Here is a 144,179-nt window from a genome sequence, read left to right as displayed (position 1 = left end):
TTGTGTAAAATAATGTGGCATCATGCTCCAATTTTGTAGTTTGTCTACTGGCATTTGAAATCAAGCTTTCATGAATAGAGAGGGAAAAATTGAGCTGACCAGAAATACTGATTGTGGCTCCACATAAAGGGAGCCATGTTGGTCTGATAGGAAAATGGAGTGCATCCACGAATGTACGTGTAACTGTCTACTTAATAGTTCTATGATATGCTTAAGGGGATTTCTGTTCAGAAATATATACAGATTTGGTAACGTTAACTTGTTAATCCAATTATACGAACACTGGCTTGCAGTCACAAGGTAGGGAAGAGTGCCTGAGACGGTCCACCATTAACATGTAGAAGGTTTAAACTACAACTTGGAATAATCCATCTTCTTTGTATATTTAGTTGCTGAACAACATGTCTTGTTTAGACTGTTTTGGGGAAACTTGATTATTATATCTTACCCTTACCCATTCTAACATTGTCCCATACACAAATAATATACATAGGCATGTATAATTACGCAGATTAGAGGCTGATGGTTCCCAGCCCTTCATAAACCCTGGGTTGACCTGGAACATGCCCTACATTCTTCCTTCCATATAGCGGATCTGATTTGGTTTCCTAAATCACTGACACCACACTCGCCCAATTTCCCCATCCTCCAATCTCAGTTTGAGACAGGACTGCTGGTTCCTTCCGACTAGAAATCTCCCTCTATATAGTGTTTCTAGACTTACCCCTGACCTTAATCTATCCAGCTGCTCGTCTGGAGGGCTCACCTCTCTTCCATACATGTTTGGCACTGAAGGTCTCTGCTCCTTTGCGCAGCTGCAGGAAAAAAAATGGCATCCCATCTAAGGATTTTTATAAGTACCTGTGGTTGTCATTTGATCATTGACCTTCACAACCATGACTGCCCTACAGGCTTATCCCCGCCTCTGATATATGCTAAAGTTACCAGGGATGATAATAGAGGGAGAATCACTTTCTGGTACCAACAATTGACCAGTCCCTCAAACATGCTACCCCAGTGCATATGGGAGTCAGACCTAAATTTGTCTCTTCTCCGCACAATGGGGATATATTTACTGTAACCTTTCTATAATGTTCAAGTGCACTAATCATGAAAATGCTGCTGAAACTTCTCTATAGGACCTATCTTACCCCAGCTCGATTGCAGAAGATGTGGTCTGACCTTTCTAAGTTTTGTTGGTGCAATTGTGGTGCCATGGGCAACATCTTCCTTACATGTCCTGCTCTCCAGCCTCTCTTGCTAGAGGTCTTTTGACATAGCATGGAAAGTCAATTCAATATCATTAGCCCTGTCTCCTCTTGTTGCCCTTTTTCATCTATACTCAGACCAACTGCCAAAAACACAAACATATATGAGGACATAGCCTTATAGCTGCCAGAGCAGCTATCACAGAGTTATGGAAACATCCCTCTCCTCCCACTATTCTCAAAATTATATTCAAAATACAATTTAGTTTTGAAATGGAGATGGCCGGTGCCCTTTCTTCTATGCCTTCATTCTTTCCCATAGTTAAATAGATGAACTGACATGAGTTTGTTACTGATTTTGAAGGCTCTGCTCCTACGTCCATCAGTTTCTTTTGACCCTTCCCTTCCTAACCTGCTCCACTCTATGTACTCCTTCATTTGCAAGGGATTGAAGAAGAAAATCTCACTTGCCAGTGCTCCTTTGATCTTACAAATCATTTAGTGTCTATAATAATCTGAGCAGGAGGTCTCTTTACTGCTCAGGGCAGGATTTTTTATACTGTTTGTTGTGTTTTCAAGATACAAATGCCAATATATTGTCTTTTATAGCTCCAAACTCATTCTGCCTATTTTACAGTGCAATACTCACCCCGCTACTATATTTGCTTTCTGTACTCATCATCACCCTTTATTTATATAGCGCCACTGATTGCACAGCGCTGTACAGAGAACTCGTTCACATCAGTCCCTGCCCCATTGGTGCTTACAGTCTAAATTCCCTAACACACACACACACACACACACACACACACACACACACACACACACACACACACACACACACACACACACACACACACACACACGGGTCAATTTTGATAGCAGTCAATTAACCTACCATTATGTTTTTGGAGTGTGGGAGGAAACCGGAGCACCCGGAGGAAACCCACGCAAACACGGGGAGAACATACAAACTCCACTACTCATAACAGCATATTCTGTTTTCTCATTTCACAACCTGTTCTGTTAGATCCCACACCCCTCCCCCACATCAATCCTAGCATAAAGTGGAATATTTAATACCTTTTCTCACTAGAGACATCATTTTTCATAGTTTAAACGTGTAGTAGACATTTAAAATCTTAAAAACCCTCAACTGAGCCACCCTTACTGTCCAACTAAAATCTCTTCTTTCACTGATCTCTTAATTATTTGCATGCCTGATTTACGGCAGACTGACATGTTTTCTTGCTTCTTTTTCATGTCCGTACACATCTCAGGCCGGATCCAATCCTCCCTCCAACCCTGCTGCTAAATTAAAGAATCAAAAGACAAATTCTCCCGATACTTTTGACATTTCAGCAGAGTTTGACACATTTTACCACTTCTTTCTTTCCCTACCCCTCTAGTCTCTTGGATTCTATGAAACTGTTATATATATATTTTTTTTTTCCTTCTTTCCTTACCAGGCATTCGGTGTCTTTAAAACTTAATCTACCTTATCCCACACTCTGTAGACATGTCTCAGAAGTAATTTTTTTAGGCGATATCACTTTCTTTCAGTTCTACTGGTCTTCCTGTGAGTTTCTCTATTGTATGTATGCATATTATACATAACCTTGTCTCCACTAACTACTGTTATCAAGTGTTTCAGACTGCGTAATCATCCATTTCCTGTTCTTCAGATTTGTATACAAACACTAAAACATGACTTACTACTGCTAGTGTTTTCCTTTTCAATTTGCTGCTCATCTGTCTGAAATGTCTCTGAATGTTAGTAGTACAATTCTACCCACATCTCTATACCAGCTACTTTGGATCACTTTCATCTTTGATAATTCTATATTTGTTTCTCCTCGCTGTTCTTTTCTTGTGCTGCAATACTTTTATTGTGTGGTAAATATTTCTCCAAAAAATAAATTTGTGCTGGCTTAAGTCAGGTTAAAATGTGAGCGCTTATTAGCAGATCTGGGCACATTGCCTACATTTCTAATCCAGTCTTCAGACATTCCCAATAACCTGCCAGCAATCATTCAACCTATAACTAACCTCTGTATTCATTATCTTGTCACACAATCCTACCATGGGGAGCCAGCATATTTTTGGTGAAATGTAATCCTTTTACAATTTAAATAGGTGCTTTTTAAATTAAATGTCCAAAACAGACCCCAAGTATATATTTTGCAAATAGAACTCCTATTCAGTTTTAATTTGCTATAACAAATAGTTACATTCTCTAACACATTGTTTCTCAACTCCAGTCCTCAGGACCCCTAACAGTGCATGTTTTCCGTATCTCCTTGCTTAAGCACAGGTGTAATCATTACTGACTGACACATTCTAACAGATCCACAGGTGGTATAATTATTTCCCTTGTCACCTGGAAGCATGCACTGTTAGGGGTCCTGAGGACTGGAGTTGAGAAACACTGCTCTAGCAGGATGTATCTCGAACTTGTATTTACTGCAGCATCTTCATCTTGGGAGTGTTAGTGTATGTAGTTTTGTCAACGACTGGCTCACATAACATCGCAATCTCAACTTTTTGAATTTTGAACCAAGGACATTAGCATTTTGTGTTACTCCATACAAACTGTTGATGTTGGATGTAAGCAGAGGACTGCAAACGCCAGATAAACACTGCTGTCAAGGCAAGTGTTATATACATTGTATTAAAAAATATATCTAGCAAATGAGTGTTCATTGCAGAGTGGGTTTATCTTTGCAATATATACCCTTTGTTGAAAAAAAACAATGTGTAAAACAGATACAAAAATGCAACTTTTTGAGCTTGTCACATAAAACACTAAGAAGTCCAGCAAAATTCCACCTATGTTGCTCAGTATATACACCGATCAGCCACAACATTAAAACCACTGACAAGTGAAGTGAATAATATTGATTATCTAGTTACAGTGGCACCTGTCAAGGGGTGGGATATATTTAGCAGCAAGTGAACAGTCCGTTCTAAAAGTTGATGTGTTGGACGCAGAAAAACTGGCAAGCCTAAGCTGAGTGACTTTGACAAGGGCTAAATTGTGATGGCTAGATGACTGGGTCATGGCATCTCCCAAACGACAGGTCTTGTGGCGTGTTCCCTGGTATGCAGTGGTTAGTACCTACCTAAGTGGTCCAAGGAAGGCCAACCGGTGTCAGTGTTAATGGGCACTCATGGCTCATTGATGCTCGTTGGGAGCAAAGGCTGGTCTGTCTGGTCAACACCACAGAAGAGCTACTGTAGCACAGATTCTATCAAAGCCAGCATTAACTATGATAGCAAAGGTGTTAGAACACAGTGCATCGTTGTAACAACAGACTGGTCAGAGTGCCCATGCTGACCTCTGTCAACTGGTGAAAGTGCCTTTAATGGACAGGTATGTGCCACACTGGACCATGGAGGTAGAAGGTGGCCTGGTCTGATGAAACTGTTTCTTTTACATTATATGGATGGCCGGGTGCATGTCTTTTTTTTTTCTTTTTTTTTTTTTTCCTGTGCATCCCTTCATGGCAATGGTATTCGATGATGGCAGTGGCCTCTTTCAGCGGGATAAAGTATCCTGGCACTCTGCAAAAAATTGTTCAGTTATGGTTTTGAGGAACAGGAGTTCAAGGTGTTGACTTGGCCTCCATATTTTCCATAATCCAGTCACTCATCTGTGGGATGTGCTGGAATAGCAAGTCAGAGCTTCTTCGCAACTTGCAGGATTTAAAGGCTCTGATGCGAACGTCTTGCTATCAGATATTGCAGGACACCTTCAGAGGTCTTATGTAGTCCATGCTTTGACGGGTCAGAGCTGTTTTCACAGCACGAGTTGCACGTACACAATATTAGGCAGGTGGTTTTAATCTTGTGGCTAATCGGTGTATGCTAACAATGCATGAAATATTATTTCTCTTTCATCCTTTTTGGGGGACACTGTTACCATGAGGTTTTGAGTGCAGGTGGAGTTGGCACTTAACAGGTTATTTTTGTTAATGTATCAAAGCTGACAAACCCCTCCCCTCTGCAACCCCCTGTAGCCTCTTCAGTCTTAAGTGCCCAAGTGAGTTAGACTTACTTTAATGACAGGAAGAATTTTTTTTTCTTTTTTCTACTAATTTAAAAAAATTTTTTGCAGCAGTTGGCTATACAGAGCACACTTATTCAGACGGACAGCTCTCACTAATATCGGCAGTTTTCTTTATTTTTTCTTTTATCCTTTTAAAACTACTCAACGCTGGCAAGCGGCTTATAGCCGCTGCCACGCTGATTCAGGACCAATATACCAGCACTGCAAAGAGCGCCGGTAATTGGAACGCAGGGGGCCGCCATATTTGAATGTACCAAGTCCCCTCCTCGGCAAAAGAGGGGGGGTCACTTGTTCCACCAGAAAACGGCCACCAGAAATCTGCTACAAGCGACTGCTGCATAATATAGCTGCAGAAGATTGCCTTTTTTTACCAGCAGAAAACTCAAGGAGTAGCAGGAAAAGGGTGCAGTCGGAGGGTACTAGGAAGACCGAGTCCCTCCCTGCTGTCTGAAGCAAGTGATCTATTCCAAGGCCGCCAAACTACTGCCTGGGAAAAAACCCAGCAGACATTCTCAGGGACACTGAGTTGCTGACAAACCTCTCCTGCTCCAAAAGACATCTTAGCCTGATTGGAAGGCTAAGTACCACTTTTCTTATATCTCTAACATAGGGGTTATAGTGAAACTAAATTTTTGCAATAGCATTTATTAAAGTATAGAATACTAAATGCCTTAGCAGGGATACTAATTTTTGACTCTCATTGACTAGTTAGTATCTCTCTGTTTGCTTGTGAGTGATTGCCTGTATTTCATTCTTTTACTGTTATACTGTTCCCTTAAAAATGTGTCTGATAAGGGAACGGCACCTCTAGCAAAATATTATACCTGTTCCAAGTGTAACTATAAGTTACCAATTGGACTACAGGACCCTGAGGGGCTTTGTGCTGACTGCAGTGGGGATACCCTGCCGTGCAGGCTCAGGTTAGCGCACCGCCACTAGCGGAAACGCCAGCATGGGCAAATGCCCTGCACACGGGATGAGACATTGGTAAAGCTGCTATCTAAACCAACGAGATTTCAGCGGTTTCGGGGATTGTCCCCTCTACCTCAGTAACAACTGATCCCTTCGTAACAGGCAGGATTACGGGGACCGCCGAGTCCACAGACTTAGGACAGGCTGGGGCTCCATATGTCCTCATCTCACAAGACCCTCCTGCAGGGAGAACTCGCTTGGTCGGCTTCCCTAGTTAGAGGACTTGAAAGGTTAAACCAGTTCTTGGATGCACCAAGATCCTTTACCCAAAAATAAGCGACACTGATCCATTAACCCCCCTTCTGACCCTCTCTGATTCGGAGGGATCTTCAGAAGTGGAGGGTGAGCTGATAGAAGACTCTGATTCTACACGGGTCATAGACCCAGAAGAGTCTTACAGATATCAAGGTATTGACGACCTGTGGTAGCAGTTTGTCAGACATTAGGTATTCTGGATCTAGAAGAGACTAGAACATCAGATCAAAGTCTCTTTAAAAAAGCTATGAAACGTGAGATCCACTTTCTTCCATCAGTAGAACTGAAGGAAATACCGAAAGCATCTTGGAAACAACCAGATTGTGGGCCAGGTTTCGAATGGAATCCCTCAGGTCTGTCACCAATGGACTGGAACCAGATCCATTCATGGCGTCTATAGACCTCAATTATGGATGGATGGATCATTAGGCCCTTTTCAGATTCACAGTTGGACTGTCTCACTACCAATTCAGAGCTTATGTCAACAGACAGGGGGCACCAGAAGCGCAGGAGCAATGAGGGGTGGCGGCTCAGATCTTGACCTGGGCAGAGAACCACGTTCCTGTTATCTCAGGAATCCAAAACTGGGAAGCAGACTTTCCCAGCCGGGATGCGATATTGCGGGGCGAGTGGTTGCTCCATCCAGAGGTCTTCCAGTCTCTGGTCCTACGATCGGGGATCCCGGACCAAGACTTAATGGCATCTCGTCACAACAGGAAAGTACCTCAGTTTTGACTCGAGCAAGAGACCCCTTGGCGGTGGCCATCAACGTAATGACTATGCCATGGGACTTCAGGTTGGGGTACCTTTATCCTCCCATCTCTATGATTCCCTGAGACCTTCAACGAGTAAAGCAAGGGGGACACCCAGTCATACTCGTCGCTCCCGCTTGGCCAAGGTGAGTATGGTATGTAGAAATTCTGGGGCCAACGTTGGGTCTGAGTCTGAAGTTACCTCTCTGAGAAAACCTTCTTCAACAAGGACCATTCACACATCAGGACTTGCCTCTGCTCAATCTGTGAAGATCCAGAGTTTTCTCTCCACTAGTAGGAAACACCCTCTTTTGGGCAAGAAAACCAGTTTTGGCTCGTATTTACCACCGCATCTAGCGAACCTACATTAGATGGTGTGAGAGCCGACCATGCCACATGGCTGCCTTTCGTTTTCCACGATTTCTGTCTTTTCTCCAGGATGGCTTAAATGCGAGCCTTTGTCTTGGTTCCTTGAAAGTACAGATATCGGCCCTTTTGTTGTATTTTCACCTGCGCTTGGCAGACATTCCGGCTGTCGGGACCTTCTTGCAAGGAGTCCTGCATATCCAAACGCCATATGTTCCACCAACGGTCCCCTGGGATCTTAACCTGGTGCTTAAGATGCTTCAGGGACCTTCTTTGGAACAGTTACACGCTGCAGAATTACGGTTCTTGACTTTGAAAGTTGTATTTCTACTGGCTATTGCATCCGCTCGTAGAGTTTCCAAATTGGGTGCGCTCTCATGTTGTGAACCATATCTTATCTTTCACGATGATAGGGCGGTTCTCAGAACAGTTCCTGCTTTCCTACCAAAGGTGGTTTCCAGCTTTCAGGTGAACCAAGAGATGGTAGTTCCAGTATTCACGTTTGGCCCACAGTTTTCAGGGACGGGTTCCATGGAGTTTCTGGATGTGGTCAGGGCTCTAAGAATTTAAGTCAGGAGGACATCAAATATTCGCCGCACGGATTTGTTATTTATTTTGTTTGACTCCTCTAATCAAGGATGGCCGGCCTCTAAGCAATCGATTACTAGGTGGCTTACTTCCACTATTAAGTAGGCTTATGTCAGTGCTAACAGACCTGTGCCAGATCGTATTGTAGCCCATTCTACCTGTTCAGTGGGGACGTCCTGGGCTGCATAAAATGGGGCCTCAGCTGACCAGTTGTGCAGGGCAGCCACTTGGTTCTCGGTCTACTTGTACCAAATATTATCATGTCATAGTATTTGTGTCAGCAGACGCTTCTTTTAGCAGTAATGCTCTATGTGCCGGGCTGTCAGAGCGGTCCCTCCCTTAAGGGGGCTGCTTTAGAACGTCCCCATGGTAGCAGTGTTAGGATGAAAGAGAAAAGAGTATTTTTACACTTGCGATAAATCTGTATCTCTGATTCCATCTAGGGGAGACACTGTCTTCCTCTCTTCTGCTCTCCTGCTGTTTGCCCTCTGGTTGGTTGACTCCTCTTAACCTAAGTGCCAACTCCGCCTCCACTCACAACCCCATGGTAGCAGTGTTCCCCAGATGGAATCAGAGAAACGGATTTATCGTGAGTATAAAAATCGTCTTTTTCAAACCCCAATGTTCAGACAACTAAATCCTGTCACAAATTTCCATATTTGGCAAAAAATAGTTTTATATAATTATGATATACCACAATTTCTTTGTTATTGGGGAAAGCATTTATCAAATTTCCCCCTTTGTAAATTGAATGCACTAAACCAAAATGGTAAAGAAGCTTTCTGAAGACTCCTCCATGAAATCTTTAACCTTCTAATGGCATCCATTCATATATCAGCAGACTTATAAATTCTTATTCGTTCCTTAATCAATTTCCAAGTCTCTTATGGGATATTCCAACTTTTGTTCATGTATTCAAAAGTATACAAAAAAATAAAACGATAAAAAAAATCTATGATTTTACCTTTTTACCCTGTTGATAAATGCCTGCCAATGGGCTGTGCAATATGATCCTACATATAGGTTTTTAGTGCCATAATGGTTCAAAATCTGTAACGCATTAAGTGGATGATTTTATACTGGCAGGCCCGTCGCAGTCAGGGCAGATGTGCCGCTTGTTGTAGGTGCTCAAGCGCATGGTTACTTAGGCAATGAAATCGACATTAATAAGCTAGAATGCAGGCTCCCAGCAGAGAGAGTAGCAAAACTTAACTATACAGAGACCATAGACGCATGAGTGGAAAGGGTTACGCCAGCGCAGATGTAATCTTTGCTGGAGTTGTTCAATTTCACTTGCCAAGTAATTCCAACGGCAGATATTTAAAAGGCTCCTGGAGAAGACCATGGCGGGCATTAGTAGTAGACATCACTTCATAAGCACTAGCACGGAGCTTAGAGACGACCTATTGGCCTTGAAACTTTTTCTCCAGCGGTCCAATGACATCCGTTTATGGACGCATGCATTCAAGATCGCAAAGGGGACTACAGATCTTGGGGCTTATTTACATGGGGTTTGGCAAGATCAGCCATTGCCAGAGAAATGGGTCACTAAGGGGCTGACCTGGAATTTATCCGTGACGGAGTTGTTTCCAATATTAGTAGCAGTGGGGATTTTGTGTCACAAGAATTGGGGATTTTGTGTCACAAGCATTGGGGATTTTTGGGAGCAAAAGCATGTCAACAGACACATCAGATTTTGGTACAACAACTTTGGGGTGGTGCAAGCCATTAACAACAAACTTCACCATCCACACCAGTCATCAGAGCGGGGAGTAGTCGAAGTGCCTGTATCATAACGTTATGTACAGGGCTAGGCATGTGAGCGTAAAGTGATAGTGCGCACTCACATCAGAGGTAGATGGTTGTTTGTTTTGCTTTTTGTTAGTTTTGTTTTTGTTCGTTGTTTTTTTTGTTTGGTTTTTTTTTTTTTAAAGTACAGCGGCACCACACCGAACTTGTTCCTCCCATATATGGCATATAGTCGAGTTGGGGGTGAAGTCTTTGGAATCAAAGAGAGGGAGAGCCTATAGCACAGCCTTAAAAAAGAAAAGGGGAAACATTAAGGTCTGTAAGGATGTGGAGGGTAAGGACTCCCTGCAGATACCCACAGCATTTTAGGGCAAGCTTAATGGCGCTCTTGCCTACAGGGCTATGCTAACAGCATGCTGGCCTGCATTTCATTTAGGCTGTTAAGATGAGGCAGAGGTGAATTGTCTGGGTCAGTGGGGTATGTTATGGGAAAGATTAGGAGTGTTGAAACACTGTGTCCCCATTATGGTCAATTATCATACCAAGGCTGTCTTGGTGAGGCACTCATAAGGGATTGACAGGTTTCATAACGTAGTGAACTCAGTCATTGGAGAGTTTTTCCCTCCTATGACGACAACAGCTTATGGCACAGGGACATTGGTCGAAATGTTCAGGCATATATAGAAGTGATGGAGTACACCTGCCAGGTGTTGCCTTAGATTTAACGCAATGGAGTAGGTGGTGGTAGGCTGAATTGTCACATTGGATGGGGGTTAGAAGGACCTAATGTGGCATGGGAGAATGGCGTGCAAAGTATTGCAATGAGGGGAGCCAGCAGCAGCCCATAAACATGAAGGTGGACTCTATCCTTAACAGTTGTGCCTCCAGGGGCAGTGTGCCAAGGACAAGTGAGGAAGTATGCGTGCAAAGTGCTGGTTATGGGGTATCATCACTGTGCTTACACGATAGACAGAACATCGCCTGGTTGTTGATTTGGAAAATATTATGGGCCTTGTGTATCACTTTACCTGCAATACATTGAATAAATCTGAATATTTTTGGTAATACCAGTCTGCAAGTCTTTATTTGGCCAATGTGTGGCAGTGCAGAGCCTGCTGGTTGGCCTATGCCCATTAATGGCAGAGAGAGCGCTAGAGCTGAGTGAGCATGATGGCTGAACATGCCCATTGGTTGATTTGGTAAATATGGACATTGCTCATTGATTTTTATGTGTAAAGCTGTGACTATTTTCACCAATACCAGCCCATGAGTCTAATTCTGAGTTGGGATGTCAGGAATGAATTTGCCTTGCTTTAAGTTTCCTTGTGTGTTTTTCTGAGTTGGGTAGCTAAACAAAAGGGGTCAGGCGATAGCAATGTGCGGTAACAACAGAGTGTGGTAACCAACATTTAGCGTTTCTTGCTAGAGAACCAAAGAAGTGTCATGCTAGGCTGCTGTTGTTGCTAGGCTGCAGTAGAGAGAGAATTGTCTGTAGTTTGGAAAGTCACATGGTTGGGTTCAACATTTTCACTCTCTGTGGGGGACAAACTAGTTAAGTAAACCAAGCATTGAGAACTCTCAGAAATGTCCGGTACCCTCTCGTTTGCATTCTATTATAACTTCACTAGATCTACACTAACACAAACTATATTCTATGCTGCCAAGCTCAACTCTAAAACATGGAAACAACCTCTCACATGAAGGACTCTCCTGTACTTGTTAATCATTCTTAATTATTTTTTCTCTCTCATCCAGTCTGGGGGTCACTACTACCATGGGGTTGTATGTGGGTAGTTTGGAGTTGCCACTTGGCTGCTTAATTTGTTTAATAACTTGCTGACAGAATTCCTCCCCTCTGCAACTCCCTGTAGCCTCAGTCTATTTTAAGTGCCCAAGCAGTTGAGCTTATTGTGATTGCCCTGCAGCTACATTTGTGCTGATATAGGAAATAAAAAGAAACTAATTTCTAATCCTAGAACAAGAGGGTGTATGTGCTGCACTGCATCTGCCTTATGCGCCGATCTCCTCCCTCAGGACCCCTTTTTCAGCCCGGAGTAGGTCTGTTTTCTGACTGCCCAGGGGATTCTCCTCCAGAATAGTGGCCACGTTGTGTTAGGCCAGGAAACCAGTTCCTCACGCAGTACCACAGGGTGTGGAGTACTTACGTCCGGGGGTGGTTGTGGTGAGCGTCTAGTATACCACACGGAGATGCGGACACATTACCCCCCTGGTTCCTCACTTTAGGGCAGATGGCTTGCAGGCGAGACTTTGGTTCAGTCCCTGAAGGTTCTGGCGTTATCCCTTCCTCTCTCACTCGATCTGTTCAATGCAGAGGATTGTGAATGTGCCGAAGGTGCGGACCTCCTTCTGCTGTTTTGTCTTTGGTGGTGCTCTCCCCTTCCTTGGGGACTTTTTTATTACACTGAGGCAACAGGGGGTTGCAGAGGGGAGGAGTTCTGTCAGCAAGTTATTAAACAAATTAATTAGCTGTTTAAGTGCCAATTCCAACAAACTCCCCACATACAAGTCCATGGTAGCAGAGTCCCCCAGATGGAATCGGAGAAAGGAATTTATCGTAAGTATAGAAATCCTCTTATACGTTTTGGATCTCTTATCCATAAACGAGTGAGAACCAGAACAAGAATGATCAGTGTTATTGAAGACAGTAGTACATTTTTAAATGTTTAATATATACCAAATGGAACATATATTTTGGTAATTACAGCTAACCACTTATCCCTTTTTTGAATATTGATATTACTTTGAACAATGCTTTTTATATAATTTTTTAAGCATAATGTAATGTATTTTGATTGTGGTCAGTTTTAATCTGATGTCATGCACACCTATTCGTGATGTCTAGCAAATCAACTATGCTGCAAACAAAACCCCATATGGCTATAAATTACATCTCTAAATTTTTCTGCATATAAATGTGTTTTTTGTTTTTTCTTCCCTCAGCAATGTACTAAAACACAATTTTGTGATAACAGGTTGAAGAAGCAGTCGCTGTCTTGCAAGCCCACCACGCAAAGGATGGTTCACAGAAAAGTAGCCCGCCATCTCTCATGTAACTCTCTCCGAACTATTGGAGATATTTATGGACTGGTAACATCTGTACAGTTTGAAATGTGCTGTGGAAGCAATGTGTATATATTCACAAAGATGCTAATATTTTGTTTGAGTGTGTCTATGCAGTATTATGCAAGGTAAAGTAAATTACACTTCCAGAGATGAACAGTAGCTATATATAATTTGGGGGAATTTATTTTTTTTCTTCCTTATTTTGTTCGTTTTTTTTTTTTGTTTTTTTTTTTATTTCTGCATTAAACAAAAACTTTGCAAACGCATACTTGTTTTTTAATTTCATTTTCAAATTTAAATTACCTAGTGTACTATTTTGTGCAGTTTGCGGAAATATTGTACTTAAATGACTGCTGCTAAATTGTCATTCACACTAAGAACAAGGATTAACGCACTACAATGTAAGCACCTATTAGCCTTCACATCATGGTTCACTAGAGGTTTAAGATGTATCAAAGCAAAATGTTAATATTGTACCCAAATTACAAAAGGTGAATACTAGTGTTCTTAATATATAATACTATACTCATCTTTGTTTCCACATAGATTTCCTCTTGTTCACAGTAACTAAATTCTCCTATATAATTGGGTTACTCTCCACCTTAATTTTGTATCGTTATACATTCCTGGCTGACTTAACATTATATTTGAGTGCGCATTAAACCCTGCTCATAAGAAGTAGACATTTAGCATTTGTTTGTTTTTTACATAGTATATTGTTTTGTGGCTTGTTTTGGTTCTGTGTGTGTGGTTGGCACTAACATGATCTCTATGCAACATTGGGAACACTTTTTCACTAGTTTTTTCAGACTCGAGATTTCATTTTATTGTATAATTTTCTATTAAATCTCAGTGAGTAATTTTATGAAAAACAATGTATATGAGTATATGCAGGATGAAGCTTGATCGGATTAAAAAAAAATAATTGAAGCAAATGTTCTGTCCATGTTTCATACTGCATTTTTTTTATTTTTTTTATTTTTTTAAACTGTATTTGTAAATGGACCTTCTGTTATGCACAGATATTAATAGTCCCTATTTTATGCTCCATTCAAGCTGTAACATAGAGTAAGGGTAGTGTCACACTGATTTTTCTACAGTGAATGTCTGGAAAATCTCAAATAGTTTTTCATAGATGCATATTAAGGGCTTCATTTAGAGCTTGGTGCATTTTGGGCTCCACACATTCACATAAATATTCTTTTGCAGTAAAGCGTTCTTTGGTGTGTATGTTAAGTTATTCTTATTTCAAGGTGCGCCCAACTCAAAACACAGCAGCATTTCTGTGTCCTGCAGAATTGTAATATTTGGACAGAAATTGATCGAGGTCTTGATTAAGCTTAAACAGTGAAACACACGTTGGTGTTTCTTGTGTCTGAATGTCCAGAATGCACACCAGGTCTTCTATAAAATTGATACGACTGAGATGATGGAATAATAAGGGAGGAGAGGGGAAATCTGGAGCTTTTGAAAGATGGCTATGCAAGTATTGCACAATAACAAATAATATAGGTGCAGCTCTAGTGCAATGCAATAGATATTATATGGTAATGTTGTTCTTGCAACTCTGAATTGAATTTTGGCAGGCTGCAAATCTATTACATTTTATTATACACATGAGAGCAGGACTACTGTTTGTTCATCTAGGGTCCCTAAGTTTTAGGAATTTAGTTATAAAAGTAATATAACTGTGCACAAACATCTGACTACAGAATATCATGAGTGCGGAGGGATAACCACTTATGTCCTTAATCTGCAAAGGGTTATTGTTCCATAATTGCATGAGGAATGATTTATACGCAGCAAATTATAAGTGTATATAACCCAGCATAATTATAATTTATAATGAATGCACTCATGGGTTTGTAGAATATAATAAAAACCACTAATACAGAAAGTGAGATAATTCAAAACTATTTTGCTAGCACGTACAATGGATATGTATAGATGAGTGACAGATGCTTTCAGAAATCTTCCTAAAACTAATTACCAATACCTTCCTTTCAGAAAGGGCTGTATTTGTAAAGCTCTATGAGGAATAGTTCAAGAGGGGTATTGAAAAATAAAGATTAATTAAATCAGTTATCTTGAACTCCATAACTTGGCTAGAACAGTGAAGGGTCACAAATTGCTTTAGATTCATAATTATTAATACTGAAACTGAACAATTTTAAATCCTCTGTTTGGCACCTTATAAATGGAAATTGATGGGAAAAACAGAGCCCTATAAATCTTTGTTTTAATTACCAGATTGCCCATAACCTCAGATTGGAGGAACGATGCATACTTTTCTGTTGGCAAAATTGGTACAATTTTAATGGAATTTTACATGCACTCAGGGGCAAGTGTGACCCGGAACAGAATCCACCTAACTTTTGCATTATAAAGTCTGAGATATATCAGATTTGGTAATGGATATATCATTGATCGTAGCCCCCTGAATAAATTGTCTTAGCCTATATTATATAATTTGTAAGAGTTGTTACATCTTTTATAATAGAAGCCCTTTTTCTCTAGCACAACCAGTTGGGGGGGACACTGCAGACCATGGGGTATAGAGGGCGCTGTGGAGTCCAGGCAATAAAAAGACTTGTCTGTCCTGCTCCCACCCCTCTATGCCCCCTCTCCACAGGAAATCTTCAGTTATTTTTTTAGCACCCAATGGAGTCGGGCACACTTTAGATTAGTTAGAAAGTTTTTTTAATTAATTTTTTTTTTTAGCAGCCTGCTTTATTTTCTTTGCTGCGTTCACGGGGAGATGCTGGCAGGGAGAGCGCTTTACAGCCCTCTTTCTTGTCATGTAGCGGACCCCCAGGAAAAGGGTCACCCACCTCTATGGGGGTTCAGGGATCCAGTCACTGCCAGGGAAGTGGCTCGAGCCACCCTGGGGGTTGCGGTCACAGATTGACAGTCCCCCATTGAAGGGGTGACGGCGCTGTCTGCGGCTCATGCCCTACCTACAAAAATACCCACATGGAGTGAGGAACAGACCGTGATGTATTTGGCAGGTATTTTTATGGGCATTTCTATTGAGGGGTTGTCTGAGCGCAGTCCTCACCATTATACACTGAAAGATATGGGCGGCCATTTTTGTATAGAAGAGGTATAAGAAAAAGGGGGAAGCGATTCCACCAATTGTCATTCCCGGGCTCTGCAGCTTCCAGCGCCGTTTTACCTCACTCTGTGTCCCTGAAGAGGGAGTTCAGTTAGATATTCCTGTGCCAATCTGTGATAGTCTGACTGTGCTGTTTTGTATTGGCAGTACTCTCTGCATTCTGCTGTTTTCTCCCTCTGTTTGTATACCATTCTGATATACCTTGTTTTATATAGAGGGAATAATATTTCCTCAGGTTACAACAACTTTGTTTTTAGACAGATCAACACAATCTGTAAGAACTCTATTATATACATAGACTGGTCTACCGTTGTGTTTTTTCTCAACTGTTTTTCTCCATTTCAATATGTTATAAAGAGGGTCCGGTGCAAAGTCCAAAGCTGCATCTGTGATGTATTTCACCTGTTCCAGATGCCCATCTCAAATGTAAAGTGGACGGTTAGACCCGGTGGGCCTGTGGGCAGCTTGTGAGGTTGGGGAACTAGGCCAGCATTCGTCTGAGGTGGTGACGGATTTGGCGGAACCGGCATGGGCCAAGAAACTGGCGCGGTCCATTGCAGAACTAAGAGAGATTTTCCACCTTTGGGGTCAGTAAGTGCTGAACCATCTACGTCCTCTTCGTTAGCTACACATTCCTCAGATGTCCTTCCCTCGGATCAGGCATCTGTCTATTGTCGGGCTGTCAGAAAGTTCGGCTGAACCCCCATGGATGCTGAATATGGAGAGATTGGTACAGGGACTGACCAGAGTGTCAGCTTCTCTAGAGAAGTTATTGTCCTCCACAGGTACAGCCAGGTTTGGTAAACGATATGTACCTACTATCCCCGAAGATCCTAGTGACACTGACGAGGATCTTTCCTTACACAAGGAGGGGGAGTTGTATTAGGATTCAGATTTTGAAGACGTTTGGGAGGAAGACCCATCCATGAAGCAAGGGATTGAGGGTCTCATTTTAGCGGTGAGACAGGTGCTTCATATCTCACATGATGACCTGACACCGACACAGACTTCTATGTTCAAAAGAACAAAGAAAAAAGCTCTTTTTCCCACCATCTCCCCAACTCTTTGGAGATTTGGGGTGAAGCTAGAGTTGAGCCGGCTGCCAAATTTCAGATGCCAAAGCGACATAGATTATACTATCCTTTTCCTGACATGGGAATGAGATCCTGGGAGACACATCCTAGTGTGGACGCCCCAGTTGCACATTTGGCAAAAGCTACTGATTTTTCCTTTACCTGGTTCGGCCAGTTTGAAGGACCTTTCAGACAAGAAGTGCGAGGACATTCTTAAATCTATTTACCTGACATCGGGTGTATCTCTCAGACCCGTTATGGCAGCAACGTGGATAGTCAAAGAAGTTTAGCCGTGGGCCTCGGCTTTGGGTGATGGCATTCAATCTGGTACAGCCAGGAATAAATTAGTTCCTTTAGCGGACCATATTAGAGTAGCTTCTGAAATTCTGGGGGATTGGATGTGGGCCAATGGTTGGCTCGCACTTCCTCATTGGCCATTGCTGGCAGACTCACTCTGTGTCTTAAATCTTTGATAGCAGATGCAGAATCCAAGTGGGCGTTAGAGGCCTTGCCGTTTGATGGTGCGGCTTTGTTTGGTCAAGCTTTGGATAAGTTTATTGCCCAACCCATGGGAGGGAAAAGTTCCTTTCTCCCGGTGGTAAGCGATCTTTTCGTTCCTTTCGTTACACTGGGAGGTGGTTCGGTCAGGGGCTGTTTCTTGGCATCTAGTGGGATTTGCCAGAGGGGCAGGCAGGCCTGGGTGGGCCGTCGACCTGCGACTAAACCTCCTGACAAACCACCTGCATGACTCACCCTGGGTTTCTTCCACCACAGACTTATGGGTACCACTTCTCTTATGGGTAAGAGGAGTGGTATCCAGAGGGTACATTTTGGATCTGGAGGGCCCCCAGACTATCTCTAATTACTCCTCTCCCACAAGACCCAATCAGACGGAAGGCTTTAGACGTGGTGGTACCGGTCCCACTCGCGAGGGGACAAGGATACAACTCTCACCTCTTTCTGGTTCAAAATCCAGATGGCTCCTTTTGGCCAATTGTAAATTTAAAGGACCTCTATATACATATGAGGATTCAGAAATTTTGCATGGAATCTATTAGTTCCATGGTAAAGGATGAATTCCTAGCATCCTTGGACATCAAGGATGTCTATCTGCATGTCCCAATTTGTCAGGGTCACCACAGCCAACTGCGGTTTATAGTAAACGGGGAACACTTCCAGTTCCGGGCCCTTCCTTTCAGGTTGGCGACAGCCCCCAGAGTGTTCACAAAGGTGATGTCTATCATGGCCGCACTGTTGAGATTGCAAGGAGTGGTGATCATTCCTTACTTGGACGATTTCCTACTAAAAACAGATTCGGCAGCTCAGTTGATATTTCATCTGGACTTTACCAAACAATTCCTTCAGGAACATGAATGGATAATCAATCTGAAGAAATCAAATGTGATTCCTACCCAGAGGATGGTTTTCCTGGGTCTTTTATTCGATACCAGGGTCCAGAGAGTGTTCTTACCCCCGGTCAAGGTCAGGACGGTTCAATAACAGGTCAGGACACTGCCTTCTCGGCCAAGAATTTCAGTTCTGCTGTGCATGAATCTGATGGGTCGTATGCTGTCCTGCTTCGAGGCAGTTTGGTTTGCCCAGTTTCGTTCTCGAAGGTTCCAGAGGGAGATTCTGTCACACTGGTCCAAAATAATTCCTCAGTTGGACAACCGTTTGCCTGTCAGTGGAGACGCGTCTCTCTCTCCTGTGGTGGCTCAGGGCAGATCACCTGATCCAGGGCTGTTCACTTGTATTTTGGGACTGGATGGTAGTGACAACCGATGCCAGTCTTTCCAGATGGGGGACGGCGACTGTGCATCTTCACTTGCAGGGCAACTGGTCCCATGAAGAAGCCTGTCTTCCCATAAACATATTGGAGCTGAGGGCCATTTTCAATGCGCTGACACAGGCTCAGGAGAGTTTGAAGTACAGGCCCCTCAAGATACAATCGGACAACGCCATGGCAGTGGTTTAACTAAACCATCAGAGAGGATCCAGACGTTCTTTGGTGATGTCCAAAATATTAAAATGGGTGGAACATTGGTGTCCAGTCATCTCAGTGGTTTTTATCCGAGGTGTTCAGAACTCGGAGGTGGACTACTTGAGTCACCATGTTCTGCATCGGGGAGAGTGGTCCCTGCACCTGGAGGTTTTCGAAATGATTGTTCACATATGGGGTCTGCCAGAGGTGGTTTTGATGGCCTCACGTCTCAATTGCAAAGTGGACAAATATTGTGCCAGGACCAGGGATCCACAGTTATTTTTAGTGGTTGCCATGATGGTGTCTTGGCACTTCGACCTGGGGTATGTTTGTCCTGCACTTCCAAAACTGCCAAAGGCTTTTCAAAAGGTAAGAAGAGCGAGGGGTTCACAGTCATTCTTCTGGCACCCGATTGGCATCGGAGGTCCTGGTACATGGATCTTCTCAGGTTGGTGGTGGAAGCCCCCCTGGCATCTTCCATTAAGGGAAGATCTGTTAAGCCAAGGTCAGTTCTTCCACCACGACCTGGCTTTGATGGTCTGGGAGTTGAGACCTTGATTTTAAACATAAGGGTTTCACTGACAGGGTTGTTCACATGATGATCAGTGCTTGGAAGTTCTCTTCCGCCAATTACCACAGTGCCAGGGATAAGCCCCTCTAGCTACTCCCTGATTAAATATATTATCATATATTCCAATAGTCATACAATATATCACCTCTATTTTGTCAGGACACCGCTCCTGAACCCCTTTTATCGGTCACAAAACGCCCCCTGCGCACTTGTGATTTGGAAGCTTACTGTAAGGGAACACACAGGATTCCAGCCCAAATCTCACACTCACCTCTTCCTCTAAGGCTTCAGATTTCACTGGTTCCTTTCCAACAGAGACGCACGCTTCACACCTCTCAGCAACTGCCACCAGCTACGAATAGGGCCCGTAGCAAGCCTATGACTTAATCACCCAATTGTGCACACTCTGTGCTCTGGTGGCTAAACAGTTAACTCTTCACACACTGGTTTCTAAAGTTAATCCAGCCAAGCAATCTGTCTCTTATAAACAGGCAATGAATTCGTTTTAGACAGAACTATTAAATTGTTAGATTTAATATACAAAAAGCACAATGCTTACAGAGAGTAAAAAATACATATAAAGATTCGACATACAAAAAAAATTGCAAACTGTTATAAAAACAAATGGGATGAAAGTACAGAGCATAATTTATAATCTATATGCCTTGGAGTAAGCAGAAAAGATCAACAGTCCTTCAATTAGATTGATTCCCAAGAAACTGACAACTTGCCCCTTCCCAACAGGTTTTTTAGGCAAAATTAAATGGGATGTTCTTCACAGGGGCGTGTTAATGCTAATAGTGGGGCAGGGATGTCCTCTGGGTGTCACTATAGTTTTCTCACAAATATTCCCAAAGTTTTGACCTTTTTGGTAATTCTTCAGATATATCCCACAGGCATAACTTCCCCCTTAAATAAACCGGTCATAATCTCCTGCACATTTAAATACCAAACATGATGGAATTATGACAATGTGACATACCTTTTCCAAAAATATGTGATTATAGCTGTTCCCGGATACCGCCAGTACCTGTCATTCACAACCCTGGTGTGATTTCTGATCCTCAGTATGGAGTGACACCCAGATTTCCAAAAATTTGAACTATGAAGACATTTTCCTTTTTGAAGCTCATATTTCTATATATCTTTATAAGGCAGTCTTCTCATGCTGTCTTTGTCTACAAGGATCTCACCTAGGCATATGGCTCTGTAATTCACACCTAGTGGGCCTTTTGTGTTTACAGTACCTATTGAAAGGAAGTCAATTAGGAAGTGGAATACATGATTAAAAACAATGAATGTCTGGTCTGCATATCTTAAGCAGGTCTCCTCACAAATCGGGTTGCTCAACATAATTACCTCCTACTCGGCTAATTTGTTTCCTTTTAAAAAACAAACAATCCTTTGATCAAACATTTATCTGAGTCAAAAATCAGGGTCATTTATGTATCGAGGCAATATTTTATAATCAGATTTATGGGCCCATCATGACACACAGGATCTGGAGGCCGTACACCGGCTGGTGTGAATTTAGAAAGTGTACTACTTTTTCCTTTAAAGTGCCACGTTTTGCTGGCTTTTCTTCAGGATGGGTTGGACAAAGGCTTGCGGTTGGCATCGCTTAAGGTGCAGGTTTCAGCCTTGTCTGTTTATTTTCAGAGACTTTTGGGTTCTCTAACGGATGTGCAGACTTTTCTTCAAGGGGTGTTGCATGTGCAAGCCCTCTTTGTGTCTCCGGTAGAAACAGGATTTAAACTTGGTACTCTGTGCATTACAGGAACCGCCGTTTGAGCCACTGTAGTCAGTTCCTCTAAAGTTTCTTACATGGAATATAGTATTCTTACTAGTTATTTCTTCGGCCAGGAGGTTCTCAGAATTAGCGGCTTTGTCTTGTCGACCTCCTCCTCTTATCTTCCACGAGAACAGGGCTGTACTTCGTACAGTGCCTTCCTTTCTTCCAAAAGTGGTTTTGAGGTTTCATGTCAATGAGGACATTGTTCGTTTGACCTGAAAGGGCAGGGATGACAGAGTTCATTGTAGTTGTTGGATGTGGTCTGCGCCTTGCGGATCTACATGGATAGATGGCCTCTGTTAGGAAGACCGACAGTCTTCTGGTCTTGTATAATGTCTGGAAGCGTGGCTGGCCAGCCACCAAACAGACAATTTCATAACAGATACTATTCGCCAGGCTTATGTTTCTGCAGAGCAGCAGGCCTTACGGCACATTCCACTAAGCCAGTCAGTGCTTTTTTGGCAGAGTGGCATGGGGCTTCAGTTGAGCAGGTGTGCCTGGCTGCTATATGGTCTTCCATTCACACGTTCACAAAATTTTACAGATTTCATGTCTTTGCTTCTAAGGATGCATGTTTTGGCCTTAAAGTGTTACGTGCGGCTCTCTTGGAGCATTCCCGCCCATAGGGGCAGCTTTGGAACGTCCCCATGATCTTCAGTGTCCCCCAACTGGATATCCTCATAAACCCCACCGAAACTATTTTCTGCCTTCAGAAATTGTAATATACCAGCACAATTTCTTTCTGAATTTGCACTACAAGTGCTGGGTGTCACATATTCCTCTGTAGTAAAAAGCTATTTTCTGGTGTTGAAATTATTATATACCTGCACTATATATATTTCTGAATTTGCACTACAAGTTCTTGGGGTGTCAGATATTCCCCTGTTCTAAAAAAGCCATTTTCTGGTGTTGAAATTATTATATACCAGCACTGTATCCTTCTGAATTTGCACTACAAGTCCTTTGGGTCTCATTAAAATGGATTCACAGCAGTCCACATATGAGCAGGATCAGCGAGCAGCTGCTGGCACCAGTCCTGATGGTAGTCTTCCCTGTACGCCATCTGGTAAAGCCTATGTAAAAGTACATAGTCTTTTTAAGTCAGGGAAAAAAACACACCAAAAATAACCTTTTACCATGTTGAAGAGAAAGAGGTGTAACTGATGAAAAGTTAACTGCCGAGAAAAAAAAAAAAGTTGCCCACATGCCATTCTACACACGCAGTGGCAAAGAAAGAATGAGGCCTTCGCCTTTCTCTATTAGTGTGAGATCTAAAAATGTTACTGAGCCTTCTTCTTGTAAGGTCACTCGTGACCAAGCAAGACCAAGTAATTTGAAGTCCAAAAGTGGTGCACAACTACTGTTACGTGTGAACGCTGAGCTGCAAGAAAACAGAGGAAAATGTATGCTCAGAATCAGAAATGACACCAATCCCTGTGGAGAGTCCATCCATGAGTGGTATGTGTAATCGTGACCATTCTGTTAGTGTACCCATAAAGAAAGGCCCTTTCAGCATATCTGCTGATGTGTGCCTGAACAGCCTGAGTGTAGCCGGTGATACAGCAATTGAAGATGCCACTTTGGAATTAGAATAGGATGAGGGGGAGATTTGTGTAGCCAACGAGGGTGCTGATGAGGTTGTTTGTGTAAGTCCTGCACCAGTGGCATCAGTTCTGGCATGTGACAAGAAGAAGCTCATTGTCATGCCTGGGCATAAGACCAAAAAAAGGCACTTATGTGTGGAATTATTTTTACCCAAATCCTGACAACAGTTGTATAGCCATTTGTAGTGTATGTCAAGCCACAGTCAGTCGAGGGAGGGACCTTAACCATCTTGGAACCTCATCCATGTTACGCCATTTGACGAAAATTCATAGCAGGGTGTTGGAAAAATCTGAAAGTTATGGAAAAAAAATAACAAGCACTCCATCATGCGCTAGGACCCTTCTCTCGCCTACATCCCGACGGCTGTAATCTACACCCACAACACCGTCCTCATCAATATCCTCAGTAGCGATCAGAGTTAGCCCTGAATCCCACTTGGTAAGGCTCGATGACTCCTGCACTATAATTGATTCCTCTGAAGAATATTTGAGCGTTAGTCCCACTGCTGCTGCTGCTGCGGGTAAATCTTCCTCCCATAAGAAGACCAAGAAGAAGAGCACTACTTTGCATCAATTAACTGTGAAACAATCTTTTGCTAGAGGAAGCAAATATGACAGCAGTCACCCAGTTGCAAAGCGGATCACAGACGCCATGGTGACTCTGCTAGTGTTAGATCTGCGTCCAATATCCACAATAAACGCAGCTGGTTTTTCACAGTTAATTGATGTTTTGTGTCCCCGTTACAAAATTCCATCGCGACACCATTGTTCACGTAAAGCTATTCCGCAACTGTACGAAAACGTTCGTAAAAATGTAGTAATTGGGCTCAAAATGCCATTCTAACCACTGTACACTTAACCACAGATTTGTGGACAAGTGGAAGTGGGTAAACCAAAGACTATGACTGACAGCCCACTGGGTTGGTCATTCGCCTTCACAAGCAGGAACAGCAGAAGCATGTACACCACTACGTAACATTTGTCACAGGCAGGCTACTCTGTGTATCACCGGCTTCACTAACAGGCATACATCTGATAATTTGTTACGAAAACTAAGGGATGTCATTGATACATGGCTTATACCACTTGGACTCTCCCCATGATATGTTATTTCTGATAACGCCAACAATATTGTGCGAGCATTACAGCTGTGTGAATTCCAGTACATTCCCTGTTATGCTAACACAATAAACTTGGTGGTGCAGAGCTTCTTGAGAAATAACCGTGAGGTGCAGGAGATGCTTTCGGTGACCCGGAAAATTTCTGGACATTTCCGGCATTCTGCCACAGCATGTAGGAGATTACAGCAGCTCCAAGAACAATTTAATTTGTCCTGCCACCAACTTAAGCAAGAGGCGTTACCAAGGTGGAATTCCACCCTGTACATGCTTCAGAAGATGGAGGAACAGCGCAAAGCCATCCAAGCGTATTGCACAAGCCATGACATTGGGAAAGGTGGGGGCATGTATTTCAGTCTTGCACAGTGGGGAATCCCTTCAGTGCTGTGCAAGGTGCTGAAACCATTTAAAGTTGTGACGTGTGAAGTGAGTTCAGACTCTGCTAGCTTGAGCCAAGTCATTCCCTTAATTCGACTATTGTAAAAGCAGCTTGACAAACTGAAGGAGGAGATGAAAAAAAGCAATTCCGCAAAGTATGTTGGCCTTGTAGATCAAGTACTTCGCTTCACAATGATCCAAGAGTTATTAAAATCTTGAACTCGGATCACTACGTTTTGGCGACTGCTTGATCCTAGGTTTAAGACCTACATTGATTCTTTGCTTCAAAATGACTGAGATGTGAACATTTGCAAGGAGCTATTGGTCAGCAAGTTGTCCGCTGAACTGGGCCTTGGCTTCTCGACGTCTCCTTCAGTTTCTCAGGCAGCTGCTGCTCGGAAAAAATTGCACTTTCCGAAGATAAGCAGGTATGACGCAGGTGGCAGACCACAACAGTTTGACATCTGGGCTGGTTTGAAAGATTTTACCAATAAATGTGTGACCTTGCACATAACTCCATCCAATCCTACTATTAACATGCAAGGGATGGTGGCGGATTATTTTCAAGAGTTAATTGATATGGAAATGTCAGACAGTCCCTTTCCATACTGGGAAGAAAAACAAGCCATTTGGAAACCCATGTACAAACTTGCTTTGCAATACCCAAGCTGCCCACCCTCCAGTGTGTACTTAGAAAGAGTATTCAGCACAGCCGTGAACCTTGTCAGTGATCGACGTAGGAGGTTACTTTCGAAAAATGTGGAAAAGATGATGTTCATCAAAATGAACTACATCTTCCACGAGGAAGGCCTTTACCGGCAAATACATCCATGTACTAACACTTCTCTAATCGCGGATTCCAGCGGAGATGAATTAATAGTCTGTGTTGATGATGTACACACTGATGAGGGTGAGGATGAAGCTGAAGATGATGACGACAACATCTTTTTAAAACTTTCACTATAAGTGTAGGGTGTAATCTACCCCCAAAGAGAAAAGGGACTTGGGGCATCTCTATTTGTTAGTCTTTGCAGGCTGCTTCTTTCTCTATTTAACAATAAATGTAGGGTGTAATATACAGATAGACACCAAACTGTCTTTTTTGCTATGAATTTCGATCGGTCATTTTTAGTGCGTTGTCTGGCACCCTGGATTGGTGTGTGTCTGATAAAAGTACACATCCCGAGGGGGGGGGGGGTAGGGGCAGCAGCGCTCGCTGACATTTATTAGCTGTAGAATTACCTCACTTATCCAAGAAACAGGTGGAACGGTCATATAAAATGTTTCCGAGATGTGGTAGGAACTGTCGTGTGTTTGAGTCATTGCTCTCTCGCTTACCATCCAGCCAGATCGCTGCAGTAGTTGGCTGAAAGTGTGTGAAAAGCATATTGTGACCTGTGAGATGGTCAAAATTGAATGGAAATGACTGCAAATTAGTGTTAGTGAGGTTAATAATAATGTAGGTACAAAATAATACCTAAATTATGTTATTTTAGGCCAAAAAATTTAATTTTTTAATAAATTGCAAACCAAAATACGCAAGGGCGGTTTTGCCAAAACCAAAACAGGAAGGTAATCCAGGTCACGGGGGTCAGTGAGCATCTCTAGTTTAAATATATTCCTGAGGGTGTCAACTGTTTTTGTCTCTACTCATCAGATTAAGGATTATGGCTGCCATGGAGTAATGTGCAGTATAATTTGCTTTATATACATAGTAATGAACTTCTCACAACTGTAAAAAAAACAAACAAAACCTTGTTTTGAATCCAGATAATTTAACTTGCATTTTTTAAAAATACTTTTTTTTTGTTTGTTTTTTTTGTTATGTGCGTTATGGAATCCTAACACTTTAATAATGCAGCAAATATGGATTTCATGTATCTGTTATTTAAATTGCAGCAGCAAAATCGTTCTTCCAAATTCCATAGTGTCGGATTAAATGTTTTACAAACATTGCTTGTATTAAGGTAATTCTGCATCCCACACTCCCCGATTTCTGATGATCCTCCCACTTCAGCTTCTTAAAATCACAAACCATAATGGCGAGGGCAATTTTGATTGCAAGTTTTACTCATATTAAAAAGTTCTTCCTGTTCCTCTGGAGGATGAAGAAGGTGAAGCACTGGTGAACTGATTATCACAGCTCTGTACAAGTCCAGTCAGGAATAGCTTCTTTTCAGCTGCAGATACTTGTAAAGCAAAATGTCATTTACTGTCTTAGACTCAAAACATATTTCCAGGGGCTATTTTTTTCTTTTTACCCTTTTCTTATTTAAACATTATTAACAGGGATCATTGACCTTTTAGCTCGTTTGTGTACAATTTTGCTTGTGATTAATGGCTCCTTGTCTGTTCCAGTGCATGTAGAGCTTAATGTCGGTCATTTTCTCTTATCCTTTTCAGGAGCTACTTCTTGAGTGCACAGATAATGAAACCCTTCACCTTGCAACAAATTAGAAAGAGTTTGAAACATGTAGAGTATATTGGCTGTGCTTAAAGTAAAACACTATATAACCAGTTTACATGTGTAGTACAACATAATGTAATGTACATATTGTTGCTTTGTATTCAAAGTGCTAATCTCTATATGATATGTACGTCTGACAGATATTGTAGTCAAAGTAAGTTTTCATACTTAATCTTCATGTGCGAACAAACAATGTTGTCCAGCACTCTAAAACAAACGATCTATAAATCACTGTGAGCATATACATTAAAGAATTTTGTGCACAATATAGCTATATATGGGGATAATCTCGCTTTCCAATGTCAAGGCATCTCTTGTAGGTGAGTCCCTAGCATGTGAAACAAATATATATTCAGGGTGTCGCATTTAAAACCTTCCCTGGATCTCTTCTTTCCCTTTGACATACTTCATCTTCATGCTGTCTTCTTAATGGGGCCCAGGACAATTGATACCCTGGCAGAGTGGGGTTTAAATTAGGCAGTAGTAAGGAAGAGGCGGTCAGCTGAACTCCCTGCTTCAGTTTTCCAGAAAGCGTCCATTGGCAACTGGATGAGTGGAGATCGTCAGGAAGAGGCGTCATTGATGCCTTTCAGAAACCCCCCCTTTTGTAATGGAGCCCTGCGTGTTCTCTGGGAGTTTTCACTTGAATAAGTTTGAGACTAGTAGCATGGATCTCCTTACCGTCTACCAAAGATCTCTCTTCAGACCCATAACCCTCCCAAGCGACCAGGAATTGCTTTTGGCCTTTTGAAGATTCTAGAGTCTAGTAACAGTTTGATCTCGAATTCTTCACCAAATTGAGTATCGCTAGCCGGTGGAGGTGACTATTCCTTATAGACCTTATTAACAACCAGAGGTTTGAGTAAAGAAATGTGAAACGGATTTTGGACCTTGAGGGAGGTTTTGTAACTTGATTCTAAATGTTAATGGATTGATGATCTGCAGAATTTAAAACAAACAAATGTAACAAGGAGCCACCTTCATGAAGGGTACTCAAAGATGGACATTTTTAGTGGAAAACCAAACATTGTCACCTACATTCAAAATCGATACAGGACATATTCTTTTGTCAGCTGATCTTAATAACGTTGAGAAATCTGTAACAAGTTACTGTCTCGGACTAAATCGGAGAAAAGTCATCGACAAGAGAGTCTACGGCTGGTACTTTGAAGAGTGTAGAAGAGTGGAATCTGGGAAGTAAAGGATGGGTACCTGAAACCACAAGAAAGGAGTGGCACCAGTGGATTGTAGGTAGGTGCTGTGAGCGAATTCGGCCCAAGCAAGTAAATCACTCCAATTTTCTTGATTCCCAGAAATGTGTGTGCATTCTTAGAAAGAGCTCTAACTCAGGATAGTAGCCTGAAGAGATTTTTAAGTCAACACCGAACTCTTTACAGAAGGCTTTCCAAAAACAGGAAATAAACTAGTCGGAGATTATCTCCTGGGAAAGATCTCCTTGCTGAAGAGGGAGACCAGTATTGAGTGGAAGCCTTTCAAGGGTACAAATTGTGCAATAATAGAAAATTAATCAACAGTCGCCAAATGGTATTGAATCCTTTTGTAACCGGCAGGTCATTGATGAAATCTATTGAAACACTGGACTAAGTAGTATCTGGAATGGGTAAAGATAATAAAAGGACCCAGGGATACTTACTGTGGAAGTTTGTGTTGTGCACAGAGCAGGCATCCATTGAGATAGTCTTGCACAAAATGTGGGAGAGAAGGCCACCAATAATATATAGAGACCAGAGGTAACCTCTTTTCTGTTTCCGGTCATTGGGGGGGACACCGTGACAATGGGGTATAGAAGCTGGATTTGGGGCAAGGGCGCTTTAAATCTTAAATTGTTGAGGCATAGCTCCTGCCCTACTATGCCTCTCCTTTGGGAACCATCTTCAGTTTTGGTTAAGTGCTCTTTGGAGTAGGGTGTTTTCTTTAGGGCTCTTGCCCTGTGTTTTTTTTTGTGTTTTTTTTTCTATTTTATTCAGGTTTTTATAACTGTGTCTGTATTGCCATACAGTATTGGGTAACTGAAATATTTGACCTTTTTCGTTTGTATAATTGGTGGGTCATATATTACCATTTCTTCTCTGGTGTATGTTCATGTGTTTTTCACCACCAAGTGTGGAGGATGCCGGCAGAATGGCCGAAAAAGGGATTTCCAAGACTGAGTCCACTGGAAAGTCTTTTGTAACACTATATTTATACCAAAAGTAATTCTGAATTATCTTTTGGATAGCCTGGCTCGGATGTCCTGTGTACTGGATGTGAGATGGAGTGTTGTGATCAGCGCTTTTCTGAAACTGCTTCTATACTCAGAGGACCTGCCTTGGACTAAGTCACTGGTGGTAGGTGTAACTTTTTTTTTTTTTTTGTAATAAACTTTTTTATTGGTTTTAGTTAAGGTACAAAAATGAGAACCAACAGTACATCAACAGGTGTTGTGGTACAGCGGTTATTAACAAGACAATATCAATGTACAAAAAATAGTGCTCAAAGACCTAGTTATACCACAGTGTAAATTTATAACAAGGTGTTTTAGAGGGAAGACGAACAATGGAGAGGGGAAAAAAAAAAAAGGGGGCTTATTTGGCAATTGTGTGACAGTGGAGGGGAGATGGTAGGCAGCAATGACTCTGAAGTATTGTTGTAGGCAGCCTGGGAGATTGTAGCAAATGGAAGTATGTTGCAGTTAAGGGAGGGGTAGCTACATAGTGTTCTGTCCAAGGCTACCAGACCACCCAGAATGTAGTAGGGGTGTCATACAATTTGGCTGTTATGCTATCCATGCGGTAAGTGGCCCATATGCTCTGAATAGTGCTGGAGAGAGAAGGTGGGGAGGCGTTTTTCCAGTGTGCGGCTTTGGGGCAAGTTGCCACATTTATTATGTGGCGGATCAGTTTTTGTAAATGGAGAAGGGTGTCAGGAATTGGCCTGGGCAGAAATGTGTACAATACAGAAGGTGGCATATTGATGCCGATGACATTGAATATGAGTGAATGGATTTCTCGCCAGTAGAGGCGTGTTTTTGGGCAGGTACACCATATGTGAAGCAGGGTGCCTCTCTGACCACAGGCCCGCCAGCAGAGGTCTGGAAACATGGGGAAAACTGAGCGAATGCGGGTGGGGACCCAGTACCATCTATAGAAAATCTTGTGAATGTTCTCTTTGAAAAATTCACCATGGGTCTCCACAAGTTAGGCCTAGAGCTGATGTTACTGTTGTTTGAACACTATTAGGATGCAGTTTGTCACACCCAGGTTTTTGCTGCACTCATAATAGCGGCCAAGCGTTCCTTGGGGTTACGATCCTGGGCAAGAGATGCAGAAAATCTGAGGTTATTTCCATTTGAGGTATTGCTCTTTCGGGTTAACAACTGAAGCTGTTCTTTACTGTAGCTATAGGAGACGTGAGCTATTTTCTTCCTGTCAGTGATAGTACACCGAAACAGCCTAGGTTTCGGTCCTTCTGTTCCTTCAGGAGGATGATAGCATGCTTCCACTAGATGAAGTTGTTAAAAACAGCACTTGCAGGCTTAACTAGAAGGGGAGTACCTTTCTTCCTTCCGTCGATGTACAGTTACGATATCTACCTCTAAATTTCCACAGTGGAGGGGTTTCTGTGTATATTCGATTTTGCAGTGCACAATGCACACTATCCGTTTCAGGTTTTACCCTTTGACCTAGCTTTCAACCCATGGCTCTTTGCCAGATTTATGGTCATCATGGCAAGTCTCTTCTCTGAGCATATATATTGTGCTTTTTTGTCTGACTCGTTCTTTCAGATGCCGTCGACATCTGCCTTTTGACAGCAATTTCGTCTGACTATCCTGATTCTAGAGCAGTGTTAGCTAACCTGTGAAACTACAAGTCTCAGCATGCCTTGCCAATATATAGCAGCTTATTGCTGGAAGGGTATGCTGGGACTTGTAGTTTAACACCTGGAGTGTCACAGGTTAGCCAACACTGTTCTAGAGAGGCGTGGTTGGATTCTCAATCTTTCCCAGTCTTCCTTGCTCCCAGCCCAATGGATGCAGTTGCTCTGATTGAATTTTGACACTGTCTGTTCTGTGGTTGTTCCTCCTGGAGGGCTAAGTGCTTTCCATTCTGGACAGGGCCAAGATTTTACTAGTGTTTCTTCTCCGATGCATGATGTTGCTGAGGACCAGGTTGTCTGTGTTCAAGGATCCACCTTCTGGTCTGCTTCAGTGAGAAATTTTAGAATATAGTCCAGTTCCAGCCTTTAGCTGGACAGGCAAATCATTAATTTAGCTGCGTCCTCCACGTTCGTCACTCGTGTGGGGATCGATAATTTCCACTCTAACTCACATGAGAGAAAATATCCTGAGCAGTGCACCAACTTCAGGAGATATCTACCAAGTTCATTCCAGGGCTGGAGTGCTGGGAGACGGATGTGAAGCAGATATGGCCACATCAGGTACCTTCGGGGGAGCTGATCCCTTCACATAGTGGTGGTGGCTCAGCTAGTTAAGCGCTGGGGTCTGCCAGGGATAGATCTCTTGGCTTCATGTCTGCACCTTTTCTTTCCTCCATGCTGTGCAAAGTTCAAGACCCTATGGCAATATACCATGGCGATTCATTAAAAGTTTTGCAGGGTGTACCTGCTCCCGTCGGTGTTATGAAAGCTATAAGAGTATGGGTGGCCACCTTCTGGTGGCTTAAGGTTGGCCACTTCCTCCATGATATTCTGACATCCTAGGCATGACCGTAGGTCCACCTTGCGGTTACTTATTGTCTGATTCTTCTGGTCAAAGGTCTGGCTTTGGTGCCACTCTGTCGTCGTCTTTGGTGGCGAGGCTTCTGAAACCGTAATCCTTCGGGCCATTTTTTTTTCTTTCTACAAACTTATGCGGATTGTGATTTGGGTGGTGGTAACCATACCTATCTTGTGTGGAGGTCACAATTTTTTTTTTTGTTCTGGCAGAGCGGTGCTTCACACAAAGCTCTGTTGCGCTCCATTACTCTGGAGGTTGTTCTTGGTCCCCATTTTAAGATGTTCTTTGCTCCTTCTGATTGTGGTCTGGGTTCTAGGATGCTCTGTGGACCATACGGCCTTGGTTTGTCAGAACCGAATACCTTTTTCATAGGTATGGTGTGTACTAACGTGGGTGGCAGGCATATAAGCCCCTCTATTGTTGTTGGATAGCATTCGCTATTAGTTTGGTTTACATTGAGGAGCTGGACCTATTCCAGTTGGCTTGAGTTCTCATTTGCCCAAGGCAGATGGTGCTTCCTGGAAGGCTAGTCTGGTTGTTTTCCCCATACGGTTGTATTGGGGCACTAAGTGGTCGTATGTCCACATCCTTTCCAGATTTTGCTGGATGCCAGATTTTTTTTGGAAGGCACGTCCCATTGTCGAGAAACAGGTTGTGTCAGCTAGAAGAAGGCGGCCGTCCCTGCTACATGCCAAAATTCCATCTAATAAGGAGTAGTGACATAGATCAATCAACCAAGGTGGTTCAAAGTCGAGCGGTGATTAGGGTAGTCCTATCATTGTTGCTATAAGTTCCAGGAAAGATAAGAGGGCAATTTAAAGTAATTGCGATCCTATCCTTTTGGCCCTGAAGACCATGGTTAGGCAATTCAGTTCACAATAACACAGCCATGGTATCCTCCTGTATGCCCAAGTCTTTTATTTCAAGGACAATTGTGGTATCCAGAAAATAACGACATTGCTACTCAGCGGATACTGCTGAGAGATCAGGGGGTAGATGTATCAAACCTTCTTAAAAGATAAAGTGGAGGTGTTGCCGATAGCAGACTCTAGCTATCATTTTCTAGCATGTACTAGATAAATGCTAAAACTCCGGTTGCTCTGGGTAATACTTCCACTTTTCCTTTTTAGAATATTTGGTCGAAAAGCCCTGGGGGTAGATGTATGAGTGATTTCCACTTTATTGAAAGCTGAAAACTGTTTACTTCGTAAGTGTAACATACGCTTTTAAAAACTTATTAAAAGACCTGTTTTGAGAAACACAACACCATCTAGTCACAACTATCAGTCACATTCTAGAGTTTTATACAAGATTGTTGAGATTAGGGTCTGGCAGTCAACATTCAAAGTACACATTTCTGCCTTAGGGGTTTTACTACACAAGAAATTTGCTATAGACAAATTTAAAAGGTTCACGAAGGCAGCAAAGAAAAGATCAGTATTTTGTCATACTTTGGCACTATTGGTTTTAAACTTAGTCTTTAGATTTTTTGCCGATGCCCCATTTGAAGCATTACAGGAAATATCTCTGAAGTTTCTTACATTGAAGGGGGTCTTTTTAGTAACTTACGTAGGAATGTAGAGTGTCAGAGCTTCAAGTGCTTTTGACAGAAGACCCTTTTCTTAATATATTCAAAGAAAGGGTAGTTCTTAAGACAAGTCCTACTTTTCTTCCTAAAGTAGTCTTCATGTAATCAGGAGATTGCCTTACCTCCCCATGTCCAAGTCCCAAAGGAAAATGTTCACGGCCTGGTGTTGGTTAGGAAATACATATTTATACGTGTCAAAGTAAAGGGCATAGGAAGACTAAGCAATTGTTTGTTTATATTGGCTCTGTGCAAAAAGGAAAAGCTGGCACTAAAGCTGCTTGTGGAAACGTGTCTGGGGTATGTCCACGTGGGTACAAATCACTCCGCCAAAGGATTAGGTACAAATATAAAAGTGCAGTTTATTGACATTACGCACTGAGCAACATAAAAATAGCAAGACCATAATATCGGCAAATTACAGCCATATGATTGCCCGCTAGCTAAGCCCTTGTTAGTAGTTACCCTATGTGGGAATTAGTTTCCAGTCTGATACTCTGCTGAGTTGTGAAGGTACGCCTTTCTGCTGTGACTTAATACTGGCAGCAGTACAGTGTCCCCCGGCCTGAGATATTGACTCACACTTTACCCCACCTGGAGGTCTCTCCTCGCTGACGGATTCTGCTCAGTGTTTGTGATCCAGATGTCCCACTCTCTCTCAGCCATCCTCCATCATAATTGAATAAAATGTTGAACTCTACTGCACAAGAAATGAAAATAGCATGCCAAAGTAATAGTATGTATGGGAATAGGATTATGCTCAAATTAGTTTGTTTTTATTAAACGTTATGCCCCCCTAGTTTTTGAGATCCAAGCACATGATCTTAAATTTATGATGCATTAATTAAAAAATGATGCATTGTTTGTTTTTGTTAATGTTATAGATTTATGTATTTTAACTATACATTCCTTTATTTTTGGCACTGATTCATGGTGTGAAATTTATTTAATGTCTTTTACATATTCTAAGACTGCTTGTTCTCAGGTCTCAGCCTTGATGATGGATCTGTCCCCTCCTGTCTCGCCTCACAGTGCACGTATTGTTATGACATCTGTGCACCATGGAGTGAACGCGCCCTGTATTATTAATGGTCTGCCCATGAACTCAACAGGTTTTACTGAATAGCAACCTGTACATAGACTACAAAAAAATGTTCTATTATTTCACCTAAGCATGAAATGAGCCATAATCGGTCATTACATTTTCTTTCAATGGATTTAGAACGGTCTCAGGAATTTCCCTCCTGTTAAACGGAAAAAGTAAAAACATGCACAGATTTTTTTACTTGTGTGGTATGAAACCCTACATAATACTGGCTTTCCAAGTAGGGAATTACTTGCACATCATGTAATGCACATATGTTGTTTAGAAAAAACAATGCAAAGTAGCCTTGTCTACATCTATCTGATGTATAGATTACAGTACATAAGTAATATGTACACTTAAATACAGTAGGCCTGATTCAAGTTGTGCTTTAAATAGAGCACAACTGGCACGCACATTCACTTGTATTCAAATCCACACATTTCCAAACATACATTCTGATGTGAATACAGTAGTAAATCACTTACGACACGTAAGTAGTCTGTAAGAGTAATTGAGTCTAGATTTTTATTTTGGAGCAATTGCACTTTTTCCTCCTTCATGTGTATTTACTAATTCACATCTAAATGCACCTATGTGCATTTCCTTAATTGCCAGGAGACAACAGTGTTTTAGAACTAATAAGGGCAATTAACTAATATTAACCCTTTTTCTGCATTAACTCATTGCACTATTTCTTGCTAACAAGTATCCCTTTTATCACATCCTGTATTATTAAATATGTGTATTACACAATTGCGTTTCAACAATAAAAGATCCTTTTTTTTTTTCTTTTTTCGAGAACATGTAACTTTTTAAAAATTAAAAGTGAACATATGTTAACTAAAACCAAAATTTAGAAATGTCTTGATTATGCAAACATATTTTGTAATTTTTATTTATTTTTTCTTCAGTACTAAAATGTGCAGGGGGTTTTGGTTGTGCACCTTCAAAAACAAAAAAAAAAAACATTTAAAATACAAAACATCACAACATTATTACATGTTACAAACATATCTTTGATCTATGGGTGTAGTTTGGTCTCACATTTCTCTAGCTCTACAGAGTGTAGAGCTGTTATTACTATAAATTCTTGTAAAGAATCATTAACACAGAGGACTGCATTTTGGATTCAGATATAGTTGTAGTGGGGTTGTTTTACTTGAGGAGCATTACTACACCATTGCACAATCTTTTACAAAAATTACATATTTTTAATGTATTCACACATTTAACCATTATACTGACACGTCACTATTACATAGCATGTGTTGTACCATGTTGTTTGACGGGTATTGCAAGCAACATTGTACAGATAAAATGCAATTCACATTTCTCTTTCATCCAGTCTGGGGGACACTGCTTACCATGGGTTGTGGAGGGAGCTTGGGGGAGTTGGCACCTAGTTAAGTTTTAGTACTGCCGACAGACCCCTCCCCTCTACAATCTCCCTGGACTCTTCAGTTTTTTTCAGGTGCCCTGGAGTTGGGCAGTGTTTTTTATAGCTAGTATAAATTTAAAAATTTGTATTTCTTTATTTTATGTTATTTTATTCTCTTCTATTGGTGGCAGTGCTGGAGTGTGTTCTATAATAGAGAACACACTCACAGCCAGCAGCGCAGGCATTCTCCTGTCAGATGGGAGCCAGAGGCTCTCACTGACAGGGAAACTTTCTGAAGGGTGCCTAAACTGAGGAGTGACAAGCGGTCTCATGGACCACTGCACTCCTCCAGCCTCCCCGATAACCGGCGCTGCCATTACAGGCAGAGAGTGCCGGTTATCGGATTAGCACGTAGCGGCGGCCATCTTGGATTTTCGGGCCAGCAGCGCTACGGAGAGAGGAGGAAGGGGGCTATACCACGGTTCCCCCCTCATGCATAGGATGAGGGCGCCGGGTATGTCGCTGCGGAGACCTCTGTATAGAGGTCTCCACTATCTGTCACGCTCCATTTTTTTCTTTTTTTATAACGTTTTTGGAGCTATTGAAGGGGGGGGGGGGGGAGCTAATGCATAGAGTTCCCCCCTCCTTCCACAGAGAGATGGTATATCCCAGTCTTCTGGCGCCAAAGGAAGCCCGGGAAGAGAGAGCTGAGGGAGCAGACACTGGACAAACTGCCGTGGATTTCTCTCCTTTATGGCCCTGGGCTAAGTATTGCCTTTAAACACACACATTGTTTATTTCTGTGGAAAAAAGTAGGCTTGTAAGGTTTACATTATAGTCTCCTACTTGCCTACAAACATTTGGTGTTTAATTATTACAAGTACAACTTTTATTATATAGATTAGTTGTTTCTTGTTATATAATCTGTTTTTCCTGCATACATATCTCTCTCTATTCTCTCTGTTTACACAGCCTGATTAACCCTTTAATCTGTGTGATTGGTGTGCCTTCCTTTATAAGAATCACAGATAAGGGAAAGGGCCCTATTGCAAAATATTTCACTTGTTCAAAATGTCAAGTTAAATTACCGTGTGGGCAGGGGGACCCTAAATTGGCGCTCTGTTCTGCCTGTGATGCAGGGGCTTCCACTGTGCAGACTCATCAGTCCACAGCCTTTCCGACGGAGGAGCCGGCCTGGGTGGCCTCCCTGACACAGTCTGTTTCCTCCTTAGCTCAGATGGTATTACAATCTAACCAATTGCTATCTAATATGGCTACTTCGGTGGCTACTAATAATAGCACTCAGCTGGGCCTTCCTGTTACCACAGGGTCCATTGGAGCGTCCTTACTAGGACCTTCCTCTTCCTTTTCTGACCAAACCCCTATCCCCACAGAAGCGGCATGGTCTACAGCTTTCCTTAAAGGTTTAAATAAGCTTAACTTGTTGTTTGAGTCCCCAAACATCCCGTCCGCTAAAAGAAAAAGACCTAGATCGGATAACCCTATCATGGTCCTTTCAGATTCTGAGGAATCTTCTGAGGATGAGGGCGCAGTTTATTCCGATTCTGACCAAGTTCAGTCTTCGGAACAGGAGGATAGTTCTAGAAGCCAATTTGTTAATGATTTGGTTTTTGCAGTTAGACAAGCGTTAGACCTCCCAGAACCGGAGGATCCTACGCCTAGAGACAGAATTCTGTTTAAGAAGGCCAAAAGAAAGGCTTGCCGTTTTCCCCCTTCTAGGGAACTCGTAGACATTGCTGAAGGAGCATGGAAACAACCTGAGAAGAGGTTCTCAGTTCCCAGAAGATTCTCTTCCTTGTACCCCTTACAGGAGGAGGAGGTTATTCGTTGGGAAAGTATCCCAAAAGTAGATGTTCCTATAGCATGTTTAGCCAAACACACCTTACTTCCAGCTCCTGGTTCAGCGTCCCTTCCGGATGCCAATGACCGGAAGGTGGAATCCCAACTGAAATCTATTTTTGCGGCTGCAGGTTCGTCCTTTAGACCCACATTCGCTTCAGCTTGGGTAGCTAGAGCCATGGAAGTATGGGCAGACCAGCTGGCAGAGGCCTTACAGGGTTCTGAATTACTCCCCCTGGCCTTACATTTAAAAGAGGCATCGGGGTACATTTATGAGGCAGCACAAAATTCAGCGGCTGTCTCCTCCTCTATACAGGCTGCATCCATTTCAGCTAGAAGAACTCTATGGCTGAAATCCTGGGAAGGAGATGCGGAATCAAAAAAGTCTGTTGAAATCATTCCTTTTTCAGCAGCAGGTTTGTTTGGTCCGGAATTAGATACCTTGATATCCCAGGCTACTGGGGGCAAGAGTACTACCTTGCCGGTTTTCCCAGGTAGAAGCAGAAAACCCAGGTTCAGCTCCTTCCGTCAGCCCTTTCGAGGATCCTCCTTGTCCAGGGGACATTCTTTTAGGGGTAAACAGCCCAATGCCCGAGGCTCCTCCTCTAGAGGAAGATCCTCTTTTTCGGCCAGGCGCCAGGCCTCCAAGACTCAGGAGAAGCCTGCGTCCTGGCGACCACTCGTTTCCCCGGGGGGAAACCCCAGTGGGAGGTCGTCTGTCTCTTTTTCTTCAACAGTGGACAGAGTCCTCCCAGGACTCCTGGATTCGGGGCATTATATCAAGGGGATACAGGATAGACCTGCTGGGTCCCAGACCCCATCGGTTCTTCGTAACCCCCCTACCCCGAGATCCATTCAGAAGACAGGCAATACAGGATTGTGTCACCTCTCTTCTCTCTCAGAAAGTTATCTGCAGGGTTTCAGAATTCCAAAAGGAACAGGGTTTTTATTCAAACCTGTTCCTTGTGAAGAAGCCGGACGGCTCCTTCCGACCCATTTTAAACTTAAAGAGCCTCAATGCGCACCTAAGAGTCGACAGATTTCGGATGGAATCTCTGAGGTCGGTCATAAACGGTTTAGAGAAGACCAATTTATGGCTTCCATAGACATAAAAGATGCATACCTCCACATTCCCATTTGGGAGGGCCATCAGTCCCTCCTCAGATTCACTGTAGGACCCTCCCATTATCAGTTTCGGGCCCTCCCCTTCGGCCTCTCCACAGCGCCGAGGGTTTTCACAAAAGTCATGTCGGTTATGGCAGCTCGTCTTCACCTTCTGGGCATCCAGGTCGTGCCTTATCTGGACGACCTGCTCTTCAAATCCTCAGAGAGTTGTTTGCGTTATCACTTATCCCTTGCCTTGGTGGTTCTCAGGAGCCACGGATGGCTCATCAACTTGAAAAAATCACAGATGGTTCCGTGTCAGCGCATGGTTTTCTTGGGCCTCATCATGGACACCAGCCAGCAAAAGGTGTTCCTGCCTGTCGAAAAGGCCACCTCAATTCAGAGTATAACTTCCCAGGTCTTGTCCTCTCCCAGACCCTCAATCCACTTGTGCATGCGGTTGCTGGGAAAGATGGTGGCCTCCTTCGAGACCATTCCCTTTGCTCGAGCCCACTCTCGCTGTTTTCAGTGGGATCTGTTAACAAAGTGGTCAGGATCCCATCTACGCCTGGACCTACAGAAGATCTCTCTATCCCCGAGGTCCAGAGAATCTCTCCAGTGGTGGCTGATTCAGGATCACTTGACAGTGGGCAGATCCTTCTCTCCGGGGGCGTAGGTCATAGCAACGACAGACGCCAGCCTGAAAGGTTGGGGGGCGGTAATCCTTCACCTCCGGCTTCAGGGCCTTTGGTCGGTTCAGGAATCATCCCTATCCATAAATGTGTTGGAACTGAAGGCTATTTTCTTAGCCCTCAAAGGAGGACAATCCCTCCTCCAGGGCCACCCTGTCAGAATTCAGTCCGACAATGCCACGGCTGTGGCATATGTCAACAGACAGGGAGGAACCAAGAGTGCAGCAGCAATGAAAATTGCAGCCCAGATTTTGTCTTGGGCAGTACTTCATGTTCCGGCAATATCGGCTGTATTCATCCCAGGAATACGCAATTGGGAAGCAGACTATCTCAGTCACAACCAGATGATGGCGGGGGAGTGGTCTCTGCATCCGGAAGTGTTTCAGTCCCTAGTTCAGAGGTGGGGCCTTCCGGACATAGATCTCATGGCCTCCAGACACAACAGGAAGGTTTCCAGGTTTTGCGCAAGGTCAAGAGACCCCTTAGCCGTGGCAGTAGACGTCATGACCATCCCATGCCATGGGAGTTCAGGATGGGATACCTATTTCCTCCTATCTCCATGCTTCCTCGCGTTCTCAGACAGGTCAGGCGGGGGGGTCTGCCAGTAATTCTGGTAGCTCCCTCATGGCCGCGCCGAGTCTGGTACGCGGACATAATCTCCATGGCAGAAGGACCAGGGTTTCGTCTACCATCTCAAGACGACCTTCTCCTTCAGGGTCCGTTCCTACACCAGAATTTACCTCAGCTCAGTTTAACGGCATGGCTGTTGAAGCCAGCCTCTGGAGGGCTAGAGGTTTCTCCCCAAACGTGGTAAACACCCTCATGCGAGCTAGAAAACCAGTTTCAGCTCGCATCTATCACAGGATTTGGAGAGCTTACATTAGATGGTGCGAAGGTAGGACTTGCCACTCTTCCTCCTTTCGCCTCACTCGCTTGTTAGCTTTCCTTCAGGATGGCCTGGAGGCAGGTCTCAGGTTAGGTTCCCTAAAGGTCCAGGTATCGGCACTTTCGGTTTTTTTCCATATGAAATTAGCCGATTTACCGGATATCAGGACTTTTCTCCAGGGAGTACTGCATATTCAGCCTCCCTATGTTCCGCCGACAGCACCATGGGATCTCAACCTGGTACTGGAAATGCTTAAAGGGCCTCCTTTTGAGCCCTTGCGTGTGTCAGAATTAAAGTGGTTGACCTGGAAGGTCCTCTTTCTTTTAGCCATCGCTTCTGCTTGAAGAGTTTCGGAATTAGGAGCCTTGTCCTGTCGGGAACCATATTTGGTTTTCCACGAGGACAGAGCGGTCTTAAGAACCGTTCCTTCCTTCGTTCCAAAGGTAGTTCCGGCTTTTTCATCCTCTTCCCAATCTGATCACCAGACTATGGAAAAGTTAGATGTGGTTAGGGCTCTGTGCATCTATGTAAAAAGAACTTCTCAAATTAGACGTACAGATTCTTTGTTTGTTCTCTATGATGCTAATAAGAGAGGCTGGCCAGCCTCAAAACAGTCCATCGCTAGATGGATTACGGCAACCATTAGACATGCTTACATAAAGGCTAACCGTCCTGTGCCAGGGAGACTTACAGCCCATTCCACCAGATCGGTAGGGGCGTCGTGGGCAGCGAGAAATGGGGCTTCTGCGGACCAGCTTTGCAGAGCAGCCACCTGGTCCGCTGTCCACACGTTTACAAAGTTTTACCAATTTAATGTATTTGCATCTACGGATGCAGATTTCGCTCGTAATGCTTTGCGAGCGGGATTTTCAGAGTAGTCCCACCCTTAAGGGGCTGCTTTACAACGTCCCCATGGTAAGCAGTGTCCCCCCAGACTGGATGAGAGAAAAGAGGATTTATGTACTTACGTTAAATCCGTTTCTCTGATTCCGTCTGGGGGACACTGCGATCCCTCCCTTCTTCTGTTCTTCTGTGTGCTCTTGTTTGACTGGCCTTACTCCTAGGGCTTTTTAATAAACTGAAGAGTCCACGGGGATTGTAGAGGGGAGGGGTCTGTCGGCAGTACTAAAACTTAACTAGTTAGGTGCCAACTCCCCCAAGCTCCCTCCACAACCCATGGTAAGCAGTGTCCCCTAGATGGAATCAGAGAAACGGATTTAACGTAAGTACATAAATCCTCTTTTTTTTTTTTTAGTAATGGTGAAATTACGCCTTTGCTATAGTTCTTAATTTTCGCAAATAGCTGCGTTTGTCTCCTGCGGAGGTCACTTCAGCAACTCTGAAGTTGTGCAACAGAGCACCTGCAGCTTACTCTGTGCCGCAGATAGGATTTTGAAGCCCTTTAGACTACACTTTTGTCTGCTTTGCGGACGTATTGTGTTGTTGACCCAAAAAAATGGACCATTACTTCTCCTAGGTCCATATTTGAGAAACTGGCAAGACTGCATGTTTGCAAGTGAATGAGGCTTTTTAACATTCTCCTCATTGATTGGCTTGCAGAACACATGTGGGCGTAGGTACATAAGTCATGGTTCCCATCAAGACCATATCTAAAATGGCAGATATACTTTCCTTTTTACTTGTCCTTAATGGTGTACATGTCATATTCCCTTCAATCACAATAGTGGTCTGTAGCTCGCAATTTGGGGCATTTCAACGGAGAACAATACACCTCAGAAGGTACTATATATTGCTGAAGGGATTGATTGAACCTTGCCATTTTGTGATTCAATATCTTTTTTTTTTTTTTATATATATATTTTTCTGTATATCAAACCTTGCAGCCCAAATTTGGCTATCAAGAGGTTGAGCTGCTGATGCAGCTCCTGGTGGATAGGCTGCACCACACTGGCAGCTATAGACTCCTGCAAAGCACAGCGTCTGGGAGGCTATAACTGAGCAGGTCAATGCAGTGGCTCCCATTCGCATATCTGTGAGTTAGGTCAAATGTAAGTGAAATCAAATTTTTTTCCACTGTATTATGTTCTGAATAAATTTTAAAAATGGGCACCTTCTTGCAATATTGTTGAACACACGTTATTCAAGGCATGTCATTTTATATTGTCATGGGATCTAAGTAATGGCAATCACAAAGCATGTACAAAAGCTAAAACTGTTTATAATTGTGACTTTTTACTTGTTTCAATAAGTTTGTTTATGGCCGTGTAGCGGTCTAATTATTGTGACCTTGCAGAATTAGAGAGACCCGCAGATGTGCAGGTGGTCATTGTACGCTCCTGAGGTGTCAGGTCCAACAACGTTGTTCTGCATCTATGAGCAGCTGTTGTGGCACACAGACATCTCATAATACATGATTAACTGTTCAAATGACTATAAAAAAATGTTATACTAGTAAGCATTTGCTCAAAATATGTGATACTGTTTAATGTAATTAATTGATCATACATGTAAGGAAAAAAGGGTGCATTTCAAATGTGAAATTACTAATGTGTGTAGCAAATTTTTCTAGTAAACAGTAGACATGTATGATGCTAAATGTTGGATAAAGTAGATTATAATGTTTGACGAATGTAAACACCATGTAAAGGTCTAAAATCTGATTTTAATTAAAAAAATTTGGGGTTCTGTTATGTGAGCTGTTCATGGTGAGGAACTCTGTGACTGTTAGTGGGCTTTCGTGGGCTACCTCTTCATTACCCTATCTCCAGCTCAAACTCTTGAGCAGGAAATTCTCAATGCCACATTAGAAATGATGAGGCTGATGCAGCCTACCGGCAGCAACAAACAAAAACTAATTTGACTGAGATATGTCAACATTTAAATGAAATTAAAGACTCCAAGATCCCAATGCAAGCTACCTTTCGAAACATTGGGTATTGACTGCTGTCACTCATTTGGAAAAACAGCTGTGACACCAGCCCCTATTGTACCTGCTGCTTCTGGGTAGACTGAACTGGAAGAGGCTGTACTATCTGCTTCCGAGCCTGTTTTATCCCCTGCTCAGCTGACTGAGGAAGTTGCGATCAACCAACACTTTGATCATATTCTTCACTTTTCTTTGTTTGTGGTTCACTATTCTGCTTGATTGGTTCACTGAATGTACTGTTTTGGGGAGAAAAAAAAAAACCTTAATTTTTACATTTACTGTAAGCATTACATGTTAATTATAGCCAAAAGGTACTTACATGAAAAATAAATTGAAATCACACATTCCTTTAAGGCGGCATAGTCTTGTGATTCTAGAGGACCATCATTGATGTCCTCTTCCTCCTGGTAAGCAACCTTGGCCTCTTCCACTCATGGAATTGCACTCCAGATGACAATATTATGAAATATCACACACACAGCTATTATGTATGCACCATATATTGTATGTGGCATAAGTGCTCCCTCAGCTCAGTCCAAATCCTGAATGTCCGTTCTCTAACTGATCTGGTTGAGGTATGCAAAATCTTGCTTTGTGTGTGCCTGTAAAATTGGAGTGAGGAGTCAAGGGTAAGCAAGGGAAAGTGGAAGAAAGTGCTTGCGTGTTGGGACACAATTGAGTATAAATGACTGCGAAACTTTGCCATTATATGGAGTGATTAAAATCACACTATTGAACACGTTTTAAAATGTGTACACTATTATGCAAAGAGTAGTGTCAGAATGTTTGTCAATTATGTAAAAGTAATAACACCTCCTTGCCTTTGGGCAAATTTGCGCCACATGCCTGATTGCCTGAATAAAATATATATTCTGCCTGTATTATGTGCGGGAAAGCCAACTATGGTGGAAAATGGCTGCTTTATGGGCACAAGGGACTCCTCATTGAGTGGCAGATGGATAAAGTGACAGATGTGTGACAGAAAAGCCTACAGCACCAAAAGTGATGGATCACCTCCACATCTGACATCCTAAAGAGGCGGACACAATGCTAAGGATCAGGATTTTTTTTTTTAAATGTCTATATACTAACATATGAAATGCTTAGAAATAGAGCTTTATTTTGTTTTGTTGCTACTGACAGAGGTAGGTGAAATGTTCACCTATGCATTTGCACTAACTCGGAATGCAGTCCTTGTTATAAACAAAATGGCACAATGGAAATCTCCCTCCTTTGGTCTTATATAGTGGTGGTTGAGATTGGTGTCAGATGTGTAGTTCTATTGGTAACCATCCCATTAGATTTGTGAGGGGCAATGCTGTGTTTGGTCATCACTATCTTCTCTGGTAAACCTGCCCTGGAGCGGTGCAAAACATACATCTGAAAAAAGTGTAATTACTACAAAGCCATGATTTGAATCACAAGAAACAGCATGCAAATTAACTTCTGTCCGAACATGAATCTGGCCCAGTATGTAAAAGTGGAATAATCCGTTTTCTGTGCTACTTTGTGGTTATTGTGTTAAAAGTTTTTACTTCAGGTATGCAAGCATTGATACAGCACACTAACAAGAGTCTGAACATGAAATAATGCAGTTGTCTAATCCTTAAAAGACCACACAAAGCTGCATACAAATTCTTGCACTAATTTTTGGCCCGTTATATTTTTGCAGTCTGTGAGGCATTGGGATATGCCCTATTCACTCTGAAAACAAATCTACACATACCAGTACATAATGTATCATTCTCAACCTTAAGAAGTTCGATTAAGTCAATCTATATTACCTGAAAGGGTCCTTCAGTAGGTGGGAGATGAGAAGGTTCTGTATGCACTGGATTGCTCGTCAAAGAGATTAGGCAGCCCTAACAATATTTAGCCGCAAAAGTGGAGAATCCAGGGACCTACCAGTAGGTTGTTTTTAGACTTACCATTCCCGTCTTACCTGCATGGGTTAATCCGTGGGACAGTTTAGTCAATGCAGGTAGGAGGGACTTAGGTGCTACTGGCTTTCTGTGCCACAATCCTTGGACATCAGTGATGAACTTTCCAGCAGGAGACTTCCTGTTGAGAACAAGCTGATTACATAGCTATTAAAGTCTTCATCAGGTACCATAACAAGATTTACCATCACTGGGACACTTAAGACCTTTTTCCGTTGCTGCTTTTGCAACTGCATCTGCTTTATGGTTTCTCTTCGAAACTTGGTCCTGACCTAATGTGTGTGCTTTTCATTTAATCACCGCTATTTGTATAGACAACAATAAGGCTGGTAGAAGTTGGTCTTTTACTGCTTTTGCATGTGCAATAGGTGTACCATTTGATTTAAGAAAGTTCTGGAGCTTCCAAAGAGCCCATGTACCACGTCAAAGGACCAGCAAGAATATGCGCAAATGTTTATGGTCTTTGCTTCTGTTATTTTACACACTTGTATCAATACTATAAGTTCAGCTACTTGTGTTGAATGCGGAGGTAAGAATGCTTCTGCTTTTAAGATCTCATGATCTGTGCCTATTGCAAAACCTGATGTGTGAGTGCCATCTTTACATAGATGGTAGTTGCTGCAGACATACTAAAGTACTAGGTCAACATTTGGGAGTGTGATCTCTGAGGTGTGGTGAAAAGTTTTGCTCAACTATTTGTAATTAATCATGTGGCGGGATGCCTACTTCTCCCTCCTCCCACTGATACTGTGCAATAATATTAATGGTCATCTTATGAACATTATATAGAGGGGAAAAAACTGGTAAAGTCACACGTATTTTTCCTGAAATCTACCCAAAGTTAATACACAGTTATTGTGTTATAGCCAAGTTTTTACCAATCAGACCAAATGTGAGCTGCTTTATGCAGGCATGCAAGCATCGGTAACAAGAGTTTGAACATCAAATAATGCACTTACACAGTCTTGTATACCTTTCTAGTTAATGGGCAGATTTATAGTATCACAACCTGTTTTAGGACCCCCCCTCCCCCCCCCCCCCCCCAATACAGAGTTTTACCTTGCAGAGGTCCACAATACATCCGGTTTTTCTTCTACTTGCTACAGTCTGACACAAGAATGTCCCTTCTATCTTTGTAAGACATTAGTTGAACAGACTTTTTTCCCCTGTGGACTATTAACATATATATTACTGTGTAAAAGTTTTAGGCAGGTGTGGAATAAATGCTGCAAAGTAAGAATGCTTTCAAAAATGGATGTGTTAGAGTTTATTTTTATTAATTAACCAAATGCAAAGTGAATGAACAGAAGAGAAATCGAAATCAAATCAATATTTGGTGTGACCACCCTTTGCCTTCAAAACAGCATCAATTCTTCTAGGTATACTTGCAGACAGTTTTTGAAAGAATTAGGCAGGGAGGTTGTTCCAAACGCTTTGGAAAACTAACCACAGATCTTCTGTGGATGAAGGCTTGCTCAAATCCTTCTGTCTCTTCCTGTAATCCCAGACAGACTCAATGATGATGAGATCAGGGCTCTTTGGGGGCTATATCATCACTTCCAGGACTCCTTGTTCTTCTTTACAATGAAGATAGTTCTTAATGACATTGGCTGTATGTTTGGGGTCCTTGTCCTGCTGCAGAATTAAAGGTGGAACCAATCAGACGCCTCCCTGATGGTATCGCATGATGGATAAGTATCCATGCCTATTTTTCTCAGCATTAAGGACATCGTTAATCCTGTCCATATCCCCTAACTCTGTTTACTGAAATGCAGCCTCAAACTTGTAAGGAACCTACACAATGCTTCACTGTTGCCTGCAGACACATTATTGTACCGATCTTCAGCCCTTCAGCTCAAAACTGGAAAAAACCGTGGGACCCAGGTACACCCATCTAGTGTTCAGAGAAGTCTGGACAGAAGTGGTCTTCATGGAAGAATTCCGGCAAAAAAAAACACCCTTCGACGTGAAAACGAGACCAAGCGACTCAACTATGCACAAAAACATAGGAACTGGGGTGCAGGAAAATAGCAGCTGCTGCTCTGGACTAATGAGCCAATATTTGGCTGTAACAGAAGGTGACCTATTCACCGAAGGGCTGGAGAGTGGTACAATAATAAGTGTCTGCAGGCATCTGAGAAAAAGCACCGCAGGCACTGTTCGAGGTAGTGGTTCGCACTGGGGGTTGTATCTAGACGAGAAGTAGATTGAAATTCCTATCTCCTTGCAGAAAGTCCACCAAAACCTTGCCGTGAACTGAACCCCTGTGTCGGATTCTATGTCCAAGCGAAGTTGGTGCAGCTGGAAGACCACAGTGGTGAAGATCTAGGGGGGTTGTAGTGACAATGACATTTTCTTCAGAGTGGGCTTGTTTGGATAATTGTTTCACTCTCCATGATGAATTAGGGAGAGAACTGCCAGGAGTGGACGTCAGCCTTGACATTGATCAACTTCATTATAACGCCAACCATGCTTGTTGAGATTTTAACCTCTTAGACCCCTTGCAGGTTCTTGTGGTCAGGGAAGACACAGAGAGAATCTGGCCCACACTATTAGGTGTCTCCACTTAGTGAGATGATGGGCAGCAGTTTTTCCATATCATAGTTGACCATCATGATACATCTTCTTCAATTGTATAGACCATGTAGATTCGGCTTACTGGAGGATGGGTGCTAAGTTGGATGTTTTTATTTTTTTTTAAGGTGTCAAAAGCTTGTTGTGCCCGGGGAGTCCGTATGCCCTTTAGATTCCCTTGTTTGGTCAAGGCTGCGATGGGGTTAACTACACTTGAAAAGTTTAGGATATAACGTCTATAGTAATTGTTGAATCCCACAAAACAATTTGGATGGCTTGATCCCGCTAAGCATCAGCCAAATGTGCACAAAGGTGAGCTGCTCTGGTTACACTAGTATGCCCTCTGCTGAGATGATGTGTCCCAAGAAACTCAAACCGGACTGGTTGGCAAATAATTGTACAGTAGCCTTTGCAGAACCTCTCATATGGTTGTGATGTTTCTTGAGCATGCTAGAGAAGATAATTATATTCAGGTAGATGAGGTCTGATGTTTTGCAATACCTCACTAAAGAGGCTCTGCGGAGCACTGTGGCGACTTCCAAATCTAAAATAATAAGAGGGAATTCACATAGGCTTGGATGATGGCTGGGGCATTACACAGGTCAAAATCCATGATCCAGTATTTGTATTTCTCACTTGAATAGGTCAGATCAGTGGGAGAGGGTACCAATTTTTGATTATTTCATGAAGTCCCTGATAATCGATGCAGCGTGTAAGGGAACTGTTCCTCACTAGGAAAATCACCTGCAGGGACAGGGGTTCTGGATTCTATGATGAACCCTTGCTCTAAGTTCCCCTGTATGTAGGGGGTCATGGTTCGAATAGTAGATATTACCTGCCATTTGGGGGCATGGGGCGGGCAGCACGTATATTGGACAGTCCCATTTTGTGTGGGGTGCGAGTGCTTTTGCCTGCTCTTTGTCAAAGACCCTGATGAACTTCTCAGGTAGCTCCTTTTGATCCAGACCTAGTCACCTAACCTTGGGTAGTACATACCATTACCAGTCTCATTGATTGTAGGCAAGTATTCTGGCATGACTGACAGTAGAGGTCTTCACCTATAGCAACTGCCTTTCTTCTAGAGCTAGACACGCTTACAGGTACATGAATGCCCCCAGGACTTAACTCTAATGTAGTGCAAGTTTTTGAGCAACCCCACAACGGCCAGGTAGGAGGAGCTAATCCGGATGTAAGCGATTAGTCAGTATAAAGGCCAGGAGCAGGAGGCCATAGCAGACAGAATAATCAGGGACAGGCAATTAGGTCAGGACTGGCGGCAAACCGTGATATCCAGGAAACGGGGCCAGAGGTCAGTGCAATCAGCAAAGTCTGAATACAAGCCAAAGGTCACAACAAAAAGGTCAATCTAAATAGCAACAGATTGCACAGTAACATAAAGCAGGTCAACAACCAGGGGTCCAGAATCTATAAGCAGGGTGGCTAAGCCCTCTTTGTCTTAAATACAGAGGTTACCAATCAGGGCCCAGAAATGCATAATTAATATGCCACCATAGGCTGCCTAATTAATTAACTCAGCACTCCTATTACCCGAGAAGGCTGGGCAAACAGTGGGTCCATCTGCGCATGCGCCCGGCTGCCTATTTGCCGAGCGTGCTGTGCATACACAGAGCGCTAGGCAACGGCCGAGGCGGAAAAGCAAAAGTGATATCCTGGCTGTTACTATGACAGCCGGGACGCAGGAGAAGTGAGCCGCGGCTCGTGACAAAAATAAAATTTTATAGCAAACGGCTCTAGCCTGGAGAAATGCTCAAGCTGTGAACTAGACCGCTCTTACTGACTCAATATACCAAGGAATGCCTTCATGCAGTACTGCCGTGAACCGGAACACATGGAGGTAAGGTAAAACATGAAACACAACCAAATGCATTTCATTAATCTCTTAAACACAGCAGGCCTAGCCAAGGACGCACAGAAATTACCATGTGGAGGTAAAATCAAAAAACTTTGAGGAGCCACAAGCCAAACAGTCACCACCCTCTTTACAAGAAAAATTAAGCTAATCCTTCCATCCCTTGAAAACAAGGCAAGCAATGTACATCATGCGTCAGCCCTGCCTGGGAAGGAAGCTAGCGGTAATGCATGTCACACAACCCCTTATTACACCCAGACATTCATCTAGCCAGTGTCCTGATGGATTGAACAGAACAACCTTCCTTGACTGTAGCGGCACTGAACCTAAATGAATGAGCGCTGTATCTGGCTGAATCCAAACCCAGTTTACTCAAACATTTCTGAAAAACTATCCTGAACTAAAACTTAGTCAACAAGGACCCATCATGATATCCCAACCAATTACAACCAGGGGCTGAACCCCTGACCAAATTAACCTCCTACAAACTAACCGGACAATAACATTTCTCTAAAGAAAACCCGTACAACATAAAAACCAAGAAGAAGTCACCAAATCACTAACCTGGAAAGCACAGAAAAAGGCAATATAGAACAAGCGTGTCTTGAACCTCGACATCGGCAACAGCCTCCATCATTCCAGTAAAAAGATCCCCAGCAATAGACTGCCTCCTCTCCGATACCATCGGAGCGCGCCTGGGGCAGTCTTATAAAGCTTTATGGACCAAAAAAGTCCTAGTGACATCCTCCGCACCCTGCAACTGCAAAAAGAAAGCCCACCAGGGACCACATCGTAAAGGCCTTAAACGGTAGCCTTAAACATTCCAAAAGAAAATACTGTCGCAAAGAAAAAACTTCCCTTGACTTCTGAGGCCACTCATGTCACTGAAACTGTGCCAAGCAGGCCACGCCTACCTACACATCTATTTAGTTCACTTGGCAACCGCATGCCCAACCAGATCGTCTATACCAACCTGGTAATGTGCCATAACATAAGCTGTGTAGTATACACCCTCAAAATTAGCCGCAGGCGCAACACCACGGAACTTAACCCAATCACATTGCAACAAAGCATCAGCAATAATGTAACAAGCTCCAGGGACATGTCCATCATTAAAAACAATATGGAGGCACAAACAATTGAGAAGCAGATGTCTAAGAACTCAAAGCACATGGTGGGAGGAGGCCCTCTGAGAAATCACCTAGGCAACCACCAAATTATTACACCAGAAAATAATGCCCTTATCGTGCAAACAATACAGCAATTCAACAGCTACAATGATCGGAAAGCAACTACAAGAGAAGCAGGTTCCTGGTGAGCACCCCCTTGTGACCAGATCCATGACAAGATGCCATGAAGCTGGTGGACCCAGCCACAAGAGTAAAACAGCTGAGTGTCCCCATTAGTTGCGAGAAAAAGAACCCACAAGCAAACCCCATTGAAATGGTGCAAGAAAAAGACGCCACAGAGCCCGATCCCCTCCGATCTCGACAGAAAACCTAACAAAAGGATGATTCAGAACCACACTAGAAGTAGCCCTATTGAGCTTTCTACAACAAATGCCACAGTGGCATAACTTGACATGCAAAATTCAACAGTCCCAGTAGAGACTAAACCTATTTCAAAGTGATCATACTAACCCCAGCCAATAATTCTAGCATGCCCCACAATTTGGCCACTGGCAACCTGCAATCACATGATTCTGCTCACCTCATGGGCAAGCATTTATCCACAGAAAAACCAGCTGACTCACAATCCATATATTGAAATGAATCAGGGTGCAGCAGGAGGAGACTAAAAGCCGATGTCACATCGAGCCTCGCCAACAACGTGCCAGACCCATACTCTTGAACTTAATGAGAAAGCCTCCTCATATGACTGAGAAACTAATTTGCAAACCTCTCCATCCCACCATGTCATTCATAGACAACCCAGGAGGAAGGGGGACAAATGTTGAATGAAAACATAACTCTCTTGGTCATTTTCCCTTCTTTCAGAAAGGGGGAGACTGACCGGAAATCCCAGCAAGCACACCAGACCCAGGCATCTAATACAATCACTCCTTGCGTGCCCCCCTCCCCAAGTTGAACAAGCATGCTAGAATGGACAAGAAGAGCCCTGTTTGCAATGCCCACCATTAAAGGCAAAGCACCTCCCCCACTGACAGAATGAGCCAGGGCTCCTCGACTCCAGTCTCTGACTGAAAACCCCTTCCTCCAGCAACCATGCACGAGGCTGCATAACAGCCAGCCACTCCTCGACAACCTTACAAACGCTATCACACGTTCATATGTCAGGACTTATCCTACCACCTCCACATAACGCCTTCAGAGTGCATGTACATCACCTGGACTAAATAAATACATTTAAGGACTCTCGGAAGCTTCACGGTCCCAGTTTTCGGCAGCATGCAACAAAATGTAACATCCCCTTCAACCAGATCACACCACTCATAGAAGCTCTGTCTCCATAGCCATTCCACACCTTTGCAACCAAAACCGTAGCTTACGCTTTACCATTGATAGAAAACATGTCCACATAACACCCAGCGTGGGTCCTGACCCTCACTTTCTTCCACCTGTCCCGCAGGACTGCTACAGACTCTCTAGAGCACCACATCTAGACACAAATTAAACTGCGGGCCTCAACACACGCTCACGCCCAGCACTACATCGGGGATTCCTTTCATATAATCCTATCATTTAATTATATTCTGAAATTGGGAAAAGTCCTCAGGACCGCTGTATAATCACAGTGCATCAATACTCCCCAGCACCATTAACTTGAGGGCCCAACCACCCACTCCCGGCACAACAATGGGGATTTAATTAAGGACCACAATAATGGAGCATACAAAATCTTCACCCAGAATTAAAGGCAGGCCCCAACACCTACTACTGACACCACAGTGGGGATTGACTTAAAGATGACTGTATTAGCCCACACAGACATCTTCACCTGGAATAAACTGCGGGCCTCAACACTTACTCCAGATTGCTACACTGTACAACCTCTGCACCACCGGGCCCAAACACTTGCAGCACCACAGCAGGGATTTAATTATTTTTTTAAATGTCCTTCAGGACTGCTGTGTTAGCACAGTGCATAACCTCTTCAACCGCATTAACCCACAGTCGCAACCACTTACTCTTTGCCCAAAGGCAGGGACAACCGAGCTTTCACTCCAGGAGATGTACCAGCCTCTCTAATAAACCTCACAGCCTTCAGAGATCACGAGACAAATCAGTTCTGAACCAGTCCTTTTGGTTCTGCTGCCTCTGCAAATAAATGCAGAGGCAGCAGAACCAAAAGGAACACAGCCGGGCCAACTTGATGTATGCAGAACCCAGCCCAAGTTTGGCACCCACCAGGGACCGGAGGCATGGCGAAGAGGGCAGGGGCAACACGGACAGAGCTGTCAGAAATGGGTTGGTAGGGGAAACCTGTCCAGCAGCGGTAGTGAGAATGTGGCATTAAGCAGAGTGGGCACAAGCATGGACAGGGTGAGGTAAACTAGGGCGTAGGGGAGTGGGGTGCAGAGGCGACAAAGGGAGACCACCAGAGCCTAAGACTACAGGACCCAGGAAAAAAATGCGGCAGAGAAATGTGCTGACTGCTACAGAGGGGTGGGGGGAATCGGGAGAGCCAGCCAGGAAGGGGCACAAAAGAGGGACAGAAGTACAGAAAAATATAGGGCCGCAAAGGAGCATGTTAGATCAACCAGAATATGAGCACAGGCGGTTGTGGATTTAGATGGGGAGGGGCATATAGCACATAAAAAAACAGTATATAACATAATGCATATATGGAAAAATAAAAACAATTACAGCAATATAATAAAATACCAGGGCACGAGGTGGTGACAGTGAAAATCAGGTGTAGAAATACAAAGTTAAAAAAAATAAATAAACAGACTTACTCCTGTCTGCTATATCGAGTGGTATAGGGGGACGGAGTGGGGTAGGGAACAGGGCCACATTGCAGGCGCTAGAAAAAGCAAACAAATAGAATGAGTAATTCAGCAACAGGGGGGCCTGGGGCACTATGATGCTAGGAACAGCCTGCGAGAGGATGAGCCGCTGTGCGGATGAGGTAAGGGACACGCAACCGGGAATATAAGTTAAGCAAAATAAAAGATCTTGAAAAGGGGTATAAGAAAATGGTTAAATAGAGAGGAGGGCAGAGAGGGAAAATTAAAAAAAGGTACTGAACAGCAAACAAAGAAGGGTGAAGAAAGAAACAGGAAAAAAGAGAACAAAAGATGTAAGGGGAAAAGATTGAGGAAAAAAAGAAAAATCAAAGAAAAACTGTAAAACAATAATGCACTTTCACCAGAGGAACTGTTATCCGCCACCAGAAATTTTCAAGAAGGCAAGAGAAGGAGACTAAACACCTCCTTTCATTATAAGCCTTCCTTAGCTTAGCCACTCCCTAGACCCCTTTACTCATTGGCTGTTAAAACAACATTTCTATAAAGTTAACTCTTGCCAAGCTCAATTCTTTTTCTACATCTTTTACAACCTAGGCGTTCATATACCCTCAGGCCAATTCCTGCCCTCTTTTATCCTACTGGTCTCATACAGAATGATCAGATTTGAGTAAACTGGTTATTTGTGCAAAACAGCTATATTTCAAGGGGGTTACATACATTCTGGTCAGCCAGTGACACTCAATCAATTTCCATATAATCATTAGCTGACAAGATTTTCAGTTCTGTCCAATCTAATTTGACTTTGATCAGACAAAACAGTCAGTTTTGATCTGCACACGTACTAATGTTGGTTGAAAATTACAAAATTGACCATCTGCATCTTAACCCATATGGCCAGTGTTATGCAATTGTTCCAGAAATGCCTTCCTTTATTTCATGTATTTAACATTTGATTTGTCTTCAGCGCACCTTTGCCTACAAGTTTTCCTTAGACTGTATAAAGTGGAAGCCTCCACTTTGCAGGCTGTAGCAATATTAATATGAATGCAATATATCAGCGAGTACTTCAGTGAGTAACTAGTTCCTAATGAATTGATAGGCTGAATTCTCATAAATATTTGTTCATCGCCTTAACAAAATCTTTTAAAAATATGCTTTAACTGTGTGCTGGCAACTAGTAAACTTTAATGCCTAGCAAAGACATATGACAAGCAGGGAAAGAAATGCAGCAGATATTCTAATATGTTAACTACCATTTGCCACTGTTTTGTTTTTTTAATGCATAGCCCCATCCAATTCTGTAAGGAACAGAAATGGAAGAGAGGCTCTAAAAGGGCAAAGAGACAACTGGTTAATGATAAGAAATGCAAGGACATATGTTTATAACTGAGTGCTAGAGATATACCAGTGTATATTATTACCTGGGAACGTACATGAGTATAAGGAGCATGTCCTTGACACGGAAACCAGTGACAGCAACACAACGGTGAGGATGATTTACTAAAGATGTAAATTTTACGTCACATTAGTGGATGTTCCCAATCACCTCAGTTGAAAACTGTAAAAGCTAGACAAGTTCTTAATTTTCTCCTATCATATTGGAGTGCACACAGGGACTCACAATGGGGGTAAAACGCACCCTCTAATCCATCTGAAATGTATACCAAATTGAAAATGATCTGATTTCAATATGACATAAGACTTTGGGCCTCTTACCAATGCAGGGTGATTTGCAGACTCTTAGTACTGGAAATTATCCATCCATTGAAGAGTTGGGCCCTCATTGTAAATGAGTTTTGCATGTCTGGATGCACTTTTCATGATCGATAGTACTTGATAGATTGTGTATGCACCTTATCCCTTTTAACCAAAACCAACCCTATGAGGACCAACCTTACTGGAAGGAGAATCCTTCGGGAATGCGGTAAACCAGTTCCTGAAAAAGGACTGCTACAGGGGTTAGATGAAACGGAAATGAGGGGGAAGGCAAATATTAGGTAGAGAATAATTTAAAAATGAGGTTGGGGTAAGAGAAGGAAGGAGGGGGGGCTGCCTGTTACATATTTACTGGGCTCCGCAATTTCTGGTGGCTTCCCTGCTGGCAGATAATCACAAGACTGTCTCTACACCACAAAAGCCGCAGCCTCTAGTTGCAAGAGGATGGCAGTTCAATTAAGATAAATGGTGAATTGCAGTTATGGTTGCCAATAGCTGCCTATTTTAAGATTTCTACAATGATAGTTTGTGTTTAATATGTCCAGCTCATACTATATCTCCGCATTCCAACTATACCAGACCACTGGTAACTGAACACTTGCCAATGGCTGCTTTATTATTGTATTACTGGAAGCTGATTATGCTGCTGCCTTACAGTAGCCACACACACTTCCCTACAGAGTGTGCTGGGGTGCGTGTAAGAGAAGGGGGATTAGTCATGCTACATCGGGCATGGTCATGGGAAATGGCCTTAGAAGCGCTGTATCGACCCAAGCCCTGTTTTCCTCACCTAAAAACAACCCTTCAATGCCACACACACCTGCAGCTGGTACACAGGGTATTGAAGGGCCATCACTTAGTGGGACACATCTCCCGACTACCCAAATCAGAACAAAAGTCCTTTTATGCAGAACCACAGGACAGTCCCTTCAAATTGGGATTTCCTGACACAATCTGTACAGTTGGCAGCCTGTGCTGTTCTCTGCTACCTGTTCTTGAAGTTTTGACAACCTGCTCTTACAGGTGATTTAATCTCTGTTGCTGCTTTGCCAGATCCTGCAATGCTCCGAGTCTGATTGGAAATGATACAGGTATTATTCATTTGAAAGTTGAGTAACCAGGTAACAGTCTAGCCTTTCTTTCTCACATTTAATCAATTGCATCCACATTTAGTAAATAGGCCTCCTTCCTTCCAACTAACCCACCCATTAAATTATTAGAGCACCCATTTAATTATTAGCCCCTACAATATATTGATAGCCCTCATCCACCCGAAATTACATTACTAGCTCAGCATGTAGTAAACTATAGCCCAATTCAGCTCCTACATTACATGAATAGCAACACATTACATTGCTAAACAAATACATTTATTTCATAACATGACCAAATAAATTTCACCATGGTATTCAATATGCACTTCTTTAATGTTTTCAAGTATCTGGCAGTGCTGGTTTGTTTTTATATAGATTACACCACCCTCCCCTGTAATTCCAACACACCCACCTTCCCTCTAATTCATCACCCCTCCCCACTATCTTTATTCATCATTTGTTATTAACTACCCCCCAGTATTATCTCCCTTAATCACCACCCAACCCATTTTATTAATCGCACTCCTTTGTTCCTCTTCATCCCCCTCATCCCTGTTATTCATCACATCTAATCAAACATCCCCCTTCAATATCTTCCTCACCCACACGTTATTCATTGACTCTACCTACCCCTCCTCTACCTTCCACCCACTACCATTTCACTGTTTTCCTTCCACTTACCAAAATCATTAATCCTTTACTTAATTCCATTCATCCACCACCCACCATCATTAACTTCTTAACTTTTGCCTTCCACTCCCACAATCATTAAACCCTCATTACCTTCTTTCCACCTCCCAACTATCATTACCCCCTTATTGTTTTACCTTTATCCACCACTACCATCATTAACCTGTTAATATTTTCCTTCCACTACCCAGTCATTAAACCCTCACTACCATCCTTACTTCCCCCACCACCATTAACCCCTTACCGTCTTCCCTTCATCAACCCTCCCACCAACAGTAACCCCTTACCATCTTCCTTCTTTCCACACCAACCTTTTACCTTAAATAAACAGTGGGATCCCCTGTCGATTCTCAGCCTCTTCCTCCTTGATATGATATGGCATAATGATAAGCTGGGAGTGCGTCACCTGGTGATGAGGGCAGTGTCTGGGAGCCACCGCATTGTTGAACAAGGCAACAAGGTAATGATGGGCCCAGCCCATGGGTGCAGGCTGAGCCCATGCTTCAAGGGTCTGGAGCAGTGCCCCTGACTTATGAGCATGTGTGCACTGTACACCCTGCACCCATTATAGATATGCTACCGTGTGCATGTATACATGTGCATGCAGGGGCATAACCAGACATTTGTGGGCCCTATTGTATATATATGGAAAGGGTTCCCCCTGTGCCACCCAAGATTGAAGAAAACAATATACACATGGGCCTTTGACATGGAAGGAGCCCCCCCCCCCAACTGCTACTCCTGCTTCCATGATAGTTGTGAACACCATTCTACTTATTGAAGTGCATTGAGCAGACAGTATGAAAAACTGTTTGCAGAATTGAAGTCCATCACACATAAGGATGTGTCATTAAAAGTAAGCATCACTTGGAGGTTTTGCCACCAGGCCCTGCACTACCATTAGGTGAGCCTAGGCAGTTATCTTGGGTGCCAATGTTTAGGAGGCACCGAAATCACTGAATAAGTGTCAGAGGCTGACACGGAGAAGCAGCTGGCAGCTTCTAAACTTTTAAGCGCCACACACTGAAGAACAGAAGATGCTCATCCCCACCTCCTGCCTGCTAAGGTACGACAATGCGAGGGAGTGGAGCACAATTTTCAATGGAGAAGGCACTGCAGAGAGAGGGGGACACTGCTTAGGGCAGTAACAAAGCTTCAGCCAGCACTGCCTGCCTCTTATCACTTTTGAACTACCCATTTGATTATGATTTCCCATTTTTATCTAAAAACGTATTCAATTGTGTCTTAGTTGTGTAAGAAGTAGAGATGCTCACTGACCCCCGTGAAGTGGTTTTGGTTTTGGATCTGGATTAGCTTAGTGTTTTGGTTTTGGCAAAACCGCCATCGTGTGTTTTGGTTTTGGATCTGTATTTTTTTAGAAAAATTGGTAAAATATGCTAAAATCACATAATGTTGCTCTTTTTTTTATCCTACATTATTATAAACCTCAATAACACTAATTTAAAGTAATTTGCAGTCAATTTTGACCAACTCACAGGTCACAATATTATTTTCATACACTTTCGGTCAAATACTGCAGCGACCTGGCTGGATGCTAAGCGACAGAGTAATGACTCAAACACACGGCAGTTCCTAGTACATCTAGGACACATTGGCACACAGCAGTGGCAGAAAAGAAAAGTGGGGCAAAATGGATTGTGCTTGGATCATGAAACCAGTTATGGTTCATTTGATTGCTCCACCTGTTTCTTGGATAAGTGAGGTAATTCTACAGCTAATACATGTTAACAAGTGCAGACCCCCCCGGGATGTGTGCTTTTATCAGACACACACCAATCCAGGGTGCCAGCCAATACATTAAAAAGAGCCATTGTAATTCCCAGCAAAAAGCCAGTTCATCAGTGAGCTTCAAATCAGCCTCAATTCCCACCAAATTATAATCTAGTTAGGTACCTTTGATGTAAAGTGCAGATTACAAACATTTGGTGAAACAGCAGCAAAGTGGAAGGTAATACATATACACGTCTACTTAGATATCCATGCTTACATTACTTCTGCAAGCAACGTTGTTCTTTGTTAATAAAACTGTTGTCTTTATACGGTTCAAAAAAATAAAAATAATCCTCCACCATTCTTTGGATGTTGATAGTAGGATCAGGTGGAGTTAAAGCAGAGGTGTCACTAATTCTGTTCAATTCTTTTACAGTAGACAAGATCAGATGTCAAAATGTTGTGCTGAGTCATCTGCATCATCAATGGGTGTCTAAGATTTTTTTCTAAGCACACAACAATATATAGCACATGTAGGTAACATTGGCACACAGTGGTAGCTGAAAGGAAAATGGTGCAAGATGGAATTGTCCTTGTACAATCTTAAAAAGGACATGCACACTTTAACAAACCAAGCACTTCAGCCACAAAAGTGCCACCCCTTGTGGCTGAAGTGCTTTGTTTGTTTGGGCCTCCACAAAACAAGGTAACAAGGTCATCATCCTCACCCTCATCAGTGTGTACATCATCCTTACACTTTATTAATTCATCATCGCTGGAATCCACCATTACAGAAGTCTCAGTATTTTGGTGAACATTTTTATGAACATCATCTTTTCCACATTTTGAGGAAGTAACCTCCTATGCCGATCGCTGACAAGGTTCCCGGCTGTGCTAAAAACTCTTTCCGAGTACATACTGGAGGGTGGGCAGCTTAGGCAGTGCAAAGTGAGTTGGCCTCCACATTCCCTTTTTTAAAGTACTTGATCTACAAGTCCGACATACTTAGCGTAATTGCTTTGTTTCATCTCCTCCTTTAGTTTCTCAAGCTGCTTTTCCAAAAGTCTAATTAAGGGAATCGCAGGACTCAAGCTAGCAGTGACTGAACTCACTTCACAGGTGACTACTTCGAATGGTTTCAGCACCTTGCATAACACGGAAAGTATTCTCCACTGCGCTTGACTAAAATACATCTGCCCTCCTTTCCCAATGTCATGGTTTGTGGAGGAAGCGTGGGTGGCTTTTCACTGTTCCTCCATCCGCAGAAGCATATACAGGGTGGAATTTCACCTTGTCGCCACCTCTTGCTTCAGTTGGTGGCAGGGCAAATTAAATTGTTCTTGCAGCTGCTACAATCTCCTAAACGCTGTTGTCGAATACCGGAAATGTCCCGATATTTTACAGGCCACAGATAGCATCTCCTGCACGTCCCTGTGATTTTTTTAAAACGTTCTGCACCACTAAGTTTATTGTGTGAGCTAAACAGAGAATGTGATGGAATTCACCCAGCTGTAATGCTCTGACAATATTGGTGGCGTTATCAGAAACTACATATCCTGAAGAGAGTCCAAGCAGGATAAGCCATGTTGCAATGACATCCATTCGTTTTTGTAACAGATTGTCAGCTGTACGCCTTTTAGTGAAGCCGGTGATACACAGAGTAGCCTGCCTCTGACAGATGTGACATACTTGGGTATATGCTTCTGTTGTTCCTGCTGGTGAAGGCGAATCACCAACCTAGTGGGCTGTCACAGTCATATAATCTTTAGTTTGCCCAGTCCCGCTTGTTCACATATCTGTGGTTAAGTGTACGGTGGGTAGAATGGCATTTTGCAGCCCAATAATAACATTTTTACGAACCTTCTGGTAGAGGTGAGGAATAGCTTTTCTACTGAAATGGTGTTGTGATGGAATTTGGTAACGGGAACACAAGACCTCAAGTAGCTGTCTAAAACTAACTACATTAATTGTGGATATTGGACGCAGATCTAATACTAGCATAGTCGCCATGGCGTCTGTGATCCGCTTTGCAACTGGGTGACAGCTTTCAAACTTGCTTCCTCTTGCAAAGGATTGTTTAACAGTCAATTGTTGTAAACTACTAGTAGTCTTCTTCTTGGTCTGCTTCTGGGATGAAGATTCACCCCCAGCAGCAGCAGTGGGACTAACGCTCAAGAATTCTTCTGAGGAATCCAGGATAGTAGAGGAGTCATCTAGCCTTAGCAACTTGGATGCAGGACTAACTCCGATCGCTACTGAGGATATTGACGAGGACGGTGTTGTGGGTGTAGATTGCAGGCGATGGGATGTAGGTGAGAGAAGGGTCTTAGCTGATGATGGACTGCTTGTTATTTTTTTAGCATAACTTACAGATTTTCCCAACACCTTGCCATGAACTTGCGTCAAATGGCGTAACAAGGATCAGGTTCCTAGATGGTTAAGGTCCTACCTTGACTGACTGTGGCTTTACATACTCTACAAATTGCTAGACAACTGTTGTCAGGATTTGGGTAAAAATAATTCCACACATAAGAGGTGGATTTTTTAGTCGTGTCCAGGCATGACAATGGCCTTCTTCTTATCACGTGCAAGAACTGCTTCCACCGGTGCAGGACTTACACAAACATCATCCTCATCAACACCCTCATTAGCGTCCTCGTTGGCTACACGAATATACCCCTCATCCTGTTGCAATTCCAAAGTGGCATCCTTAATTGGTTTATCGCTGACTACACTCGGGCTGTTCAGGCACACGTCTGCAGAGAGACTGAAAGGGGCCTTCTTTATGGGTACACTATCAGAATGGTCCCAATTACACATAGCACTCGTGGATGGACTCTCCTCAGGGATCTGTGTCATTTCTGAATCTGAACATACATTTTCCTCTAATGCCTTACTGTTTTCTTCCAGCTCGGCTTTTACACGTAAAAGTATTTGTGCACCACTTTTGGAGTCCGAATGACAAGCTCTTGCTTGCAGAACTCGCACTCATAGAGAAAGACGAAAGCCTCATTCTTTCTTTGCCACTGTGTGTGTAGAATGGCATGTTGGCAATTCTATTTTTTTCTACAGGTAATTTTGCCTGAATTACAGCTCTTTTTTTCTTGACCAAGGTAAAAGATGTTTTTTTTTACTTTTTTGTTTCCCCGACTCAAAAACACTATGTACTTTTACATAGGCTTTACCAGATGACATACAGGGATTACTATTATCATGACTGGTGGCAGCAGCTGCTTGGTGCTCCTGGTCTTCTGTGTACTGCTGTGAATCCATTTTGATAACACCGCACACTTTGACTGCAAATTCAGAAGAAAAGTCTGCAAGGTCTAGTATTTGTATTTCAGCAATGACGATTAGCAATAGAGCTCTTCTCTTTGTGTGTAACCTATATAACACTGTACAATTTGACTGCAAATTCAGAAGAAAAGCCTGCCAGGCCGAGTATTTGTATTTCAGCAATGACAATTAGCAATAGAGCTCTTTTCTTTGGGTGTATATAACACCGTACACTTTGACTGCAAATTCAGAAAAGCCTGCAAGGCCTAGTATTTGTATTTCAGCAATGACAATTAGCAATGGAGTAATGGAGCTCTTCTCTTTGGGTGTATATAACACCTCACACTTTGACTGAAAATTCAGAAAAGCCTGCAAGGCCTAGTATTTGTATTTCAGCAATGACAATTAGCAATGGAGCTCTCCTTTTTGTGTGTTACCTATATAACACAGTAGAATTTGACTGCAGAATTACACCAACCCTGACAGCACTAGTATTTGTATTTTTCTGTAATGAAAACTGAATGTCACTGTAGACTTTCTTGAACACTACTACCCCCTCCTCTTTCAATTCTATTTGGCTGAACAACTGCTCTACAGTGTGCTACCCCTTCTGTGTATCTCAAATGGCGCTAGATTGTCGTAGAGGGCGGTATTTATAGATTTCAAAACTCGTGAGATATGACAACGTAATGATGACGTTTTGCCTCGTTTTCGATTCTAAAAAAGTGGCTTGGTACTCGGATCCCCTAAGTTCGGGTGTGTTCGGTTCTCGAGGAACCAAGCCTTAGCCTGAGCATCTCTAGTAAGAAGGTTAAGGGGATATTGGGCAGCTTCTCACTAGCCATATAAGTAGATTTAAATTACACTATTGTGCTGTTATATATGTGCTTTTAAATATCAAAGTGTCCCATTAAAAAATAATACCAAGCGTCTGATAACCACCACCTCAAAGGACTGTGACCAAAAATGCTGTGCAGCAACCCACAAAATTGTGAGCACCCCTTAAATTGTGCAGTCAACCAAATGAGGTACTTTAGAATACCCCCTCCCCCCCCCACTTTTGTACTGGATTCCAAATTAGGTGCATTGCTGTGGCAGCAGTACCCTATTCAGCTAGGGCCGCATATAAATGGAATTTGCTCTGCTCTACATGTCCACCGTTTTCTCTAGTTCGTAAATGAACTCTTGTGTCTTGCAGAGCGTGCTGGGACTTGTAATTCCACAACAGCTGGAGAGCTACAAGTTGTCCAAGCTTGACATTGTTGTTACCCAAGGAGAACACCGTCTCCCCGCACACTCTGTAGACATGTAGCACAGCAACAACCTCCTCTAATCAGGTAACAGACGTTTGCTTCCTTTGTAATACGATAAGTTGTCAGTGCTGATCTTTTGCAGCGCTTTATGTGTGTGTATAAACTCGCTTCCTGTTCCTACTTCCGTTCACTTGTATGTATTTCTACGGGTCTGTAAGTGGGGGGAGATAGCAAAGTTACAAACCACAAGGTCTGAACATCGGCAGCATCAGGTACATGTAGTGCGAGCAGACGTCGGGGGCAGCGGCATCCCCCGATCATTGGACACAGCACAGCCCTGTATCTGTCCACTGACCAGCGACTACCGGGATGGAGACTGTGCAGCTCCGGAACCACCCAAGGAGGTAAATTCTGCAGTAATCTAAATAATTACATTTTGTCCACATACACGTTGTGTTGTCTCCTCCAAATGATAGTTTATAGTGAATACGTCCGTGTTATTCGGTGATCTGTTCTGAACTGGAACTAATCCACACAAGTTAGCAAGTATTCCGATTCTGTATAAATAGCTTGTGCTTGCAACACCAATCAGACGAAAGTGTAGGCAAGTGGCATGCACTCCTAAATTCTAAGAAAGATAATATATATATATATATATATATATATATATATATATATATATATATATATGTATATGTGTGTGTGAGAGAGAATACAAATGTTAATAGTATATGTGTTAAAACTGGAGTCATCAGTCACACAAAAGATATCCTCGTACTGTGGTATTCTCACTGTCGTGGGAGATGCTGATCATTTTTTAAAAAGTTATTTTAAGCATTTTATTTGAATCACCTTTTCCTTAATGTATGACATTTTTATTTGTTCTCTCAGTGTATGTATATTTTCATTTTGTCACAAGAATCATTTAACAATGATATTTTGTAGTCACTTTATCCCCTTACATATGTAAATGTAACATTACAAGTACTGCATATAGTACATGTATTACTTATATTATATATGTTATTGTAACTTCATCCCTTGAACAACTGCAATTCTGTGTGCAGATTTCTTTAAGTTCTGACCCATGATATTTTTCTGATGTTAGTTATTTATTTTTGAATTGATAAGAAATGATTTAACGGATCTATTTATTGACCTTGTTCAGCCAGGACAGTAGCTTTGATAGGTGCCTGTCCCAGCAGATAGTTTATAGTAAAGTGATCGCAACTGTGATCACTTTACTTACAGGTTCCTATAGCCAGGCAGAATTTGTGAAAGGGGGTTTCGGGAAGGGATCCGAAGATCCCTCTTCTGCCATGCTCTCCCCATAGGTTATAACGGCTAACGCCAACTTCAGATGACGTTGGCTTTTGTGGTCAAGCTCCAAATTTCGGAACTAGATAAATAGGGCAAAATCGCAGTCCCTATAGACACCTATGGGGCTGCATTTTCTATTTAAAAGGCTATCTCTGCTACTGGTCCTCTAATAATAAATACCCCCTGTACTATTTCAGTGTACCAATCCTCCGAAAACTGCAGTTATAGGTTGACAAATAGTTTTAAGCTCGTCAAGTCGCTTGGGTGCCATTTAAAAATTCAAAATTGCAAAGTACATAGGCACATCTAATAATGTCTTAGTGCCTCTGAAACCAGGAAAACCAGAAAAAAAATGGAACACTGTCGGTGATACCGCTAGTTAGTGTGCCACCATCTTTCCTGTAATTTATGTTATGCATTAAGTGCCCTAATGCTCTAAAGCATGGATGCCCAAAACTGTTGTATACAGCCACAAATCAAATGCGTTTTTCTTATGCATGCATTGTACCTACAGACAAGGCCTGAAAAAGTGTAGTTGCCCGCTCCAAAACTACAGCAGGCAGATGCTTATGCTTATACCAAGAGCAGAATTAGTCAGATTACTGCATTTGTTGCGCACAATAAATGTGAAATAGTTCCCCTGCTGTCCCTACTCCTCTCCTGCTGTCAATCAGTGTTTGCAGGAAGACCCCAGAAATATAGGTATGTTTGTTACTCATTGGCAGGTAAGATTGAGGTAACATGATCACCACAGGAAAAGATACTGTGTAAGAGATGCCAAAGGTTGATAAACATAATAACAAAATACACAAGTGATATTAAGCAATATATATGCATTTGTTAGAGGGCAAGGCAGAAAGCAGTTCTGCCATGGACCATCTGAACCAACATTTGCCCCAAAGAATTGGTTCCATGTTACTAATTTTAGACTTTTCTTGTGTCACCTTTAATTGGTACCTTAATCAAGCTAAATGTATAGTGCTCTATATAGGATCAATTGGGTATATATCAATTATATACATGTTCATAGGTAATAATGCTGTAAAGTTGGATTTTGCCTATTTATGATCATCATTGAAAGAGCTGCTTTGTAAGAGTAAATACAGGATGTGTTCTCATAATTAGAGATCAGAAAGTCATCCTCTTTATTTTACTTACACAATTGCATAACTGTCTAGCATTCAGAGAGATGCTGTGACGGTCTTTGTTGATGCTTTCACATTTGTGTAACTGTAGCCTGAGATTGTGCAAGAATAATTGGGCAACTCTTGATTGGTTCTGCTTTTGTTTGTCATATAGGAGAACAGTAGCCTATCATTAAAATAAACTACTGTTCAAATTCACATCCTCCTTCTGAGTTTTCTATGACTTCAATTCATGAACATGTATATTTTATTGTATTGTATTGAATTTATTGCATAATACATTGCATTGTTATGTTTATGTAACATGCCTGGTAATTTCTATAATTTACTGGCTTGAAATTGAACAGTCTCAATCCCCTTCATCTGTAAACTAGAGAAAATGTAACTAAATATTGTAAATAATTAAGATAAACTATTTATTACATGCAATTTCATTGTTGTTGTTACTATAGCTCAGATGTGTAAATGTAGTGAGGTCATGTAGATAAGATCTATAAAGGTGCTTCATTGCACATAAAATATTTGGCAACGGAAGAGTTAATGTTGCCTTTAAAATGAACAGTGATATAATGAACACATGGTATGCGTTGGCTATATTGATTAGTGGAAATGTTCGCACTTTCGTGATTGAATACAATGAAGAGTGTGGCTAAGTGGTTAGCACTTCTGCCTCACAGTGCTGTGGTCATGAGTTCAATTCCCGACCATGGCCTTATCTGTGTGGAGTTTGTATGTTCTCCCCGTGTTTGCGTGGGTTTCCTCCGGGTGCTCCGGTTTCCTCCCACACTCCAAAAACATACTGGTAGGTTAATTGGCTGCTATCAAAATTGACCCTAGTCTGTCTCTCTCTGTCTGTTTGTCTGTGTGTGTATGATAGGGAATTTAGACTGTAAGCTCCAATGGGGCAGGGACTGATGTGTATGAGTTCTCTGTAAAGCGCTGTGGAATCAGTGGCGCTATATAAATAAATGGTGATGATGATGATTCCCGCATGTGATGCTGTATCCTGTGTATATTATGAAAAACCTTGTGATGGACATCTCTGACACTAGTGCAAAGTAAAAGAGGGTGTTGCTTATAGCAACCAATCAAATTTTTGTTTCATTTTCTAAACCGTTCTAGAAAATATGGTTAACAAGGTTGCTATGAGCAGCACCACCTTTTACACATCTCTCCCGAATGTCCCAATTTGAAGGGCCTATGCCACCATTTTGTGGATTAGGACTTCTGTCCCTAAATAAGTGCAGTTAGGGGGTGACAGGTACCCTTTCAGTGTTGGAGGGCCAGAAATTAAAGCATTCTAAGGTGAGGGAAGAGGGCTGGGGGTGGTCCAGTAGGGCATGCCCCCAGAAGGACATGGACGTGCCCTATTAGCATGACCACGCGACCCCTTCTGATGCTCCTCTTGTACCTTAGCAAAAGGCGTGCATGCCAATGATCAATTATTGTCTGTTTTTAATTTGTAAGTAATGAAGAAAATACTTCTTTTTTTTTTTATTTGACCTTACCAAGTGAAATTGGCAAACACATCCATTTTGATCCCACGATGTAACAAAAAGTAAAAAAACAAAGGGGAAACTTTATTTTTTATTTTTTTACAACTCCTTTAATTACAGGAACCTTGCTGTAACAAATCCTTATTTTTTTCATTTCTTCACACAGGCAGTTAAAAAAGTTAAGTGAAGAAAGTTTGAATAAACAGCCAGAAGAAGTTTTTGATGTCCTAGAAAAACTTGGAGAAGGGTAAGTGGTTTATGAAACTACTTTTGACGCATGAAGTATTGATAGACTTTCTTATACTTGCTATGTTTCTGCATAGCTCTTATTGATCTAATAGGGTCTATTTATGACCCATCGTATATTGCTCGTGTTACTTATCATTTCTTGTGGTAATAATAATAAATTAATTAACGTGGAAATTTATTAAGATTGATTAGCCGGGACAGCGTCTCTGACAGTCACACGCGCTCTTATTTACAGATTCTTATGGCCTACGACAATTTGCTATGGGGAGGAGCACGAAGAGTGTTCCGGGGAGGGTTCCATAGATCCCTATCTTGCAATGTTCTCACCATATGATAGAATGGCTGACACCATCTTTAGATGGCATTAGTTGTCAGGCTCATGATGGGGCATAATCGCAGTTCCCATAGATACCTATGGAGATTGGATTTGCGATAAATAAGACTGGGACCTGCGATCCTCTAATAATAAATAACTTCATTACTTGATAATAGTTGAATGATAATCCAACTAGAGCTAATCTCCCGAAAGCTCTAGTTGGATTTAAACCTTTTGGAGGTTCATAAATAGGCCCCTTAATGTACTATTCATCTGGCAATGTGATGTTTTGTTATGTCTATATAGCTCAATGTTATCTAACGCCTAATGACCATGTCCTGAGAATGTTTGTACCTGACATTATAATTACAATTACATATGTGCATCTAAGAATGTAACATCATATGTGTAGGAACCAAACAAAACACATAATGCAGGAGATCACTTTAGAGGCTGAACACATACTAATCACAATAAGAAACAGCTGTATTTTAGACTTTGTCATTTTTGCTTAGTGCACATTTTGATCGAATTGTGAATGTCCATGTATTTCAACAAGGTGACCTTATGGGTTTGAGGTGCAAGATGACAGTGCTTGTTTAGGAGCAGAAGGTTGCATCAGTTGATTGGAGAAGTTGAATGGGTGGTCATTCAAGATACGGAGTAGGTTCCCTAGTTGCTCTAGTGTTTTAGAGCGGTTCAAAGACAAAATGTAGTTTTGCGGCACTAGATTATTAAAATTAGATAAAGGCGTGGAGTCAGCACCTTGTAGCAACGTACCTTGCTGTGTGGAAAGATTTGCAGCCTTTTCACTCTGCTAAGGGACTTGATTTTTACTTGGTGGAGATCTGGGGGTAAATGTATGAAGCTCCGGGTTCTTCAACACCCGCGAGTTCGGCGTCTTCAGCGCTTAAATTTAAAGCGGCGCTGCCTTGTAAAGGGAAGTTACCCCCTGGTCTCTTTCTCTACTTTCAATTGGACACATTTTGTGGCTTCCAGTTGCACCTTAGCGGAAAAGCTGATTTGTGATTTGCTTTTCGCACAATGCATGATAAATAAAAAAAAGCTTCAATACATAAAAGTAAAACATATAATAAAGGACCGTTCCACTGCCCCCTCACTCTCATGAATAATTTGAGCCGTAGATGAGGATAAACAGCAAGAGAAAAATGTAAAATTTGAATTTATTAAAAGTGGTGATACTAAAGTGCTAGGAGGTTGGATTTTTGATAACGTATATACTTTTATACAGTGCATGTCTTCAGGTTTTAGTACCTCACCATAAACATTAAAATGTATGCGTGCACCTTGATCTTTTTGTGCTGCATGTCCAGTGTGCCTTGTAAATGAAGTCCAATGGGGAAAAACCTTTTTGAAGTCTTTTTATTTGCCGAACTAATAGTCATGAGACTTCAGTCCATTAATTCACTAGAGAGCAATGACATCATTGCGGTATCATTGGTTCCTTGTGAAGCAGGGTGAATGTCGTTTCTGAAGGGTGCAAGTTTCTACTATGGTTACAGTTGAATTAAACTTTCTTTTTGATGAACTACAGGGTGATTCAAAAGTCGCAGTACACCATTTTATTTCAAAAACTCTACAGGAATTGGGCCGATTGGCCGATTTCAAGATGGCGCCCATGCTTGGTACATACCGTAAAAGATAGACCACGTCACCCATAACTTACTGGAGTATTCAGGTTTCCCAATTTCCTGTAGAGTTTTGAAATATAAGGGTGTACTGCGACTTTTGAATCACCCTGTAGTGTTGGGTTTTCAACCAAAACTTCCATGAATATCATATCTGTTCACAAAATGGTTACCTCCAGTGTACTTAAAAAACAGGCGCAGTTTCAGTAATGCATCCACTGTAGTGGTGCCCTGTGTTATGTCATAGTCGCAGGCCCGATTGTATAGTAATTTTTATATTTTCTTGATGTGTCTTTGATGCATCTTGTCCTCCTTAGGTCGTATGGAAGTGTATTTAAAGCCAGCCACAAAGAAACCAGCCAGATTGTGGCCATAAAACAGATTCCTGTGGAGTCTGACCTGCAAGAAATCATTAAGGAGATCTCCATCATGCAGCAGTGTGATAGGTAAGGATTGACAGGACGATTCATGTATTGCAGGGTTTATAATATGCTGAATTACTTTTGAAAGTTACTATTGTCTTTCCTCACAATGCACTGGTGTTTCCTTTATAATTAATTGTTTAGCAGTGCTCCTCACAGTACCCGAAGGAGGAGGGGCTTTAAGATCACGATTCTGGGTAACAGATCAGCAGAATTTTATATTCTTCAGGGTTTTTTTCTGGCTTTCAGAGTTTGTGTAATAGGTTTATGGATTAAAGATCCCATGCTTGTTGCCAACTTGTATATATGTTAAAACAGATATTTGCGGTTGCCCAACCTAACTAGCTTCCACTGTCTGCCATACAAAGGGTGATCCAACCACTCTACCTGACCGGTCTGAGATCTCGATCGTATTTGACCATACACATTTATTGCCAAATTTGAAAGATCTGACATTGCTGTGTCAGGACCAGATCATAGATGGCACAGTTAGTGTGGTTGGAGGATTACATACATTGCCAAATAGGGTTCATCATCCAATCTTACTTACCAGTCATCCTGGTCGACATCAGAATGTTTCTTAAGTTTAGAGGTCTTTTTTTGGCCCATACAGTGTTGGAATTTACCAGCCAGATTGCATTGTGTTTGGGTACCGTTACAATAATTGTTGTCTTAGATGTCAGTCTCTTAACTAATATAAATAAGATAGCAGTGATAGTAGGAGCAATCAACGGAACTCTAATAAGAAATAATTAATTATTTTTTTAACAAAAGAACTATATTAAAATCCAACCCCTTGGTTGCTGTTTAAAAAAACAGCAATTTGGATAGTAATAAATGCTTAAAATGTAAATTCATGCAGGGCCATTATGAAAACCTAGCTTGACATATTTTTTTTTAACATTATCTTTTTTATCTTTTATTATCTATTATTTTTATTAAATTTTTCAAACATTTGTGGTAGAGAAAGCAAAAAGGGGAGGGTACATAGTGCGGGGTCGACCACCTTATAACGGGCAAATCAACCTAAATATTTTCAGCACTAAAGAACAACAACATTGAGAGACCAAAAGGGTATGCAAACATACATAAAGGGCTAGGCAGACATAGCTTGGGAGAATTAAATTAAATTGGTAGAAAGCGGGGTTAACAGAGCTGATTGGTCGATCTTTCAACGCCAAATTTATTTTTGTTTTAAACAAAGTCTGATGTGCGTTTGAGGTTTAATGCTGGATGTATAAACTTCAGGTCATATAGAAGTGCGTTTGACACCACAGTCTTCGTTCATCAGTATAAGAGAAGCCTCATAGTTTGTCCTAATAAACATACTTTGTTTTATTCCGATATACAAGGAAGAGAGTAGGTGCAGGGAACCTGTAAACAGCAACTCTGTTCACACAATGATTTCATCCATCAGAAATTGCAAGATAGTTCATAGCAACAACAGTTCCAGGGTATGCAGGGTTAACTGCAGCACAAGGTAGCGGGTCTACCAGGAATGAACCACAGATGCAGGGAAAGATAAATAGTTAAGTCTATTGAAACAACAGATTGAAGGTTGGGTGTAATGCCAGTTGTGACCTGTGTGGAGGTGGCGCTGGAGATACATGGTTTGGTGCAGTAGCCAGATCGAGCTGTGAATCTGGATGGTGAAACACAGTGTAATGGAGCACACAGTGGGCACCACTAACCTGAGTCTGGGAAGTAGTATCACGGACGATAAGCAGAGTCAAACACTAGGCAAAGGGTCGGACAAGGCAGCAATATATATGTAGTCAAGGTCACAAGCAAAAGGGTCAATCCAGGCTGCAGTCAGTGATGGTCAGGTCAGAGGCAGAAGTCAAACCGAGTATCAGACTGGAGCAGAATATTCACAGGCATACAAACGATGAACTGCAAGGAGCAAAGTTTGGGGCAGGTATAAAAAGCAATGGAGCAGATGCAGACAGGGAAGGAAATTAACTCCTGCAGGCGAGATGGAATGTTCAAAGATAAAACAGCAGCACCTCTGGTGGCATAGAGGTACTGCAGACAGATACAAGACAAAACAGACAAAAAGTACCCTAAGACTTCGATCTGAGGGGGAATTTTTGGGCACTCAAATAGACGAGTAACTTAAATAAATCTAACGCTCACTTAATATTCATATATTGAATGAATCAAAAACCTCTAAACTTCTTTAAAAAAAAAAAAATATCTTTCAATACCAATTCTCAAAAATACAAAACGCAGCTCTTTTTTAGAATTAGTGTGTACTAAACCAATGCCAAGAAAACCAAAACAAACAAAAAGAAAGAGGCACTTTTTTCTATATTATAATATTGACCACCAACCAGCTTATAATTAAAAACACATTTGATTATTTTATTCTAATATAAAATCACCAAAATTAATCATAAAAAAAATATAGCCATATAAGAACATACAAATATATTCTAATTCCACCTTGTTAAAGAAATAATGTTTTCCTGTTTAATCAGAATTTATATATTCAACACTCTGGGTGCACTCCCCGGTTAAATATCTCTTACATTACACAAAAAATGTGTCTTTTGAGACAAAATACTGATTCTATATATCCACAAGTAAATCTCCCAGAAAGTTCCAGCTGTGTATCATAATGAAATATTGAGTCACTTATTTCAACATACAGATACAAGACAATGGCAGAGTCCTAACAACCACTAACATAATTAATGCTCCACACAAATACAACACAATTATTTCCTGATAGCCTGAGCATTTCAATAAGCTGATAAAATACAGGTTTTTCTTTCTCATCTCATTTCAAATCTGGGAATAAATGGGCAAATAGAAGAATGATAACAAAAAGGTCCTCTGAACCAAGTCAACACACACCTTAAAAAGTAAAAATACTGATGACTTTTGATTTATTTATGCATTTCCTCACAAAAGACATTTGCAAGCCAAAATGTCTTTTTCATTGTGTACTGTTACAGAAGCACTGGGGAGGTGTGTTTTAAAACCCCAGGGAGATTGCTTAAAGAGCTTCCCAAATATCCTTTCAGCTGCAGGAAGGGCAGGTGTAGGGTCCCTGGGGTTATAAATGGAGAGAGTAGGGCGGGCTCCATTAATATAAGGCAGGCTCCATTTATAAGGTCCATTTAGGGGCTTTCAACCTGCTAGCCAGTTGTACCTGTGAGGTGTAGTTAAAAGGCTGTGATTTTTTTTGACAAACAAATGTGTATAATTACTGTAGAAGGCAAATGATTAAAGGCTCTGCTAGATTCTGGTAGTCTGGTTACTCTTGAAAAAGCAGAGTTGGTGAGCCCCTTATAGTGTCAAGGGAGAACTATTTAGGTAACCTGTATACATGTGGATACTCAATATTATGTTGCTGCTGAAGTGAACATAGAAACACAGTGTGGTCCCTTGGTAGTTATTGTGGGACTAGTTCCTTATTTGATGTTTGATATTATATTGGGGAGAGATTTTTACCACTTCTAGAAGCTGTGGGAAACCTAGTTGATGGAAACCCAGTGGAGCCTGATAGTAGGTTGTCATACCCTCATGTGACAATGAGTCAAGCTTTGTTGTATCAAATATCGAAAAAAGAAGATGTTGTGGAACAATTGATAGCTCCTAAGGCATATAGACTATTGGTGTTAGACCTGGATCATGGTCACCTAATTTCAGGGCCAGTGGTAAAAAAAAAATGTTTCTGACTACTCAGTGTCAGTACCATGTTCCCAGGCCACATTATAAAAGTCTGATTATCCCATTACTCATTATTGAGGCCCCATTTGAAAGAATAGCTATAGAATTGGTCGAACCTCTAATAAATTCTGCCCGGGGTCATCAGTATATTTTGGAGATTATGGATTCAGATACCATTGAGAAATACGTTAACAAAGAAAATTGCTAGGGAACTAGTACATGTCTTTAGCCAAGTGAGAATATCTAAAGAAATCCTTACAGATTAGGATTAGGGTACCCCATTTATGTCCATAATCATGAAAGAACTGTGCCACCTGTTTAAGGCTACTCGGCTAAGGACCTACGTCCATCATCCTCAGACTAATGGTTTAGTGGAGAGGTTCAACAAAACTTTAAAGAAAATGCTAAGGGAAGTGCAGGATAAAGATGGGAAAGATTGGGATTATTTGTTACCTTATTTACTTATGGCCATTAGAGAGGTTCTCCAATCTTCCACAGGATTTTCTTTTTTTGATGGGAGACACCCAAGGGGATTGATAGATATTGCAAAGGAGATATAGGAGGGGAAACCCAGTCCCTATAAAGCTGTTTTTGAACATGTTTCTCAGATGGAGGAAAGAATAGCTGCACTAGTGCCCATAATGAGAGAGAGCACATGGAGCAGGCCCAAAAGGCAGAACAAAGGGTGTACAATTGTAATGCCCAATTATGAACCTTTGCTCCTTGGGACAGAGTGCTGATTTTGGTTGCCGCAGTAGGAAGTAACTTTTTGGACAAGTGGCAAGGACCATTTGAAATCATAGAAAAAAATGTGTGAAGTTAATTATAAGGTATGCCAGCCAGGGAAAAGAAAGCCAGAACAGACCTTCCATGCAAATCTTATTAAAACATTTGAAGGATAGAGTAGCTCTGTCAGCTACTCTTAGCATGAGGCTAAAGAGTTTCTCGTAAGATATATATATTTGATTTTGAACATACTGGGTAAAATAACAGTCATTAAACATGATACAATCTCTGAACTGGTGGTTAATGTTCATCTAAAGCCCTATAGAATACCAGAAGTCCAAAGGGAATCGGTGTCTAAAGAAATTTAATAAATGTTAGATTTAGAAGAGTCACATAGTCAGTGGTTAAGTTCCTTTTGTACTCATTCCGAAACCCGACAAGAGCTTACACTTCTGCAATGATTTTCATAAATTGAACACTGTGTCTAACTTTGAGGCCTACCCAATCCCTTGTGTGGATGAGCTTATAAAAATGTTAGGAACAGTACAGTACTTAACCACTCTACACTTAACCAAAAGATACTGGCAAGTGCCATTGATAAAGAAAGCAGAAGAAAATGCAGCTTTTTCTGCACCAGAGGGTTCCAATATAAGAGGTTGCCATTTGGGTTACATGGGGCACCAGCCACCTTTCAGAGGATGAAATTCTAATGCCCCATAGACAGTATGTTGCTGCTTATCTTAATGATGTAGTCCTCTATAGTCCCGATCGGCAGTCTCATTTACTCAGAATACAAGCAGTGTTTTACTTCTTTTGTGAGGCAGGATTAACAGCAGCCCCAAAAGTGTTGCCTAGGGATGGAGGAGGTGAAGTATCTTGAGTACACCATAGGCAAAGGTTTGTTAATACAATTGAGGCAATACAATAATGGCCACAACCCCTAAACAAGAAGCAGGTGAGAGATTTCCTGGGAATTATAGAAGGTTTATACCCAATTTTGCCACTATTGCTGTCCCTTTGACCAATGTTACCAAAGGTAAACAGTCAGTTATGATTAGGTAGAACTAGTAATCCTGAGGCAGAAAAAGATTTTCAGGCGTTGAAGGTTATGTTCTGATAACACCTGATTTTAAAATTGAATTTCTTGTGCAGACAGATGTGAAAAATGTAGGGATAGGTGCTGTGTTGTCTCAAAGTAAAGATGGTGAGGAGCATCCTCTTATTTATTTAAGTTGGAAACTGAATGTGCATGAGAGAAATTTTGCCACTGTTGAAAAAAGCATTTGCAATTAAATTGGCATTGGAAACACTAAGGTATTACCTTTCTGGGCGAAAATTTAGTTTGATTACGCATCATGCTCTGCTAAAATGGATGTCTGAGAATAAAGAGACCATTGGAAGAATAACTAGGTGGTTCTTTTTTGCTTTGCAATATTTAAAAATTTCAGTAGAGCATAGGCCAGGAGGCCAACTGGCCAATATAGATGTGTTATCCCGTGTTATGACTGGAGAGAGAAGGGCGGGCTCCATTTCTTAGGCCCATTTCACGTCTTCAAACTGCTAGCCAGTTGCTGGCTAATTAGGAGTTGCTGTGAGGGTACTCTCTCACTGCCTAGGGAACAGGTCAGAGGCCTTCTGAGAGACACTGCCATTGTTACTTGTAAGTTGTTATAAATATTATATATATTCAGTTATATTTGTGTGTTTGGGACATTAGGTCCTTCCACCTTAGACAGGGAATTATTTATTATGTTCGAGCCGGACAAGCTAGGATTTATTTTATGTCTTATGTCTTGTTTATTTTACGCTGCTGAATAAACAAAATGCGGCTACTTGTACTGGGTTGGGTACTTTTTAGCGATGAAAGAAACCCCGACAGTAGTATGGCCGACTTGAACACTCAGAAGCCGAGATGCCCAACTGAGGTATAATTGCGACTGTTAAAAATAAATGACGTTTCATAACAGCGACTATGCGAGATCCCGGTACTAGTAAATATACCCCCTTAACAGCAGTAATAGTGTTCCATTTTACAGTGACGTTATTTACAAGTACATATGGACTGCACTAAGTCAGGGCTTTACATATCCAGGAGTCGGGTATTCATTATGCCAAGACAATTGCTGCTGTGGCTATGTTTTGGTAGTCCTTTCTATTGAAGTCAAAGGATGTACATCTTCCCTGACTCCACAAAATATCCCACTGGTCCATGGGTATGACTGAATGGCTCCTGAACTCAACATTATTGTGCCCACTCCGTCACCATTTCAAAGCCTAAGAACAAGCTTTGAATGATGATGTAATAGTGTTATCTGTGATTATATTGTAATTACAGCTCTTCATATAGAAGTACATGGTATGAAATGCAGCCATTATTCAATTAAGAAAGGGGGAGATATCCTTTCCATAAAAATTATTCTCTAGTTAACTAATAAAAATTTCCATCCACGGTTAATAGATTGAATTTCTCAGAAAGAAATGCTAAGTTTTTGCTAAGTTTTCCCATAACCGTCTGTTTCAAGTGTCTCTTCATATTTCTGAAGAGCCGTGATGATTCTGTAGAGAAAATGTTGCCAGAACACAAGGGAACAAGCAATCATTCAATATTTAAGCTGTTATAAATTATTAAGTCTTGACCTTTTTATGCATCAAGTGATTTATTTATCTCCAGTTCATTTAAATAAGTTTCCTGTAAAACAGTTTGCACAGATCTCTGCAAAATCATTCTGTGCATAGGAAAAAAGGGAGCTCATATGTGTATTGGATGAATTGGGCCACATTTAAATAGATCTTACGTTGGTCCCTGTTTTTTGAGGACAGTACTTGTTTTACCACTGAAAACATTTTAAAGGCTAAATCAACTTTTGTTGAGTTTTAATATGGTGTTGAAATAGAACCTAAGTGGGTCTGTTTTGCTAATATAACTCCTATCTTTTTCTATATTCACTGATCTAGTAGAGTGTATATAGCACTTACCTGTCCTGAAGCTCCTGCCATCTTTGGTGGGCTAGTCTTAGTGGGTCATCTGTTTACAGCTGGCCCCCTTTTCTGCATCTCAAACCAGCATGATGTTGGCAACATAATGTGGCAAAGTGGTTGGACCAGTTGTGGATTCATTATGGGTGGCCCACCAAAGGTGGCAAAAGCTTCAAGACAGGGAAATGATATATGATCTACTAGAGTGTGTATATAAGAAATGTGTACAGATAGAATATGGGTTACATCATCATCATCATCATCATTTATTTATATAGCGCCAACATATTCCGTAGCGCTTTACAATTGGGGACAAACGTAATAAACTAATAAACAAACTGGGTAAAACAGACAAAGAGGTGAGAAGGCCCTGCTCGCAAGCTTACAATCTATGGGACAATGGGAGATTGACACATGAGGTTAAGTATACATTTTGCATCTTGGCCCAGCCAGACTGCAAAGGTAGGGTGACTCATAAGCTAAATGATCCTGTCACACAATAATGTTGGTCCGGGGGTAGTTGTCTTGTGTGAAATTGTGTAACAGGCTAAAGGTAGTGAGGTTAAGATGGTGGTTGAGGAATATTATACGCTTGTCTGAATAGGTAGGTTTTCAGAGAACGCTTGAAAGTTTGTAGAACAGAGGAGAGTCTTATTGTGCGAGGGAGAGAGTTCCATAGAGTGGGTGCAGCCCGAAAAAAGTCCTGTAACCGGGAATGGGAGGATGTAATGAGGGTGGATGAGAGACGCAGAGCTTTTGCAGAACGGAGTTGCCGAGTTGGGAGATATTTTGAGACAAGAGAGGAGATGTATGTTGGTGCAGCTTTGTTGATGGCCTTGTAGGTTAGTAAAAGTATTTTATATTGGATTCGGTAGAAGACAGGCAGCCAGTGTAGAGACATACAGAGTGATTCAACAGAGGAATAGCTATTTGCAAGGAAAATCAGTCTTGCCGAAGCATGCAAAATAGATTTTAGGGGTTTGAGTCTGTTTTTGGGAAGACCAGTAAGGAGGGAATTGCAATAGTCAATGCGGGAGATGATTAGTGCATGAATTAAGGTTTTAGCAGTGTCTTGTGTGAGATATGTGCGGATTCTGGAAATGTTCTTTAGTTCTTTAGTTACATTTGTATGGTAGACCTTTAGGGGTATATTTACTAAACTGTGGGTTTCAAAAAGTGAAGATGTTGCCTATAGCAACCAATGAGATTCTAACTGTCATTTTGTAGAATACACTAAATAAATGACAGCTAGAATCTGATTGGTTGCTATAGGCAACATCTTCACTTTTTCAAACCCACAGTTTAGTAAATATACCCCTTAGGGTCTTTTTTGCCCATTTGACCCCAAAGAGAAAAAGTCCATAAAAGTGGAGTAAGCTTAAACCTAAGTTGCTTATTTCCCTAAAATGTACACTATTATGCAATTATTGACTGATTCCTAGGTAGAGGTTTCTCCAAAACTGACTGTCACAAGATTATCCCTATCTGTAGCTCTGAAGGAATTATTTAATTCATATCAAAGTGACAAATTGCTATTGTATAATGATTTACATTGGTTATACCATCCTGGCTTCTGCTGATACAATGATGTCTAAAAATAAATAAATAAATGAGCAGAACTTTTCTGTATGCTGTTATTTTCTAACAGATATGTATTGCTTTAACTTTTTTTACTTTTTTAATGTGAGACTAGTCAATAGATAAAGGATGTTAGATGCTGTAGTATACATAGCTGCTGTTTATTTATTGATTTATGTCAGTGACTTCTATAAATAATGAGGGATGGATACAAAAATATAGTAATGTGCAGTGAACAACGTCAGATTCATGCATAAACAGCAATTTTACATTGTACATTAAAGTAAAGAGAAGAAGTTCTCTACCACATAGCAAAATATATTTCTCTGGTTAAATGGATTGTTTGTTTACTAGTAGTACCACCAACCCCGAGTACAAATGTTGTTTTCATTTGACTTTTTAAATTATGTTATTAACAGGGATGTTAACTGTGTGTTAATTGGACAGGGTATAGGGTTATAGGCAAACATATCTGAGTAAGAAATTTGACAGTTCTGAAAATGACCTGAAAGATAGCACCTTTTACTGAGGAAACAGCTAAGTACATAAAGATCTGTGTCTACAGCTTCTCCTCTGCTCTCCACATCTTTATAGTGGCATAGAAAGTACACACATCATAGACATACATAATTCTTACCTTCTGTCCACTCAAGTGCCTGGTCATGTAAAATGTCACAGAAAGTATGAAGAAGTACAGAAGAAAGCTCTTTACCACATAGATGTGCAAGTGGCTTAGCAGCTTATACCTTTGGCGACGACACAATTTGTTTCCACAGATTTTGAATCTTAAATAGATTGGATACCAATGCCAAAAAATCCTGTATCAAAGTGTTGAGTGTAGTGCCAAATCGAAATAGATATTCCAAAACCATTCCACAAATGACTAGAAATGAAAAACAGAAATTACCAAACTAAAATGTATAAATACCCATTGTAATTGCAAGGTAAGATTTGCACAGATGCAAAGCATTACCCAAAAGTCACACAATTTGTTCACTGACTCCACCAGTGTGAAAAACTAGTGGATCACCTGTTGTCAGTTCTTTTGTAAATAAAAATAATTATCAGTCCAATCTATAACATGAAGCTTGACTCCAATTATATGTGCCAAAGCTTCATCTTCTTCCCCTCAAATGACCATCATATTTCCCTCCTCACAGATTAGCCACTTATCAATCATCTTCTACTAATATAAGCTTCTCATCTGCCTTCTTCACGTTACACATACCACGTTACACATACCTCTCGTCTATCCCCTTGCCGTCACACGAGCCTCTCGTCTATCTTCTTGCGTTTTCATTAGCCTTGCTGCCATCCTTCTTCCTTAGCAAAAAATCTTCTGTCATCCAGGTTTAGTCAAAAAGTAAAACCTTTTCACAAGCATCAGAATACAATAAGAAAGGAACTATCTATAAAACCATGTTATTTGTTTCAGTGGTTGAAGTGGGTGTGTATATGGTGGTATGCCATACTGCCAATTCCCCAATTGCTTCTTTGTAAAACTGTTAAATTCCATTGACTTACGTTCCCCTTACATTTTCCATACTGCCACTTCTAAATTTCCACTTTGATCACTGATTTGTTTAATATAATATATGCCTCTTCTCCATTGCAGCCCACATGTTGTGAAGTATTATGGCAGCTATTTTAAGAATACTGACCTCTGGATTGTTATGGAATATTGCGGAGGAGGATCCGTTTCCGACATCATCCGTCTAAGGAAACAAACAGTAAGACCTTTTTCTTTATGAATGTTGGACTTCCTTTTTAAAAATTGGTCTTACTTTATAAACTACATAATTACATTGAGTCTTTAAATGGCATTAGCAAAAGTTACCTGGTTTTTGACTGGCGTTCTTGTTTATTTGTGTTGTGATGTATTGCATAGAACCTATGGACCTCTAAGTTGTCCGGCCCATACATATATTATGAGCAGGTACAAGTGGAGTAGGGGCACAGGAGAACTGTAAAGGTGTGGATGGAGCAGAGAGCTACAAGGAGTAGGGGCAAGTTTATGTATATGTAACATGTGCTATGATTAATTTAGGTGGTATTAGGGGGAGGACCATAACTGCAACCTTTTCCTGCGGCTAGAATGCATATTAGTATGATATACCTCTACACTTAAAAGTACCCAAGACTGGTTATATATACAGTCCCTCATTTCTTCAAGTGTCCATCATTTGGATCCAGCTCCACAATTTTTTTTTTCCCCTGCTTTGATTTACTGTGATGACGCAAATTGTGCCACCAAGCCCCACCCACCTCAAGAAAACCGTAGGCTGGTAGGGGCATATTGAAGCATTAGCATACGACTTGACCCGGCCATTAACATTATTTAGTTGCACTCACCTCCTCTTTTCATACCTTCTCCCCCACGTCTCTCTGAGCCAAGGTATGATATGGCAGTAACACAAGCAAAAGTGCATCTGGAACACTAGGCTTAAAAGTTCACCCAGTTTTCACCAACTCCTCTCACTTGTATGAAATAGGGGGATGTCCCACCAGTCCGTTACTTGAAGCTAGGAACCACATCACATTGCAAGTTCCCAGTGTTCTCTGTAATTCTTAGCAACCAGGTGTTCGCTTTGACCAGTTTACTTTACATTGGATTAATGAAAGATGGTATTCGATGCTATGGAATAAAGCACCATATTATAAAATAAGCTTAGACCCATACGCTAGGTATTGTGATGTGGGAATATATAATTTCCCTGCACTGCACATTACCGCAACCACAACCTGCTTAATAAACTGCAGTGGGGGATTTGGAAAGTGTATTTTCCAGAGATGGTAAACACTATGATAAGCTGTAGTGTCAGCTCATCCACAATCTGCTCTTGCGAGCTCGCCTGCTACAGACTACTATGATAGACTGACCAATTCACACAATTATCGGGTCATTGAGCCACATAAGTTTTTACTAGGGTTACCACCTGCCCATCTGTGTTTTGGATTTACTACAGTCCAAGGTTTTCATTCTAAGGACATTTGTCAAATTACAAGCAGAGTGGAAAATGTACCTGCACATTGTATTATTTGTCTTGTTCTGACAAATCTATTTATAGTGTCCTGCAAAGAGGAAGTGTTTAGATTATAGTGCTACAGTATAGTATGTGAGTGAGTTTCACTTCATGTTTTACACAAGGCAGGTGTATGGTACCAGACCCTTAGACAGCTGGTATGTTTGAAAGTAAATTAAATGAAAACAGGCTTTGATGTTAAAGAGTTTGTCCACCTAAATTATTTATTCCACAAGTGTTATAAGTATGGTGTGCAGGTATCATAATATGTATATTATCATAACAAACTATACAAATGTGTGTGTCAATGGCAGTTGGAAATGACCCCAACAAGTCCAACTGTATCAATAACGTGTAAGTGTCAACAGAAAGAAATACAAACATACAATATTTTCTTCTGAGATATACCGTGGGGGTTTTCTCTTGAGTAAACCTGTTAGCAGGTCTTTAAAAACATGTAAACACAATGCAAAACAGAAAGGGGTGTATGGTGTATTAATTACTACACCAGACACCCCTACTTTTTTGCAATGTATATTAACATATCTGTACTCCTGCTTTCCTTCACTAGTAACAGTCTGGTCTGTTTAAGGTTCCTCCTGTATAATGTTTTTGGTTTGCAGAGTCGTTCCCGTCAAGCCAGCAAACAGTTTAACAAGTATGGGACACCCCCTGTAATGACATTATGTGGTTGTAGCAGGACCACCCTAATGCACATTAGAAACTGCAATACAGCACTTTGAGTGTCCAAGATATCCAGAGCTACTCTCTGATCAGCAATTTATTTTAATGGAGCGTGGCTCCTAAAAATTGAAGAATCATGGCTTTTCCTATTTCACTGCCCACAGCAAAGCATGTTTAAATATACAGTGCATATGTAGTGCTATTACATAATTTCCAATTGTCCCTAATTTCCAGGGATAGTCCCAGGTTTTAAAGATTTGTCTGTGGAAAGCTTTGTCCCTAAAGATGTCCCAATTTTTTAACATTGACCATCTAAACAATATTATGTCATTTTCTGCATGTTGAAATTCTTACTAGGGGCATAACTACCGTTGTGGCAATCCATGCGGCTTCAATGGGCATCAGCAGTGGTTGGGGATTCAGGGTGATTAGTGGCCTGGAGAAACGTGTCTGCTTGTCCAAGCCATGCACAATAGGCTATTGTAGGCTTTATATTGTGAAGCATCTCATGGTCAACTTAAAAAAATAAGCCTAGTTCTGTCTCTATGTGTTGTTAAATTACTGAGTAATCATGTAGCTGCTTTCAGTATGTGGTGTTATATAGGACATAACTTTTTCCTACTGTACCTCCAATATGATCCCTACTTGTTTGCCTGGTATACAAACATTGTAGTACTCATTTACACTTGGACACACTTGTGCCCCACTAGTCTTGAGGAAAAGTTGATCGCAAAAAAAAAGCATATTTACATATGCATGTTCAATCGGAGGCATTTAATGATGCTTCCAGCTCAAAAACTGTGACATTTGCACCAGTTGTACTTATAATACTTCACAATAGAGATAATATAGGCTTGACAGTGTTTGTAGTAAATGCTAATGACACATTACCCTATTTGTACACAGTATAATAATATAATGAAGTGTCATGTACACAAGGGAGAAGTGTCTTCACAGTTATTAATAAATGCAAAAGTCACATTTTCCATGTAAAATGTAATAAAAGTACAAATTAAATTTAAATACAAATATCAGGTTTTTTTCCCTTTAAAAATCAAATGGGAAATTTCGTTCCCGTATTAGTCTAAATGGAAATGTCAATTAAGTAATGCGAATAGATGGCTGTGACTTTATATAATAAAGCTGCAATGGTAATGATTTAATGATCAGGGGTCTATGCATTAAACTACAATGAGCCATTCTCTGTTAAATGGCCATCGCGGAATGCATCAAGGGCTTACTGCTGGGGAAATCAGATTTCTCCCGCCATAACCCACTTTACCTTTGTCTTTGCACAATCCGTTACAGTGGAAATTGCACAGCACTTCCTTCTTTCACCAGCAACGCTAAGCTGTCGGTAAATAGGAAAAATAGATTGCAGCAGAGGGGTCACTTCACTGGGGCTCCCAGAGTAGCCCCAACATGATGCTTTCCAATGGTGCCTAAATATACATCACTACGATGTGCAGCGATGCATATTTAGTGGCACCACATCATAATGATGCATAGACCCCTAAGTGCTATCAGCTGGAGGGATCAATATGCCGTTAGCCAATCAAAAGCTGTTGGATAGTACTGCTGATAGTCATCATTGCGTATCTTTGTTTCAGCTCTCCAGCACTCGCAAAAGATACGCTTCTTAAAAGGCATATCTGTAGACACATTCACGTCTGATTCTGTTGCAGTTATGGGAACACGCCTTTACTTTACTCAGTTTGCCTGTCCCTGTTCTGCCTCTCTAGGTATAAGGAGATGCAAGTTAACAATACGTAAAAATATATATGCAAACATATGAGTGTGAATTTTTGGAGCGCAGTATAGAAATGCGTATCTTACGCCAAAAATTTGGATGTATGTCCAACTAAAAAAAAATAAAAAAATTCCTGTATGTCCATGTATTGCTATTTTGTTTTGACAATATTTATTCTATTATACCTTCCTGTGTATCATTATGTCCTTCCAATAAAAATACAAAGGATGTAAATGATTGAAATAAGGTATGGTTTTCCAAAATTGGGAAATTATGCTATACTGTTATAAATACAGCAATATCATACTTTATTGAAGAAGACATTTCAACTTGTAAGAAAAAAGATTCAAGAAAACAACTTGAGACACTGTCATTGCTGGGAGAATTGGAGGTGCATACTTACCAACTTTAAGACTCTTGAGAGCAAGTGCAGGGGGAATGGCGAGCAATTTGCAGCATTTTGGACCTGCCCCTGCAATGAAATAACACATTTATGTCATCATACCACAGAGGCGGAGCCAAAATGAAAGGATTCATAGTGAATCTCATGGTTGAGGCCCCCATGGCATGATCAGTGAGAAATACTTGCTCTCCTGAGTGTCCGTGAGAACTACCCGAACTTCAGGAGTCTCTCTGACTTTCCAGGAGAATATGAGGAGGAGGTTCCCTGTGTTCCTTAACAACTTCTATGGTCATTTGTGACATTATCAGCTGCTCCTCCAGCAGCCAGTCATAGTTCACAGCTGGAGGAGCAGCTAAGTGCTATCACCCAATGATGGTACAGATCGTTACCGTTCTTGCAGCCAACTGGCCAAATGAATAACAGTGGGAGGAGATGGTTTCTGGATTGCACATTATCCACCCGATCAAGATCTGTACTGTAAACTGCCATTGTCTCAGACACCAGTTTGGAATCTGTTTTATATACTAGACACCAGACATTGCTCTGCATCATATAATAGCCACCTTATTGTATTCTGTTGTGTAGACTAGCTATCCGCTTAGGGTCTATTTCTACACTAACCACCAGATTGGAGGCCGATTTGAAAATTAGTTTCTAGATTAGAGACTGTTTTGTACATTAGCTACTAGATTGAGGACTTTTTGTGTGCTACCCATAAGATTAGGGTGTGTTTTCTGCACTAGCCACAAGATTACCCCACCGATCTGCTCCGGGATATATTTTTTCCACCATCGGTCACCTTTACTGGGCCATTATTGATGTAGAAATGTATGGCCCCAAACTTTATTATGTCCAGTTTTTATAAAATAAATGAATGGTGTAGAGCAGTGATGGGCAAACTACGGCCCTCGGGCCAGATCCGGCCCACTTAGAAGTTCTATCCGGCCCGCCAATATTTTAAAACATTTCATTAAAATATGCATAAAATTATTAGGGCCGGCCCTGTGTGTCAGAACCTTCATTTTTATCCCTTCCCAGCTATTTCCTCCATTACACTTCATCCTCCTTCCTAAAAGGACACCTCGTATGTCAATCACTCAAACACCTGCTCACCCCCTAATGGCTGAAAGTCATGTGAGAAGAGATGGGCTGGGCCATACACTAAGGCGGATTTTGATTGGCTGCTGTGTTGTCAGTTAGTGGCTCACCAGAAAGACGGATCTGCAGCAACCTGCTGAAATAAGTGCTGTGTCTGTACGATCGCTGCACTTATAGAGGTAACACTGCTATATAACACCCTCCCGTCCCATTCAAAAAATTTGTACTATATATTTCGATATTTGAGTTTTTTAATAAATTATATTGGCCCGCCTAAAGTTTTTCTTTTTTATTTGCCCATCACTGGTATAGAGTAATTTAATTGATTGTTGACTATTATGATTGGCAGTTAATCACAACAAGAATGCGTCCTTTCTACAAATCTTAGCCTGGTTCTAATTTATTTAGCGCAGCTCATTCTGGCTGGAAGTATACACAATATATATATATAGAGGCTCACAACTGAAAACTGTGTTCACAAAGACAAGTCATGTAAAACTGAAATGTGTGATTCAGTATGTGTGTGTCTTAATGTAATTTGAAATACTCATGTACCAAGCTGGGATAAATAGCTTTTATCTGCAGCCACCATTCCCTGTTGCTGATCACGCTGTTAATCCTGTACATATAGTAGTAAGGGTATATAGGAAGATCTACAAATGATGTCTTTATTGGCATGACAGCAGTTTGACAGGTCACATCCATTCAGCTGTGTTATTGTTATCCTTTTCTCTGTAGTTAAAAGAAGATGAAATAGCAACCATTTTACAGTCAACTTTAAAAGGATTGGAATATCTTCATTTCATGAGGAAAATACACAGAGATATCAAGGCTGGGAACATATTATTAAATTCTGAGGGGATTGCTAAATTAGCAGATTTCGGTGTGGCAGGTCAGCTGACAGTAAGTACTTTTTACCCTCCTATATCTTACTATATAATATGTTCTGTGTTTAGTTACATTTGTTGTGTAATTGCTAACAACATTATCTATGTAGGACTGTGGTAAAGAGCAATGCTGCTGTTTTGCAGAAACCATTTGCTGTACCTGCTTTACTCGTATATGTTTTTTTGGCTTTTTAAAAAAAAACAAAGGAATAATTATATAGTCAACGTCTGGCTCTATAAAACTTTTAAATACGATCATCAGCATTGTTATTTCTTGTTTAGATAATCTGTTGATCTAAGCGAATTCTGTTTGGTAGTATAATGTTAACTACTTGCAGCCTTCCGTTGGTAATTACGGCACTACAAATCATCAGGCTATAATGTAAATACACGGATGACAAATGATGGCAGTAGAAACTACACGGATGAGCTTATTTAAGAATGTAGGGGTCTACTTATGACTCCAGTATGGTAACTATCATTATGTATATAATGAAGCATTGCTGCAATATACCATGCTAGGGCTGCTCTGCAAGCCCTGGTGAAGACCCCCGTCCTCCACAGAGGCTTTTTTTCTCTTCACCATCAACCTAACGTTGTCAACGAAAGTCCTAATGCTGCTGTGGCCATAGAGATCCATGTGGACAAGTACAGGTAATTGGGTTAATACCAGAGAAATTTCTGATTTCTCCAGTGCTAACCTTTTGTTACATAAGAAAAAATGGTGAAAGAGCCTTTCGATGGCTCTTGTTAAAATTACTCCATAGTGTAGTGTGAGCATTTGTGCTGTTACCCATATCAGCCAATCAAATGTTTGCTTACATTTTGTAAACTATACAGGGAAAATTAAAGTAAGAATATGATTCGTCAGGGATACAAGTACATTGCACATTATTATTAAATAGGCTCTAAACTTTGGGATAAATATTCTATATAGTACATAAGGATATTACAAGTCACATGAGCTTTCCATGACTAAATAAATCACATTTCAGCTGGGTTTAGAAAGGACATACAAGCCCTAGGCATCTCTTGATATCCATATTTACGATTTCATTATTATATAATATAATGAAGGCATTATAACGATTATTCAGTTATAACTGCCATACTCGCCAATATTAACTTGCTGTATATTATTACAGTATTAATGTTCATATTATTTCAGTATTCCTTAGGAAAACATGTACTGTAAGGAATATCACATCCCCCTACTGTAAGTTATTACTGATATTGGAAGTCAACTTGGAACTCACCTATATTACAACACTCTGTTTGCATCGTTTTGCTTTTATATGAACATGGAACTCTGTATAATTCTTTGGTCATTACTTATGGGTGTAGAACACATTTAGTAGAACAGTGAACTTGTGTAACTATTTTCTGTCTCCTACAAAGCAATCATTTTGAATGTTTATCATTAAGCCATAGAAATAAAACTATAACCACATAATTAAAAGACAGACCAAACACCCCAGTCTATTAGTCATAGCCACAAATTTCTAGCACCTTATTTTAAAACAAAATTAATTTTGATTGAAGTCTCGCTACTTTGTCCTAGGTAAAATTATGCAAATCTTCTATAAACTTAATTTTAGCAAAAGTTAAATGGATATTGTGTGTACTTCTTCCTGTTTAGTTGTACTGTTATTCCTGTTAGGACACTATGGCGAAGCGGAATACAGTTATCGGTACACCATTTTGGATGGCTCCAGAGGTGATCCAGGAGATTGGATATAACTGCGTTGCAGATATTTGGTCACTTGGTATAACTGCAATTGAAATGGCAGAAGGGAAACCGCCATATGCTGATATTCATCCAATGAGGGTAAGTAGTACAAACACAGGTAGAAAAACAGTTACAGTCCCTGACAGGTAGGCCATGGGAGTGTGTACAAATGTAATTCTGCTTTTCTGTCTAACAATAAAACACTACTCGGCAAGGACACAGTAAGCCCAGCAGAAGGGCACTACGTTTCCGGTGCACCTTGCCAACCTGCCTGCACTTAATTTTTTCCTCAGTGTGGGCGGCAGGTCAGTTGAGCATCTTCCGCGCATGCACAATGAGGCGCTAAATGAGCATTCAAGGAGCATGTCCCGACCCTAGGTAGGGGAGCACAGAAGAACCCAGCACTGGCCATGCTACTCGGGGCATTTAACAGCTGCCTCATTGGCTGTTGAGTCGATCGATTGGTTGAGGCTAGTGCTATTTGTGCACCTACTTATTTCAGCTCTATGAAACCTGTGTTCCTACAGCATATTAGCTCTTGTGTAACTGGAACTTGCATTGCTTGTTATGCATAGGTAAATGGAACTGGTGAACACTGATTACCAGGAATAAAACACATATTTGCTGAAAGCACAGGTGTGGCAGCAGATTTTAAGTATTTGTTCATGACATTTTAGATGCATGCAACTTAAGTAAAATGCTGACTTATAGCAAGACGCCCATGCAGTGGTCTCCAATTACAGTTGTCTGACAGATGGTAGGTATGCAGACTTGTCACTTCACTGTCACCACAGGCACCTGTTTTACCAGTGACAGAACTATGATGTAAGTGCAAGGTGCATAATTGGGGAAATGATGTAGAAAGTCACTGCAGCTTTAAGTAATGTGGGGATTTCTTGCTCTTACACTTTTACTTATTTGTTCTGGTTTGTTTAGTAAAAGGCAAAGGTGGAATTCCCCTTATGAAAATTGTGTTTGTTCCTATTAGTACAAAGCCACATTAATACTAGCCCTGCCCACCTTACCCATCACTAGCTTAATTGTTTCTTTTTTCATGTACCTGCTCCTACATTTCTCATATATTCACCCTCAGGGACAAGGTATACAGTACTAGTTGTAAGTGCACAAATTAAATCTAAGCGTAAAGCAAAACGTTCAACGAAAGCTGCAGAATAAAAGAATCTGAAAAAGAAATATCAGTGTTGTCCCCAAATGTTAATGCTAGCTGACTTTCTGTAGCCCTAACAGCTAGGTGGGCTGCTAAAAATGGTCACCACTTTCCATATCGCTAGGACTAGGGATCAGGGTTGTCAATGTTTCTTAAATATTTACAGAGAGCTAGAATTTTTTTTACTGACACGTTAATATGTTGTTTCAAAATGTATCCACAACTGAAAGCTGAAGCAGTATCTACAACAAAAGGGGCTAAGCTTTTAAATAAAGTTTTTGCAACCAGGGTGGGTTTGTCCATTTGTCGGCACGAAAAATCCTCTGGGTAAAATGTTTTGTACAATCCGCTCCTTTTAAGCAGCCCTAACTCAGTCGTTGTTGTTGGGTGTGTGTTATTTTATTGACAAATCCTGTTTGTAATGGAATATGATATTCTGCAAATTCTAAATATGAATGGGTTGCATGACACATACCAGGATAAGTGCTTCCACAGGTGAGGTCCTTCTTGGCGAAACAAAATAAGTTTACAGAATGTTCATAGGACCATTCAGAGTCAGGTCTTACAGGTAATTCTTTCTGAAGAGACATTACATACCAGAAATTCACCCCTGGACCAGACTCTGCCTGTCTGCTCATCTCAACTTCACGAGTTCCACACAGGTTCCTGGCGGTCGCCTTTTTCACATCGGAGCAGGTTTAACGCTGACATAATTTGATGTGCTTGGACCAACATACGAGAGAGGGACATACTGTAGTGCTGTGCAGCAGCCTGCATCACTATGGATATCAGACTGTTTATTAATAACACTGAGAGCTGCTGAATCTTTTGGGCTAAATTCTAATATTTTTTTTTTATTTTTTTAAGAAAAAACTTTTGCATGAACCACCCACCAGAGCAGTGGCAGACCTAGACCAGAGAGTGCCTTAGTGCAAAAATGATAAATGCACCCCCTCCTCACACTCCTCACTGTTACCAAAGAATATATGTAAACATAATCTGTAATACCCTGTAAAAGAATGCAGAAAATAGTAATGTACGCTGAAGTTTGCATCCTATATTGGTGACCAGTAGGCCCCTATATAATTTATACATGGTATTCTCAAAATGACTCTGCTATAATATAGTAGCAGTTATGTTAAATGTAATAAATAATATTTTAGTGATATGTCCATAAATAGTAATGTCCATTTCAATAATATGCCAGTAATAGGCACAACACTAGTGGGAAAATAGCAGTAATATACCCATTAATAGTAATTGCCAGTAGTATGCATATTGATAGTAATATTACATTCATGTGCCTATAGTAAAAAAAAAAAATTGTCATTAATGTTCCTTTAAGTGGTTTAAATAATATAACCACTAGTATTAATGCCCAGTTGTATGCCTATTAAGAGCATGCCGATAATGTGCCAATATTACTGGCATATGGTAATATCAATAGCAGTTAATAATAATATAACTATACTCAGCTGCAGTAACCTCCTTTCGTTGTTCCAGCCAACTCTTCATTCATTGCCCACTCCAGTGTGCAAGTCATTATTTAAAAATTTTCCATGAGGCGATGTGAAGTTTTATGACAGTGGCTGCTAACTGGTCACTGCTTGTAACCAATTAGAAGCCGTTGATGCTCCATCCTGCATCTCGTGACTTTCATCGATGGGAAAGTTCTCCATGTGCGCACCAACAGAGTAATCCTCTTTCACAGTCCGGGCCCCAGTACAAGTGTTACTCCATTAACAGAGATTAATATATGCATCTGTTCCTGTTTGACTGCTTTCTAACTTCAAAACTTCCAGGATAATTGAGAAAGAGTCTCGGTAACAGCTCAGAGTTTCCTCCACTTAACACTACATTGAGTTGGGTTTAGGGATAACTAAATCCTCTAAATTATTTCTTTCATTTGTCTTTCCAAATCTTGTGTACGGACTTGTTGAGATTTTCTTTTTAATGCAGTATTCTTCTTTTTCTATGTACAGCTCATTAAACAATAAGAATATATATAGTGCGCTATTCACCCAAAAGAGTTAGTAAGTTCATAAAGATTTCAATAACACGTACCAAAATTGCATAAATTCATCATCATCATCATTTATTTATATAGCGCCAACATATTTCGTAGCGCTTTACAATTGGGGACAAACACAGTAAACTAATAAACAAACTGGGTAAAACAGACAAAGAGGTGAGAGGGCCTTGCTCACAAGCTTACAATCTATGGGAACGGCATAAGCTGTGCAATGTATTTGTTTGCATGTTTACATGATCTGGAGCCCAGGACAGTAAACATCAGTAAATTCAAAACTCGCTGCAAGGCACACCTAAATGCATTTCATCATAGGAGGGGAGCTTGGTGCTTTGCAAATTGAGTTTAAATGAGAGACTTATTATTGGCAGGTGCAAAATAATAGACTATTGCAAGGTTTCCCAAACCCAGTCGTCAGGGCTCCCCAACAGTGCAGGTTTTCCATATCGCCTTGCTGGAGCACAGGTGTTTTCATTACTGACTGACACATTGTAACAGATCCACAGGTGGTCCTAATTATGTCACATGTGATCCGGAAAACCTGCACTGTTGGGGAGCCCTGAGGACTGGGTTTGGGAAACCCTGGACTATTATGTATCTGCATCATTTAAAACATAATAAAAAAGAATATAACACAACTTATTTACAATAAAGATGATTCACATTTTACTCAAATATGTTGTATTATAACACAATTATATATAAGATAAGCTAATGTCATTTCAATAATAATAAAACAAACTCGCCACTTGGCAAGTGACAACTGGTAATTAAAACAGACCCGCTGCTTAGGAAGTGTTTCACAGGCTTCAGTCAATTAAAATACAACTATAAGATCCAAAAATCAATTTTATGTATACAATGTTGATAAATGCATTATTTTACATGCATATATTCACATTGTGAGATTTTTTTTTTTCATTAATGCACATAAATCGGCCATGCACACGTCCGTATTCAACAAGGAGCGGATGTAAAGATGAATACGGGCCTAGGTCCGCTCTGTTTTAAGAGACGATATATTGGTTACGTCTGGTACATATGTGGAATATAAAGTCCCAAAGAACCCTTCATTCTAGAGGGAGGGGATTATGAGAGACGGTGCAAATGAGACAAGAGTGAAAGTGATTTAATAAATGAGGCATTGTAAGTGGATGTGAGGATTTAGGGGATAGGGTTGGCCAGCATTAAGAGGTGAGTTTTGAGGGATTATTTGAAGGATTGGAAAGTATGATAGGTCGAGGCATAGAGTTACATAGGTGGGCACAGTGCAGGAGAAGACTTTCGGACGGGAGTAAGAGAAGAATAGAGTTGAAGATCAGAGATGGAGTGGGGTGGACATGCTGGGCTATAACTTTATCATAAGGTCAAAGTATATGGAGGGGAAGTATATGTATTCAAAGACCTACAATTAGCAGTAAAAGACACAATAGTATTGGTACATGAGGATGATCCAAAGGCAGCAATAAATAACTTGGAGTGTGACAGTCCATTGATAAGATAACAGAAAGGGGAAGCTTACTTTAGTCACCCTGGATGCAATATGCATTCCACAGTATAATGGTTTCTGAAAGGGAAAATTATAGAAGTATTCATAAAACCCTAAATGTCATTGACATGTAATGTCCCTATGTTGTAACAAAAAAAGATAATTGTATCAGCATATGTATATACACTTACAGATGATTATTAAAGCCCAATAATTTTCTTAAAACTATAACATAAATGTGTTGTCAGAATGGGGTATTTAATAATTACTGATGCAAGGTTACTTTACAATAAAAAAAATGTTGACAGAAATATATACTCTTAACAATGAGAAGCACATTAATATCAGTCCATGACTAGAGTCTGAAAGCACCAATCCATAACCAGGGTATTTTAGGCTCAACCACCAGAAAGTATTAAAGCCCATTCATAAGATAACAAATCCACAATCACCTTGAGATGTAAAATATGTTCCATTACACAATTCTTTATTATAGGAATGATTATTGTAGAAAGACTAATACAACTCCAGACATAGTTAACCATATACATGTACTATAAATTCAAAGCCTAATAATAGTCATGTACATATAATAAAGAAATTGACTTTCATGTGCAGCAAGATGTAATTATTTAGTGTCTAAAAAATAACATAAAATAAAGATGAAGCACAACAACAAGCGCCAGAAGCCTGGTCCGTCATATGTGCCTCTTGTGCTCGCTTCACCCTATACAGTGTCTTTAAATAGGCTGGGTTATTGCTACATGTTTCATTAGAATTTTGGAAGAGCTTGTATAGTTCTGGAATGTCTTATCCGTAAATCTTCTCTCCACAGACTTTCAAAAATGAGACAGACAAAAAAATGTAAAAGTAATTTCTGCCGATAAGTGATCATGTCAAACATGATCACTGACATTTTCTACCTACAGTTACTTAACCTCATTTACGATGCGCACAAGAGGCCGCTACAAAATTTCTTAATTTTGCATCAATGCACCTAGATGGCCTGCCGGCCTCTCTATCCTTTTCTTTTGAGGTGAACAAAAGAGACAAATGAGGTAGAAATCATTGATCTCCATAAAAAGAAATTGACTGATCTTACATACAGATTTCTTAATAAAATGAAATAAGTGATGGTACATAGAACAGAGACTATAGGACATACTTAACTTAACCATATCCTGTCCGTATCTTGTCATAAGAGCCTGGGTACATTGTCTGTGGGGGGGTTTTTTTCAGGTCAACAATCAAAAAATGGAATCAAGAGGAAAACATGTTGGTGCACATACCTTAAAGTATTAAATCTATTCAGGTCCTCTGCATGCAACAAATATATATAAATATATAAATATATAAAGGCGCATAACATATCACATTTCTTTTCTTACAGCAGAGTCTAAAGAAACGATTTTTAAGGATGTAGTCAATGGACTAGGGCCTAGATTTACTAAGCTGCGGGTTTGAAAAAGTGGGGATGTTGCCTATAGCAACCAATCAGATTCTAGCTATCATTGTTTAGAAGGTACTAAATAAATGAAAGCTAGAATCTGATTGGTTGCTGTAGGCAACATCCCCACTTTTTCAAACGCGCAGCTTAGTAAATCTAACCCTAGGTCTTTTCTCTGATTTTTTTTTTTTGTGTGCTATCTTTTGAGCCAAAGTTGGAGCTTCTTCCTGAGAACGCTCTCTCCTGTAACATAACTCATTTCACTGTCTTGTTACTGACTTTCAAATTTATTTAATTGCTATTGTTGATGCGTGCATACAGAGTTTTGCTTTTCTATTAGTAACAACCCTGGAACTACCATTGCAGAGCAGGTGGTAAATATAACTTTGTACTCTGCCAAGCACTGTTGCAGCCCTCATGTGATAGAGCACATTTAACTGTGCCTTTTTATAATATCCATTTTATTTATTTCACTGATTATTATACAGGTCACCTCTTATAACAATACCATATGCCCTCTTCTCATCTTTTTCTTTACGAGCATGGCCAGGGGCTGACTGGGCTGGGAGGAATCTGCCCCCCGAGCTGGGCACATAGTGGGTTACCTTGGACTGGGTCACTGGGCCACCTACATTATTTTCCCTTTAAAATGTTCCTAATAGGCTGCTGAGTCGAGTCTTGCCCCCCGGGCTAAAATTTGCCAGCCCTCCCCTGAGCATTGCTGTGAACCCATGGTTGTGACAGAAAGTCGTCATACCTATTAGCCGGTTTCCAGCATTCTGGTGTATGACTGGTACTATCCAATGATCCGTAAGCATTTTGGGACCTCCTGACAATGACTGGTGAATATCTGGCACTATCCACCATGCCAATAAACTATTCCAAGTGCTTTAATTTGTGGATAGATCCAGCCAAATGCCTGTCAACAGTTCTACAAAATGGTAGTTAGAATCTGATTGGTTGCTATAGGCGACATCTCCACTTATCAAACCCGCCGGTAAATTGCAGTTTGATAAATTTACTCCGTTATGCTGTAGATGGCTGTGTCAAATTGTCTGCCAAGTCGCCTGTGTCATTTTCTACACTGCTTGTTATGACTGATAGTTGATCAGCTCAGAATGAAATGACCCCTGCCACCCTTGTCAGATATTCAGACTTCTTTAATAAAAAGAACAGAAACTGTAAGTGCAAACATATTCCGCTTTTGCTATTTGCAACTAGCACTAGCCAGCAACAACAGGTTTAGGAGCTGCTTAAGTTTGTTAATTTGCCGGTTAGCAAGTAACACCTTTTTGAATTGCCCATATTGTTAATTGCATTGCTGTTTGCAACAATTTTTCGCACCTTAAGACATACTTGCATTATGTTTTCACCAACATAGGAAATAAACACCGTTCGCATGGATTGCTTAGCCTGATTACATTTCCCTGCTGATATTTCATCTCTATGCTTATTGTTAATTGGTAGCAATAAAAACAGACCATAATTTTCCAAACTTTGATGACAACCCTATCAACCCCTAACTTGAATTTGAAAATGGAGATATTATTTTAGCTGTCAGAACTTGCCATTTTGCATTTAGACATGTATACCACTAGATGGCAGCAAAGCAATGCTATATCATGCTAACACCTGCATTCCATTCTTCCTTAAATTAAAGGCAATTTTTTTTTAAGTTGAAAACGTTAGTAGGGAAGGGGTTGTGAGAGTCCGGAATATTCTCTTTATTAACTTACTTGAACATTTAACCTAACATATATGAAGTACTTTTAGAATAACTTTTTTTTATTTATGTTTATTTTTCTACCAGAAGATAACAGAAGATTAATTTGTAAATTATATTAATATCAACTGTGGTTTAGATAATAAATAGTGTGTGCTGAGTAACATAATGAGCATGCTGATTATGCAGCAGTGTTTAACCACTTGCAAACCGAGCTGGAGTTCAAAGAAACTTAAAACTTAAAACACAGACATGTGGCAGATGTGATAAAGACAGTCCTGCTGTCCCGTCACTGACATTTTTAATGTAAGACTAAAATTAAGCTAAACAGAGCAGTATATTAGGAGAATAATATAGAAATGGAAATGAATAAAGCCTTTCCAGATGTACCCACAAATCTAATGCATACTTGCCAACTCTCCCGGAATGTCTGGGAGACTCAAGGACTCCCGGGAGAGTATGGTAATCTCCTGCATCAGGCAGAATGTGGTCCATACCGCCGCGATTCACCGGGAATTGCCAAATTTGGCCCCGCCCCCGCTGTAAAATGAGGCATTTCGCGTCATTGCGTCACAGGGCAGGGCTAAAATGGCACGATTTTCGGAGCCCCGCCCCCTGCACGCCCACCTTCCCACTGCAGCTCCCGGATCATACTTGCTATAAGTTGGCAAGTATGATCTAATGTAGGTGCAGCTTTATTTTTGGGAAGCAGTTCCAAGGACCAGGAAGTATGTGGACACCAAGAAACGCACTTGGCAGACAAATAAACACATTTGTGCAGCAAACTTTTAAAAATAATTTTAAAAGTATGTACATCAAGTCCTACTACTCCCATCTCTGCTATTCTGAACCTCATCTTACTTGTTTGTACTACTCATCTGTGCAACTGTGTTTTTTTTTTTTGTTTTTTTAATGTATGCATCAGGAACTTGTTATCCGTTGCTTTAACCTGTGTTGGGCTAGTTATCATTGATGGATAATTTATGATAGCGGCCTGGCCTCGTGTAGGATAATAAGACAAATAGTTGGTTTTTTTTCTCTGTTCAGCTGATCAGTTATCACAGTACCTAGTTTGTAATCATCCCAACTATATCTTAGGATTCAGTCCAGGGGAAAACGTGTTTGGGGTTTCCCTATACTAAGTGGGGTTCTCTCACAAAGTGTTGGGAAACACACACAGTTGGACAAATACTGAACATCTGAAGACATCCAGAATAAGCTACATCTACTACAACCTGCACTTCTCTAACTGCACTGGATAGTGCAACTAGGCATTGTGTTTTAGTTTTATTTGCCACAATTTCTTACCCTTCATTCTTAAATCCCAAGGTTTAACAAATTGCTTTTCTTATTATCTTTTCATTGCATTATCTTTAGGACTAGATCATCCTTTACCCTTTCTGCAACACACACCTGTGTCCACATTGTGCCCCCTTATTACACACCTCTATGTAACACTCAGGAACTTTTCCCTATTTATAGTGACTAGATGGAACATCCTCACCCTGTATAAAATAAAAGGACACACATCTTACAATCATCTTACCTATCTTTCTCTCCCTCTGCTTCTTTTAGCTGGTGATATATCACCTAATCCTCCACATCCCCCATACACTCATTTCAGAAAACTACCGAAATCCAGCAAACCTCAACTGCCTCTTGTCTCTGTTTCCACAGTCCTTTAAATGTGCCCTATGCAATTCACGATTTGTAACAAACTTAACTCTGACCTCTTCCTCTCAATCAACCGCAACCTTCTGGCAATAACAGAAACATGACTCACGCAATCAGACACTGCCTCACCTGCAGCCCTTTCACATGGTGGCCTCCATTTCAGCCACACCCCCAGACCTGGAGGCACACGAGGAGGTGGGGTTTCTATGCATATTGCTGTGATCTGTCGCCCCCCCCTTGGACAGTACCAACAATTTCTCTGCATGGCTCCTTTTTTTCTTATCTTCTGACATCCCCACTGATAATCTACATTCCACATGTGCTTCCAAACTACTCTGTCTGACTTGAGCTACAAACTCTTCCCAGTACTTTAACCTCTCAGCTCTCTACCAAGCCTCCTCATACTCCTCATTAATCTTACTGGTGTAAATCTTGTATGTCTAATTTCCTCACTTATGCTGCTATCTACCACTCATATCGAAATGCTCTGAACCATGCTAAACAAACACCCTTCCATTCTCTCATCTCTGCTCAGGCGTCGAACCCAAAGCACTTTTTTAACACATTTAAATCTCTTCTCAACCCTCTGATCCCTGACCTTCCAACTAGTATCCGTACCCAAGATCTTGCCTCCTACTTCAAGGACAAGATTGATAAGATCGGAATTTGGAATCCTCTTCCTCGACAAACAAACTTAATTCCTTCCCAGCACACTGTGACACCCTCTCTTCATTTGATCCCACAAATGAAGATGACACATCTGCTTTCTTCTTATCTTCCTACTCTACCACCTGTCCTCTTGATCCTATATCCCACCAAATCAGTAGATCCCTGTCTCCTGTGCTCATCCCATCCCTAAATAAAAATTGTAATATCTCTCTCTACTGCAATATTTTTGTCATTATTCAAGTACTGGGCAATTACTCCTATTCTGAAAAACCAAAATTCTGACTCAAACTCTCTCTCAAATTACCATCCCATCTCTCAGCTCCCATGCCCCTGAAGCTTTTTGAGAGACTTGCCTACACTCGCCTCACACCTTTCCATTCCTCACACAACCGATTGGATCCTCTTCAGACTGCTTTTTGTTCTCGACACTCCTTAGAGACTGCGCTGACCAAGGTTGCCAATGATCTGATCACAGCTAAAAATAAAAGACCATTACTATCTTCTAATTCTCCTGGATCTCACCGCTGCGTTTGACACTGTTGACCTCTCTCTCCTCATACAGACGCTACAATCCCTAGGTTTTCAAGACACTGTCCTATCCTTGTTCTCATCCTACCTATCTAATCACTGTTTCAGTGTTGGTCCTCTAGAGCCACCTCTGCTCTGCTCCCCTTAATACCGCAAGGCTCAGAATCCACAATAAAGAATATTTCCAACTTGCAATACCACTGGGCAAATGTTCTTATGTGATCTCTCTCCTATCTTTATTCAAGTGCACCTAATTTTACAGAGATGTACATGGAATTTTGGACCAAGATGGCGGGGGCTGAAGGCCTACATTAACTGATGGCAGGATATGGGTTGATGGTCAGGCATCCCATGCTCAGTGTGGTTTATGAAAATGCTTACCTTTGCACTTAAGTGCAGAAATGTATTTTAATTATGCAGGATGTGTTCATTTAAATGAGATAAAAGTGTAGAGAGGGTGAATGTATCAGGACGTTCACTATTTTGAGACATTTTCTTCCATGAAAAGGGGCTTACATTTTCCTGCACTTAACATTAAGTCTTTTCCCTAAACTTATAATGGACCGCACTTTTCACCTCCCACCTTCCAGTTGCACTTCTTCAGTGCACTTTTGTAGACGCATTTCAACAATGTAATAAAGTTGCAAACACAGAAAAGTCACAAATGTAATAAGCCATCTCAATGTTCATGATCTAATAAAGACACTAATGAGGCTACTTAAATGTGATATGTTGAATTGAGTGAGTGTAATGTGTCCCTAAAGAGGAAGGAGGTTTAACTTAGACATTTATTCCTGATTCCACCTTCCACTTTTTTCCGGGGCGCCAACCAACCTGGAAAACAAGGCACAAATTGAATTCATTGCTGTTTCTAAAGACTGTGGAGTAGGCATGCACCTTGAATTATACTTGGCGGACAAGTAGGTGACCATTAATGAGTCTGTAGATTTATGTATATATTATATACATGTAAACGGAATGTGGCCGAACTTAGGGAATCTTTACACCATCAAATACTTGAAAGAGACGTTTGTACATGGAGATACATACCAAGAGGTCTTCTAATTCATTTATTTACCTGTACTTTCCACTGTTTCACATTATGATTGAGTATGAATATTTTCCTTGCATTTGTGAAAACACACAAAAATGTTATTAGTCAAATCTGTAAGATGAGGCAACTGGATATTGACATGTGTATGTTATATTTTCAGAAGAGTAAGTTCTATTATTAAAGGAATTGCAGCTGTTTCAATAGACAATGTAAGTCCAGTATTCCTAGCACATAAAAATCTAAATGAACCTGCGGTGTAACAGACGTTCATTGATCTCTGGTTAATGGATCTAATTATAGGACCTATTGTGCTAACAGTGACTCTCTCTTCCTTATCTTGGAGTCATGCCTGGAAATCGAGGCTGATTGGAATCATCTCGGATATCTCACATTAAATCAGGATATTGAAGGGGAACATTAGACAGGTTCCTGGTAGATGATCAGAGTTTACTGTGCTCAGGAAAGGACATCCATTGACACTACTGGGTTTACTTCATACTTTCTTGAAATCCTTTAAATGTAAAATAAAATATTTTTTGTAATGTTTTAATGCCAATATTACAATTGTTTCTTTGTTAAAAAGGGAACTTCACACACACAGGGTTTAAACAAACCTAAACCACAATTGAGGATACAGTGATTTGCTCTTTATTTTTTATTAAACTTACTGTTGCCTTCTAGTGGAAAAATAACCGCACATCAAAGTAGTTTCTAACCTATTTACATGTGAGCTGGAGACTTCAGCTGACATGTCCAGCAAATAAGCTACTATAGCTGTGTCACCAGGGAAATGTTGCCATGTTTGTAAACCTCATGATGTTTTCAATGATTGGTTGGTACTGCAGACAGGATACAAAATCATTCTAACTGCATTCTAATGTTCAATGTCTGGCTATAATGAGGAAATCTTTGATCAACATGAATATGAAAAATATAAGTTACAGAGATAAAAACCTATCCTGAGTATTCCATTTTCCTGTCAAGGACAGGATTAAAGTGTACCTGTCGCCTACTTGCTGTGGAGGTGGCCATTTTCTGAACCAAACCAATGAGAATGCAGCTTATTAATTCATTAACAATTAGTGAGATCTCTGAGGCATCTGTATTGTCCTCAAGAAACCAGAAGAAATCCACACTGTTTGTTGGCTGGCCTTGATATTCCTTTAACAGGGACTTCTACCCCATTGTAATCAGTCTTGCCCCGGATGGGAATCGCAATGTTGCCTGAGTGGAGGTGCCAGCTTGGCGTTTTCGTGCATTATATTATTATATTGCTGTCATATTGATCAGGAAAAGTTCGGCAGAGGTTACCTAAATTTCACTTAATAGACTTTCCTTTGTCTTCCTTTAGGCCATTTTCTCCAGGTAAACAAATTCTTCATTATATTGCACACACCCCTTTTTTTTCTTTTATCCTAGAAGGTGAAACTAACATGTAATTAATTGGTCTCATTTTAAAGTATTTTATGTATGTACAACATTTAAATAAGCAATATATATATTATGTTATATTTAACTGTGTTGTTTATCTTTAAAGGCAATTTTCATGATTCCATCAAATCCACCACCAACCCTCCGGAAATCAGAACTCTGGACAAAAGAGTTCATTGATTTCATTAACCAATGTCTAGTCAAGAATCCGGAACAGAGAGTAAGCGCAACGGAACTGTTACAGGTAAAAAGCTTTATGATTTCCATAGTCAGCTTTGCATTACCAAATAAGACATAAAATAACCCAAATATATATGCTTAATAGGAGTGGAACCACGTGGCAGCTATTACAGCTGTACTGGAGCTGCGAGGTTGAATGGAGCTCATCATAGGAACCACTGTTTTTAAAATTTGTTTTTAAAATATTAAAATAACTTTTTATTCCTTTAAACTTCCTTTTTTCTGATCTACATAACTACCTCACACTAAACAACTGCCTAATAGGCTAATTTTCCAACATAAATTTGCACTACACAAGCACATGCATCTTTCCTGCACTGGGGCTTGCTGGTTCTGCAACTGTCGCCATGAGTTTGTTTCTGTACGAATTGGTCCTTTGTTCACAAGTATGTAACATATCACTAGTGTTGCTTCATAATTAATGTGTGTACTGTAGCTTTATGCCCTTTGACTAGTAGTTAACATACTTTTAAAGACTCTGTAACCTAAAACATTTTCTGGCTTAATTCTGATTAACAAGATGAACTGTATACCCGAGACAGTTTTAGGCTCACAGTATGTGCAGACTACAGGCAAACTCAGGGTGCTAATATCTGTTACTTCTCTTCCTGCTCTTTATGATAGTTTCAGTCCTCTCTGGAACTGGTCTTGCCCCCAATGATGTCATATTAAGTACCGGTAATATCACATATATGCGTTGCCACTATCTTACCCTCCAAAACTAATCTATTGTGACAGGATTATCCTATCTCTGTGATTGACAGAAACAATCACGGAGATAAAGGGTTAATCAGAAATAAATACCTGTATGGTTGATGCAGACAGACTATTTATTACCATTCTGGAATAACATGAATAGTTTTCATTAGTTGCATAGTTACATTCCTTTGTGATATATACATTATAACACAAAGGAATATTATATATAATGATAGATATATATATATATATATATATATATATATATATATATATATATATATATATATATATATATATATATATATATACACACACACACACACACACACACACACACACACACACACACACACACACACACACACACACACACACACACACGTAACATTCACATAATAAATTGGAAAAGGTGGGAGCATTATAAAGGCCTGGCACAAGATGGTTACTTTCACCCAAAGAGGTAAAAACAAAACTGTCCAGGATAAGATGTTTTGATTGTAGGATACCCAGTCACATCTGATAGGTACCAGCCTTGATTGGCCCATGGAGCACTGCAGAGGCGCCAATCCTGGCATAAGCACTGGCTGCATTGACATCAGATAGGGAGGGAGGAGACGTGTGATGAATAGGAGATAGGATGATTGAACGCTAAGAGGAGATCACCTGTCTGTTTCTGTGATTGAAAGATTGCCTTCTATAAAATGAAAAAGGATGAGGATAAGACGCTGACCTCTCTGAGAAAACTGGATAGAGCTTGGTCAGTGTGAGTTAGTGATAGGGAAACTAGTATCACAATGCTTGAGCATCATCATAAGACGTGGCCAGCTGTCCATGGGAACAAACTTTTCTAGTATATCATGGAAAGGGCAGCATGAGCCTTTATGGTACATTTTAGTGAGACCTCTTTGTTTACTTTCACATTACTTTGTTATGCATTAAAGAGCGTGTAGCTAGAAGAAATATTTCCCTTAATTGCTTTTGCAGCTTAAAATGTGACAATTTAAAAGCTTAAAATGTTGAAATCCTTGGGAAGTGTCAGGGTCAGGATTTCCCTCTATAAGCAGTAGGAATCCTCTCTGCTGATGAGATAAAGTGGTCAGGGTGCTGTGTAGACTGGAGGAAGACGTGACTTCAGAAAACTAGGACATGATGTGGTGGGAATAGTGTGTACTGTTAATATTTCACTGCATTATTTATTGACCTTAGCGTAAGCCTCTGCCAAATACAACACATATTAAATACAAAATAAATAAAACAAAGTGTAAGTTGTGGCAAAGGCAATGTCATCCATTATTAGTAACAAAAAGTGTTATCCTTTTGGGTATACTGGGAATGTAGTGCATCTTGTTAATGTTGATTGTGAAAGCACTGAGGTCAGCATAGGGTCTAGATCTTTACTGATATTCACACATCACATTTGGAAATGCAGTTGTCCACAGGGCAGGGATGGGCCGAAATTCAGGCAGCTGACTCAGACAGCAGCTTTTCAGGGGCAGAAAAGTATTTAATTTTTGAAACCTAAATGAGTGGTTTTTACTTTTTACATATTTAATAGGAGTTAAATCGTCATTGTCTTTTAAAGGTTGCACTATTCCAGTGCTGGCTAACCTGTGACACTCCAGGTGTTGTGAAACTACAAGTCCCAGCATACTCTTCCAGCAATAAGCTGCTATATATTGGCAAAGCATGCTGGGACTCGTAGTTTCACAACACCTGGAGTGTCACAGGTTAGCCAACACTGCACTATTCCATACGCTTTTCTTGTAAAACAATTTCTGGTAGATTGTGTACATGAGAGAGACACCATGTCAGGTGCCTATTTAGGCAGCAGAATGGTTACCCGCACATGCTACAGGATTACTGTGCCACGAGTACTTTAACAGTAAATGTATACATATGTTATGCTAGCATGGCTCACATTTATATATGTAAATGTGCTGTAACCTGTTTTAAAGATATCACCCCCCTTGTAAACAGTTCTGTTTAATAGATAAAAAAAATAGACTGATCAGTTCTGTTTTCTAAATGCAGTCCCATGTCTATCTTTATTTGTTAGATACACTCTATAGCACAGAGTATCTTACATTTCTTACATTTCAGGTACATAGATAAGCAGGTATTTGCATTTAGAAAATAGGAGTAATTGATCTGTTGTGTTTTATTAAATAAAGAGGATGAGTCACCTTTGCAGTGGCTGTGATCATGATAGCATGTTAATATCCCTAGCCATGAGGCTCTTCAAGGTGAATATGGTGGGGATGAATTGCAAAAGAGATGGTAACAGCTCACTGTACTTTGGTGCCTAGTCATAGTTCTAGTCTCCACCTGCATGTTCAGTGCACTTTGTATGTATTCAAAATATGAAACTGTACTTGAAGTAGTAAGTTGTGCGTGGATATCTTTCTTTATTAAGCAGTGATAAACATGTAGATAAGTACACATACTTTTATAACTGTTTAATAATAGAGATTAAGTGCTTGGTTATTTTAGGTGGTTTTATTTGCATTTATCAGACTAGATTGCTAGAATTTAATAAGTCTGAGGTATGTTGATTTTTATCTCCCATAGCACCCATTTGTCAAAACGACTAAAGGAGCAGCTATTTTGCGACATTTAATAAATGAAGCCATGGAAACAAAGATGAAACGCAGTGAACTACAGCAACGTGAAGTGGAACCTGAAGAGGAGGAGAATGTGGTTGGTATTCTACACATATAATGAGAGACATAAGTGACACACTTACACAATGATTCTGTTGCTCGGTGCTTGGGCCGAATGATAAGATAGGCCCATATGTGCCCAGGATTAAAGTGGTACTTGGCAACCCATGCTAGATCTCCTTTGTGCACTCGTGTTTACCTAGCTGGCATTTTTCGCTTCATTGCACCTTGGGGATATTGTTGTTTAATTTAAAAGTTTCAAATGAAAATGGTTAATCAATTCATTATTAGGTAGTGTTCTAATTATTATTATTATTATTATTATTATTAATAATAAAATATATAAATATATATATATATATATATATATATATATATATATATATATATATATATATATATATATTATATATATATATATATATATATTATAACTTATCTTGTACTTGAATGTATTCTGTGCCTCTCTAGGATGAGGATTTCACTGATTCCAGCACAATGGTTCAGGCCAGAAGTGGAGATATGAACACAATGCAGGAGTTCAGTACCATGAATAAAGGGGCCGATAGCACGATGGTGGAAAATGACCACTTGGAGACGCAGCTGGGGACCATGTTAATAAACAGAGAGGATGACGACGATGAGGAGGAGGAGGAATCTGGTACCATGAAACGTAAGATTCTAGTCCACTAAATCTTCTGTGTTGGATTGATAGTACTTTGTTACTTTGTGTTATATGCTATAGATATTGATGCAGAGGACACTGGATAAGGTCTGTTTTCACAGCACTCATGCCCCTGAATAAACCATGGACAAGTGCCCAAAGCCCTCTGTAGAGACACTTTTACCAGTGCTGCTGCTCCGACCTACAACCGTCCTGCTTTGTTCATGTAAGAATTGCTCCTCAGTAAGGATCACCTATGGAATTACTGCAGTTCTGTCTAAATCTTTGGTGGGGAAAAAAAACAGTTTTCAAAGGTCTTTCAAGTAGACCTTGGCCCCACAAGGGGATTTACATTACCTCTGTGAAAAAGTATCGGATCACATTATGAGAGCCAAGCACCAGCATGAAGCAGTCATGTTGCCCAAGCAGTAAGCTACCCTGTGGCTGGCTAGTTAGTTTGGTGTGAACCTGATAAGACAAGTGTGTATGCACCTTGTTCTTTCTGTGACCTCAGATCACTAGCAAGATAAGTATTATTCAGAAGGCTGCCAGCTGCCCACCACTGGTCTAATTAGACTTTTAGTTATTGAAATGTTGTAAAAACTGCAATAACTGGGTTAAACAACTGGAAATATATATGTAATTTAATTAAAAAGTTTAAAAATCAATAGTAGCTAGCAGTGTTGGAATTTTTTTATGCATTTTAATATCCATTTACAATGGCCCACTGTCGAGTTGAAAATAATATACTTTATATATTATCTCATAAATGGTGTAAGTGTGGAGCTATTGGGCTAGTGGCAGCAGAAAGCAATTAAGTCCCTTTTCACATCCTTTCCTTGAATCAAATAAACCAATTGTCCTGTCTAAGCCTGGCAACCATTAAGGCTATTGTTTCAATTCATATGTTGCATCATGTTCTTGATACCAATGAAAGCAATGTTCCCATTGGCTGATTATGAGACATTCCGTTGTGATCTGGTTGCTCGGCACAGCTTCCGATCAGTTGGATCACTGAGCAATTTAGCAGCACGTGTATGTGACCATATTGCTTCCAGCTGTTTGGATACTATTGGGCTCCGATATTCCCAGATCAAATGATGACCACACACAAGCAGCGAGTCGCCCAGCTTTCAAATTTCCCGTTCAGATTTGATCCAGTCCATTTTAATTGAATAAGATGCACTCACAAATATTATAGTTATTGATTAATGATTGTGGCTGCCCACACGGTGCCATTTCAAGCAATTGAAAGTCCATTCAATACATATGCATTGAATGATATATTCATTCTTTGCTCTCTGTGGTGTTCAGCCTATGAGAACAGAATTACCCATGGAGGCAGGGTTGAATTTCTTGGGAACTATAAATATACTGGACATTGGAACCCTGCAGTTAGAAATGCTCAAAAGAGCCGGTTTCCTGAATCAGTTCGTCAGATCAGTGCAGATAGGGGAAAACGTGATCAAAAATTTTAGAAATTCTGACAAGTACAAAAAATTGAGCCATATTTGACATTTGAAGGTTCATACATTGGTGAATTGGTCTTCACATGTGTGAACCAGCTCGAACATATTCAAGCTTAAATGGATACATGTTAATAGTTTTTAATTGTGAAAGACAAACTTTAAGCTTCAAGCATATACAAATAGTATTTAAAAATGAAAATATTTAAAACCACAAGTTTTAGCACAAATTGCAAACCTCAAACCCAAATGGTGAACCCAGGCCTCAAATTTCAAAATACAAATTCTGCTGATTTTACAGTGAAATCAGTTATTCATGGGATGGGGTTGAGATCTAGGAATCTCTGGAATTCTTTAAAGTGTAAACTTAAGTAGCTCCCTTGTGAAAAATGAAAACACTATGACAGCCATACAGACAACTGTGCTTTGTAATGTTTGTAAGCAGTTTTTACTTTCCATTGTCTCTGATGAGACAAACCTATTTTTAATATTTTAGTCTTTTTTATATATAGTATTTTTATATATTTATAAACATGTAGAGAGAGTATAGTATGTTAAAAGCTGTATCCATATGTTTCTCTGCTTACATATTTTTCTTTTTCCTCCAAATGGTTCAAAATAACTATAACTTGCATTACTTTATATTTTGAATGACTGTTAGCGGGGTCTGCCAGTTTGCCCTAAAGGGCATAAAGGGAAAGCTGCCAGGAGAGTTTGCCAACCCTTGTCCGCACATTAACCAAATTGTCCAGATGCTACAACAAAACTTCTATTGAGCGTAATGTTTGCGTTACATGTTGAGCTGCTCAATGTAGTATATAGTCATGTTCTTTTATGCATTTTTGATATGTTAATTAATAGCACACAGATGAGCCATATAACAGGAGGTCCTTTGGTAACCTCTGAACTCCAACTCTAACACTAAAAGTTTGAGATGAAAACCTGAAACAGAAATTTGATATATTTAGAGTTCTAGTGATGTAGATAATTTATTAACTTAGTAATCTCTTTATTTCCTAACCCACTGGCATCAAAATACATACTTTTTTAATGCTAGTAAAACATGTACCATAAATGGTTATGGGAATTGGTTCCAGTGACTCCATACTGATTAGCATATGCAGTCAGGAACACTTTGTGTTTGATACAGTTTTTACAATATTGCCTTCTCCTTTTACTTGTGTTCACTGCAATGGTGTCAATGTAGTCCCCCCCTGACCATACATGATCATTAACCATGATTGTATTTAGCATGTTTCACTGGTGTGTATTGCAAGATAAAGGCCCTTACAAAGTTGTGGGTAGTACTACTACCAGCTTTATCTACTAAACCTACAAATTGTAACCTGAGATAAGTTGTACCCCTAACAATATTAACTATTTATGGTAGAACTAAAGCCAAAATGGGTTTTTGGTTTTAGGGTACTTGTGTAAATGTACTTCTTTATTACAAATAACTCCCAATCCCTGTCTGACAACCAACTGAAAATAAAGTGCAGTTCAATGCAGCACAAGGTTGAGATGGTCCATGTTTTACTTTATTTTGTCAGAATATGTGTACTAGGGTTTGCACCACAAGGTGTTGCCTTTACATAGAAAGATAGTGTTTTTGTCTCCCAGAATTCAGTTGCATAGTGGGCAGATTAAGCCAAAATGGGAGGTACCTGGACAAATATAAGGTGCTCCCTTTCTTTGCTAGAAATTGGGATGATTTTCAAATGCTCAAACTGCCTGTTTCTGTTAAGCTTAGTCCCACGGTGGTGCCAAATCAGAGTTTAAACTGTTTATGCTCCTAGCAACATTTTACTTCCATTGCTTTTCATCATCTAGAAATGCAGACCTTAGTTTTCATTCTATGGGGGTTCTCGTGGATATCCCACGAAAAGTAGGTCAATGCAGATGAAGTCTCTGATTTCTCTTGCGTTTGCCCCTTCATAAATTGTGTAAGCACCCCCCTCCAATCACAGTAACGGGTTAGGTTAGGACAAATGTCCTAGCAATAATCACTTGGTAGACTCTGGAGACCATTACTGGGCAGGACGCCTGGACACGTTTCCATCACATAATAGGCAACTTACAGTAGCTTGAGATCCAAATATCCTCCCCACTGTATTATCTATAAGATTAATAATACCAATCTACCACTAGTGGGCGGTAAGGCAGTAGTAACTATCAATTTAATGATCTATTGGGAAGAGTCAAGTAATATCAAATCTACTAAACACACTCTCTTCACTTATGTCTCACTACTTCCTCTTTTCTTTAGCTCTGCTTTCTCAATTGTCTAGTCACCCAGTAATTAAACACTGTGAGGCTTCCCCTAGAGGATAGTCTTGAGCTCGAAAGGGCTCCATAACATTGTAAAATGTCATCCCATTTCTAAATCTCCATGTGACCCCTTTAAGATGAGTTGATATACTGCTATTGGCCACACAACCTCACACACTTTCACCTAGACCATCATGTTGTCTTCTACTAAATAATCTGTTATTCTTTGGCTAGACTTTATCTACGAATTATGAACAATACATTTTAACATACTTCAAATCCCTTTCAGAACTCGTTCTATTTAATAGAGCACACATTTTTGCAGAACTAAAACATGCAATTTCTCACTGTGTGTATCATTTAATGCACATAATTCTTAAATGTAGAACGTATCAAAAGTGCATACAGCCTGACACATGAATGAAAATTTGTGTAATGTATCATAATTAAGTAAAGCATTTGGGAAGAGTTTATTCCTAGTCTGCCTCATCTCTTATACATCATATTGATTTTTCTGTCCTTTTGCTCTTTTAGACTTTTACTTTTGAACCGTTGCAGTCAGTGCCAGTCTAGTTACAGGTTGAGTCGCTGCAACTGTATCCCACAGCAATCTATTAAATTGTTTGTAGCAAGTTCACCAATACTTGAATCTGTAAGAATATCCTCCCAAAGGAAGAAAGGCACTATCCCGCATGTCACAAGATGTCATATGTTAGTCATCACCTTCACAGCTCAGTCAAGGTCACAGGAAAAGTCATGCTGTGCCCACATTACACAGAAAGGATTTCAGTTTTGCATCAGGCACATAGCAAAGCTAGAGAGTGCATATAAAATAATAGATGCAAAGAATGTTGTAGTAGACAAGTAATCTAGAAGAACACATTACAAACAAGTGGAAAGACATTAACAGAGTACAAAAACAAAAACAAAACAGATACTGTTTAAAACACTATTTCACTTTACTGTCTTGCATAAGACAGTAATTCTGACAGTATACGGTAACCAGGGGTATAAAACACAGATCAAACAATTAAATACATTAACTTTGAGATCAGACAATGATACTGATGGAATAACAAGTGCTACTTCTGCTTTGTGTTAGGATTTCAATTTTCAAATGCACCTGTTACTTGCACTTAGTGGGAGTAGTCAGTGGCGACGTATCAGTAGGAGTCACAGCCTGGGGCCCCAGAATGATTATGTTAATCATTATTGTATTATTTATGTCCAGGGCCTAGTTTGACCTGGTTGCTGTCTGTATACACATTTCTCTGCTTTCAGGGGTACCAACAATAATGTGACTCACAGAAACTACAAAATAAAATTGTTCTAAAGTAAAAATCATGGATGTGCATGAGTGGAGTCAGTACAGATTTTACGCTGGTACCCAAATACCATTGTTATGCCACAAGAGGCCGCCATCTTGTGGGCTGAACCAATATTTCCATGAATGTGGCCACTTCACAGATTACTTCACTGGGAACCAGTGACCTCACAATGCACAAAGACATCTCGCGTTTTTTCTTCCCCATCAGGCACATGACCACACCATTCTTCCTTTATGTTACACATCCTATAAATGAAGGGCTTATGGAAATAATATGATGTCGGAATGGCTGGCATTATATCTATGTAATATACAAATAAAACAGTCTTTGTCCGTTTACCTATACAGAAAACAGTCAGCCTTCACAGCCTGCCAAACCCTCATTTCTTGAGTATTTTGAGAAGAACGAGAACCAGTTTGGAACACCAGAAAAAAAGACGACAACAGAACCCCCTGATTCCTCTGAATGGAAAATACCTCTTAACGGAGACTACAGCTTTGTAAGTACCACTGAGGTAACACTATAATAGGAACACATGTGTTCAGGAAGGCACACCCATTATTTATTTTACATGACCATCACTATATTATGAAAGGAACCATAATCCTCTATAGTCCTGTCTTAATAAATACATTTACCAGTACTATCAGACCTCTCTCCTGTGTTTAATTTTTCATATTATATTATTTATGGTTTTAGATATTAACTTTATATATACGGATATACACCAAATGCTTCTCCTACCAGCCAGGGGCTAATTGTCTAGACAAGTACAGCGGTTATATCTGCTGTATATCTTGCATTTGCAAAATTAGTAAGTGCAGTAAGAAAAATTTGCTGAGGAGATTGGAGTTGTCCCTCCATTTGTTTATCATCTTGCCTTTCTGGAACATGCTTACACCGCAAAACATCACAATAAGCGATAGAGGAGCCAAAATAATAATAACAGGAACAAAAGTAATATTTATTTTTTTAAAACATTTTGGTTGGTGTGACGGTAGTTGCAGTACAGTGAGTGAGGAAAGGGGTTGGTGTGACGGTAGTTGCAGTACAGTGAGTGAGGAAAAGGGTTGGTGTGACGGTAGTTGCAGTACAGTGAGTGAGGAAAGGGGTTGGTGTGACGGTAGTTGCAGTACAGTGAGTGAGGAAAGGGGTTGGCGTGACGGTAGTTGCAGTACAGTGAGTGAGGAGAGGGGTGGGTGCGACGGTAGTTGCAGTACATTGAATGAGGAAAGGGGTTGGTGTGACGGTAGTTGCAGTACAGTGAGTGAGGAAAAGGGTTGGTGTGACGGTAGTTGCAGTACAGTGAGTGAGGAAAGGGGTTGGTGTGACGGTAGTTGCAGTACAGTGAGTGAGGAGATGGGTGGGTGCGACGGTAGTTGCAGTACAGTGAGTGAGGAAAGGGGTTGGTGTGACGGTAGTTGCAGTACAGTGAGTGAGGAAAGGGGTTGGTGTGACGGTAGTTGCAGTACAGTGAGTGATGAAAGGGGTTGGTGTGACGGTAGTTGCAGTATAGTGAGTGAGGAAAGGGGTTGGTGTGACGGTAGTTGCAGTACAGTGAGTGAGGAAAGGGGTTGGTGTGACGGTAGTTGCAGTACAGTGAGTGAGGAAAGGGGTTGGTTTGACGGTAGTTGCAGTACAGTGAGTGAGGAAAGGGGTTGGTGTGACGGTAGTTGCAGTACAGTGAGTGAGGAAAGGGGTTGGTGTGACTGTAGTTGCAGTACAGTGAGTGAGGAAAGGGGTTGATGTGACAGTAGTTGCAGTACAGTGAGTGAGGAAAGGGGTTGGTGTGACGGTAGTTGCAGTACAGTGAGTGAGGAAAGGGGTTGGTGTGACGGTAGTTGCAGTACAGTGAGTGAGGAAAGGGGTTGGTGTGACGGTAGTTGCAGTACAGTGAGTGAGGAAAGGGGTTGGTGTGACGGTAGTTGCAGTACAGTGAGTGAGGAAAGGGGTTGGTGTGACGGTAGTTGCAGTACAGTGAGTGAGGAAAGGGGTTGGTGTGACAGTAGTTGCAGTACAGTGAGTGAGGAAAGGGGTTGGTGTGACGGTAGTTGCAGTACAGTGAGTGAGGAAAGGGGTTGGTGTGACGGTAGTTGCAGTACAGTGAGTGAGGAAAGGGGTTGGTGTGACGGTAGTTGCAGTACAGTGAGTGAGGAAAGGGGTTGGTGTGACGGTAATTGCAGTACAGTGAGTGAGGAAAGGGGTTGGTGTGACAGTAGTTGCAGTACAGTGAGTGAGGAAAGGGGTTGGTGTGACGGTAGTTGCAGTACAGTGAGTGAGGAAAGGGGTTGGTGTGACGGTAGTTGCAGTACAGTGAGTGAGGAAAGGGGTTGGTGTGACGGTAGTTGCAGTACAGTGAGTGAGGAGATGGGTGGGTGCGACGGTAGTTGCAGTACAGTGAGTGAGGAAAGGGGTTGGTGTGACGGTAGTTGCAGTACAGTGAGTGAGCAAAGGGGTTGGTGTGACGGTAGTTGCAGTACAGTGAGTGAGGAAAGGGGTTGGTGTGACGGTAGTTGCAGTACAGTGAGTGAGGAAAGGGGTTGGTGTGACGGTAGTTGCAGTACAGTGAGTGAGGAGATGGGTTGGTGTGACGGTAGTTGCAGTACAGTGAGTGATGAAAGGGGTTGGTGTGACGGTAGTTGCAGTACAGTGAGTGAGGAAAGGGGTTGGTGTGACGGTAGTTGCAGTACAGTGAGTGAGGAAAGGGGTTGGTGTGACGGTAGTTGCAGTACAGTGAGTGAGGAAAGGGGTTGGTGTGACGGTAGTTGCAGTACAGTGAGTGAGGAAAGGGGTTGGTGTGACGGTAGTTGCAGTACAGTGAGTGAGGAAAGGGGTTGGTGTGACGGTAGTTGCAGTACAGTGAGTGAGGAAAGGGGTTGGTGTGACGGTAGTTGCAGTACAGTGAGTGAGGAAAGGGGTTGGTGTGACGGTAGTTGCAGTACAGTGAGTGAGGAAAGGGGTTGGTGTGACGGTAGTTGCAGTACAGTGAGTGAGGAAAGGGGTTGGTGTGACGGTAGTTGCAGTACAGTGAGTGAGGAAAGGGGTTGGTGTGACGGTAGTTGCAGTACAGTGAGTGAGGAAAGGGGTTGGTGTGACGGTAGTTGCAGTACAGTGAGTGAGGAAAGGGGTTGGTGTGACAGTAGTTGCAGTACAGTGAGTGAGGAAAGGGGTTGGTGTGACGGTAGTTGCAGTACAGTGAGTGAGGAAAGGGGTTGGTGTGACAGTAGTTGCAGTACAGTGAGTGAGGAAAGGGGTTGGTGTGACGGTAGTTGCAGTACAGTGAGTGAGCAAAGGGGTTGGTGTGACGGTAGTTGCAGTACAGTGAGTGAGGAGATGGGTGGGTGCGACGGTAGTTGCAGTACAGTGAGTGAGGAAAGGGGTTGGTGTGACGGTAGTTGCAGTACAGTGAGTGAGGAAAGGGGTTGGTGTGACGGTAGTTGCAGTACAGTGAGTGAGGAAAGGGGTTGGTGTGACAGTAGTTGCAGTACATTGAATGAGGAAAGGGGTTGGTGTGACGGTAGTTGCAGTACAGTGAGTGAGGAAAGGGGTGGGTGTGACAGTAGTTGCAGTACAGTGAGTGAGGAAAGGGGTGGGTGTGACAGTAGTTGCAGTACAGTGAATGAGGAAAGGGGTGGGTGTGACAGTAGTTGCCATACAGTGAATGAGGAAATAAGTCAGTCTGACAAGTGCAATAAATGATCAGAGAGGTGGGTCTGGCAACCAGGAAAATTATATCCAGAATTGGAGAAATGTGCAGCTGACTGAAAAAACCCTAATTAATCCACATTTATGATTGATTTCTATGAGTTGCTTCTAATTTCAAATGAGTCTGTAAACTTGGCCATACACACAGATGATCAGTCAATTTCAATCCAGTTAGGCTTATCTTAAACTTAAGCTGGGTACACACTATAGAAAATTACTGCAGATGCGATTTCTAAAACTATTTTACCAACGACTGAAGTTCCCGATGGGCATGCAGATTTATGTGTACACATCTACATGATTTACCTTCAGATCTGTGCTCTTCATGTCTCATAACCATTTTCTGAAAAGATTGTGACTCTGCACACTCCATAGAGACCTGCCTACACCGCTGGTCGTGAGTGCATATACACTTCTACATTTGCCCAACATCGATCCATTGTTGATCGTGATTTTTAGGAAGTTTAGAAAACCAAATCAAATGATACGATGTGCTTTAGTACGACAAAACGTGATTGTGGGAATGTACACGCTAATGCAATATCTGACCAAATGGTTATTTATCGCGTGATCGGCATGATTATTGAGTGAAAAACCTCTGGTGTGTACTCTGCTTAAGGCTACTTAGTGTCCTCATTTTCCAAAGACAGTCTACTATTTTCTACCTGAAAATTTTAACTCGCAATGTTTGCTTCTACATCCAACTAACAGATTTATTTGGGAAATAATGGTATAACTGTTTTATAACTATATGTTGATTGTATGGCCCGAGCAGCCTTCAGATCACATTGATGTCCCAATTATTCATTTAAGAGTGTGTTTGCAATCAGGTGACAATTTTAGTCAAATAAAATCTGATCTAAATGGATTGAAATCATTTAGTTTGGGTAAAATAGTCATTACTGATGATACACACTAGTCCATCATGGCATTATTCGTTGACCAGAAGAATTTTCCTTGCAGCCATATCAGATCTTTTGGTTTGGTTAATCTATGATTTGCCCACTAATTTGTCAGAGAAAGGCATTTGTAACAATGTAAGGTCATTTCTGATGATGCAGCCATCTCCTTGTGTTACTTTACTGAAGTATATTGAGAATAGATTAGATATCTTAGCATAGCAAAGCTCTCTCTGAGAAATGTATTCCAAGCACAAAATCTTATTTAATAGAATTGATTTCAAAAAATTTTATCAACCGAAATATTAGGTTATTCTATACAGTCAATATGCTATACGTTTCTTCTCTGAAATATGCTGAGTTTCCTGGAATCAATGATTTATCGAGATATATGAGAGCATAAGCAGTATTTTCTCATCTAGATACCTAGAAGTGTTATGCTAAAAACATTATTATCTTAAGCAGAGGAGCAAATGCTGTAATCAGATATAGGAGATGTAGTCCTCGATCAATACATTCTAAAGGCTTTATTCTGCGTGCTGCCATTGTGATCTTTTTTTCTCTCTCTACTTTAGATCAATGATGTTTATTTTAAACATAATACAAATGTGGATTGTCCCAATGTCGAGTGAAAGTCACAGTAATAGCTGCATGTTCCACCTCCCTGTCAGCTCCACATTTAAAGGGCTCTCGTCACTTGTACTTCATTGCTTCCATTTTCTCAGCTAATTCCACATTCATAAATATGCAGACTACTAATCTCTAGGGCTCCTCTACATCACAGAGGCACCTTATGAAGTCACTGGTTCCCAGGAAAATGACAAGATACCTTTTCAAAAAGGTTGCCTCCATTTTGTTTATATGAGAGGACCAGGAAACTACATAGTTTTATGTTTAAATGCTCTGCTAAATCAATGTATACATTTATTTTACATTATTTTCATTATATTTGTTTTTTTTAAAAGAAGCTGTCCACTTGTGGACAACCCCTACTATTTACATGAGGGCCCTTGTCATGTATTTCTTAAATGGTAATCCTCTTTGTTGCTGATTAATTCCTTCTCCTGCTATCCAACCTACAGATCCACGCCAATGTAGATGAAGCTAAGGCCCATACATTCACATTGTTGCGCCAACTGCCCATACCCCATTTAAAACAAACGAACACCTACACTGTTTTTATGAGTGGCGTAGAATTCTATCCACCTAATTTAAAGGGTGACCACTTTTAATGATGGTTATGTGTGAAAAAAAAATAAATCAAAAAAACTCAACATTGTTCTTTGTTTAATAACTACATCCTGCAGCCAGCGATATATGCACTCCAGGGGTGTAATGTGTGGAATTAAGGTGGACAGTATTGCCTATAGCAGTGAGATGTCTCGGGTCACCTCTATTCTTAGAATTGGTAGATTCAGTGTAACTGGGAGCAGCTGATGTGTGAGGCTACTCTGGCTCTGCAATTGCTGATCTAAGACAGATCTCTCATGTAGGGTTTCCCTCTTGGAACATTCCTGATCATGTCACATGATTTCCTCAATGCATAGATATACATATTGAGCTGTATACAGCGTTCACTTATATAGTACTAAGGGTTAACTTTTACAGAGAGAGGCAACTTTATTGCACTAAAGAAAAAATGAACTAATGGTAACAATGGCTGCCTGTCCACTACAGTTTTATTGAATAGGCAAGGGGAATGTGAGAGCCATGTATACCATATCAATCTCAACTAATACATGTTTGCAGATATAGCCAGCTCATAAGTAGATGGGTTAGAAAGCATTTTATTTTAATTTTTGTTTTCATTTTTTTTGGGGCCTGTTTTACATTTCAATTGTTTATAACAGCATTTGAAATATTATCTTGAGATTTTTATTTTTTTGCCGAATGATCTAATGGTGTAATCTGCTCTAAAAATAATGCCCCCAAATCCTTATGCATACCATCACAAAATACAATTATAAGGCAGGGGATAACCCTTTAAATTTGTGTCTGTCAGTCCGTGTTAACTTTTCTTCAAAAGTGTTAATTCCTGCCTTTGTTCCTTCCAGTTAAAAGACTGGAGTGTGACTGACCTCCGGATGAGACTGAGTGCACTGGATCCAATGATGGAACGTGAAATTGAGGAAATTCATCAAAAGTACCAATCCAAGCGACAGCCCATCTTAGAAGCCATTGAATCAAAGAAACGCAGACAGCAAAACTTTTAAAATCCTTTACACCGTGATTAGACTTTAATCTATTTTTATTAAACATTTTTGTAATATTTTTATAGCTAAATATTTTATATTTTGCAGAGACTTCTTAAATGTATTATGATGTGTAGAGTCTAGTAAGATTAAAATAAATATTTGTTTATTCAATTAAAAGGGATAAGATTGATACTTAGGGGGGAATTCAGTTGGCCACGTTACTGGTAAAAGTAACTCGGCCTGCACAATATTACCGTTATTACGGTAGTTTCAAAGCCGGCTTTCTGCTCGCAGCTCAGGGAGCTGCGAGCAGAAAGCCGGGTTAAAATTACTGTAATAACAGTAATACATTCTCTACCATCCACGTTGTGGTGTTTTGTCGGGGTAAGTCACTTTTCTTGCGTGCCTTAAAGGTCAAAATGCAGACAGGTATCGTACTACTTGTGTTCATAGATGTCCCCTGTCTAATAAATACAGAATGTAGTTGTTAGGAACCCCTCCAGCCGGTACAACAAAACCCGGAGTCTGCTCCGAAAGCCTGGTGTTCACTGGAGCCCCTAGTGGTGGGGACAGACTTGGCCGCAGACTAACAGTGGGTCATGAAATGTGCACCGGCTGGGGAGAACCCAGGAAAGCGAAGAGAAGTCCAGGCAAGGGTCGAGGGCCGGCAGCAGACAGCGAATCCATATAACAGGCCGAGGTCAGAGGTCACAGGCATGGTAGCAAGGTCCAAGATACAAGCAAGAAGGGTCAGGGTCACGAGCAAACAGGCAGGGCCCAAATCCAAGCAAGGGGTCATACACGAGAGGACAATCAGAGGTTAAACACCAACAGGGCTCAGAAGCAGGCAGCAGAACTGTGAGCAGAACGCTATAACCGGCAGTGAGGCTGCAGACCTCACTGCCTTAAATACCAGCATCAGCCAATCAGAGCCTAGCTCTGAAATCACATACAGCCCCTGCTTAATTAATAATGCTCTATTAAATTATCCCACAGGCTTATGTATATTTCTGCGCACGCGCCCGGCTGTCCCCAGCCGACGGGACGCGGCGCTACTACCGCTGGCGTCCGACTGTTGCCTTGGCAATGGTCGGGTAGACTCCGGAAATAAAGTCCCGGTCATCAAGGTGACGGCCGGGACGTCAGAGGGCATCAGCAATTTATACTACTGTTACGAGCCCAAGCGGTACTCACAGCCGCGGTTCGTAACAGTAGTATAAATTGTTGTTCAAATACAAAAATAATAGATCTCCTAATACCTCTGTGTGTGCTCATCGCTCAGGATATCTTTTTGAGCGTCTCTATAAGAATCATACATAAATGCAGAGTGAGCCATGAGTATGTTTTTCATTGTAAAACTTTACTACAAGGAGGGAGGCATCAATTAATGCTAAATGTGCTATGGAATTTGCTGGCGCTGTATAAATGTTGATGATGATGATATGTCATTTTAGCTCTTGCAAAATAGGACAGTTCTGGATTCCATGTATGCCAGGTCTAGTGACATTTGTTGAATCGTAAGATTACAAGGTGTGTATAGTACGACAAGCTGCATTCTTCACTTGTCTTTGTATGGTACTGTCACTCAAAATACTACCTGCTCCATCATGCCTTGCTCTGCCAGTAAGGTTCATTTACTAAAACTGAATTAAACCACTGTGACCAATCAGCAACTATCTTTTATCTGTCTTTATCTGAATGTTAGGCAATGATAGCAAGTGTCTCGTTACTTTGGTTCAGTGCAAATTTTAGTAAAAAATCCCTATGACGTTCCTGCAGGTGGCAGTGAAACGAAGAGGGTGCGCACAAACACCCACCCTGCTAGTCTGGAGGCATTGCAAAGTTGTCTCAGCACAAGTGCTATGAACTATTAGGAGCCCCATGCACACCATGTCTCAGTGACATGAAGGAACAATTCCAGTAGTTAGAAAAGAGGTAGTATATAAAATGTTCCTGCAACATTCTCCAATTATGACAAATTAAGCCATGTCCTTATTTATACCTCCCAACTTTAAGGATGGAGGATTCAGGACAGTTCTATTATTGCCCCAATGATTATATATGATACTTCCAGCTCAGGGGCACTGGAGTATTTTAGTACATTTTTAGTGAAATTGAAATCATAAACACAATGCAGTGTGATAAATTGGCAATCTATATCGTTTGAATTGATTGCTATACCAATTTTCTATTGAAACAGTTGAAGTGTGTAAACCATTACCAATGTGTGAAAATAAAGACCCTTCAAAGATTGTTAGATTGACAAATTATTTGAAATTTGTAATTTATTTGAAGACTAAATTTGGAGTTTCATATATGAACATCTTAATTGGGGATTTCCAAGTTCCCAGTATCAATAGTAATCTGATGGTAAATACTAATGGTGTACATCAAAATGCAATGCAATATTCTACACAATAACCTGCCTAATAATAATAATTAAAACATGTATATAAGAATACAAAATTATAACATAAATAACATTTATTCTGAGCTTTTTGTCTAAGGGTAAAGTTATAAAATGCTGCTTTTGCATTGAGGGTTTTGAGGCTTGCTGGAACATTTTTATTTTGTATATAATATGTGGTGTTTGGCTAAATTAACACATTGGGCTAGATTTACTAAGCTGCGGGTTTGAAAAAGTGGGGATGTTGCCTATAGCAACCAATCAGATTCTAGCTTTCATTTATTTAGTACCTTCTATAAAATGAAAGCTAGAATCTGATTGGTTGCTATAGGCAACATCCCCACTTTTTCAAACCCGCAGCTTAGTAAATCTAGCCCATTGTCTGCAGGGAAGAATTTCTGGGTCACAGTGTGCTTAATTGTGTGTGAGTGTTAAATGCTTTGTGACACACCTGAAGGTACCCTTCTAGAAAAACTTTGGTGGTGGCAGTATAATGTATTGGCTGTCTGGGGAGGGATTCCATTTTTTTCTGTAGCCTGGGTGAAAGATGATGAAAGTGATTGGATTCTGGTAAGTGCACACAAGTCAAGCGTGCCAAGTGTTTGCTCATGTCAGTGACAATGAAGTATAATTGATTTCTGCCTGTGTAAAGGCACTAGCAGCATAAACAGCATATATGTTACAAGGCAACATTCAAAGTTGACAAATGAAGAAAGCAAGCACAATAATGTATCAATTTGTACAATTATTAACATGTATGTTTTATCTTTATTCATTTGCTTACTATTTAAAGTTCTGCAAAGGTCTCTGATTCTTGATCACAATTGTCATCAGGTTGTTGGCATGGCTTCCTGTCACTGTTCCTCACTGCATTCTCCAAAGCTTTTTGTCTTCGGTAAAAGTGTGAAAACTTGTTAAAGATGATGGTTATTGGCAATGCCACAACCAATATTCCACCCAATATACAACCAGAAGCTGCTAATTTACCAGCTACAGTGGCAGGCACAACATCTCCGTAGCCTACCGTGGTCATGCTTACGGTCCCCCACCACCAACAGGAAGGTATTGTGTCGAACCCTGTGTCTTCATCCTTCTCTGCAGTGTATGCCATTCCAGAAAACACAGAGACCCCAACAGCCAGGTAAAGCAGTAGAATGCCCACTTCTCTGTAGCTATGCTAAAAAAAAGAACAAAACACAATTGTAGAAGAGGAACAACGGGCTGTGTTTTCTGTTAATAGATGCCCACAACTCAATCACTGTTCAAAATTATAAATTTAAAGGAAAGCTGTAAGCAACATTTTCTAAATACATTTTAAAATAACATACACCATTAAATATTTTTTTTTTAATTCTACCCGTTTAGAACCACTCCAACCGTCACCAGTTTACCTCATTCCTCAAACAGTAAAAAATGCCCACCTTCTCCTCATTCGCATTTCAGCCATGGAGTGAGAAGGGGGATCCTGAGGCCTCCTGGCAATGGAACTATTATGCAAGTATCTGGTTTAACATAATTCATTTTTATTTAATTTGCATTTGCAATATTTCTGCAAGTCATAGTTAAAATACTAAAATAAAACTGCTGAGAACATCCATTTTGGTTGAATGCAGACCTCTTGGCTCCAATGTTATTTCAATGGTGAAGCAACAATTGCATTGTATAAGTACTTTTAACCTGAGTGTGAGGGGCAACCTGTTGTTGAAGAACAATGCTGTATCTTCCTCATACACTATGGGCCTGAGTCATTAAGGAGAGCAAAGCAAAAAAAAAGGTGTAACTGCACTTTGGCAAAACCATGTTGCAATGGAAGGGGAGGTAAATTTAAAATTTAGGGACAGATTTATAGTTGGGGTAGGGCATGTCCTAGATCATCTTTAAATTTCAATGTAAAAATAAAGCTATCAAGTATTTGTAAGATACATGACAAAGCAGATAGTATTTTGCTTACATGTGTTAGTAGTCGCGGTGGCTGCGGGCACCGCCGCGACTCTGTTTCTCCCTGCTGGCGTCCCGGCCGTTGCTATGATGACCGGGACATCACTTCCGGTTTCTGCGTCCCAGTTGCCAGGGCAACAAGTGGGACGCTCAAGGTCTCCTGTCGCCGCGCCCGGCCAGCTGGCTAACAGCCGGGCGCGCGCGCAGGATTCACTAAGGTTTAGCCAATCATGACTAATTTAGTTTTAAGTAGCAGTTATTCTGGCTGTGTAGGTAGTTCCAGTATTTGGTATGCAGCTGAGCGCTGCATTCCCATTGGCCACTAGCACTGCTGCCATTAGGCAGAACCTGTGGATACTTTAAAGGCCTAGTCCTGATTGGCCCCTAGGACTATTTAAGGCAGTGAGGTCTGAGCCTCACTGCCGGTTATAGCGTTCTGTCCCAGTACTGCTGCCTGCTCCTGTTCTTGTTTGGTGTTGAAACCTTAGACTGATTTACCTGTGTATGACCTCTGCTTGTCCCTGGAACCTAAACCATTGCCTGTGACCCAGACCTTTTGCCTGTCCCCGGATTCCGAACTATTGCCTGTCACCCTGACCTTGCTGGTACCTGATATCTCCTCTGGTGCTCTGTCAAGTCCGCAGATCTCTGGCCTGCCTCTGCTCCATGTACTACCTCCTGTACCTGCTACCATGTGAGCATAAACTTATACTACTCTGAGCATAAGTCCTGGGGGCATCCGAGTACCTGTGAGCATAACCAGTCTCTACGGGAACGGCGGCTGCTAAAGGTGAAGACCTCTTCTACTGGTTCTCTGAGTTTATACCGCACTGGTTGCCGTAACAACATGTAAAATAATAAACTAATTTGCACACCTTGCATTGTAACATGGTGTGTTTAGGATTAAATTTACTACTTTTTTTTTATTTATTTATTTTTTGCCTTGCTCTCCTAAATGACTCAAGCCCTATAATTCTTTAATAGGGAATAACATGCTAGACAGCTTCTATAAAGGACTATCATGCCAGACTGTTTTGTCAGGGAGTAAAATGATTGAACTTCTACACTACACTACTATGCTAGGAGAAGACAGGCTAGGGTTCCACGAAGCTACTTACTGTATGTGTTGGGTTTGGAGAGGTAGCGTCATAATGGATCAGTAGTAGTATCAACTTATATAGTTAGGACCATTTCCTGACCGTGAACAGCTAAATTCAGCAGTGAAAGAAGCCCCCCATCAACATGTTAATACCAGCCTTCATCTATAAAGGCAAGAATGGGCAGGGGGAACAATTGCCTTGAATTGAAATATTAAACTACTACACCAGGGACTAGCCTGCCAGACTGTTATGTAAATGATTAACATGCTAGATTGCCATGATAGGGATGTGTTAGACCTCTGTACATAGTTGCCAACATTATAAAATCACTTTCATGGACACTTTATGGCTGGGCAGGTGCATCATGGGTAATACTGTCTAGGTGGTATAGGGTGCACTACAACCCCATTATGATATGTTTACTATAATCCCATTATGATATGTTCATTATAAGCCCATTATGATATCTTCCGTACAACCCCCATTGTGATATGTTCACTACAACCCCCATTATATGTACACCACAAGCCCATTATGATATGTACACTACAACTTCATAATGTGTTTACTAATATTCTCCAATACTTTATAAAGCCAGGAGAATAAGACCAGATAGAATGGCATCCACTGTGCAAAATAAATAGTACCTTGCAGTTGAACACAGTACAATTAGGGACAAAGGTTTTCAGGGCAAGCCTTTAAAACCTCTGAGATTCCCTGGAAATTAGGGACATGTGACAACTATATAAGGTTGTGGTTCCCAGCCACTGTATTTGGGGCAAATTTGGTGACACAATAACAAATTCAATGTGTCACAAGAATTTAGACATCACAAAAGGAAATTACATTATACAAGGTCAACACACACAGTATTGGAATTGAAAATAAAAAAAACAAATAATATTGACATTTTGGTTTAAGTCTACTTATATACTTCTTTTTCTTCATTTATTTTATTACACTATTTTAATACATGTGTACCATTTAACTAAATCCCTTGCATTGTGGCACAGTGGTTCGCATTATTCACAGCGCTGGAGCCATCTTTCTGACCAGGACACTATCTGTATGAAGTTTGGATGCTCTCTCAATGTTTGTGTGGATTTCCTCCTGATGCTCCAGTTTCCTCCAACAATCCAAAGACATACTGGTATATTAATTGGCTTCTGATCAAATTAGTGTGTGTGTGTGTGTGTGTGTGTCCGTGTGTTATGGAATATGGACTGTAAGCTCCACTTTGGCAGGGACTGATGTGAATAATATATTCTCTGCATAGCGCTGAGTAATATGTAGGCATTATATAAATAACTGTTAATAAATAAACCCCTGATATTAGGTATTTACATGTTTAACTATTTTGCAAGGGATAAATATTCTAGGCTGTTATGCCAAAAGTACTTAGAGAGTGCCTGTCTCTTTTGGGCTAATATGACAGTTGCCTCCACATATTGCTTTATCCTCACTCCAGGGTAGCTGTCTTGGTTTTTTTTTAGCCTCAAGGTATGCATAGAGCAATATGCAAGTCAACTCTGCTGAGTTCACTGATTGCAAACTGGGAGCCTGAATCATCAAGGAATGTAAATGCCGATATGTGCCGTATTTTGCATAAAATTGCTCTGCGCATGCCCAAAGGCTAACCATATGCCAGAGAGCGCAGTAACAGTCAATTCATGTTTGAGCGCAAAGGACCTTTATTACAGCCTGTGATTTCAGGGGCAGAACGGGGAGGGAACTGGGCATATGCATGTAATCAGTGTACAGTGAGGGTATGCCAAGCTCAAGTGCACACAGCAGCGTCCAATTCAAGCTCAAAGGTGTGTTTTTCCAGTTGTATCACTTGCAAACGCTAAAGGTCAAGTGTAATTGTCAATTACTCTTGAAGGCCACTATTTGTACATGTTAAAGCATGTGTTTGCAATCAGGAACAACTGTAAAAATCTATTATGTACAGTAAACATTAAAAACATCCTAATAAATTTATTTTATGTAATTAATGACTGTATTATTAAATAAAAAAAATTTCTGTGCGTTCTTTTGTGACTTGATATTCCACATACAGTATGTATTGGACGTATCCTGAAGTATCTTGTCTGTTAGAGCAGAGCGGACCTAGACTTTTATATTCATCAACAGACATATCTTCAGAGCTGCTCATTGTTGAATACTGGCTTTTAAAAAAACACATTGTGTTTGTTTTTGTGTTTCTTGTATGAGGCCCAGGATGTGCATTTTTTTGTGCTCCCTGGAGCAGGGAGATCAATTGTTTTACACCTACATAGTGCACTAGGCTGACAGTGACAGGTCTATAATGTATATTGTAACAAATACAGAACTCTGGTGATTTAATTCCCAGAGTCCCCTGATTAAACTATTACTGAATGCCTCACCAGGTACATTGGACCATTTGAGTGGTGTTAAAATGTCTGCCTTCTCTTACTTGAAAGGGCATTTCTCCAAAAAGTAATTGCTCACATTGCATTGGTTAGGTTGAAAGCACTATAAAAGCTTTGCTTATCTTTATTTCATAAGTTTAATTCAGAGCTGGATTGTTTAGTGTGCATCTCTAATATGTTTCTTGAAGTTCATATTTAAAGGGGAACTACTGTATAATAAAACTATTGTTCATAATATATTATGCAAAATCATATATAATTTAATGCTACTTTTTCCTATTTCTACAAGTATTGTGTTTTCTTCATTACATTTGTGGTGCCAACAATTTTCTTCCGATTAACAGCTATCCCAGGTCAAGGTGCTGACTAAGAGATGTTCCTACACACAGGGGGCCTCGATTATCAAGCACACTTAGGGCCTGATTCATTAAGGCACGCAAGATGAATGTAAATTGTGTTTTTTTTAAAAGGTTCTAGGTGTGTTCTGCTCTGACAGACAAGACACTGCAGGATACGTCTAATACATACGTGGAATATAAACTCCCAAAAGAACGCACAGAAAAATATAAAAGTAGTCATTGTCACCTGTTAATAATGTAGTATTAAATGACAAAATTTTAAAATAAAACATTTTTTTTCCTTGCAATACATCTATTATAATCTTAAAGTCTACAGTACTATACATAAAATGCATTTTTACAGTTACTCCTGATTGCAAACACATGTTGTAGCATGCCTACGCGGCCGTCATCATTATCAATCGGCATTTACACCTGACATGAGGCTGGTGTAAGTGATACGACTGAAAATCATGTACCTTGAGATGCCCAAAGCTTGAATCAGTCGCTGCTGTGTGCATTTGAGCTTGGCACGCCCTTACTATACATTGATTACGTGCATACGCCCATTCCCCTCTCCGCTCTGCCCATGAAATCATAGGCTATCACAAAGGTCCTTTGCCCTCGAAAATGAATTGGATGTTGCTACATTCACTAACGTATAGACTGGTTCTGGGCATGCGCAGTGCTATTTTATTAAAAATACGGTACATACCTGTGCATCTGGACGGTCCGCCCAGAGCACAACAAGGTGCACACCTTCCTTCTGCTTTTGGTAGGTGCCTCTGCAACCTAGGTATGTGTCTAGGTGTGTGGAAAGGGAAGAACATTTTTAGGAGGTGCACTATGCAAAAGTATAATCTCCTACACCTTTAATATCACACCTTTCATTAATATAAACCTTTCTTCTCCTAAAATAGTGATTGGTTTGGCCTCATTTATGGCTTAAATTAATACTTGGACCACTGCACCATAGTGAAACAGACTATGCCTATTGCTTCCATTTGCTCATTATCCCCTCCCTGTATAATGTATGCTCTCACAGGCAGAGACTTCTCATGTGTGCACCCTATGTCTCGTGTGTACCCATTGTCTCATGTCTGTCTACTCTCCGTCCTCTTCTCTGTCCCTGTTTTGTCTTCAGCTGAATTGTTTTTGCATGTCATGCAATTTGTTCTGTTATTTGCATCCATGCATTTATTTTTCTGCTTATCAGTACCCATTGTTCTCATAAGTATGTACTTATGTATTTTTGTTGTATGTTCTTGTATGGTTTGTCCAGGAGCAAATTTGCTCTTTTTATTGTTTTGCTCATAACTGTAAAAGATGCCCTCAGACTGTGACTTCCTGCTTCCATTACTCTCCTCACATCTTATTGCTGCCCCTGTCACATGCAGCCCTGTCTTCACTAAACACAGCGTACTCCTCGCCTGCTGATGGTGATGATATGGGAGAGATGGGGGATATGAAGATATAAGAAATTGATGATATAGGGAGATTGTAGATGATATGAGCCCCCAAATTTCTAGTTTTGCCCCTGATTAGATGGAAGTTGCTGGGACCAGGTAAGTAAGAACAACTTACTTACCACCCAGTGAAAGACAGGTAGGACTTGATCCCACTAGTCATGGAACTTTTGTGAAGAACAATTTCAATGTTTCCTCAATATGAGTAGTTGGTATATATCTTGTAGACTAATCTAATTATTGCAGTAGGTGTCCATGGTTATAATTATAATGAGTGTTTATGTAGAAGTTACTGGAATATACAAAATGTTAAAATTTAAATCTATTCATTTTACCTTAAGTGTAGCACCAAGTGAACGAAGTCCAGTGGAATGTCTTGCCAATTTAAGTACTCGAAAAATCCTCATTAGTCGAAACACTTGAACGACCTTCCCCACATTTCCCAACTCGTGATCGCTGCCAATGGTCAGATCTACCAAGAGAGTGAAGTAGAACGGTAGCACGGATACGATGTCAATTAAATTTAATGGATGCTTGAAGAACTTCTTGAGGTTGGGGGCAAGAAGGAGCCTAGAAGACACTTCAAAAGTAAACCAGGAAATACAGAAATATTCCAGATTGTGGAGAATTGGATCATCAATGGGAACATCATCCTCATCTACTTTCTGATACTCGGGCATGCTGTTGATGCACATTGTGGATATTGAGAGAAGGACTACGCAGATAGAAATAAAACTAAAAATTTTGCTTGGTATTGAATAGCCAGGATTTTCCATGGTTAGCCAGAGCCGTTTGCGCAAGTTACCACATTGTAATGTGTTGAAACGCATTAGGTCTTGGTTAAAGTCTGAAATTTCATCAACAGACATGTCCACACTGCTCACCTCACTCTCTTCATCCCAGTTACGCCTCCTGCTCTCTAGTTTCCTTTCATGGTATCGATAGCTGCAGCAAGAGTCTAGAAAAAACTCACTGATACCCCAGTACTCTATTTCTTGGGAGAATGAGAAGGCGCATAGGTCATCCATCATGTGCAGTTTCCCAGTCTCATAAAAGTACAGGACATATGGGAACAGGCCTGGATTTCGGTCAAAGTAAAACTCCTTTGACACCAAGTCATAGTCATCACAGATTTGTAGAATGGATTCTTCTGAGTCACAAAAAAGCAATCGGCCTAGCCTGGTGTCTGGAAACTGGGACAATGTAATAGAACTGATTCGCTTCTTCAATCCTCCAACATTTATATTAATGGCATGGTCCTTGAAGCTGCCAATCCAAAAAGTTTTACTTTTATGAACCATGGTCACCAGTTTCTACACTGCCTGTTTCTGAAAGACAAACAAAGCATAAATAAAAAGAGTATGAAAAAGAAAATATTACATTGTGTAGTATGTGGGGAGCCCTGGGAACCTGCCTGTACCTGGACATGGACCAATTTTCAGATCAGATGATTTCAACTGCGTTCTGCAAAAGATCTGCGTCTCTCATCCACCCTCATTACATCCTTCCATTCCCGGTTACAGGACTTTTTTCGGGCTGCACCCACTCTATGGAACTCTCTCCCTCGCACAATAAGACTCTCCTCTGTTCTACAAACTTTCAAGCGTTCTCTGAAAACCTACCTATTCAGACAAGCTTATAATATTCCTCAACCACCATCTTAACCTCACTACCTTTAGCCTGTTACACAATTTCACACAAGACAACTACCCCCGGACCAACATTGTTGTGTGACAGGATCATTTAGCTTATGAGTCACCTTACCTTTGCAGTCTGGCTGGGCCAAGATGCAAAATGTATACTTAACCTCATGTGTCAATCTCCCATTGTCCCATAGATTGTAAGCTTGCGAGCAGGGCCTTCTCACCTCTTTGTCTGTTTTACCCAGTTTGTTTATTAGTTTATTACGTTTGTCCCCAATTGTAAAGCGCTACGGAATATGTTGGCGCTATATAAATAAATGATGATGATGAACTGCAATGCTGTCGCAGCCCATAGCCAAGTATTACAGTCCATTCAGTCCAGTACAGTAGAGCTCTACAGAACACTGTGGAAGAGGATTGGACTGACTGTGTATTCTAGCATCCTGCTAGGAAGGGGGGCTGGCACCCCTCTTTTTGCTACATGGTGGAGCAGTTTATATTAAGTATGTCTCAACAATAAAACACTCCAAACATGGTAAACAAGTAATCCGTTGTAATTTCATAAAAGGGTACATATACATAGTCTGGACTCATCTGCATTTTAAGTGAACAAATGATAAACTCTTTCTAATAGCTATGTAACATACTTATACTAGATGCACATATTCACAATGTTCACCTCAGAAAATAACAACGTAAGAATGAAAGATAATAAGAGATGCTCGCATTGGTTTGAAATTTTAATTTGCTCTGTCTGAGAACCTCAAATTGTTTGCTGAACAACCGGCCTGTTCGATTTGTTTTGACAGCTGCCATTGACTTAAGTGGCTAACCTTAAACTCAAGCTTTGGAATTTGAAGTTTGAGTTTGTAGCTTGAAAATGTTAGTTAATGTAAACTGACCGTTTTCTCAATTGTGAATGCAAGTAATACTCCATTATGAAAGCTAATAGTGGATAATAGCATATACTGGCTCATCTGCATGACAATATTTAACCCATTTTGTATATCACCAACTGTTATATGCTGTGTACAGTCATCTTTTGTTGTCTTTATTGCTTCTCACTTCATACACACACAACTCCCTTATCTTGCGCAGAACCTTTTTTTATGTCACCTATTTCCTCTGCTCACGTATGCCCTAGCTTCTCAAATAAATTACCCAATACCTATATAGATTTCCATATACATACAAGAAACATCTTTCTGAGGCTGGAAGGAAAGGAGTCAAATTTCCCCTACTCACCATTACTTTAGTGACACCACAGAAGGGAGATACAGAGAGGGGTTTGAGAGCCATTCAGTGCCTTTAATCTACTGCTATCACTAAAGTGATGCTTAGTCGCAGTTTTGCACTTGTTTCTAAGGTTCATGGCTGTATGGCTGTCATAACTACCAGTGGGCCAGTAGGCTCATGTGCTTTAATTGGTTCACAGTGCTGTGATGCTGTTTGTACTGTGCACTCTGGGAAGTTTTTTATTGGTTGTTACAAATGATTACATGATTTGTGAGAGATAGGGATATATTACATACTAGTCACTAGAGTATGCGCTCAGTATTTTATACTACCTATCTGTTAATACCTGTGGCAGGTGCCGCGTCCCATTGAGCCGGTTGCCTGGCAACCACAACCGGTGTCTTAATGCCAAAAGGACTCTGCAGGCACCGCCTCGAGTATAGCTTGTTGCTAAGTAACAACAATCAGCGTCTTTTCACACCTTCTTGCCTAGGTAATCTCATGCAATTAGAGTTTGTTGCACTGGTGCAGCTAATTAAGCTGGACTCCTCTCATTGGCCTTTCTGTGCATAAAACCCCCTTCCTGTCGATCACCTATGTTGGTTATAGTTTCTGCTTCAGCTAGTGTGCTGATTGTATCCTGACCTGATTTGTATTGTTGTTGTGACCCGGATTGTTTATTGGATCTTGCTGTCTTCTCTTGCCCCTGACCATTGCTTGTTCCTGGATTCGCATTAATATCTGCCTGCCCTGAAATTAGCCTGTTATACGGATTGTGCATTAATCTCTACTTGAACTCAGTTTGTATTTTGGACTCATCCTGATATCCTTTCAGTTGCTTGCTTCCTCCTTCCGTGATCTGTCCACACTATCTACAGTATTGTGTTTCATAAACTAATACGCTGGATATAAGACCTGGCCGCAACCAAGCACTATGGAACAAATCATGTTCCTTGGAAAGGGGGTTGCAATAGGAGAACACCTCGTGAAGTGGTTCTAGTAGTCTATGATCAATTTTAATATTGGTAGTAACACTATCAGAGAATGTCACTGTAATGAGATTACTAGAGTCAACATTGCATACTAGCCATCTGAGAATAGATTCTGAATTGTATAATGGTCACCAATAGGATCCGTATTGTATAGCTGTCACAAATGGGCTCTGTGTTAGAAAGTGGTCACTAAATGGCTTGGTCACCACAGTGGGTTCTCTATTGTATAACGGCTGTCATGATGTGTGCAGTATCAAGTAATGATCGCTAAATAGCTATTTGCCTTGTATATTTGTGTTAAGAATGGGCTCTGTATTATATACTGGTCAAATGCTGTTGTGCTGAATTTGATCATAGCTCTGCGAAACAGCAATTTTTCATATATTTCATTGGTTGTGTAAACCCATGACCTTATCACACAAATTACACGCACAACATTTTGGCCATCCCTGTTTATTCCCAAATTTCAGTCTCTACATGTAGAAAGAAGAATACCAGGGTCTAATAAAATACAGATAATATCTTTACTATGAAGTTTTCCAGCAATTGTTAATACGTTCAAACATGAACATGCTGTGTACCAACATTTATGCATACATGTTTACATGCAAGTAAATAACACAATAACCTCCATCTAATACCTACTGTTAGTGACTACTTCACAATGTAACCTCAAAAATCTAGCACATAGCTAAACTAACTCTTTTCTCCTCTCGTGTATTAGAGACATCACTTGAGTGGACAGGGCAGGTAGAAAGTATTGCCTACAAACTTACACATTTTATCCTTCTAACAATATATCTAAATTAATGTCCCCACCCCACCCACTGTTACGTCCTAACAATTTACAATATGTTCTTTAACTATCCTACTCTCAAACAGCATCACTAACCCTATCATTTTTTATTTTACATTTGTAATTATTGGAGTTAAATATTAAAGCTTGTTATATAAGTGCTGCTTATGCACACAAGTCTTGTGGCTGTCCGTGCACAGATTGCATTTGAGAGACATCAATCCTAACATCTGCTTATCATTATACAAAACATATAATTCTACATTTTACAACATCCATCTCAAATGTACCAATACTTTAATAAACAAACAAAGGTAAGTTCCCTAGAGTTCTACATAAGCAGCTCTATAATACAAACAGGATAACTAACTTTCTGCTCATTAAAGCATAATCAGAGTACACACAGTTGATTGATCTGGAATTTGGTCAACAAACAAAAAAGCAGATTTTGTTTCAACTTACCCATACATAGAATCCACACATTTCCCCCTTGCAGTCGTTTTCTTCATGGAACGTCAAAGAGTATCCAAGAATTGTAGGAAATCTTTACTAAATCCAGCTTTAAAATTAAGTAAATAATAGGATTCAATTAATGTTTGTGATGAGCCCTGGGCTGCAAGAGTGACTGGATGTGACCCTTTGCAAAAAAATATAAAAATAAAGGTTGAAAATCATGTATTAAAGGCCAGTGTAAAGAGCAGTGCTTTTTATGTGAATCTCCTCTGTCTTCCTTGGGCTTGTAGTTAGATCTAGTTACTTAAATATTGATGTACTGTACATACACTTCCAGGCAGCACCAACTCTGGTTTGTTACGTTGTAAATTTAAACAAGACTGAGCCGTTAACCTCTTGATTGGTAAAGGAGCAGACAGCTCTGTGCATACCCAAATATCCTAAGTGAATGCAATTCATTTCTGCACTGGGAGAGAATAACGTGCACACTAGTTTTATATGTCTCAGGTCTGTTCAGGACCTAGATTCCCATAGAAGAACAACACGTGAAAGTCTTCAATTCTATTATCCTTGTATGTCTGATCCCATCAATTCAGACTGAGTTCAACAGGGCATATTTTTGCCCTTAATATAAATAATTTTAATCAATTGTATTTATTTTACCATTACATTTTTTTTAAATATACAGTATACACTTTAAGAAAACTGTTGTCCTTTTCAATACAAATATTTTGACTCACAGGGCCTGATGCAGAATATGTACTATGCCAATTTGCTCAGCTTACATTGTGTGCGCATGCTAAGATAGAGAATGCTTGCATGTGCCATCATAAAGGCTTAGTCACAAATGACAATTCCAACTCCTTACAACTGAAGAGGTGGAACCTGGGAAATCAGAGGTGGTCATATTGAGGAATTTTTTTTTCTAACATATAAACCAGGGCTGCCATCAGAAATTGTGGGGTCCAGTACAAATGCAACAGGCTCCCCAGTATTGAATTTCACCAGGGGAAGGGGCATGGCTCTCCTCATTAGTTTGGGACTTTTTTTTGTGGTGGGTTGTTTTAATTGCTTTCCATTTTTTATATAAAGGAAAATGGCAACTATTTAAATGTGCAATTTGCATACCGTGCCTTATATATAGTATGATAAGACATGTTTGTAGGCATTTGTTAGCATATTTTTGCGCAATTTTTGGTGCTAAATTTCCTAGTATGGCATAGCAATGCTGTATAGTTGCACATGTCTAACAATGGCTGCTATCACTTTAATATTAATGTTTGCTTAGCAGCCATTTTACTCAAGGGATTTTGGTGACATGTGGTGACGCATCAGCATATGTACTTTGATAAGGACAGTGTCGTGATCCAGCACTCACCTGCTCCTTTATGACGTGTGTGACAAAGGAATACCTGGGGGTTAAATGTATTAAGGTCCAATTTCTGCAAAAATCCCCTATATTTGCTAGCTTTGTAGGCAAAATTTAAAATGGCAATGTGTTTAAAGGCAAAACTTGGCATTTAAAATTTTGTCTGCAAAGTCACAGAATATCGGTGATTTGCAGAAATTGGACCTTAATACACTGGTCTGTTTTAAAAATGATTCAAACTCTCCCTGACTACCTCACACACTAACTTTTGCCTAATCAATCATGACACCAAGGTTTTGGTTCAAGAGCTGAGACTCTTAGTAAGCCTTTGGTTCTCCATGCTTTATCTAAACTAATCTCCCACATCTTACTTTAATCAGAGTTATCATATATCAAATGATCTCCACTGACCAGGAATTGTCATAAACCAAAAGATCTCCCCTGCTTCAGCTATGTAGCATTCTAATACCAAGTGATTTCATAAAAACACAGAGACATGAACTTACTAAGTGTGGTTTAATATGGAAAATGACTCTACAACGCTTAAGATTCAAAACAATTAAGAAAAATTACATCCAAAGATATTATACAATATAGTTTTTGCAAAATAAAAAGGAGTGAACAACAGAAAATGGTACCCTTATGCATGATCAGATTTCGGCCTGCTGGGATAGCATGAATTCACTTGAACACTTTTCAATATGAAATTAACTGCCAAAAGTGAACAAATATTTTAGCTTTACAGGGCATTCTTCAGGTGCCCCCAGTCCCTCTTCCACTGTGATGTCAGAACCAGTAAGCCTGTGTAAATGCAAATGAGTTTTCATGACCCTCTTTTCAACACACATTTCTACTCAGGGATTCTGTATACTGGCATAACCTCTTACCTGAATGTCATACAAAGATGATATTACCTCCACACAACCAAGTTTCCCTTCATTTACATATCAGACATGACTCCTGTAATTATGATAATTGACAAAATATTACTTTTTTCTGTGTTCTTATTTCCCTTCAATCAAAGTTAGCCCAGCTGCTCAGCCTCCTGTCACCCAGTTGACATGTCTTAAGAAATCACAGAATGTGACGGACTGTTGTTGGGTATTATTGTTTGATATTGATCTAACCTTAAAGTGGGATTCCAAGCAGTTTTAGCTTTTATGACTTGTGCCATAAATTGATATTTGACACTCTCATCTGTATCTAAGTATACACAGCTGGATTTCTAGATACCTAAATACAGCGTGGTTAGAGCACAGGAGATTAGAGACAATCAAAATATACAAGTAATTTAGTCTCCCCCTCTCAGGTTTTAACCCATGACTAGACACAGAGTTCCTGTGAGCCACACCAAGATAATACTATGATTTAAATATCAACTGAGAATGTAAGCTCTCTAATGTGCAGGGTCCTCCATATCCTTTGTTTTCATTTCCGTATTTATTTTGTCTGCCTTGTATGTCCCTGTTTTATGTATGTCCTGATTTCCCTACTGCATGCGGAGCACTGTGGTGCCTTACAAATCAACGATGATGATAATAATAATAATAATAATCTCACTTAAACAATCCTGTCCTTGAAAATAAAATCTTGTTTTAGCACTTCAATTCAATTCAACGCAATAAACAGTGGACTGTGGAGCAGACCGTGGAGACACATTGAGGAGATGTTTGTCAAGAAATCCTCGCTCATTTTTTCTTGCTCACCATAGAGGTGCACAAAATAATGAGCAGAGATTCCTTAATGTATTAAGTGGTAATGTGCGTAACTGGACATCGCATTACATTGTGCTCAATTGAATCACTCCCTAAGTTTACTAGGTTCACTCCCAAGTCAGTGCAGATTTTTGTAAGATAAAAGGCAACTCCAGGAGGTTCTCTTTTCATCTGTGCATCATTGCCAACTGACACCGATTTCTAGGGACAGTTTCGGTTTTGAAGACTACAGATTTTTTTGATTCTGACCAATTAACGGTACTATTTTCTGTGTTGTTGTTATAATTATTTTCATATATAATGTGTGTGTTTAAATGTATTAAATACGAGTGTTTAAAGTGTCATAAAACCCATATAACATTCACAGGAGCGTATCAGATGTGAATATATTTGAAAATGATCTGTGGTAAGGGGGAAGACTTGTATATCACACTTGATGTAAGCGAACCATCTCAAGATCTGCCAAGGTAGGGGAAGCTTCATCTCAAATATTTTTTCTCCCAAAAAGTTTGTACATGTTACAAAATTAGTGTTCATATTTGATAAATTAATTGGCATTAATTGTGCAGTATGCTGCGTGCTTTCAGTACTAAGTCTACTTGGTCACATTGTGAAAGAAAATGTGTGGTAGGCCTGATGTTTGCAGTTTTTAAAACAGTTACAAAAAGAACTGCAGACAGCACAAATGTGGGGCAAACCGAAATAGCTTTATTTAGTTTAACTTACACTACAGCAATTAAAGTAAAAGCTTGTTTGTAACTGTGAGATACAGCACCTCTTTATTAGTTATGCATCATGAAGCTAAACAATATTATTCAGTATTAACTTATTAGGTTTCTATTGCTCGTTAGTAAATTAAAAGGGCAAACATAAGGCAAAAAAGCCAAGGGTATACAAGGTAAACAATCGAGGAGGGTACGTAGCAGATTATGAACATATTCGTTTTTCCCATCTTACACAACCAGGGCCAAATTACCAGTTAAACGATCTTGGGGACAGCCAGGCACTGCCAGCTGCTTGACTACTTTTTTCTAAATAAAAATGTCTTCGAGGCATGTGGGGCCTGGATTCTGCAGGTAAGGATCAGATGTCTGCCAAGACTACTGCATGAACAGCGCCTGAAGGGTTAATGAGGACCCAGGCCCTGTGTTATACTGATAGAACAGCAGGAGTGGTCCTGCCTGCTTTTCTGTCTCATTCATATGAGGTTGAATTCCAAGGGTTGGAGGAGCATGTGATGAGCCTTAATTGGAGGATGGTCAGACTCATGTGATTGAGGCTGAATGTAAGCTGAAAGCAATGGAGGAGAATTAGGTAAGAAGAAGTTGTAATGTTGGACACACTGGTGAAAATAAGGGCACATGGTGAATATTCTGATGGTGAAGTTCATACGAGAAAAATCTGGTGAGCAAGGGGGCATGTGAGAGAAAAGCTGGTGAGCCGGGGGATATGTGTGAGAAAAGCTGGTGGGCAGGGAGTGATTTGTGTGAGAAATGTTGGTGGACATGGGGGCTTGTTTGAATAAAGCTGGTGGGCATGGGATCATGTATGAGAAAAGCTGTTGGACAGGGGTGGCAAGTTTGAGAATACACTGGTGGGCCGACTGCATGTATAAGAAAAGCTGGTGTTTAGAGTGTGGCATGTGTGAGAAAAGCTGGTTGACAGTGATGTCAGATGTGAGAAAAGCTGTTGGGCAGGGTTTGGCATGTGTGTGAAAAGTTGGTGGGCAGAGATAGCATGTGTTAGGAAAGCTGGTGGGCAGAATTGGGCATGTCAGTCTATATCACAGGTGTGTTCTGCGTCTGTGACTGGTGTACAGTGATCGGTGTGTATCTGGAGTTTGATGTCAGAGTGACCTGGGTGTAGTGATTTGTATTGTATAGTGATCAGTGTGTATAGAGTAAGTAAATAGAGTGGTATGAACCAATTGGAGGAAGGGGCCCCAAACCAGTATATTGCCTGGGGTCCCATGGGATTTTAATCTGGCATGTTCACACCATCAAGATTAATAGGTGTCAGTAAGGGATCTGAATTAGACAGACTAGGACATTATAACAAACAAGTTTTTACACTTCACTAGTGATATTTAGTAATCTATGTGCTTTCTCTAGACATGCCATGTATGGCAATTAACCTGAGAGGAGGATGCAGAAGTGGAATATTCAGAACCGATTGTTTTGAAACTTTTTTTTATAGTCTGTCTATAATCTTCGTTATATACTGATGATATGGGGTTTTCCAGGTTTGTGGTATTGCTGCTCTTGCGGCTATAAGTATGTGACCCAACACATACTAATCATGTGCCAGAAAGTTGTAATGTCAAGGTAATGTCCATAGACATTACTTTGTCTATGGACAAGGTAATGTTAGCTACATTGTTCATGGTAAATCTGACATTCCACTGCTCAAAAGAAGCCTCTTCATTGCAGACAGCTGAAGCCCCTCCCTTATCAGTGTTCTAATAGGATCTCATAGAGGTCTAAAAGGTGAGAATGCAAATATTTGAGACACTGTGACATCATTGGCCCTTACCCCTATGTGTGAATCCATCAATTCACACAGTGCTTTTCTACAAAGTATGAAAATACAACAGATACTCTGTGCTGTAGTAAGGTTTTAATCTTGACATTTTGCCATGGTAAAAGCTAAAGGCAATGAGTTATTCATGGGTGGGTACTTGAGGATAACAAGTAAAAAAGGCAAGTAGGTGACAGGTGCAGGTGTGACAGCCCCCTCACCCTTCAGTGGTGCTCGTTCATGCCTCCATCCTGCTATAGAGTTCTGATTTTAATGCAAACGACATTAATGACAAAGAATGCTGTAATCTTATTATAAAAGTGGAGTGAAGCTGAGTTTTGAAAACACAGGTACATAAACATGTTGGTAGGGCTGGGGGGAGTAAAGAAGACGGATTTTAATTTAAGGGCAAGTTTATTTTTATATACTGCGTATTAGGCTGGTGTTGAAGGTAAGGGGGAGCTACAGGCGTATTAGCATAGGCCCTAAACCCTTAAACATGCCCTGCTGACATTATTTCCCATTCTTGAGGGACGTCCTCTCGACATCCATTTTCCAGGTCGTTATAATAATGTTAATGGAATTTTTAACCAACTTTGGAACATGGACATTTGCTTCAGACTCCCAAGATCACTCCTCTTGGCCACAACCCACCCATTGAACCAACTACAGTAACTTATGCAAAATGATTCCCGAAACAACAATTCTTACCACTACATACTCATCCTATCCAGCAAGTCTTACTGGATCATATAGAGGACCTGAGTATCCAGGATATGTATTCTCCTGCAAATGTTTCAATAGAGCTGAGTGATGTATTTTAATAGAATCAAGCTTTTCTAAATGAAACATGACCTGGTTAATTTGCAGTAAGATCTCAAAGGATTCAAGAAATTGTTCAAGAAATGCACATTTGCAGCTTCTGTATCAGGTGTCCAGTTAAACCGCACATCTTTCTGAGTAAGTCAGGTCATACAAGCAATATCTCTAGAGACGTTTTAAAAATCAACTGTAGAAGTTTGCAGACCCTATGAATCCCTGCATGCATATCTCATTTTTTGGGATAGACCATTCCAATATAGACTTCATTTGGGGTGATGATGGATCTGATAAAATGAGAATTTTCATCTTCTTAAATTCACACTTATCGTTGTATAATTGATGTTTTACTTGCTTTTGGTGTTCTTGAAGATTGTATGAAAACATCAGACTGCCAGCAAGGTAGGTCACCACAAACTGGTCAAAGACATCCCATAGGAAGTTTTAAATAAAGTGCAGGAATGCTCCAGAGGCGGTACAGATGCCAAAGTGCATAACTAAATAATAATAGTGCCCACGGGTCCATAAAGAGGTCTTCCATTAACCCTTGGTCTAATATAGATCAAGCTATAGGCCCATTCAAGATTCAGTTTTGTAAAAACATTTCAAGTCAGTCTTTTCAGTAACAATGGGATAAATTGAAGAGCATATTAATTTTATTAAGATCTCTGTTTTCTCCACAATAAAATGGAGAGTTTAAAAATTGGATAAACCCCTTAGTTGTATTCTCCTTTGAGTAGTCATTGAGAACATTTAATTCTGGTTCAGACAAAGCATAAATATAATCAAAATGTGCTGTAGTTCCTGGCATATGTTCAATCGGAATCAGAATCATTAGGTCAATGGGGAGGAATGTGGAAAACTCATGAAACTGAGGAGACAGTCTCACAGGGGCATCAGGTGGTGTCTCTGATATACAGTCAGGTCCATAAATATTGGGACATCAACACAATTCTCATATTTTGGGCTCTATACACCACTACAATGGATTTGAAATGAAACAAACAAGATGTGCTTTAACTGCAGACTTTCAGCTTTATTTTGACGGTATTTACATCCAAATCAGGTGAATGGTGTACAAATTACAACGGTTTCTATATGTGCCTCCCACTTTTTAGGGGACCAAAAGTAATGGGACAAACTAAACAATCCTACATCAAACTTTCACTTTTTAATACTTTGCTGCAAATCCTTTGCTGTCAATTACAGCCTGAAGTCTGGAAGGCATAGACATCACCAGACGCTGGGTTTCATCCCTGGTGATGCTCTGCCAGGCCTCTACTGCAAATGTTTTCAGTTCCTGCTTGTTCTAGGGGCATTTTCCCTGCAGTTTTGTCTTCATCAAGTGAAATGCATGCTCAGTCGGATTCAGGTCAGGTGATTGACTTGGCCATTGCATAACATTCCACTTGTTAACCTTAAAAAACTCTTTGGTTGCTTTGCAGTATGCTTCGGGTCATTGTCCATCGGCACTGTGAAGCGCCGTCCAATTAATTCTGAAGCATTTGACTGAATATGAGCAGATAATATTGGCCAAAACACTTCAGAATTCAACTTCAAAAATAAAAAAAAGTGCAGGACCACTGCAAACAGCTTCAACACAGTAGGAGCTCCTATGCGCAATGAGCTTAACTCATTGCAGTACTTCTATTTATAGTATTAGATGATTTTCCCACTCTTGTGGGAAAATCCACTAATACTATAAATAGACCTAGCGCATAGTGCATCGGAGCTTCTACTATGTAGAAGCTGTTTGCAGCGGTCCTGCACTTTTTTTATTTTTCTTCAATCAAGCAAGAAGATTCGGGGATCTTACATATATGGGGCCCCCCTGGCTGAAGAACGGAAGACTGCAATCAACAATGGCCCCCCCTGGGCAGAAGAACAGAAGACATTACAAGCATGGACTTTTGGAATTACAAATTTATTTTGGACATGGTCAAACATGGATTTTGGATACAAATTTATTTTGGACATGGTGACAGTCATTTTTGGATTGAAAGCTGCTGACAACTGATGAAAACTTCATTGGTGAGTATATTGGGGATTTATTATTTTTAATAAAAATATGTGGTGTAAATGAGGGTGTTTACTGTCATTATTGTGGGTTCATTATTTTTAATAAATATTAGTGGTTTTAACCAGGGTGTTGTGGATTTGTAAACATTTTGGTTTGTGGAACTACAGGTCCCAGCCAGCCCTGGGTGTCAGCGCTTGTTGGTAGTTGTGGTTCTCCAAGTGCCAACATGCCCTGGCTGCCGTGGATATACTGGTGCTTGTAGTTATACCATTAGCAGCATGCCCACACTATTTAGGGCAACCTGGCTGGCTGGGACTTGTAGTTCCACAAAACAAAATGGCATCTGTTTGTTTTTGCATCACTTACATCGCCGTTATTACCCTACACCCACTGCCCAGGGGTGTAGGAAGAGCCCTAGTGCTATCAGCACTGGGCTGGGTGTCTCTAGGGGTGGGGGCGCTCATTTTTTTTGGCGGACTCCACTCCCTAGGGAATCCAGCCCAGCGTTGAACAGCCTGGGGTTGGTTAGTCATTATGGCAGGGGGACCCCTGCCACGGGTCCCCCTGCTATAGTGCTGGTTTGCCTAGTGCTGGTTCCGTGAAAATAGGGGGGAATCCCACAGAAATTTTTTCCCCGATTTTCACAGAACGAGCAATAGGCTGGCAGCACAAGGATTGAGACTAAATAGAGTGGGGACCCCACACTTTTTTTTTTTTTTTAACTTTGATCTATTTTTAACACTTCTGACAGCTGCCGGAGCTCCGACAGCTGTATGACAGGCAGTGTAACAGTGATGTGTTTATACAATACGCTGCTAGAATGCAGCGTGTTGTATCTGGCGTGTATGAAAGCAAACTCTCCTGAGTTTGCTTAATCGCAGCTTCATACATTTGAGACTTGTGGCAAACACTCGGGAGTTTGATCTCTATTGATTTTGCAAATAACGATTTTGACAGAAGCACAACTCTGGCGATTTTACATGAAATCTCAGCTTCATACATCTGCGAGTTTCAACTCTCCCGAGAAAATCGCACCTTGATAACAATTACCGCCTGGTATCAGAGAAGGAATCCAAGTGGAAGGAGTAAGGAGTAAATTAAAGTCAGTACAGGCAGAAATGGAGTATAGACAACCAAAAGTCAGTACAAAGGTAACCAAGCAGAGACACGGTCAAGGACAGGTAACAATAGTAGAACCAGTAAGGCAAGAATACACCTACAAACCAAGATAATCAGGCAAAAGAAACAGGAAGCTGCTGGGTGTGAAGTCCCCAGAGCTTCCTCCCACTGCCCACTGATTAGGACCAGGAGAAGCTCAGCAAGCAATTAGAAAGCCCAGAGAATAGAATTACAGTTCAAAAAAATACCAATGGGAGACAAACCAACCATCAGACCAACAGCAGGCCAAGAGTTTGATAGAAAGAAATGGTGGACCTATTTAATTATAAACACACCATGATTCAGCTCAGTAATACATAGGGGTATATTAACTAAACTGCGGGTTTGAAAAAGTGGAGATGTTGCCTATGGCAACCAATCAGATTCCAGCTGTCATTTTGTAGAATGCACTAAATAAATGAAAGCTAGAATCTGATTGGTTGCCATAGGCAACATCTCCACTTTTTCAAACCCGCCGCTTAGTAAATCTAGCCCATAGTCTCTGATATCCAAAAACATACTAGTAGGTTAATTGGCTGCTATTAAATTGCCCTTAGTCTCTCACAGTATATGTGTGTATGTTAGGGACTTTAGATTGTAAGCTCTGCGGAATTAGTGGCGCTATATAAATAGATGATGATGATGATGATATACATTAATGTCATTAATTTATATAGCGTCACCGATTCCACAGCGCTTTACAGAGAATACAGACACACACATACTAGGGTTAATTTTGTCAGCAGCCAATTAACCTAAAGGTATATAATTGGAGTGTAGGATGAAACCCACACAAACAGGGGGAAAACATACAAACTTCACACAGATAAGGCCATGGTTGGGAACTTAATTCAGGAAGAAAGTATACCAAATTGCCAAAAATTGTCTGTACTGGTAGCAATATAAGCATATACTGTACTGGACAGGGAAATTTGTGGCTTCAAATCGCTGTTTTGTTTGTAATCTGAACAAATTTAGAAACTACTATTCTGTGTGATCAGGTTCCAGGAATATGTACTCCTCCTATTCAGCAGTCTGGTGCTTTGTTTTTTAATTACCAGAGTACGTATGATATACTCATTGGCAGTTTAAAAACAACTCACTGCCATAATATAATTATGTGCAAATGTGAATGAACTGCAATCAACATATTACAGCTGTGGACACTGCAAAGCATTGTTAACTTGTGATTTTTTCTAACTTCCTTTTCCTATGTAGAACAGATGTTTACAATGTTTGCCATATGCTATGGTCACTAAATAAGACCACAAGTTGTGTTCCTAAACTCATTACTTGATACAATAACACAACTTCCTGTTGTACAGGGCTGTGTAAGATCTTGTTGTTTGTAAATAAAGAAAAATAATTATAATAAGACTTCATTCCAAATGTAACTATTGATTGTAATACATAGCACTTGTCACAAGGTGGCAGTATTGACTTTCACATAATATATCTCTGCTTTTTCTTTTCTTCAGTGCACATGCAAAATGATTAGTTATTTATTAATTGTGCATTGGTGTATTAGACCTTTAGTCTTCAGGTGACCTAGTTAAACTAATTTACAATAATTGTGATGAATATTTTTGGACCTATGCAAACATGGGGGAAATTTACAAACTAGAGGTTTTTTATGGGTGTTTTCAAATCTCAACACACTGCTGGTGATTTTCACCTCCAAACCGCAGGATTTACTATCCGCTATTTGTAAGCTGCAAATTCAAACAACCAGCGATGTACGATGGTTTAAAAAAAATCTATTTTCTGGCACAATCTCCAGAAAAAACATTGGAAAAACTACTCAAAAAATCCAGAAAAAAATGCTGTTTGATCTCTCTGGCCATCCACTTGAACCCATGTGTATGCACTTATAGTGCCACAAATGTGCCCACATCATGAATTAATAAGTGTTGCTCTCTT

General features: G+C 40.6%; 3 protein-coding genes across 4 annotated transcripts in view; 2 read left to right on the top strand and 1 right to left on the bottom strand.

Annotated features, from left to right (window-relative positions):
- The window catches only part of PABPC1L (poly(A) binding protein cytoplasmic 1 like), a 115,662-nt gene extending 101,936 nt beyond the window's left edge, over window positions 1-13,726 (top strand). For both annotated transcript variants that reach the window (XM_075176952.1, XM_075176951.1), the window contains exon 15: window positions 12,953-13,726. In XM_075176952.1, coding sequence (XP_075033053.1) covers window positions 12,953-13,033 — 81 coding nt within the window. In that variant the 3' untranslated portion in view covers window positions 13,034-13,726. The remainder of the gene's footprint in view (window positions 1-12,952) is intronic.
- Window positions 13,727-63,590: 49,864 nt separating this feature from the next.
- Window positions 63,591-120,151, top strand: STK4 (serine/threonine kinase 4). The gene is made up of 12 exons (XM_075176950.1): window positions 63,591-63,835; window positions 67,559-67,639; window positions 69,924-70,052; window positions 80,602-80,716; window positions 86,683-86,847; window positions 88,492-88,659; window positions 101,879-102,016; window positions 105,283-105,411; window positions 105,846-106,047; window positions 111,448-111,599; window positions 117,759-118,440; window positions 118,485-120,151. Exons 1-11 carry the CDS (start codon window positions 63,801-63,803, stop codon window positions 117,915-117,917), a joined length of 1,473 nt encoding a protein of 490 aa, XP_075033051.1. The 5' UTR covers window positions 63,591-63,800; the 3' UTR covers window positions 117,918-118,440; window positions 118,485-120,151.
- A 942-nt stretch (window positions 120,152-121,093) lies between these two features.
- LOC142160446 (delayed-rectifier potassium channel regulatory subunit KCNS1-like) lies at window positions 121,094-132,742 on the bottom strand. The gene is made up of 3 exons (XM_075215328.1): window positions 132,671-132,742; window positions 127,877-128,869; window positions 121,094-121,483 (listed from the first exon to the last, which is right to left on the bottom strand). Exons 2-3 carry the CDS (start codon window positions 128,840-128,842, stop codon window positions 121,094-121,096), a joined length of 1,356 nt encoding a protein of 451 aa, XP_075071429.1. The 5' UTR covers window positions 128,843-128,869; window positions 132,671-132,742.
- Between the last annotated feature and the right edge of the window lie 11,437 nt (window positions 132,743-144,179).

Source organism: Mixophyes fleayi, chromosome 6 (assembly GCF_038048845.1).
Source record: "Mixophyes fleayi isolate aMixFle1 chromosome 6, aMixFle1.hap1, whole genome shotgun sequence".
Lineage (NCBI taxonomy): Eukaryota > Metazoa > Chordata > Amphibia > Anura > Limnodynastidae > Mixophyes > Mixophyes fleayi.
Note: the sequence above shows the minus strand (reverse complement) of the source record. Positions and strands in the feature narration are given on the sequence as shown.

Bases quoted from the DNA above. Each gene is read 5' to 3' on its own strand.
- STK4 (XM_075176950.1), top strand. From the start codon at position 63,801: ATGGAGACTGTGCAGCTCCGGAACCACCCAAGGAG. The intron at 63,836-67,558 runs GTAAATTCTGCA...TTCTTCACACAG, and splicing joins CTCCGGAACCACCCAAGGAG to GCAGTTAAAAAAGTTAAGTG. The intron at 80,717-86,682 runs GTAAGACCTTTT...TTTTCTCTGTAG, and splicing joins TCCGTCTAAGGAAACAAACA to TTAAAAGAAGATGAAATAGC.
- LOC142160446 (XM_075215328.1), bottom strand. From the start codon at position 128,842: ATGGTTCATAAAAGTAAAACTTTTTGGATTGGCAGCTTCAAGGACCAT. The intron at 121,484-127,876 runs GTAAAATGAATA...TCTTTTTTTTAG, and splicing joins CACTTGGTGCTACACTTAAG to CATAGCTACAGAGAAGTGGG.